This window comes from Macaca mulatta, chromosome 5, assembly GCF_049350105.2.
Source record: "Macaca mulatta isolate MMU2019108-1 chromosome 5, T2T-MMU8v2.0, whole genome shotgun sequence".
NCBI lineage: Eukaryota > Metazoa > Chordata > Mammalia > Primates > Cercopithecidae > Macaca > Macaca mulatta.
The window spans coordinates 182,894,152-183,038,330 of NC_133410.1; the positions used below are offsets into that span (position 1 = coordinate 182,894,152).

Here is a 144,179-nt window from a genome sequence, read left to right on the forward strand (position 1 = left end):
TATGACAGGCAACAGGGGATAGACTAGCACAAAAATTCTAGTCCGAATCTGAAAACCATAAAATTGCCCAAATAAATATAATTTAATGGCATTTTTGTCTATGCATGATGCAATTGCGGATGTGAATGTATTAGAGATCTATTGCTTTGTACAAAGTAAAACTGTTATTTTGTTGTTTATGAAAATATCTGTGGTGAGTTGGATGCATTAGCTTTATGTAAAAAATGTTGTGTTTTGGGTGTTGTATGCGGTCATTTCATAGAGAATAATTCTATGTTAGAATAAAGACAGAAAAGCAGAAAAGCACAAAAGCACTTGCTATTTCAGTTCCCCTTTCTGATTCTGTGAAACTTCGATAATAGGTTCATGAATTTAGTGGACTAAATGATTAACATGTATTATGTCTCTTTAAGTCTCAGATTACCTAGGAATGCAGGTTTTTTTTTTCCAGTTGTGTAATAGCAGCTGACTGAACACACAGGTTAAATCCTATTGCCTTCACAGTGTCTATCTATTGCTTTTGTTCAGAGGCACTATGCCAGGGTAAAACCCTGTCATTTTGAGAAGTCACGTTAGGAAATGGAACACCTTAGTTGTGTGTACTAGTGCCATTTACACGCTTAACACTCCACCTGTGTTCTCACAGCCACTACATGCTGTAAACACTGTTTGTTTATTAAGTCTCACAATGCACACTTAACCGAATGACTGAGAAAACAACCTGCCATTGTTTTTCTCCAGTTGCCATCCATTAAGAATATTTTGATTTGGAAATTTATCCTCTCTTTCCTATATATTTAAAGCCTCTGGTAACAATCAAATGGACCTTGAGCAAACTTTCAAAGGTCTGGGAGGTGTTTAATTACTTTGTAATGAAACCCTGGCATTTTTTTTTTTTTTTTTTTTGGTAATTGCTATTATACCCTCCTCCTGTGGTACAGACTCCCTTTCGCAGAAATCCCTGTAAATTAAGCTTCTTTCCATTCGTAGAGGAAGAAAAGACAGCCCTGTTTTAGTTTCCTCCATAGAATAATGCATATTTGTTTTATATTGTGAGAGGCTGTTAGGTTTGGGCTTTGCTTCTAGAGGTCCAGATGGTTTAATAAAAAAAGAAGAATACATGGCATATTTTATTTTTCTCATCGAGAAAGAATCAGCTTTATGTCAAGTTAATTTGTAAGTTACAAGTTGAAGGAAACTGCTATGTAAATAAAATGACTGATAAAAGAGAAGAAAACAGGGCAGGTAGAGGCACTCTGCCCAGAAAAAAAACCATATAATAAAAAATGACTTCTTTCAAACAAAGACTGAAATGTTTACATGATTTACCACAGTCTGAGTTTATACATAGCTCTAGCCCCTGCAGTAATCTCAACTCCAATATATTTGCAAACAGCTAGTGTCCTAAATTCTTCACTATATAATACATTAAGAAGAACATGTTCTGAGTTAAACCCAAAAGATAAAAGAAAGAGTATGAATAAGCAAATTAAGACTACAAAGGCTTACCCAAGGGCAGATATTCAGCAACATCCAGACACATACAGTTTGGAGCAAACTTGATTTATACTTACACAAAACTTGTTAGCCCCTTATAATTAAACCTTTCCCTTCTGATATAAAGTTCGGTACAGTATTTTTAGAGCCTTTTGGATTTTATCTCTTAACAGAAGTATATGCAAGTAGTTCATAGACTTGCTCTTTTGTTCTCAATATCCACATTTAAACAAGAAAGACTGAAAGAATAGTTGAGGATTTTGCAGTTTTATCTTGGCTATATCAACAACTTAACTATAACAAACTAGTTTTTTGAGAAGAAAGAATGGAATGAAACAACATTAAAGATGGGAATTTTGGATGGACACTTTAAAAGCATAGTATCATATACTAAACACTATATGGGAAACCATATTTAAAACTAGAATATTGAAAGGAATTTCATTAACCCTATGAAAAAAAAATGCTTCTTTCCTTTGAATAATAGTCTTTTGTTGGGAACACCAGACACTGGAGAATAAAGAGAAAAAGAGGGGTAAAGTTTGAAAAAGCTACCTATTGGGTACTATGCTCATTACCTCCATGACAGATTGATTTATACTTCAAACCTCAGAATCATGAAATATAGCTTTGTAACAAACCTCTATGCATACCCCTGATTCTAAAGTAAAGGATGAAAAGAAAAAAAAAATAATCTTTTGTATGCAGCAATTCATACACATTTATTATATTATCACAGAACATTCTAGTCACATAATCTTTAAACATGAGGAAATATTCTGACTATGGAATTGAAAAGTTCATGAATCATTTTCATAACAGTCTATATATATTTACATAAGGAATAGTCAGGATATTCAAATAATTTCAGCTTTGGCTAAAGTTGCTAGCACCATCAAAATAGAATTTCTTGATCCATTTTTGGAAGGGATAGGGTGGAGCGGGGAGCAAAGGCTTGGGCAGGCTGGGCTGGGACCTGCCAGTTGTTCACGCCTGGTCGGTGTTTTGAGTTCAGCATTGGATCTGTTGGGATAATTGCTAACAGAGAACGGATAAATAAAACAATACAAATAAAAAATAAGAATAAAATAAACTTTATTGAGTACTTACTAAACTCAGAGACTGTTCTAAATGCATTATATATTTTTTTCTTTTTTAAACTCACAGTAATCCTATAATAGTTACTATTAGTTTTACTATCTCAATTTTCTTTTTTTGTTTTTAATCAAACATACACAAACATTTACATTGCCATGAAATTTAGATACTCAGAGTTTCCAAATTCTGGAGGAATCAGGCAGGAAGAAAAGTATATTATTTGTAAATGTACATTTTAGTTTATTAAGATATAGTCCACTAAATTGTTATGAGTGATAGATTGCTTCAGAGAAAGGGGCTCTTCATATATCTAGAAAAATGGAACTTTAAAACACCAATAGTGTTCCAAACAAAACCCCATAGCTATCCCTCATCAATTCATTTGGTTCTATATAATTAATTCTTGCTCTGCTCAGACCTGAGTTAGACTCTTGGGTCTCATGAATCCATCTGTTTCTTGACTAGAATTGTGGAAATCCTGATTCAGTCCAGTGAAATTTCCATGTTAAAAAATAATTGAGGAAAGTTAATTACTTAAACAGAAAACCAACTATTCATTGCCAACAGATCTGGCTTCCTGATCAAGATTTTGATAAGGTCCCCCCAAGGCATTTTTTCTGTTTTTTTTTTTTTTTTTTTTTTGATAGAGTGCCTTCTGTTGTCCAGGCTGCAGTGCAGTGGCACGATCTTGGCTCACTGCAACCTCTGCTTCCTGGGTTCAAGTGATCCTCCTGCCTCAGCCTCTCCAGTAGCTGGGACTACAGGCACCCACCACCATGCGGGGCTAATTTTTGTATTTTTTTTAGTAGAGGTGGGGTTTCACCACCATATTGGCCAGGTTGGTCTTGAACTCCTGACCTTGTGATCCTCCCACCTTGGCCTCCCAAAGTGCTGGGATTATAGGCATGAGCCACCACGCCCGGTCTTTCCCAAGGTTTTGATAAAGACTTCCTTCTTGTCTTTATAGGAAGAAACATACAAAGACTTGGCAAGATCAAAGGCCATGTAGGTAAGTGACCAGATCTAAAGGTAGACCCAAAGGCAGCAGCTCAGACAGTTTTCTTGAGTTAATAATTACATAGAGCCAAGCAATGAGCTAATTTTAAAAATCAAAATTAGCTTAATCATAAAGAAACAGAGCTCACACCCAGAGGGAAAGTTACCTTTACTGGTGTGACTTTCTGCTATTATTTAGAGGCCTTTGCACTATGTCACTGAGGTGGGTACCTTAGGAATTGGCCAATATGTAACCTAGTAGAATGAACTTTAGATGTGTCCTGTGGGAGGGGAGGCTTAGGTCCTAGTCTTAGCTCTACTAGTGAGTCAAGTAGTTTCAATATGTCATGAGAATATTGGGTAATCTATTAACAACGTAAGCTATATATATATATATAAAAAAAGTATATATATTTTATATACATAAGTATATATAATATAATAATATATATAAACAATGTAAGCTATATATAATTTATTAACAATGTGAGCTTCATATATTTAATTAACAATGTAAGCTATATATATAGAGCTAACAATGTAAGTAACAATATATAAATATATATAGCTTATATTGTTAATAAATTACCCAATATTTGTTTTATACACATATATTATATGCGTGTGTGTGTGTATGTATACTTTTTTTTTTTTTTTTTGAGACAGGGTTTCAATCTGTTACCCAGGTTATATAGTGCAGTGGCACAATCATGGCTTGCTGCAGCCTTGAACTCCCAGGCTCAAGCGATCATCTTGCCTCAGCCTCCCAAGTATCTGGAAGTACAGGCATGCACCATCACACCTGGCCAATTAAAACAAAAAATTTGTAGAAGTGAAGTCTCACTATGTTCCCTAGGCTGGCCTTGAACCCGTAGGCTCAAGCTATCTTCCTGCTTTGGCCTCCCAAAGTGTTGGGATTATAGGAATGAGCCACTGCACCTGGCCAACATATGTATTTCATTCCTCTTACATTTTATATTCAAAATCAGAAGCTTGCACTTGAGCTACACAGACTATTTATACCTTTTTTTTTTTTTTTTTTTTTTTTTTTAACATTTAGAAGTTGTCTACCAATGTTTGGGAGCTAGAAAGCTACAAATAATAAAACATGGTAGATCTTTTAAATTCACTCTATTTTTTCAACATACAATCTCAGAGTTTTGTAGGTTTCTTTTTTTCCGCCCCCCCTCTTAGAACTATACCAGTACGCTGAAGGTTAGAAGTTATACTGAAGAATTTGCTCCCTTAAGATTTTTAACAAATATAATATTCTAAGGCTGTCACTTGGGCAATCAAAGCTTCTGTCTTTGAAGTAGAGATTTTCAGAGAGAAATAAAAAATAAGATCTGGAGTTTGCTTCATGCCATTTTTAAAAGTTCTTTCTGGTAAGTACTTCACATACTTTGCAGAAATTGGATTCTGATCCTTTGGCTATAAGAAGGAAGCATAATTGTCAACTGGCCACGGGACCATCATAAGAATGATGACTTGTGTGTTTAAGCTGACTTTCTGAATTTTAATTTTTGGCATCATACTTATGAATGTTTTGTTAGAGATCAAATAAACAAATGTAAATTGATCTTGCTTCTGAGACTGGGATTTTTTGCTACACTCTATTTGAGTTAGTAACTCTAAGTTTCTTTTCTGGATTGTATTACTAGTTTTTATGGTGGGAGTGGGGATGTGGAGTGGAGAATGATGAGGAAAATTAAGACTCTGTAGTTCCTGTGGTTCAATAAACTTTGGTATTCTACCAGGCTTAGTCCATTTTGCCAGAACCCCAGTGGAGAAGAACAGGCTGCTGGTGACTGAGCTAATCTGAAACCTAGAATCCTAAACAGTATAATTGAAAATATTTCCTCATTAAATAAAATAAAATAAAAGTAAAAGGTCAGAATTTCAAACATGGAAGGATTTGACATTAATCTACTGGTAAATTGGTACTGTACTTCAAATGAGGCTTGAGTGGTGTTCTTTTCTTTCCCTGAGATCAAATCATAGACATATAAAACAGGATTTTTCATTTCTAAAAGCCATGCAAAACATTACATTTCCTTAATATTATAACTTTACACACAAAAGCATTTTCTTATAATAAAATACTAGATCAATAACAAATGGTAGTTATACACCTTCATTTAATATCTTTCTTTCTCTCTCAGACAGAAAGAAACGAAAACATTTAAGACCTTTATTCTGTAGGAGGAAAACATCTTTCCCAAAGTGATTTTACAAAGATTTTCTTTCAAGCTACTCCATAAATATTTGGAAACCTCTCCTAAATCAAATAATCTTTTACTTGATATGTTTGGAAACCTCTCCTAAATCAAACAATCTTTTATTTGATATGTCAGAAAAAACACAGCCAAAGATGTAGTAGACAGATAGCAGAATGGAAGGGAAAAGAAGAGCCCTATTGCTTTAGGAGAAGCCAAGTTTATTAAATAAGAGCTAAATCAGCTTTGGTTATGTCTGGATGCAATTCTAGTGCTTAATCATTGCTTTTTTGTTTGTTTGTTTCCAGTGAGACAAGTATAAGTTTTTTACAAAGCTGGTTTATTTCCAGTTTGGATGGAAAGTGTAGAATAAATATCATACAAATATCTTGTAAGGACTAATTGCCAAGAAAATCACTGACTCACAGTATAAGGTAGAGCGAGGGTGTAGGGAAAGAGAGTAGGGAGGCGGGGTGTAAGGTTTAAAATATGGCATCTATTCGGGTTGTTTGTAGCAAGTTTCTGGCCTGAAAGCTCTTCTTGTGCTAGGACATGTTCTGGTTACTTTGCCAAGTGTTGGTGTCAGGGTTCATAGTCATATAAATACACAGTCCAAGCATTAAGACAGAATTCATAAACACTCTACACAGTACTGGTATGGGGGGAACTAAAGTAAGTGAGGTTAGTTTGGGGATAATTTTTGTCACTCTACTACTCTTTCTTCACCTTCACCTGTCCTTAGCATCTGTTCCCCACTCAGACCTGCTTCCTCTATAGGTCGTCACACTCTAGAAAACTCTTTCTTTCAGGACTTCCTTGACCTAATAATACATGTATTCAATTTCCTTAAGGTTCTTATCTCTGTTGAAGCTAATCTGATAAACTAATATCTGCTGAGTTGTTTAATAACAAATAATAAATTCTACCTTGCCCATCTAAGAATATAATTTTACATATTAGCATCTTGTTAAGCTTTATCTCAAAAGAATGACTAAGATTGAGTATTTTATAAAATAGAGCAGCTGATTAGTACAGAGAAAATATTAGACTAAGCAACCCTGAAACGTGTTGCTTTCTGGGCATATTTTTTAACAAGGGCTTTCAAAGTTGGCATCAAAACCTTATAAAAAGCAGTTGAATGAGCTACTAAATATATGCAACATTGAAAGAGAGCTTGGTCCTAATTAACTCATAGTTTTTTTCCACTTGGTATTTTTTTTCTTAACTTTAAAATATTTAATTGGCAAACAAAAATTGTATATATTCAAAGTATACAGATAATTTTATATCCCTACACATTTTATAATGATCACCACAATCAAATTAATAAACACATCCATCATCACGCATAGCTACCTTTTGTGTGTGTGTGTGAATGTGTGGTGAGGTTCACTTAAAATATTCTCTCTTATCAAATCTCAAATATATACAATAAGGTACAATAATTAACTATAGTCACCATGCTGTATGTTAGATCCCCAGAACTTGTTCATCTTATAACTGAAAGTTTGTCCTTTTGACTAACACGTCCACATTTTCCCTATACTACAGCCTCCTGCAACCACCATTCTACTCTCTGCTTTTATGAATTCAACTTTTGAAGATTCCACATACAAGCGAGATCATTCAGTATTTGCAGTATTTGTCTTTCTGTTCCTAGCTAATTCCACTAAGCATAATGTCCTTCAAGTTCATCCACATTGTTGCAAAAGGCAAGATTTCCTTTTTTAATGGCTGAATAATATTCCTTTGTGTGTGTGTGTGTGTACGTTTTCTTTACCTTTCAATGAACACTTACATTGTTTATGTAGCACATCTATTGTGAATAACACTTGAATGAACACAGGAGTGTAGATACATCTTCCAAATACTAATTTTATTTCCTTTGTTTATATACCTAGAAGAGAGATTGCTGGTACATGTGGTAGTTCCATTTTTAATTTTTTGAGGAACATCCATACTGTTTTCCACACGGTTGTATCAATTTACAGTTCCATCAACAGCATACAAGGGTTCCCTTTTCTCCACGTTCTTGCCAATACTTGTTATCTCTTGTCTTTTCTATGACAATCATGCTAACAGATGCGAGGTGATATTTCATTGTGGTTTTGATTTACATTTCCTTAGTGATGGGTGATGTTGAGCACCTTTTCATATACCTGTTGGCTATTTGTATGTCTTCTTTGGAAAAATATCTATTTGGATCCTTTGCCCACTTTTTAATCAGGTTACTTGATTTTCGCTTTTGAGTTGTGTGAGTTCCTTACATATTTTGGTTATTAACTTCTTACCAGATCTGTGATTTGCAAATATTTCCCCCATTCTGTAGGTTGCCCTTGCATTTTGTTGATTGTTTCCTTTGCTGCGCAGAAGCTTTTTTGTTTGATGTAGTCTCACTTGTTCATTTTTGCTTTTGTTGCCTGTGCTTTGGATGTCATATCTAAAATATCATTTCCAAGACTAACGTCAAGGAGCTTTTCCCCTACATTTTCTTCTAGTTTTGTGACTTCAAATCTTCCATTTGAGGCTTTAATTTTTGCGTATGGTGTAAGAGAAGGGTCCAGTTTCATTATTGAACTCCTGATCTCATGAACCACCTGCCTCAGCCTCCCAAAGTGCTGGTATTACAAGCGTGAGCCACCGCACCTGGCCCAATTTCATGCTTTTACTTGTGGATATCCAATTTTCCCAACACCACTAATTGAATGGGCTATACTTTTCCCATTGTGTATTATGGCACCCTTGTCAACTATTAGTTGATTATGTATGTGTGAATTTCCATCTGATAGTCTTATAGCTATGAAATGCTATAGTGAATGAAAATATGTGATAGTAAGTAGTTTAACCTTCACTATTTTCTAGTGTTCATTTCCCGGATGAATACTACATTACTTTCAAATGGCGAAAACTCCAATTGCTTTTGCACCAACCTAGTAGATACTTAACATATTAGTAGTAATACTTTTGGTTGCAAGTAACAAATTCCCAACTTAAATTAGCATAAACCATAAACTAGATTTTTTGGCTCACATATCTGAAAAGTCCAGGTATATTTTGATCAAGGCAGTCTCTCAGTTTCCTGTGATTCTCTCAGCTGTTCCCTCCTTTCTATTCTGGCTCCCATCATATTCACAAAATGGTTGCCAATAACAGGGCAACCAGGCCAACAGGTTACTTGGTTCACATCCAAGAAGAGAAAGGGTGTCACATTCTATGATCATTGAACAAAAGTCTTGAGATTTACTCTGATTAGGCCAATCACTGTGGCCATGAAGAAGACAAATGCTGATTGATCTGGGTTTGGGAAAAAGCTCTTATGGAACCAATATCTGTTTTAAGTGAGGTAAAATAATATAGCTTGAAGTTGAGATAGAGTCAGTTCTTCCAAAGTTCCTGGATACAGTACAGTGGGGAAGAAATATTTCTAAAGGAAAATCTGAGTGTATTTTGTAAAGGTGAAATAACTATTTTCTTGCCTGGTGGTGACAGCCTACAGCTGTCATGTTCCAACACCCAACTTTATTGCTACCAGAGGTTCTTTACCCAAATATAACCTGTTTACCTTGCTCTGGTATCTAAAATTGTTATCTGTACATTTATTGCTTATTTGCTTTAACCTTGTCCCAACAAGTTTCTTTTTAGAGTCCTTACTACAGCTTACAGTTAGAAACATTTCCAGGTACTTATATGCAAATTCAATAATTGTTTCAATCTTAGAAAGTGAAATGGCTGGATTTTGCTCTTCTGGCCCTAGCTGTGGGTCTGTCTTCACCTACATGCTACAAAGTTCAACTTTTGAAAAGGGAGAATTTGTGTGGAGCTTTACGTACTGTCCCAGAAGGGCAGACATGGGTGAGTCATTGCTGTGACAACATGTAGATATAAGAGCAGCCCTTGAAGAGAAGGGTTAGAAAGGTTAGGAGTTGGGAAGAGTCCAATGACTATGAAATTTTCCTTTTTTTCCAGTAGAGAATTAGAATATCATTTCTTCATCAACTTAAATTAAAGCAAAATAAATCTAACCCCATGAGTTTTAATGGCTATGTACTGGAAATCTAAGGGATTTTCTGGCTGACACCTTTCCCCTCATTTTCATACCTGAGAATCAGAGGACCTTTCCTATAATCTCTTCCTCCTGGCACTGTTCATTGGTCCAGGGACAGGCACAATCCCTGAAATGTATCAAGTGGAGTCCTTAGAAAAATTTTAGAAATGGAAACTCAGAAACGGAAGTTTCTATCTTTTAATATGCCAGGAATGTAGCTATAAAGATAGGAGTGTTGGAAACAATTAGGACCATGTTTTCTACCCTGTGGATGAGAGAAGGTGGCAGTCATCACTAGTCTGATATTTAAGTTGAACTAGTCATAAAATATATTCAAGATCCAGTAAATGTCATTTAATTCTAATAAGAAACATAAAAAATATGAAATGCAATTAGGTGGTGAAAAAAGTTGGCTAAACCCTCAGATAGCAGAATTCATTTATTCAAATTCAATGAAAATATTAAGTAAAGGGGTGTCTTGAGCCCTGTTGTCAGTGACAGGAGAGGTATCAATCTGCATGACCCTTCTTTCAGGTCTGTCATCCTTGCCCCAAATCACAGAAGTCAATAAGCACTTTTAACATACTGAGATGGTAATATTATTTCCTTCTTCAGTTAACAAAATTTACTTTTGAGGGGGGCTTAGAATTAAATATAGAAATAGTTAAGTATATAAAATCCATAGTATTAAGGCTCTGGTATTAAGATAAGAGCAATATATTCATATTTCGTTATATACTATTTATAACGTTTAATAGCTATCTACATTAGTTGTCTATTGTTATAAAACAAATTACCCCAAAATGTATTGACTTAAAGTAACAAAACTTTATTATTTCATAGTTTCTGTGGGTCAGGAACCAAGGAAAATATTTGTTGGATGCCTCTGCCTTAGTGTCTCTTCAAGGCCGCAGTCAAGGTGTTGGCTGGTGCTGCAGTTTCATCTGAAGACTCAACTGGGAAAAGATCTGTTGTCAAGCTCATTTTATGGTTGTAAGTAGAATTCAGTTTCTCATGAGTGGTTGTACTGAATGCTTCAGTTTCTCACTAGTTGTTTGCTGAAGGCCTCGTTCAGTCCTTTGCCACAAGGGCCCTCTGAGGGCAACTTACTTCATTAGATCCAGCAATCAAGAGAGGATGAATGGTCACCATAGACAGAAGCTAGGTTTTGTTGTTGTTGTTGTTGTTGTTGTTTTGTAACCTTATCTTGGAAGTGACGTGGTTTCTTATGCATCCTGTTCTCTGGGAGGGAGTCTCTAAATCCAGCACACACTCAAGGGAGGGGGGTTACGTAGGAGTGTGGATATCAGGAGACAAGGATCATGGGGGGATATCTTGGAGGCCACATAGCATATTGGCTTATTAGAGAACCTGACAGTTGAGACCTTTGAATCCCATTCAAAATTATAACTTAAAATTTGATTTGGACTTGTTATTTATAGTGAAAAACCTAAGAGAATTGTTCTAAGATTATAGAGAGTATTGGGATTTTTGAGATAACTTTAGAATTATCATTTTTATGAATTTAATTTGTCTGGTTTATTAGAGTGATTCAAGTACCTTGGAAAGTTTTGCTTATCAACTTAGGCAAGTAAAAAGTAAATCAAATACGTTAACTTTATAAGTGCTATCTAAAATGTTTAAGACAATCAAATTAACTAAATTGTAAGAAGCCTGATTGCTTAGTGCATTCTGCTATCCAAGTTACTCAAACTTTAGTCAAAGAACAATTTGAGAGTAATTGTTAAATTTTACTGAATTTATAAATAGAATTATATGATGTATATAAATTTAAGGGCTTAAGATAAACTAAATTTGAGAACATTTTACTTTGACAAATTGAATATTAATTTAAGAAAATCTCAGTAGTCATGATTTGTTCTTATGGTGTAAAAATATATCTATTACATATAACATAATTGGATTTTTATATATACATATATACATATATATACACACACACACACATACATATGTGCCCATATGTATGTATAAATGTCCTCAGAGAAAATAAAATCTTACATTGACAAAAAGCTAGTCTTCAGAGAGGGGAAGAAAGAAGATTTAAATGAACCAGAAGAAAGGAGGAGTGCTAACACTTCTGGAGAGCCTAGTTCCAGTTGTTCCTGCCTTTAGTGACATTTATGTTCTTGAGTTCTGTAAGATACCTTAGTCATTACACTTAAATTGGAGATGATTTTTTTTTCACTTGAAACAAACAGTCCTAACTCATCTATATATTTCCTTGACTCTCTGTTGCAGAGTTGTAAATTTGTGAAATAGCACAAAGCCAAGTTGAAGACAATATCTTCCCTAATAATGGTAGTGCAATGAGAGCCAGTCAGAAAAGCTCTCCACCTTGGCAGCAATGAGACTAAGACTTTTATGCCTGAATTGCTATCTTTCTTTTCCAGGTCAGTACATTTCCTCATATATTAAAGTGGATTTAATATCTGGTCCTTAACTCATGTGGATATGGGAAAGTAATAATAAATATTACTAATAAATAATAATAGTAAATATCAAAATGTATTGAAAAGTGATTCTAGTGCAAGGTTGAAACTGTTAGTTACATTTCAATGATCTTTCCAAGGGAGTTTTGTAGTACTCATTCATTTTGTAGTGTTGGAATAATAATGGTAACTGTCTTATACGATTATTAAAGGATTTGAAATGCAGTGCCTGATACAGTATCTGGAACAGAGTATGCCTTCAATAAACATGAGTGATGCTGCTGATGTGTTAAAAAATTATTTTTAGACAGGGTCTTGCTCTGTTGCCCAGGCTGGAGTGCAGTGGCACAATCGTGATTCACTGCAACCTAGAACTCCCAGGTTCAAGTGATCCTCTTGCCTCAGCCTGAGTAGCTGAGACTATAGGCTTGTGCCACCATACCAGGGTTTTTTTTTTTTAAATTTTTCAGAGAGACAAGGTCTCTCTCTGTTGCCCATGCTGGTCTAGAACTACTGGGCTTAAATGATCTTTCTGCCTTGGACTCCCAAAGTGCTGAGATTACAAGCATGAGCCACCATGCTGGACCCTGATGTGTTTCCAAACTTTGTGCATAGGATCTAAAAACCTATGAGTTATTCTAGAGCTCTTCCTCCTTTTTCATTGCTCAGTTCCAACCTGACACTGGATTCTATTTCCCTAATTGTGGTCCTTCCTGTGTTTAGCTCTTTAGCTCCATTGTTACTGCATTTATTAAGACCTCTATCATCTTTCCTATGGAATGTTGCAAAATTCTTCCACTTAGTTCTCCAGACTTTCAGGTTCACTCTTATATGTTTTATTCTGAATCAACCCCAAACATAAACCTGTTCATCCAACTTCTTGATTAACATCCATAAAAAGTTCCCCATTGCCTAGATAAAATGCAAACCTCTTAGAATAGCACTCGGGATGCTTCATGCTTGCTTCCAGCCCCAAGTTCTACACTAAACTCATAGAGAATTATAATCAGAGAACTGACTACAGTATTTTTTTTAACTAATTATGCAGTGTCTTTCTCCCTGGAACATCCCTCCTCCCAAACTCTTAAGAATCTTTCAAGGCTCTGCTCAAACATCTCCTATTTTATGAAGCCTTCCCCTCCCCTGACTCACTCAGGCACAGTTCTCATTATAACTGCCTATTAACTTTGTACATAAATCAATTACAATCATTATAACATGAAATTCTGTCTTTTTCTTCCTTACTTGTTGGTTTTCCAAACACAGTTGTGAGCTCCCAAAGGCAGGCACATAGCTTATTTATTTTTGGCTTTTTACCGTTTAATATTATGCTTGGAGTTGGTACAGTGGCTCACATCTGTAATCCCAGCACTTTGTGAGGCTAAGGCAGGAGGATCACTTGAGGCCAGGAGTTCAAGGCCAGCCTGGGCAAGACATTGAGACCCCCCTCTCTACAAACAATTTTTAAAAATTAGCTAGGCCTGATTGAATGCACCTGTAGTGTTAGCTCCTCAGGAGGTTAAAGTGGGGGGATAACTTGAGACCAGGAGTATGAGGCTGCAATGACCTATTATCACACCACTGAATTCCAAGACCCTGTCTCTGGAAAAAAAAAAAAAAAAAAAAAAATTAAAGGTAGATCAACTGATATTCTTGGAATTCACAATATTCCAAATTAAAATAAAAAATTCACTCAGTAAAGATCCTACTCAAGAAATCTAAGAAGATTATTTAACCTTCCTCATCAATTTCTCTCATACTGAGGGAAAGGCCTATTTTAGACTATAACAAAGCACTAAAATAAAGTAAAACAAGTTTGTCCCATTCTTTAGGTAGGAGAACAAGAATGTTTCATTTCTTTAGTTTTTAAATCTTTTTAAAATTTATTTTTAAATTTTTCTTTATTTTTATTTTTTATTTTTATTTTTTTGAGATGGAATCTCATTCTGTTGCCCAGGCTAGAGTACAGTGGCGCAATCTCGACTCACTGGAACCTCTGCCTCCCAGTTTCATGCTGTTCTCCCGCCTCAGCCTACCGAGTAGCTGGGATTAAAGGTGCCCACCACCAAGCCTGGCTAATTTTTGTATTTTTAGTAGAGACGGGGTTTCACCATGTTGGCCAGGCTGGTCTTGAACTCCTGACCTCAGGTAATCCACCTGCCTCGGGCTCCCAAAGTGTTAGGATTACAGGTGTGAGCCCCCATGCCCGGCCATTTCTTTAGGTTTTTACATACAGATTAAAACACCATTGAAGTAAGATTTGTTACAAATAAGCTGAAATACAACAGACTTGATTGACTATAAGTTAAAAGGGACTTTAAAGAAAGACTCATTTCCCCTTTTTTAAACTTTTTGTTTCTGTATAAAGGACAGGAACACCAACAGAGAGGGATTCAGGGAAGTTTATGACTGACAATTACTATGGGGTTGACTCAAGGTTTTCCCTCTACTATAAAGTACTTACAGAGTCAAGAGAGAGTAAGTGAAAAAAGATACCAGCATCTGCCTTAAAGAGCTCTTTTAAAAAAGAGGAATTATTTAAAAGAGTAAGTTTAAGTAGAAGCTGCTATGTCTATCCATTCTGGCTTTCTGCTCATCAAGATGTGTTTTCATGTGTGTCTGTCTATGTGAAGAACTCTCCAAGTACTGTTATTTTCCTTCGTTTGTCTTGTTTTTCCTTCAAGTTTTGAACATTTTACAGCAATGACAGAAAACAGAATTGTTCAGAGTCCAATATTCCTCATTAGTCATTCACCACAACTTGTAATAAAATGGATAAAAATAATGGGAAGCAGAGATCAATCACTACTCTGTTATACTGTGTATGAAATAATTTGAGATACAGACGCAACCCAGCAATGCTGGGGCCTGACTTGGGATATTTCAGAACACATACAGAAGTAATCATCCCGAGATGAAATCTTGTGACAGAAAGGACAGTTTTGGATTACAACTGATAAATCCCCACCAATACATGGCTGAAATCAGCCAACAAGTAAAGAGTATTGCTACAGACCAGGGAAACAGGGAAAGCCTGTTTATCTGTCTTAGGTGCTACGATTACAGTATGAAATGCTTATTCATTCTCTAATTGAATCTGAGTCAACAATGATTATAAACATCTGTGTGCAGAAAATTAAATTCAGATATCTATACCTTATGTTTTTATACTAGGCTAAATACAAAAAACATATTTATCTGTGGTTTATCCAAATCTCTTCATAGTATATTTACCCTAAAACTCCCACCACTCCCCACACATCTCCCGATCTTCATTTTCTTCCATTTGCAGGAATCCCACCCTAACCATCCTCCTGCTCACTCTCTCCTACCTGCTTCACTATGGGGAAGATTGCAGATGAGTATAAAATGGGAATGAAGTAGGCAAAGCCAGGGTGGAATTTAGGGGAACTTACAATTTGATGAGGAGTAGCCCAGATAAGGCCTGAATGGTGAATTGTGGTCTGATCGCGAAGGTTCTGGCTGGAGGGTTGGATTCATGCCTCTGGAATCAGAGGCATGTGTTAGATAGATTATACCAACAACAGTATTTAGGGTTAATTGACTAGAACAGAAACTGGAGACTTGAGAGTAGTTATGAAAAAAATCAAAATACCTTAATACACATGAAACTATGAGAACTTGGCTTTTGGCAGTGAAAGTGGAAGTGGATCAGAAAAGAAGGAATGAAAAAAGAAAAAAAGAGATCCTATGCTAGAAACATGTAACTTTCCCCCTCAATCTCATAAATCTCAAATGCAGCATGTTCACCCCATAAAATGCTAGGTATCTGCTTGTTAGTCCCATACACTTATACTGCTCTCTCACTGATAAGGTAGAGGAAGAGGAAAGAACAAAAAAGATTAAGTGTTATCATGACAGTTCAGTGGTCATCAGCTAAGGACAGTAACATTTACTTAGGAAGACTAATGCTGAAAACACCATTCTTGTTAGAGAAATCTCCCTACCCCGACTCTGACCCACATGAACAAGAAGCATGAACCAGGCCATTAATGAACATTTTGTCACAACATCTAGATAACATAAATGTTGCATTTATCCAATGTTAGGTGGCTACCATGACTCAGAGGCTGCAGGGAGGCACCCAGCAGGCACTAGATTGGGGCAACAGCAGAAGTAGCAAACTAGAGCCTATGATTCTGGAAGTATTCCTACCAAAATTCTTCAGATAGTAAATGGAATGGAGAAACCAAATGTTAGAAAAAATTAGAAAGAAATCAGAATAGGGAAAGAATACCATAATGATCCTTTATGATTAAGAAAATATTACTATGAATTGTATTTACTTTGTGTAAACTGAACTGTGATGACTTATATAGTACTATAGAATAGAAAGTTTAAGGAGCTCTCAAGGTCATTCGGTCCAACTTCTCACTTTTACAGAGATCTTGTGTATAGAATCTCTAATATGTAACCAGCTGGCATCAACCACCATCATCTAAATCATAGCAATTTTTTCTGCCATTGAAAACTACAAAGGCATTTCATTTGGAGTATCTTAATTCTGAAGGTACCTTCAACTACATCCCTTTCACCTTTACTCATTCACAGTTCTGTTTACAGGAGGCAACTATGTCTATTCTATTTCCTTATGGTAATTTCAAGTATTTGCAGTTGTGTGTGTTTTTCTCCCATTGTCATCAAGATAAAATCCAAACTCCAGATTGGCAAAAGTCTCTTAAAATGTGATACTTAGACTCAAACACAGTATTCCAGAAATCATCTAACCAATACAAAGAATGAACACATTAACTTGCATGTTTTGGAAATTTATATTTCTTTTAAGACAGCCTAGTGTGCCTTACCCATTTAATAGACACTTCATTCATCCATTCAATAAATATTTATTTGATGCACACCATATTCCGTGCACTGTTTTATATGCTGTGATTAGGTAAAGAACAGAAACAGGTAAGGTCTTTGTTTTTATAGAGTTTATGTTATGGTAGAATAGAAAAAAAATATAATGAAAAAAAAAATGACTGACATAAATTCACAGAGGATCAGCGCTATGAAGGTGAAAACAAAATAAGGGTAGTGTGATTATCTAGAATGGGATAAGTAAGTGATTAATTTAGAGTGGAGGCTCTGGGATGCCATTTTAAGGACACATTAGAGTCAGGCTGTTCTTGGAAATATATGGGAAAAGAGACATCTAGGCAGAGTGAAGAGTGAGTGCAAAGTTCCTAAAGGGCATATGCTTGGCACATTCAAGGTGCAGAGAAGCTAGTGAAGCTAGAATGAAGTCAGGAAGGGAGTGAAAATAGGTGAAATGGGAGATGGAGTATTTGATCTTATTTGCAACCAGAAACCACTGGAGGTTAGTAAAGAGGAGTGTGGGATGATCTGACCTTCAATGTGATCCTTGATGCAACTGCCGTTGACCCTTGAACAATGAGGGACTGAGGCACTGACCCCCCGGGGCAAGGCTGAAAATCCACATAACACTTTTGACTCCCTGCTAATTTAACTACCAATAGCCTACTGTTGACCAAAAGCCTTACCAATAACAAATAGTCAACACACACTTTGTATATTGTATGTATTATATACTGTATTCTTGCAATGAAGTAATTTAGAGAAAAGAAAATGTTAAGACAATCCTAAGGAAGAGAAATGTATTTACTATTCATTAAGTGGAAGTGGATCATCACAAGGCCTTCAGCCTCTTTGTCTTCCCATTGAGTAGGCTGAGGAGGAGGAGGAAGAGGAGGGACTGCTCTTGCTGTCTCAAGGGTGGCAGAGGCGGAAGAGATGGAAGAGGTGGAAGGGGAGCAGGAGATGCAGGCACATCCAGTGTAACTTTTATTGAAAAAAATCCATGTGTGAGTGGGCCCACGCAGTTCAAACCGTTTTCATTCAAGGGTCAACCGTATTTGTTTTCTATTGGGTCTACTCATTGTATACTCTTTTCTTTATTTCCTCCCTTTGGACGCATCAATTAAATGTTATTATTTAACTATCTTCTAAATTACCGTATTGGTTTTAGTAATTAATGTAATTAATTAGTAATTACATTACTTAAATTCTGTATTACATTAGGCTTTCTTGACTTACTAATATCTAATTTTAATTAGTGGGGTTTTTTTTGTTTGGTTTTTTTTTGACAGTCTCACTTTGTCGCCCAGGCTAAAGTGCAGTGGTGTTATCTCCACTCACTGCAACCTCTGCCTCCCAGGTTCAAGCAGTTCTACTGCCTCAGCCTCCTCAGTAGCTGGGATTACAGGTGCACGCCACCGTGCACAGCTAATTTATGTATTTTTAGTAGAGACGAGGTTTCACCACGTCCATCAGGCTGGTCTTGAACTCCTGACCTCAGGTGATCCACCCACCTTGGTCTCCCAAAGTGCTAGGATTAACAGGGGTGAGCCACTGTGTGTTTTTTTTTTTAACCAAATCTTTGAAAATACAAACACCTTAGAACACTTTAACTCTGTTTGATCCCACCTGCCTTTCATGCTTTTGTGTATTTTAATTCTACGTGTGTTTTAAATACTAGAACTCATTATTTTCCTGACTTAATATAGTAAATATTCATTTAGATTTCCTCACTCCTTTTCCATTACCCTTCAAATTACCCTGAATTTCTCTTCCTTCATCTGGAGATTCTTTTTCCCCCTGAAAAATTCTTTACTTGTATTTCTTTGAATCTGAATCTATTTATGATGAATTTTCTGATTTTATTTTTTTCCTGGCAATGCCATTAACGCACCCTCTTTGATTTTACAAGATTTTTCTTAACTCAATTTAGAACTTATATTCAGTTTTTATTCATTTGGAACCTTAAGATATTTTTCACTGTGTTCTGACTTTCGTAATTTCTGCTAAGAAATTAGTGGTCAATTTTATTTTTGCTTCTTGTATAGACAGTGTGCCTCCCCCTGCTCCCCTTTTAAAATTTCTTCTGGTCATTGGTTTTCAGTGGCTTTTACTACTATTTGGTGTGCCTTTTTTCTTCTTCTTGCCATTTGTATTGCTTCTTGAATCAAGCAGCTTAAAATCTGATTACTTTGGAAAATTCATTGAACATTAGTTACAAATAATGCATCTGCTTTAATTTCCTTTTTTTTTGCAGAACTCTAATTACACCTATGTTAGACTGTTTTGGGGTTTTTATTTGTTTGTTTTTTTCTGCCTTTTTGAGATGGAGTCTCGCTTTGTCTCCCAGGCTGGAGTGCAGCTGTGGCATCTCAGCTCACTGCAACCTCTGCCTCCCGGGTTCAAGCGCTTTTCCTACCTCAGCCTCTTGTGTAGCTGAGATTACAGGCGCACGTCACCACAAAATTTCTGTATTTTTTGTGGAGACAGGGTTTCCCCCTTTTGGCCAGGCCAGTCTCAAACTCCTGACCTCAGATGATCTGCCTGCCTCGGCCTCCCAAAATGCTGGGATTACAGGCATGAGCCACCACGCCCGGCCTATTAGACTGTTTTTAAAGTCCATATCTCTTTTATTCTCTTTTCTGTATTTTCCATTTCTCTTTCTCTTTTTGTTTCAATCTAAATATTTTCTACTGGCTTATTTTCTATTCAGAAATCAGATTCACAAATCCTCTCTCAAGCTATGTTGAATCTCTTATTCTATTGTTTTCTTAATTTCAATGTTTTTTCCATCTCCAAAACTGTTCTTCATTGTTTCTAGTTTTTTCAAAAAATTCCCAATCTTTTCTTCTAATTTTTGAACATGTCAATGACAATGATTTTAAAATCTGTTTCTTATAACTCCTATATCCATCCCCTAGGGGCTGTGTTTGTTTTCATTTAATTATTATTATTTTTTCCTGTCTCTTTATGTGTCTGCTAATTCTTAATTAAGTGCTAGAAATTGTATAAAGAATTGTATATGCTCCGGTTTATAATTTTTCTTCAGAGAGGGGTTCATGAGCTGATGGCACATAGGTAAAGTAGTCGCCTGTCTGATAAAGATGAAGCTCACTTGAGCCTAGGTTTTAGTTTTTGTAAGGCCTGCTCTTTATTTCTGGTTTGCCTGTGCGTGTGTGTGTGCGCAATACAGCCTTTTTGGAGCCTCAAATGAAAGCCTGGGCCATTTCTTTGTATTCTACCTACTTGCTGATTCAGGCAAATAATTTATTGGAAGTTTAAAAATTTTTTTCCTTGATAGTTTTGTTCCCAATGTTTACACTGCAATTTCCTTTCACTGCCTGATTGTACTGGATTTCACCAGTAAGTATGATGATTGCAATGTTTTTTGGTGGATACTCTATAATAGACTAAGAAATCTCCCTTCTCTTATTAGTTTTTAATAGTTTTTGTTGTTGTTTTTGAAAATGTATGTTGAATCTTATCAACATCCAAAAGCTTTTTCTACATATATTGATGTGACCATACAATTTTTCTTTTGTAGTCTGTTAATATGTAATTTTCACAAATCATATTTGAATGTGAGACCAAATTCAGTTACTGTAACTCCACTTGTTTATGATTTTTTCTTATTTTTGATATAAAAGAACTTGTTTTTCCAATTTATTTAGGAATTGTATATTTATGTTCATTATGGCAAAAGTGAGATTGGCCTATACCTTTTTTTCTTTTTTAATAATGCCTTTTCGGTTTTCGAAATCACAGTTATAAGTTGGCAGTTGTCTCTTTCTCTGTACTCTGGGAGAGGCAGAGTACATTTGGAATTGTTGCATCTTTAAATACTTGGTAGAATTCACCACTGGAACAACCATCTAGGCAAGGAATGTTCTTTATGAGAAGGTTTTTAATTATAAATTAAATAAATTGTTGAGATTGCAATCTCTTTAGTAGTTATCTAACTAATCCAGTTTTTCTGTTTCTTCTTCTGTTGGTTTTGGTAAATTGTTTATTGAAGGGGTGGCCTACCCCTCCACACCTCTGGGTGTTTCTCATTAGGTGGAACGAGAGACTTGAGAAAAGAAATGAGACACAGAGACAAAGCATAGAGAAAGAAAAAGAGGGCCCAGGGGACCGGCGCTCAGCATACAGAGGACCCATGCCGGCACCGGTCTCTGAGTTCCCTTAGTATTTATTGATAATTATCTTTACCATCCTAAAGATAAGGGAGTGGTAGGACAATAAGATCATTTTAGGGAGAAAATTAGCAGTGAGACATATGGATAAAGATCTCTGTGACATGAATAAGTTCAAAGGAAAATGCTGTGCCTTGATATGCATATGCAAACATCTCCATAAACCTTTTAGCAGCATTGCGCCAGCAAGTCCCACCTTTTGCCCTAAGGTGGTTTTCTCCTACCTCAGTAAACAGAGCATACAATGGGGTCTCACAAGGAGATGTTCCATTGCCCAGAGACGGGCAGGAGACAGATGCTTTTCTCTATCTCAGCTGCCAACAACCACCAAAAGGCCTTCTTTCCTCTTGTACTAGTCCTCCTCAGCACAGACCCTTCACGGGTGTCAGGCTGGGGGACGATCAGGCCCTTCTCTTCCCACGAGGCCCTATTTCAGACTATCACATGGGGGGAAACCTTTGACAATAACTAGCTTTCCTAGGCAGAGGTCCCTGCGACCTTTGGCCATGTACGTGTCCCTGGGTACCTGAGATTAAGAGAATGGTGATGACCTTTAACCAGCAAGCTGCCTTCAGGCGCTTGTTTAACAAAGCACATCCTGCACAGCCCAAAATCCATTAAGCCTTGAGTCACCACAGCACATGTCTCTTGCAAGGACAAGGTTGGGGGTAGGGTCACAGATTAACAGCATCTCAAATGCAGAACAAAATGGAGTCTCTTATGTCTGCTTCTTTCTATATAGACACAGTAACAGGCTGATCTCTCTTTCTTTTCCCCACAGTTTATTTCTAGGCATTTGCTTATTTTATATAAATAGTCAAATTTACTCATAAATTTAATAAAATAATTGAACTTCCTTTTTATTGTCTGTATGACCTGTTTTTATTCTTGAAATTATTTATTCATAATCCTCCTTTCATTGCTAATAGTGTGAGGTGTTTTACTCCAGTTTCATCTAATTTTGACCCCATCAACAGGGTATTTCTGAGCAAAATAAAAAAAAGGAACAGCTGTAGTGAATAGCCATTTGATAAATTCGAATCTACTGGTATTGGTTCCAGTAGGAAACAAATGGCACTCTCAAACTGGGCAATTTTAAGTTAATTTAGTAAAACAATTATTTATAAAGTTATCTGCAGGACTCAGGGAAAGAGGAGAAATAGCATAGGACACTGGGACTAGTAACTGCAGGGAGATGTTACCACTTCTGGACCTGGAGCAGCAAAGGAGGGAATGATAACTAGAACACAGTGTGAGTAGCTGTGCCAATGACTGCCTGATAGATACTGAGATAACCAAACCAGGAATGAAGTCAAGGAGAAATACCTTGATCTCGCTTTTCTCTAGATCTCAAGTCTCTAGAGAGTCTCCTACTGACTGAACTAAATCAGGTGCTGAAAGGCAAAGGAGTAGTCAGTCTTTAACCTGGAGCTCAAAGCAATATTAAGAGTGAATCTAGAGGGCAAATCAAGCTATCCAATGTGTGTTGGAAAGCCATTTTGTTATACTTCTTAGCAATTGAGAAACTCATGGACTCTTAAGAATAGTAAATCACTTTGCAAGAAAGCTGCCTTCCAAATTTTGCTTTCAAAAATTGGAAACAGATATCACCTGATAAATCACTTAAAAAGCTTATTTTGAGGACAGATTACTATGTGTTTTTGCAATATAATTTAGAGGGAGCTCAAAGAACTGAGTGGTACTATTATAACAAAACTTTCATTTACATCGGTTTACTTATGTGAACAATTTTTCTTAAAATTTATTGCTATAATGGGACTGGAATCGATCCTGATCCTTACTTTATCAATAAATAATATTTATCTTTGACTATATTAATTATTTGAGGGAAAAGCTCCATTCATATTGGTAAGAATGCATTTCTGATACATTTTAATTTCCAATTTAAAATAATTATTCATAAAAATGTTAATATTATAGCTATGCTTCTCCCTGGAACGTTACCCCAGTGGCCAAGAAACTGCCTGTGCTTACATCTGGGAAATCAGAGCTGGGACTTGCCTGACCCAGCGCCCACCTGGCTTTGCCCCTCCACACACCCTGGTAGTGTAACACAACGGACAGGGTCCTTTGGGATCTCCATGGCCTCACCCATTGCCCAAGGCACCGGAATACCTCCCTTGGGTAACATAAGGCAAGCACAAATTTCACAGCTACCACCATGGCTGGTGCTGTTTTGCAAGTGCCACCTCCTGGCTGGGAGCCAGCGGCCTCTAGCCTTTTATAACATATGCAAGAACAATCACACAGAGCCCTGGAAAAAGAAACATGGCACATGTATACATATGAAACAAACCTGCATGTTGTGCACATGTACCCTAGAACTTAAAGTATAATAAAAAATAAATTAAAAAAAAGAAAACTTTTGTGTGACTTCGGCCTTCACCATTGACTGCATCACCCTAGCTAACCAGTAGGTCTTAAGTCTGGTTATTACTCAAGTAGTATATTGTCCACATGCCCCATATATTACTATTACTACTATCATTTGAGAAAGTCAACACACTAAGGCTATTTATAACTAAGGAAGTCTCAGAGTCTACATCACTGCCCTCCTAACTCCATCAGAGCTGGTGCTGTTACCCGCTGCCGTGAGACTAGAGGACATGTCACATCACTGGATCCCTTGCAGACATTTTCTAGCACCAGCTTGGAGTGTGGGAGACCCACGGGGTGGCTAGACCCAGAGGAACAGCAGCATTCACAGTAGTCTGGTTCTCAGCGACACCTACTCATAGCTGGAGGGGGAGTGCACCACATTAAGGAACACCCCATGGGACAAAAGAAGCAAGACTGCAGGCCTTGAGTCCCTGAACTTTCCACTTGTGGGAAGTTTCTTTCAGCAGAGGCACAGGTACAGTTCTGGGCTTAGTGGGGAAAGTCTGCGGCTCTTATTCCAACAGTCAGGCAGCCCTGGTGCTCATGAAGGGTTGTGGAGATGGGGACTTCTTCTCCCCTTCATCTACCATTACAGACACAGCTGGGGCAACTCCTATGGGAGCTTGGCATGGGTAGATCTGTAGACAGCCTTTCTGGAACATTTCAGGACCGTTCCTGAACATTTCTGCAGCATTCTCAAAGGAAGAGTGCCATCCAGGCCTGTTTAAAATGTAGAGTCACAACCCCTCTCTACATGGAGCATGAGCCTTCCTGCAGATGAAAAGAGGTGCCTGTCTGATGTGAGCAGCTGGAACACTGAGTTAGGGGTGTGACGGAAAAATGGATTGCTTTCCTGCTGGCTGGAAGCAGAGCTGTGGCAGCTCCCTATCTATCCTCAAAAATACCTCAGTGCGTTTCACTGATAACTTCGCCAGCTACTGCGGTAAAGGCTGGGATCTCTGCCTATACTGGGGTTTGTATTTTCCTGCCTGCTTTAGCCATAGCTGGTTTTGACCTGTGGGCACCTCAGACTGGCCAGAAGACTGAATTGTTCAATCCAGTGAATAAAAAATACTAGGGGAAAAAATTTTAAGTGCACATCTCTGGGAAATGAGATAAGCTTCATGAGACCCTGTTATTCCAGCCCAGTAGGGGACAATGAACCTGCTCACACACCCGGCACATCATTACTGCAGCCAGCATTGAAGAAAGCCATCACACAAAGATTCTCCATAACCAAGGAACTCATACAGAGTCTTCACCACTGAAAGCAACTAGAGCTGAAGCTAGGTGACAATAAACTATAAACATTAAAGTCACATCCTCAAGGGGAAACAAGAGATATAAAAAACCATAGTCTAATAAAAAATAGATTCAAGAATAATAATAAATAGTTTACCCAAATAAGAAGGAACCAGGAAAACAATTCTGGCAATATAAATAAATAGGGTTCTAGAGCACCCCCCAAAGATCACACTAACTCTCCAGCAGTAGATCCAAATCAAAATGAAATATTTGAAATACATGACAAAGAATTAAAAAGGTTAATTATTAAGCTATTCAAGGAGATACAAGAGAAACCAACATAAGGAAATTAAATCAACATGAAGAAATTAAAACCAACTTAAATAAATTATGAAAGCCAACATAAAAAAATTTTAGAAAATCAGGATATAAATGAAAAAATTTCTAAACAGATACATGTTTTAAAGAAAATCCAATCAGAACTTCTGGAAATGAAAGACACATTTAGGAAACTACAAAATACAGTGGAAAGTCTTAACAATAGAATAGACCGACTAGAAGAAAGAATTTCAGAGTCTAAAGATAAGGCTTTTGAATTAATCCAATCAGATAAACACAAAGGAAAAAGAATTAAAAGCAATAATCAAAGTCTCCAAAAAATATGGGATTACATAAAATGGCAAAACCTAAGAAACATAGGTGCTCCTGAGGCTGAAGAAAAGTTAAAAATTTGGAAAAATTATTTCAGGGAATGATTGAGGAAAATTTCTCTGGCCTTGCTAGAAATCTAGACATCCAAGTACGAGAAGCAAATTTTTTTTTTTTTTTTTTTTTTTTTTTTTTTTTTTGAGAGAGTCTCACTCTGTCACCCAAACTAGAGTGCAGTGGCAAGATCTCACTGCAACTTCTGCCTCCTGGGTTCAAGTGATTCTTCTGCCTCAGCCTTCTGAGTAGTTGGGATTACAGGTGCCCACCACCACACGACTAATTTTTGTATTTTTAGTAGAGACAGGGTTTCACCATGTTGGCCAGGCTGGTCTCGAACTCTTGACCTCAAGTGATCCTCCCACCTCGGCCTCCCAAAGTGCTGGGATTATAGGGCTGAGCCACTGTGCCCAGTCCAGAAGCGCAATATTAATGTCAAATGCAAATAGTCTAAATGTTCAACTTAAAAGGTACAGATTGGTAGAATGGATTAAAAAAGGGCATCACCAAGGCATATAGTCACCAAGTTATCCAACGTCAATGTGAAGGAAAGAATTTTAAGAGTAGTGAGACCAAACACCAAGTAACTTATAAAGGAAAACCTATCAGACCAATAGCAGACTTCTCAGCAGAAACCTTATAAGTCATTAGGGACTGGGGTCCTGACTTCAGTCTCCTTAAACAGAAAAACTGTCAATTAAGGATTCTGTATCCAGCAAAACTAAGTTGAATAAATAAAGGAGAAATAAAGTCTTTCTTAAGCAAACGCTGAGAGAATTTGTCAACAATAAACCAACTCTACAATAAATCCTAAAAGGAGTTCTAAATCTTGAACCAAAAGGTATATATGCATCAGAATGGAAACTCCTGAAAGCATAACATTCACAGGACTTATAAAACAATAACACAATTAAAAAATCAACACATGGCTGGAAGAATATCTCACAATTCAATATTAATATCAAATGCAAATGCCCTAAATGATCCACTTAAAAGATACATTGGCAGAATAGATTTAAAAAAAATCAAAGACCAAATATCTGCTATCTTCAGGAGACACAGCTAACATATAAGGATTCTTATAGACTCAAGATAAAGGTGTGCATAAAAGTATTTCATGCAAATGGAGACCAAAAGTGAGTGGGAGCAGCCATTATTATATCAGATAAAACAGACTTTAATGCAACAACAGTAAAAAAAGAGAAAGAAGGGCATTATAAATTGATAAAAGGATCAATTCAACAAGAAGATATAACAATCCTAAATATATATGCACCTAATGCTAGAGCTCCCAGATTCATAAAGCAATTACTACTAGACCTAAGAAAGGGTATACAGCAACACAACAATAATGGAGGACTTTAACACTCTACTGACAGCATTAGACAGATTATCAAGGCTGAAAGTCAAAAAAGAAACACTGGACTTAAACTACACTCTAGAACAAATGGACCTAGCAAACATTTACAGAGCATTCTACCTAAGAATACAGAATATACATTCTTCTCATTAGCACACAGAACATTCTCCAAGATAGACCATATGATAGGCCACAAAACAAGTCTCAATGAATTTTGAGAAATAAAAATCACAGGCCAGCCACGGTGACTTACACTTGTAAACCTAGCACTTTCGAAGGCCTAGGTGGGAGGATCATGAGGTTTAAGACCAGCCTGGCCAATATGGCGAAACCCTGTTTCTACTAAAAATACAAAAATTAGCTGGGCGTGGTGGGTGCCTGTAATCCCAGCTACTCAGGAGGCTGAGGCAGGAGAATTGTTTGAACCCAGGAGACGGGGGTTGCAGTGAGCCAAGATCATGCCATTGCACTCCAGCCTGGGCGACAAGATGAGACTCCATCTCAAAAAAAAAAAAAGAAAAAGAAAAAGAAATAAAAATCGTATCAAGTATCTTCTCAGCCATAGATGAAAAAACTGGAAATCAATTCCAAAAGGAACCCTTAAACAAATATACATGGAAACTAAACAATCAACTCCTGGATGATTTTTGGCTTAACAATGAAATCAAGATGGAAATTTAAAATTTTTTCGAAATGAGTGATAAGAGTGACATAAGTTATCAAAACCTCCGGAATACAGCAAAAGCAGTAAGAGGAAAGTTTACAGTGCTAAATGCCTACATCAAAAATTATTAAAAATCAAAAATTGACAACCTAACATCCTAGCTAGAGGAACTAGAAAAATAAAAACATGAAAGCCAAATCTAGTAGAAGAAAATGAATAGCATGCAGCCAGGGGCGGTGGCTCACGCCTGTAATCCCAGGACTTTGGGAGGTCAAGGTGGGCAGATCACTTAAGCTCAGCAGTTTGACACCAGTCTGGGCAACATGGCGAAACCTCATCTCTACTAAAAATACAAAAATTAGTTGGACTTGGTGGTGTGTGCCTGAAGTCGCTGCTACTTGCTGGGGCTGAGGTGGGAGGATCGCTTGAGTCTTAGAGGTTGATGGAGGCTGCAGTGAGCTAAGATCGCATCACTGCACTCTAGCCTGGCTTTCAGAGCAAAACCCTGACCAAAAAAAAAAAAAAAAAAAAAAAAGGAAAGAAAGAAAGAAAGAAAAGAAAAGAAATAAAAAGATAAGAGCAGAACTAAATGACATTGAAATAAAAAATAAATAAAAGATCAATGAAACAAAAAGCTGGTTCTTTGAAAAGATAAACAAAATTGATAGACCACTGGCTAGATTAACCAAGAAAAGAAGGGGAAAGATTCAAATAAGCTCAATTAGAAGTGAAAATGGAGACATTTCAACTGACACCACAGAAATACAAAAGAAACTACAATGAACACCTAAATGCATACAAAATAGAAAATCTAGAGAAAATGAATAAATTCCTAGAATCATACAATCCTCTTAGCTTAAATAAGGAAGAAATAGAAATCCTGAACAGACCAATCACAAGCAATAAGATTGAATCAGTAATAAAATAAATTGCCAACAACAACAAAAAGCCAACAGTCCGGCAAATTTACAACCAAATAACACCAGTCATTCAAAGAAGAATTGGTACGAATTTCACTGAAACTTTCCAAAAGATTAAGAAGGAATCCTCCGTAACTCATTCTACAAAGCCAGCTTCACCCTAATACAAAAGCCAAGAAAGGCCATAACAAAGAAAGGAAACTCCAGGCTAATATCCCTGATGACTATAGATGCGAAAGTCCTTAACAAAACACACACAAAACAAATCCAATAGCATATCAGAACAAAAAATAATTCTCCACAATCAAGCAGATTTCATTCCATGGTTACAGGGATAGTTCAACATATGCAAGTCAATAAATGTGATTCAGCTGGGTACAGTGGTACACACCTGTAATCCCACCACTCTGGGAATCTGAGTTTGAGACCAGGTTGGGCAACATAACGAGACCTTGTCTCTACCACTATTACTACTACTACTACTACTACTACTACTACTACTAAACTAGCTGGGTATGGTGGTGTGCACCTCTGGTCCCAGCTACTTGGGAAACTGAGGCAGGAGGATCTTGACCCCATGAGGTTGAGGCTCCAGTGAGCTGTGATCATGCCACTGCACTATAGCCTGGGCAACAGAATGAGACCCTGTCTTTAAAAAAATGTGATTCATCACATAAACACAATTAAAAACAAAAATGATATGATAATCTCAATAGTTGCAGAAAAGTCATTCAATAAAATCCAGCATCCCCTTGTGATAAAAACCTTCAACAATCTAGGCATAAAAGGAACATACCTCAAAATAATAAAAGTCATATATGACAAACCCACAGACAACATCATACTGAATAGAGAAAAGTTGAAAGCATTTCTCCTAAAAACAAGAACAAGACAAGGATGCCCACTGTCACCACTTCTATTAAGATAGTACTGGAAATCCTAGCCAGAGCAATCAGACAAGAGAAATAAGTAAAGGGCATCCAAATTAGAAAAGAGGAAATCAAATTATTTCTGTTTGAAAGTGATATGATTTCATATGTAGAAACCCCTAAACACTCCTGCAAGATCTGATAAATGAATTCAGTAAAGTCTCAGGTTACAAAATAAATATACGCAAATCAATAGCACTGCAATACATCAACAATGACAAAGCTATGAATCAAATGAAGAACTCAGTTCCTTTTAAAATAACTACAAAAAAAAAAAACCTAGAAATATACTTCACCAAGGAGGTGAAAGATCTCTACAAGGGGAACTACAGAACAGTGCTGAAAGAAATAATAGATGGCACAAACAAACAGAAATATACACCATGCTCATGCATTAGAAGAACCAACATTGTGAAGATGACCATACTGCCCAAAACAATCTATAGATTCAGTGCAATTCCTACCAACATCATTCTTGAGAGAATTAGAAAAAAAAATCCTAAAATTCATATGAAACCAAAAAAAGACAAATAGCCAAAGCAGTCCTAGGCAAAAAGAATAAATCTGGAGGCATCATCACCCACCTTCAGATTATACAAGTCTATAGTAACCAAAACAACATGGTACTGGTAAAAGATCAATGGAACAGAATAGAGAATCCAGAAATAAAGGCAAAAACAACCAACTGATCTTAGGCATAGTGTACAGAAACATAAATTGGGGAAAGGACACCCTATTCAATAAACGGTGCTAGGAAAATACAATAGTCACATGTAGAAGAATGAAATTGGATCCCTATCTTTCACCACATACAAAAAGTAACTCAGGATGGATTAAACACCTATATTGAACATCTGAAACAAACAAACAAAAAAAAAAACTACAAGAAAATCTAGAAGAAACTCCTCTGGACATTGGCCTGGGCAAAGAATTTATGATTAAGACCCCAAAAGCAAGTGCAACAAACACAAAAATAAATACATGGGGTGTAAGTAAACTAAAAACTTCTGCATAGCAAGAAGAAATGATCAGCATAAGCAGATGACCTACTGAAAGGGAGAAAATATCTGCAAGTTATGCATCTGACAAAGGACTAATATCCAGAATCTACAAGGAACTCAAACAAATCAGCCAGAAAAAAAACAAATCATCCTGTAAAAAAGTGGGTAAAGGGCACGAATAGACATTTCTCAATAGAAGATATACAAATGTCCACAAACATGAAAAAAATGCTCAACATCACTAGTCATCCAAGGAAATGCAAATTAAAACTACAATTAGATACCACCTTACCCCACCCAGAATGGTCATTATTTAAAAAGTCAGAAAAACAATATATGTTGGCATGGATATGGTGCAAATGGAATGCTTATACACTGCTGATGGGAATATAAATTAGTGCAACCTCTATGGAAAACAGTGTGGAGTTTTCTTAAATAACTAGAAATAAAGCTACAATTCAATCCAGAAATCCTACCACTTGGGTATTTACCCAAAGGGAAAAAGTCACTATATCAGGAAGACACCTGCATGCATATGTTTATAGCAGCACAATTCACAATTGTGAAGATATGGAATCTAATATATATTATATTATCCGCTATATGTATATTTAATATATATAATATCTCTCATGGAATACCACTCAGTCATTAAAAAGTATGAAGTAATGTCTTTTGCAGTCACTTGGATGGAATTAGAGGCCTTATTTTAAGTCAAGTAACTCAGGAATTGAAAACCAGATACAGCATGTTCTCACTTATAAGTGGGAGCTAAGCTGTGGGTGTGCGAAGGCATACAGAATGATATAATTGACATTGGAGATTCAGAAGGAGGGCAGGATGGGAAGGGCGTTTAGTATGAAAAACTACTTATTGGGTACAATGTGCACTACTTGGGTGACAGGTTCACTAAAATTTTAGACTTCACCCCTATACAATTCATCCATGTAAGCAAAAACCACTTGTACCGCTAAAGCTATTAAAATTTAAACATTTTTAAAAATGTTAACATCATTGTATTTTGATCAATTGTATATTATTTTAACTATCAAATCCACTTAGACCTTATGAAAAACAAAATTCAAAATTCAACGTGTGTGTGTGTGTATACTTGTTGCAGAGCTATAATCATAACATTCACAGAAAAATATTTAGAATAAAATTCTGTAGAGGAAGCAACTATGAGTTGAACGATAAAACAAAACAATACAAAATTTCTGACTCTTGAGAAGGACCGTGTTCTTGAATTTTAAAGTGGTTCATAAAATGGTTATGGTATTTATCACCCATTGGACATTTTTAAAGCCAATATTGAAAATCTACAAAAGTAACTACTTTGTAATGAATTTAAACTTATATATATCTTATATTTAAAACTTAAAAATATGAGAGGGGTATGGCAGGAATAGCCAGCTCTCCAGCAAAGATAAATATTTACCTTTCCAAAGGGTAGCACTGTTGCTGGAAAGTGAGTTCCTAGGCAGAGTTTACATCTCCCAGCACTAAGAGCCCACCCTTGCACCCAGGTGGGACCATTTAAGTAGCTCTACAAAAGGTATCAGAAAAGGCTGAAGTGATTAAGGAGCAGGTGTGCCTTGTCCGCCCTCTGAGTAGGTCCCAAGGCTCTGAGAGATGGTGGAGCTATGAAATGTAAAGGACCTGAATCTCTGAATCACCCCCTTTGGCATGCTTCCCACTCTACACCTGCATTCAATTCTTGCATCTGAGAGTAATAAATTTTTATTTTGTTAAGCCCCTGCGATTTCGGGAATTATCTCCTATAATACCGAGCATTACCTTAGCTAATACAGATTGATTCCAGAAGTGAAATGCCGCCAAACAACAACAAACCTAATGTATCCCGCATTGGCTTCACAGGTGAGTTGTGGGCTGTGAGGCTAGAAGAGTGCAGGACCACGTTAAGCAAAGATAAAACATTTGGTGAGTATGTTCCCTCCCATGCCTACCCAGATCAATTCCTATGTGAAGGGGTTCAGAGATAGAATGATAATGTTATGTTTTTTGGTATTTTCTGATTACATCTAGCAAAGTATAGAACCAAGAGGTGAGCTCAGGCTGGAATTGGCTTGTTTGCAATTAAAACTTAAAGAAGAGGTAATCCAAAAATGTGGAGGTTTTTGGGTTGGAAAAGTCAACTGCTTCTAGTCTCTAAGCACAGAAAGATAAGACTCAAGGAATGTTTTCTGCATGAATGATCCATTAACCCTTAGTTATGACACAAATTTCAAGTGTGAGTTCTATCCAAGCCTACTTTCCTCAGTGTATTGCCATTATGTTGAAAGAAGAGAGGAATAATGAGTGGGTAGGGTACAAAATAACATATCAGGCTTGAAAATTATGACTGTTAATGACTTATGACTTTAAAAATATTTCAGTGTTTTAAAGCAAATGAAATTCACTAGAAGTAAATAGATCAGACCTACTAATTTTTTAATATGATGCACAGCTGAAGAAATCCCAAGTCAGAATTTAAAAGCTTTTAACTGGGTTGGGCCTGGTGGCTCACATCGGTAATCCCAGCCCTTTGGGAGGCCTAGATGGGCAGACTACTTGAGGTCAGGAGTTTGAGACCAGCCTGGCCAACACGGTGAAACCCCATCTCTACTAAAAATACAAAAATTAGCAGGGCGTGGTGACATGTGCCTGTAATCCCAGCTATTTGGGAGGCTGAGGCAGGAGAATAGCTTGAGCCTGGGAGGCAGAGGTTGTAGTGAGCCGAGATCACACCATTGCACTCCATCCTCGGCTACAGAATGTGATGCCATCCCCCCGCCTCAAAAAAAAAAAAAAAAAAAAGCCTTTTAACCGTTTAAGACAAAATAAACCTTGGGTTTCAAAGAAACTTGCATTAGCCGGGCGTGGTGGCTCAAGCCTGTAATCCCAGCACTTTGGGAGGCTGAGACGGGCGGATCACGAGGTCAGGAGATCGAGACCATCCTGGCTAACACGGTGAAACCCCGTCTCTACTAAAAAATACAAAAAAAAACTAGCCGGGCGAGGTGGCGGGCGCCTGTGGTCCCAGCTACTCCGGAGGCTGAGGCAGGAGAATGGCGTAAACCCGGGAGGCGGAGCTTGCAGTGAGCTGAGATCCGGCCACTGCACTCCAGCCTGGGCGACAGAGCCAGACTCAGTCTCAAAAAAAAAAAAAAAAAAAAAAAAAAAAAAAAAAAGAAACTTGCATTGACAGGACACAGTATGTGTAAACTCCACCACTTCCCAGAAGATCTGGCACCAAAAGATGGAGGATAATAGACGAAGAAAAAATTCACTAAGTTAGAGAGAGAGGCTCCTGGGCACAATGGTAAAATTACGAATCCCAAATGGAAGATTTCAATATCAGCAAGGAAATTCCCCACTGTCAGGGAAGAAAGACCTCATAATGCCTACAAGGTAGGACTGTCTCATTGCTGTTGACCACACACTGGTTTGTATCCCATTCTTTTCTTTTCCAAATGAGGTATTTTATTGCAGTTTTTCTCTTCTCGCCCATCATTAGAGTGTTTGTGTGTGTGGACACACAGAGCAGATGAGAGAAATTGTCTTTTAAGTTCATAGGTCACTAGATCATGAGAAGCCACGTGCTTCCTGACAGGGAGGACTGTGCATCTGTTGGTGATTCTGAATCTAAGTTGGGTATAGTAACAGCATAGGATTTCACGATATTACCCTGGAGTAGGAGTGAAATGTTTTCAGTGTGAGGAGCAAGGGATTTACAGGGATATTAACTGTGGCAAAGACAAAGATGATTTGTCGATTAAAAACTCAGCCTCTCCGTGGTGTGTAGACTTCTTCCTGGGAGGCATCACCTGCAGTTGCTACGTTTCCCAGTATCCCTTGCATTTAGATAGGGCCATGGGACTAGTCTCACCAGTGGACTATGAGTCAAAATAATGCATGTTACTTCCCGGCTGAAATGTTCAAGAAGGAGGCATGCCGGCCCATTCTTTCTTCTCGAGTTCACTGACTGGAAGTAAATGATTTGAAAGCTATAGACAGGGGAGCTACAAGGTAGAAGGATCCTGAACAACCTCATGAAAAGCTGCTCACTGAATACAGCACTAGATTCTTGTGTGTGTAAAGAAAAAAAAAAAAACCAATTGTGTTAAGCCATGAATTTCAGGGTTTATCTGAATTATTTGCTACTCTTACTCAACTATGACCAAGAATACACAGTTATAAAAATTATTTTGTGGGTATAGGAGCAAAATATTTGAAAGCCATTGATCTAGTTCGGTTCTACACACACACACATACACACACACACACACACACATGAATTTAGGGGCAAATAAAAATTTACGTAAATGTGTACTTTAGATTTTAAATAATGGTATGTCATTAGCATGAAATTACTTTAGGGCAACCTAAATGCAGGAATTTAACAGTTTATCCTTTTTCAATTTAAACCTAGCAGATTGAGCTTAAAGATGTAGTAAGATCTAACAAGGCAGTCAACATGTTTTATTTATTTATTTATTTTTGAGACAGGGTCTCACTCTGTCACCCAGGCTGGTGTGCAGTGGCATGATCTCAGCTCACTGCAGCCTCTGCCTCCCAGGTTCAAGCGATCCTCCCACTTCGGCCTCCAAGTAGCTGGGACTACAGGCACGTACCACCATGACTGGCTAATTTTTCTGTATTTTTTGGTAGAGATGGGGTTTCGCTATGTGGGCAGGTTGGCCTCAAACTCCTGACCTCAAATGATCTGCCCACCTCGGCCTCCCAAAGTGCTGGGGTTACAGGCGTGAGACACTGTGCCTGGCCCAACATCTTTTAGTAGCCTTGTTTCCTTCATAGCACTTGTAAAGTGAGAATGAGACAGTAGTTTTTGAACACATACTTAAAGTCACGGTAGTAAGACAAATGATGTTAAGTATTAGTGATAGGAATTAGTAATAAATCCATACATCCGTATAGCAAAATGCATAGGCTGTTAGTTACATGCAAATGACTACAGGACCATTAGCTATTGTGGGACTAGACCCCAGAAACATCACACCATTGAATACCTATGGAGTTAGAGTGATATCTTTACTCATGATCCTTAAAAACAAGCTTCAGGCTGGGTGCGGTGGCTCATGCCTGTAATCTCAGCACTTTGGAAGGCCAAGGCAGGTGGATCACTTGAGGTCAGGAGTTCTAGACCAGCCTGGCCAACACAGTGAAACCCCGTCTCTACTAAAAATACAAAAAATTAGTCAGGTGTGATGGTGGGTGCCTGTAATCCCAGCTACTTGGGAGGCTGAGGCAGGAGAATAGCTTGAACCCAGGAGGCTGAGGTTGCAGTGAGCCAAGATGGCACCATTGCACTCCAGCCTGGGCAACAAGAGTAAAACTCCCTCTCAAAACAAAACAAAAACAAAAGCAAGCTTTAGAAGGGAGTAAGTAGCAAGTCCAAATCCATATTGTAGCAGAGAAAAATATAAAATGTATGTCATTTGCCTGTTTGTTCTCAGATCCACAGCCTTCCCTTGTGCTGCTCTGCTGTGTAATGCAAACGGCTGACCCTGAAAATCACGTTTTTCGTAACTCCCTTCCTAGCTGAGAGATACTTGATAGGATATTGCAGGGGGAGATTCCAGGGTATTTCCTCCCCCTCCACTCTCTTCGGGTGGCATCTCTGACAGTGGCTGTCCCCTCCAGGATTCCAATTCCCATCTGACAGCCCCTGCTCAGTAGCCCCAGCTTTGATTGGCAGCCTCCCATTGGTTCCTTGGCACTGGTAGTACCCTGAATTGCACCAGTTCTGGAGGTGATAGAACCTTCCTGCTGTTGCTCGGTTGCCTCATTACCCATGTTTGGCTCTTTGGCTCTTCCAGGTTCTTTGCAACTATTAATAGTTCCCCATATTACATTTCTTCAGGACTCAAATGCTGTTTTCCATATTGGACCTAGTAATTGATACATGTCTGCACTAACATCTACAAAGAATATAATATACTTAAACATGTATATATAAATTTTCCAACAACACAGTTTCTCAATAATTATTTCTGTTTGTTTCATTGTTTGTTTTGAGACAATCTTGCTTTGTCACCCAGGGTGGAGTGCAGTAGTGTGATGTCGGCTCACTGCAGCCTCCGCCTCCTGGGTTCAAGCAATTCTCCTGCCTCAGCTTCCTGGAAAGCTGGGATGACAGGCAGCCGCCACCACGTGCAGCTAAATTCTGTATGTTTTTGTTTGTTTGTTTCTCAGTAGAGATGAGGTTTCACCATGTTGGGCAGACTGGTTTCAAACTCCTTGCCTCAGGTGATCCACTTGCCTCAGCCTCCCAAAGCGCTGAGATTACAGACAGGAGCCACCACACCCAGCCAATTGTTATTTGTTGAATGAGTGAATGTTATGTGTGGAAATGTTACTTAAAAACTGTGGGGAAAAGGTAGTTTCATAGTTTAAAGATAACCTTAGAAATCTTATAAAATTTAATGTAACTATATGCTGACAATGAGATTTTAGTAAGAAGAATTAGAAATGGTGCCAATATCAAGGCAGGAGGAGTTTTAAAAATATACAAAAGCTAGCCAGGCATGTTGGCGCATGCCTGTGATCCTAGCTACTTGGGAGGCTGAGGCCAGAGATCACTTGAGCTCAGGAAGTTGAGACTGCAGTGAGCCACGTCATGCCACTGCACTCCAGCCTGAGTGACAAAGTGAGACTTTGTCTAAGAAAGAAGGAAAGGAACGAAAGGAAAGAAAAAAGAAAGGATATTAATAAGCTTGAATGTAATGGTAGAATTAAGATGGTCATATATTCAGAATCTCAAAAACAAAGCAAGTCTAGAGGCAGTGATTGCAGTTTTGCAGTCAATATTAAAGCAAGTAGCTTTTGAACCTTTTTCATTGTGATTCACAATGAGAAACATATTTTATATCAAGAATGAGTAGAATCATATATGCATGAGATGCCTCCTATATTTTCCATTCATTATCTCCTCTTTTATCATACCCTATCCAGAGTGATCCAGTTTTTCACACACTTTGAAAACATGGATCTAGGCATGTTACAGGAACCAAAATGTATGCAAACTTATCCAAAGGATCAAGAGGTAACTCATCTTTTACTCACTCTTTCTTTCTCTACAGCGGCTATTGTTTTTGTCACCTCAACATGCATTCACCTTTCTGGTAATGACAGTGTAATTTTCCCTTTGGAAATTTTCCATCTCCTTGTCTTAGTCCATAGGACTCAGGTCAATGTCCTGCCCACCTCTCCTGTCTCCTTCCCACTCCATAATTCTACCAGCTCTGGGGAGGTATGCCATCTCCTTCTGGGCAGGCTATCTCTCTGACCACAAGGCCTGTCTCAGTAGTGGGCATATAACCTAGGCAAGGCCAAATCAGTTCTTGTTTTGGTGGACTGGAAGCTGCTGGGAATCAGGCCTGTAGATCTGGGAAGTCATCATGTGAGAGACCTGCCCAGAAGGGACGCTAACAAGAGAAAAGGAGACGGAGACCTTATGACAACAACTGTGACCCTGGATCCAATCACCTTTTCCTACGCACCAGTACATTTCCCTTTTGAAATTCTAATTTAAGAAAAACCATCCGATGATGTTTAGTATGTGAAATACCTTGAACTTCTGTCAAAATTTGCATTCTCAGACCTCTTCAGTGTGCTAAATTTATAAAGAGAGCAAAAGTAAGGAGAAATTGTCATATAATCACTTGAATGTTAAATGATATTACACGTGTCTAAATTTATTTTTATATGAGAAAATAAAATTTGTAGGACATTTCAATGTCATTATGAAGTCTCGACCTTTTTCTCAATGTCTACGTGTTTCTAGTGTTGCTGTTCTAAGAGTACCAACTTCATTTTACTAAGAAAAACACATTTCAAAAATATACCATTTACATTAGCATATTCACTGAAAAATACAAGAAACCAAGGTCCCCCTCCCCCACACTTCAATTTAATGATTTTCTCAACTGGTATACAGAGAGATATAACAGTATGAATTTATTTAGAGTTACCTATAGAAGATAAGATTTAAAGTAAGTTTTTAACTTATGTAACTCACATTTTTCAGTTCTAGTTGAGATTTGGTTTTAAATGTCTACATAGTTTATTGATTTGAAAAAATTAATTCAAAGCAGAATGTATATTGAAGGCTACTAGTCCAAAAATTATCCATAAAAGTTTATAGTATTTACACGACAGAAGAAAAATACAGAAGATAAGTGATACTGGGCATACCTACATCATTTGCTGATTGCCAGAACATACAAACAAGCTTTTGCCTGATTACAATTTATCTCTATCAGATGTTCATTGATGTTCACTACTTCGTCTTTAACACATTAAATGAAAATCTAGACTACAGTTACTCATATTCAAATTAATCCTTAAAAGTGAAGGCAATAGTTTTCTACAGCAGAATTAAAATAGGGCAAGATATGATAACATTCCAGTACTTCTAGGAAATCCATATCAACCTCACATGGATAGATTTTGCTTCAAGCTGGGAGGTCTGGAGTTAGCAGACAGGGTGAGTCACTTATCCAACATTTTTTTGAGAAAACGACTGATTTGGAAATCTTGTGCTTTCATTGTTATTAGCATTAATTACTGCTTGTAAAGAGTGTTACCCAAAGCAGGTGTATTTAATGATTCTTAAGATAGCTGACAACAAAAAAAAGCAAAACCTCACAGTTATCTTTACCTCTGTATTGTTGTGAGTTTCAGCATAGGTAAAAAAAATTTACAGTTGTGTCTGTGGCAAAGTTGGTTTCATTTCCTCGACACCTATACATCGAAGACTAAGTAATTTATGGAGATAAGAACAAAAAAGTTGTATTGAAAGATAGGCACATTTGAAATCTGTACAAGTCAACAAAGAAGTAATCTGAAAAAATGTTACATTTGCATTTTTTTCTTATTGAGCATATCTTAAATATAACATTTTTTGGAGTACTAACTATTCTTTATTGCTGTAACTGTTAAAAGTTTAATTCCTGAGATTTTTGGAGTCAGTTAAAGTTCTTAAAGTGAGCAGAGGAAAGAAATATCTTTCCCAGATGGGAGACTGACCTGTGAATCAACAGTGTCAATCAGTTACTTTCTGTCATTTTTCCATACATCAGTTTTCATCTGGGATATGTTTACACTGTAGTTTATTCCTTAACTACTGCCCCCAAAATATGCTACTTTAAGAAGCTCTTGGAAGAACTGAAATGTTCAGTTGAAAGATGGTATATAAGTAGAAATTATTATTATGAAATATTTGTCCTTGTTAAGTAGCTTTCCTCTTTTAAAGTATGAACTTTACGTATGTAAGTGTTTTACATCTGGTTTGATTTAAATAACAATTCAAGTATCTCCTTTAAAATGATGTTCTGAAGAGCATTAATATTTATGAAGCACAGATATAAATACACTTTCTGAAAGGCAGAATATTCCTTGAATATCATTTGTTTTGATCATTTTTTAGACTATTGAGATTACAACCTAGCTTTGGTCCACGTCACAATTTTAATAGTTCATAACTTTTTATCCATATACTTCACTCAAAATTTAGAAAATATTTATCATCAAATGCATGAAGGAAAACTTAAAACTGTAACATTTCATTTAAAAGCTATATTCAAATGAAGATAGGGTCTGAATATAAGCCATTGGTGCTTATTTCCGGCTACGGCTAACACATAAGCTGTTCACTGACTTTTTGCTTGAAATGGAGTTGCATCATAGTCTTGAAAGTGAATTCCCTTAGAAGTTGTGATCTTCATAATAGCACCATTTAAAGCATCATCTTCAATGAGTGTTATCAATCCATTGGCAATCAATGGTGGGCTAAAAATAAAGAGAACAGTATTTTGAGATGAAAGAATGAGGCACGTTACCACTTCATTTTAAGTTATTTTCTGAAGAATCTATTAATTTGAACATGTTATAAGGAAATGTGTGTCATTAAGCTATTGCTACTTCCAATTTTTATTTAATTACATATTAGATATCTTATTTATCTAATTTATTCAATTAGATTTTTTTCTATTGATATTAACTAAATCATTTGATAAATTTAGCTGTAACCTTCTATCATTTTGGCAGGAGGAATTTATACTCATTATTTTCACTGAGCAAATGATCATTTTCTCATCTTTATCATACCAGTAGATCTTAGACTTACCAGATATAGATGTTATTAGTGTAGTAATATGATTGAAAACAGCTAGCATTTACTGAAAATTTTATTTTTTGCCAGTTTCTGTTTTAAGTACCTTACATATATCATTTTAATTTTTTCAAAGTCTCTAAGTTTGTTATACTATTATCTCTATTTTATATGTGAGAAAATTGAAGCATCTAGAGGTATGATGGCTAAGTTCATGATTAGTGCTAGAGCCAAGATTTGATCTCAGGTCTGATTCCTTCAACGTGATAACTATGATTCTGTGCTGTGAAATCCTCAACTACTCTAATTCAGACATAATTCATTGAGAAAGTATGTGTGTGTATCAACTATTTCTTATAAAAGTGGTTGAAGTTATGAAAACTTACAATATTTCACAAAGAGTATATTTGAATATTGCTTGGAATTTAGGCAGAGAAGGTATCATTGCCTTCAAAGGTGACTAAATGTCAACTTTACAACTGAAGGTAGTAATGAAGCATTTTACATATTTCAAAGTAACATTCATAATGTATAAACTTACATTCTATTCACACATCCAGAAAAAAATTTTCTCCCAGAGAGTTTGCCAAACCAAAAGTTTGAAGCTTGCGTTCATTTCTCAACTGTATAAGCTTATTTGCTCCTTTTTATAGCTTGTCTAAAAAATGCTTTGTTTCATTATTTAAAAGAAAATAGATACAGTTTTACTTACTCCAAAATTCCATAGTATTTAATCATATCCTTGATATGATCCTTATATTCTATATATTGTCCCATGTTTTCTTCTTTTTCAATTGATTCAAGGATGGCCGTGTTAACAAAGCCTGGACAAATGGCATTCAGTCTCACACCACTGTTCATAAGATTAGCAGCCAACTGCCAATTAGAAAGTTGTAGGTTTCAGCAGTTTCATAAACATATAATACAGGACAAACTGATCATTAAAGCATCTTACAGTTCTCTGATGTAAAAAATACTAGTTAGATATCCTCCCAGCTATATAACAATGACTGGTAAGTAGATAGTAAAATAACACATACCTAAAGTATTATATTAATTCCTGAAAGTCTCACCTAATTAATTTTTTAAAAATCAGTATTACTGGACAACTCCTGGAAACAATTATGTAAGCTTCTCTTATCTACTGAACTCTGCAGGAACCTGAAGCTAAGCAGCTGAGACTTAGAATTGATATCCTAAGTTTTCTTTCAGATATTGTGGTTGTATAACAAATAATACTTAATTAAAAATACTTTTAGTGAAAATCTTTAGAACTTTGATTCTAAAGACACTCTTAATAATCTGCCCTATCTGAAAGACAATTTAAGTATTTTCAGACTAACATTATTAGGCTTAATTTATCAACTACTGATTTTATTTGCAATTATTAAAAAATTAGTCAATTCTCATTATTCATGAATTACATATAAACAAATTTGTTAAGTTTCCTTGCTAAAATTTACCTGTAACCCTGGAAACCAATACTTGTGGAGCATTTGTGGTTATTTGTGGACATGCACAGGGCAGTGAGAAATTTGAGTCACTGATGTGCATGTTCCTGCTGAGGTCAAGTAAGACTATACTCTGCCGTGCCATGTTTTTCTAATTTTGTGCTTTCTTATTGGTGATTCTGCTGTTTAAAATGGCTGCTAAACCCACTGCAGAAGTGCTGTGTAGTGTTGTTTAGTGTAAGAAGACTGATGTCCTGTACAGAAAATATTTGTGTTAGATAAACTTTGTTCAGGCATGAGTAATAAGTGTTTTAGTAATGAGTTCAATGTTCATACAACATATAATAAATAAGGTTTCTTTAAACAGGAATACACATAAAATAAGGTTAGGTATTGACTGGTTGATTGGAATTTTGTGACCAGAGGCTCTCAGAACTTAACCCCGTATTTCCCCTAAAAACAATGGTTCAGTAGTCACTAACGTAGTGTTTGCAAGTGACTTCGTGGAACATCACTACCATGAATAATGAGAATTGACTGTAGAAGTTTCCAGTCTTGTAATTTTAAATATAAAATTTCTGGTCTTTAAGGTTTACTTTGCTTTGTAAGAGAGCTTTATGTGTTTATAAGAAGTCTGTCTGAAGATTATGTCTTTTCAAATTAAGTAATAATTTCCAATCAATTTAAGAGTGTGAGAACTACTTACCTTCCATTTTGAATGAACAGTTAATATTTGTGCATCTGTTTTTTTCTGTCTCCTACTAATTCTTTGATTACTAATATTTTTCTCTTTCTCTCTCTAGATCCTCTCTTTGTCTTACCTAGATGAACCACCCAGAGCCCCCCTACAACTGTTCTTTCTGCTTTTTCACTTGTCCTTTGTAATACAATTTCCAAAAGCAGGCAGAATGGTCTTCAAACAAAGGAAATCTGATCTTATCACTCCTGTGTGTAAAAGCCCCATGGATGGTTGCCCTTGAAATAAAATCCAAGCTCACAACAGTGACCCATAGCTGCTTTTGGTCTGGCTCCTGTGCTGGTGTCTTGAGTCATACCTCAAACTACGTTCCCCTTGCTTGCCAGGCCCCATTCAAGCTGCTCTTTTGTGAATTATAAAAAGGCAGGCATTCTTACTTCATGCTATCAATGCATGTGATTAATTAGGTCTAAAGTATTTTTCTAAGCTCTGTACACCTTTCACCCTAGGCCTCCATGGAGACATTATCCTTGACCACTCTATCAAATAAAGGTCTGGCCCCACCCCTCCTTCTAGCTCCATGTTCTCAGTCATTTTCACTGTATCTCTGGCGACAAATAATGGCTGGGGCCTATTGCATCTTGCATTTCAGAAAACCTGAAGTTAATAATATTTACATTTGGGGTCATTTTTGTAAATAAGTACTATCTCCCCATTACTTATCCTTAATACATTTTTTAATAACACATCTGTATTTAGAAACTACTTCATTTAAAAATGATCTATTATTTATTTGGTCCTTTATGTGATCTGATAACTATTTTTGTAATTGAGATGGAGGTATGCTATTTTTCCATCTTTTATCCAAAAGAATTGATTTCTCAACGGATTCCTCTCTACAGAATTCATGTTTTATGCATGTGTACAAAGAGAAAATGAGATATGATGGTTGTCGTAGCCTCACCGCTGCTGAGCGTGTGAATCCAACTATGCCATGCTTGGAAGCACAATAAACCGGCTGCTGTGCAACGGGCATGAGTCCTGAAACAAACGAATAGAACATTGAAATGTTTTGATTAAAAAATAAGCAGACTATACCCAATAATGACAATGCAAATGAATATTTTGTGATAATTTCAATTTCAGATGAATCTGAATAACAGAGTAACATAAAACCAGATAGCTTTGTAAAACCCAGTAGCCTAAGTGTAGTTTATGTGCTCCATGACCCATGCCGTCCAGAATTTATAGGAACTAAGTTACACTGAGAGATATAGCCAAGAGTCATGTGTTTTTCTGCCTCCCCAGGCCTTCTGGAAAGTCAAGTAAAGTAAATGGTATGTAAAACACAAAGAAAATTATCTTTAAAGTCAGTAAATTACCATCTAATTTTCAATTTTTAAATTGAATATAAGAATATATATATAAAGTATATATTCCACATTTTTTTTTTTTTTTGAGACGGAGTCTTGCTCTGTCGCCCAGGCTGGAGTGCAGTGGCCGGATCTCAGCTCACTGCAAGCTCCGCCTCCCGGGTTTACGTCATTCTCCTACCTCAGCCTCCCTAGTAGCTGCGAGTACAGGCGCCCGCCAACCCGCCCGGCTAGTTTTTTTGCATTTTTTAGTAGAGACGGGGTTTCACTGTGTTAGCCAGGATGGTCTCCATCTCCTGATCTCGTGATCCGCCCGTCTCGGCCTCCCAAAGTGCTGGGATTACAGGCTTGAGCCACCGCGCCCGGCCTATATTCTACACTTTTAAAGCTTCCTAGTGGCAGAAGGAATTTGAATCTTCAGAGAGTCTTGGAGATTATTAGTGTTCACTATAAATTAGTATGCAATTTCCTGTTACCAATCTGTCTTGAACAATGCCTCCAAAGTGTAAGAAAATTAAAAGTTAACTTCTTTGTATTTGATCTGTTGTAGATGCCTAGATCTTTGTCCTATGACTTAGGAAGACAGAAATAAACAATTATGGTCCTCTTTCATAATTATATAGTCAACTATGAAATTCAATCAATTACAGAATGTTTTAATTTTTAATTTTCCACATATGCACAATAGTAACTGATTAAATTCATGGTCTGGAGAGAAAAAGCAGTATTATAGCATATATCTAGAGCATCTCTTCTCTCCCAACTCCAGCCTAGCTCAGCTCTCCAAAAAGACATGAAACAACAACAATAAAAACCTATTTTACTGTAGTAACTATTACTATCAAGCTTGTTTCTCATAATTGTTAATTATCTAATCAGCAGTCAAATTGAACCAGAGTCATTCTTGTATTTGGTTTTAACTAATTTGGATTAACTTGTTTTCATGCTCTTTACATTTGTGACTTCTCTGAGTCAAGAAACAGTGATCCCCGATTATTATACTATATTTAATATCAAATGTCATGCTAATAATACCAAATTATTCTGCTGACACATGCTCATCTCCACCCAGCTAACTACTCCCAGAATGCCGCCCATCATTTGAGGGTGTTGGGCCAAAGTTCAGCAATAAATGTAGACCTTAACCACTCCCTGGGTGCCTGCCAGGTCTCAATTTATAAAGTATGTTTGCACAAGGGCAGTTTAAATCCCCGAGGATGGTAGATCACACCTAGTGTGTCCACCCAATGATTTCGAAGTATTGTTAATATGTGGCTTGTCTTGTTGTCGTTGCTGTTGTTAAGTAAAATGTGTAAGTTAATTAAGTTTGTCAGTGTCAGTCAACAAGAATTTATGATGCTTCCACAGGCTCCATAGGTATACTAGGAGTGGAAGATAAAGGGAATAAAAAAGTATAACCAGGAGTTGCTGCTTTTGGTTCTTGTTAGTCCCTGCTTTGCCCATTCCTTAAATGTTTATGAGACAAGGCAGTGGTTGTAGGACAATGTTCATATACAGCAGGAAATGCAGCATGAACCTTTATCAGAGATAAACTAGTTCACATAGCCACAAGAAGTACAAAGACTTTGTTCATAAGGGTTGTCAAAGATGAATTTGAAATGAATTTTTGTTACATATGCAGAGGGGATGAACCTTGGAACCCCAGCTAGTTCAAGGTATCATAGAGCAAAAGAAATATACTGTTTTGTGGGTTCTGGTAATAGCAAGGACAACATACCTACTTTTCTTAAAGGCAGATTTGTAAATGCAACTGGAATGTGAAAGAAATTACTTGCAGTTTTTAAATGGCAGTTGGTTTTATGAATCTTGTAACATTCTAATCACATTTTCACTGTTATGCAAAATGTTTACTCTTCCATTGCTTTCACTTTCTTTCTTTTATTCTTTTTTTTTTTTTTTTTTTTGATGGTATCTCATTCTGTCACCAGGCTGGAGTGCAGTGACCCGATCTCTGTTCACTGCAACTTCTGCCTCCGGGATTCAAGTGATTCGCCTGCCTCAGCCTCCCAAGTAGCTGGGACTACATGTGTGTGTCACCATGCCCAGTTAATTTTTGTATTTTTAGTAGAGACAGGGTTTTACCATGTTGGCCAGGAAGGTCTCGGCATGGGTCATGGTCCATGACCCATGCCGTCCAGAATTTATAGGAACTAAGTTACACTGAGAGATATAGCCAAGAGTCATATGTGTTTTTCTGCCTTCCTAGGCCTTCTGGAAAGTCAAGGAAAGTAAATGGTATATAAAACACAAAGAAAATCATCTTTAAAGTCAGTAAATTACCATCTAATTTTCAATGTTTAAATTGAATATAAGAATATATATATATAAAGTACATATTCTACATTTTTAAAGCTTCCTAGTGGCAGAAGGAATTTGAATCTTCAGAGAGTCTTGGAGATTATTAGTGTTCACTATAAATTAGTATGCAATTTCCTGTTACCAATCTGTCTTGAACAATCCCTCCAAAGTTTAAGAAAATTAAAAGTTAAAAGTCTCGATCTCCTGACCTTGTGATCCACCAGCCTTGACCTCCCAAAGTGCTGAGATTACAGGCATGAGCCACCATGCCTGGCCTCACTTTCTCTCTCTCTCTCTTTCTCTCTCTCTTTCTCCCCCTCCTTCCCTCCCTTCTTTCCTGCCTCCTTCTCTGTCTTTTGAGACAGGGTCTAGCTCTATTGTCCAGGCTGCAGTGCAGTGGCACGACCATGGCTTACTGCAGCCTTGACCTACTCGGCTCAAGCAATCCTCCCATCTCAGTCTCCCAAGTAGCCAATTCATTCCAATCGGCTTTCATCTGACCACTGCAGTCAAACAGATCTTATGGAGGTTGCCAATGAGCAATGGCTTGCTAAGGCTAAATCTCTGTCTCATTTTGCTTGATCCCTTCCTTAGCAGCAACTAGCACAGTCACGCTTTCCTTGAAACATTTCCTTCTCCAGGCTGGTCTCCTATCTCACATTCACTGGCAGCTCCTTCTTCATGTCCTTTACTGGCTCCTCTTTCTTGACTAGACCCCTAAACATGCTGGAAAACTCCAGAGATATCCCTAGTCCTCTTTGCTTTTCTATGAACACTCTTTCCCTACATGATTATATTCACTCCTGAGGATAAAAATTAATTCTCTCAATTTGTCTCTCTAAATCTCTGTATGACACACACACACACACACACACACACACAATCTCAAATTTAAAATATTTATCTCAAGCCAAGACCTCTTACTCTGCCTTGAACTCTAGAGAGGGAGCCTTGGGTTATTTCTTGTAATATTTCCTAGCAGTTTTCTCTCCTGAAACTATAGTGGGTGCTCAGCCTGGGCAACACCATGAGACTCTGTCTCAAAAAAAACAAACAAAAAAGAAAACATGATAAATATCAGATGTTATAGAAAAATTTCAAATTAAAACAACAATGAGATTCTACTACACATATTAGAATGGCTAAAGTTTAAATGCTGAAGACACCAAATACTGATGAATATGTCAAGCATGAGGAACTCTAATTCACTGCTGGTGCGAATGCAAAATGGCACAGCCACTTTGGGAGACGATTTGGCAATTTCTTTCAAAAGTAAACATACTCTTACAATACAATCCAACATTCAGTTCCTTGGCAGTTACTCAAAGCACTGAAAACATGCTTACACAAAAATCTGTGTGTGGATGCTTATAGCAGCTTTATTCATAATTGCCAAAACTTGGAAGCAATCTAGGTGCCCTTTAGTCGTTGAATGAACAAATAAACTGTCTTATATTCAGATAATGGAATAATATTCAACTCTGACAAAGGGCTATCAAGCCATAAAAAGATGTGGAGGAAACCTAAATGCATATTACTAAGTGAAAGAAGCCAACCTGAAAAGGCTACATACTGTATGATTCTAACCATATGACATCTGGAAAAGGCAAAACTGTGGAGACAGTTGAAAGATCAGTGGTTATCAGGAGCTGCTGGGAGGAAGGGATGAACAGGTGGAGAACAGGGTTTTTAGGGTAGTAAACCATTGTTTGATATTATAGTGGTGGATATATGTTATTATACCTTTGTCCAAACCTATAGACTATACAACATCAAGAGTAAACCAGATGAAACACCTCAAATAATGATTTTATTGACTTATTTATCAGTTCATCCACATTGTACTTTTTAATGAAAATGTATCTTTTGCACTAAAATGCCACAATTTTGGTATAGTGTCCTAATTTGGTTTGATTTCTGAACTTTGGTAAACTGGACTGTTTCTAATCCTAAATCAACAGGCTCTACAGAAGTAAATTCACATAAGTACTATGTGTTTAGTTCCTTTTAAGTGTAAAGTCTAATGAAGTAATATTTTAAATATACTCAATTGAAATGTGTAAAACCAATGGGAGGACCCCTGTTGCAGGGTGAAGGTGGAATTCTGCTGGTTGAATAGCCAGATACCAGTAAAATGACTATAGGATCAGTTGCTGTAATGAATATGGTTTTTTTTTTTTAATCTTGCAAAATAATTCTCAAAATTAGGGAGCACATGGAAATATCTTGTCACAATATTAAGGATTTAAGATAACAACAACAACAAAACAAGGAATCGTGACCATATGAGAATAGTCTCTGCTTTTAAAGAAATGGCATTTTGTTTAACATTGTGAGAAATCCTGTCTTTGTGCTTAAAAATGGATACCTTATATTAAAATAGTTAAGAATAGTATCTTTCAGTACTTCTGATAGGCCCACCATCGTGCAAGATTATTTATAGAAATACAAAATGGCTCTTTTTAAAATATACTAAGTACAATTAGTAGCAGATTTATGTCTGTCATAACTGTAAAGTTACAGAAAAAAAAATCAGTAGAGGGAGAAATTCTACCCACAAAACAAAGAAACATTTTCTAAAACCACTCAGGATAATAACACTAAATGATTGGACTGATGAGATACTATATATAGCATTTAAAATACCTGAAAGCATTTAAAATATCTGAAAATTACATGTGGACTGATAGAACAAAGAAAGTCATTTAGAAAAATAAAATTTAAATTCCATCTCTACATTAGTTCTTCTATTCTTCATAATCTTTCTACCCATATTTACAAAAGCCAATTTTAATCTCTTCATTTCACAGAAGGCAAAAAGCTCAAGAAGATTTTTTTTTTTGCAAAAACAGAAATCTCAGACAGGGCAGTCATACTAAACCCACAAACATGATTTGCTTTTAAGGAGAGAGAAACCACGTAAAATGGACTATATAAAAATGCTGAAAATTCAACTTAGAAAAATATATTGTTAATCTAAGGATGCTGACCCTCATATGATAAGCTGGAGTTCTGTTACTATGCTAAAAAAGCAGGAATCTAAAGCTGTCACATTTTCTTTACAACCACCACCAACAAAAAAAGTGTGCCCGTCTGTTTGTTTTAACCACCACTTCTCCAACTTGAAGAAAAAAGGGAGAACTAGCGATAAATATTTATCTATGGTTCGTGCATACAGCTGACCAAAGTATGTAACTTCCTCATTTGTGATTTTCCGCATAATGGAACACCTTATCTGATGGCTGTTTTTTTTATTTTTATTTTTTCATTCTTATGGTTGTCACTAAGTCATGCTTTAGAGTGTGACACGACATTAAAAAGTGACACATGCGGCCGGGCGTAGTGGCTCACGCCTGTAATCCCAGCACTTTGGGAGGCCAAGGTGGGTGGATCACGAGGTCACGAGATTGAGACTATCCTGGCTAACACAGTGAAACTCTGTCTCTATTAAAAATACAAAAAAAATTAGCCGGGCGTGGTGGCGGCGCCTGTAGTCCCAGCTACTCGGGAGGCTGAGGCAGGAGAATGGCGTGAACCCTGGAGGCGGAGCTTGCACTGAGCCGAGATCGCGCCACTGCACTCCAGCCTGGACGACAGAGCAAGACTCTGTCTCAAAAAAAAAAAAAAAAAGTGACACATGCTTTCATAAAACCACTGCATGTTCTATAACAAAAAATCTTCCCAGAAAGATATGTCTAATAGCAATTGCCAGTGATTCAGACAGCTGCTACTAGTGTTCAGTCATTGCCTAGGCTGTGGTCAGAGGAAACTGAGAGAAGCTCCCTTAGCCATTCAAAGAATATCCATCCCTATGCATCTAGTGGCTGGCTTCTTAAAATGTGGTTCAAGGAGCGGTATGACGGGGGAGCAGGATTTCAGGACCCATCTCTGTCCTCCTGAAATCAGAATCTGCATCTGACAAAGTCCCTAGACACATGAAGTCTAAGAAGCGCTGTTCTAGAAGATTATTCGTTTCTCAGTAGCCCTCTCCTTCCTATGTTAAGAAACCCCGAATCTCTCATCTATCCTTCAAAATGCCTCATTTACAAATATTTGATCATTCCTACTGATGACTTCTAATATGTGTCTTTTTAACTATTTTAAGCCGAAAGAGAGAAAAATGGACTCTGCAGACTGACATGGGTGAACTTTGCCAGCACTAAGCAGGAAGGGTGGCTCCCATACTCATGACAGTTGGCATCTGAGCACTTATGATTCACAGCATAGGAACAGTACATCCACTCTATGACACAGGCTAAAATGGAGCAAAATAAAATTGCTTTTATTACCACTGCTAATTCCCACACTTTTCAGGATCTGTTTGAGATTCATTGTTCAAGTATAAGTTGGAGATAAATTGACCTCTGTTGTAGAGACTTGTCAAAGTTAAATGTGAATGTCATAAAGCCAAAGGTTTACCACAATGCCTGGAGCTTGGCAACTGCTAAATATGTGTTAGACCCGCTGCCTTATCACAAGAGCAGTAGTAGAGGATGGTACCATGCGATTTTCTTACTTTTGGCCTGGAGATAGAAGAAGACGATCAATGTTTTATTTCACCTGGAATTTCTGGATATTCTAGTCCATTCTTCAGGCTATTGGAGTCCCAAGGCCTTGCAACTTAAATATCATGCTTGTGGGTTTTTTGATTTTTTTTTTTTGAGAGACAAGGTGGCAATATGTTGCCCAGACTGGAGTGCAGTAGCACAATGAAAACTCACTGCAGCTTTGAACTCCTGGGCTGAAGAAATCCTCCCACCTCAGCCTCCTGAGTAGCTAGGACCACTAGTGTGTACCACCACACCCAGCTAATTTTTAAAATTTTTTATAGAGATCAGGTCTCACTCTGTTGCCCATGCTGGTCTCTAACTCCTGGTCTCAAGTGATCCTTCTGCCTCGGCCTCCCAAAGCATTGTGATTATAGGTGTGAGCCATCACACCTGGCCCATGCTTCTGTTTAAACACTTTATGCCATGGAAATGACTTGGTTCTGTCATCTTGATAACAGACACTGATATACAGCTCTTGGGGTAGAAACTTTGCCTAGTTCCTTTAATATCTCCATTTCCCTTCTGCAAATGCTCAACATATGTTTGATTAACTTGAATTTTTTATTTAAGGTAGTAATTTTAGCACTTCTACCTTAACACAAACTATGAGCTAATTATATTATTATAGATAAAACAGCACAAGCGTCTATGCCACTCTGTTGTTACTTAAGACATGCTGAAAATTTTCTATGATTTTTAAATATTTTCTGGAGACTCCAATGTTTTCAATTTTGAGTAAATAAGACCCTCATGGTATCTCTCACAAAATGCTACTGAGTGACAGAGAATGTCCTGAATGAACACCACAGCCTCACTAACTGAGTATGTAGCAGGGTCGTTAGGTAGGCTCCTTTTCCTGTGACAATTACTTTTCCTTTCCCACAGTTTGAAGCAATTAAATACCTACAAAGTGCGCCTGTAATCCCAGCATTTCGGGAGGCAGAGGCAGGCGGATCACCTGAGGTCAGGAGTTTGAGACCAGCCTGGCTAACATGGTGAAACCCCGTTTCTACTAAACACACACACACACAAAATAGCCAGGCGTGGTGACGTGCGCCTGTAATCCCAGCTACTGGGGAGACTGAGAATTGCTTGAATCTGGGGGTGGTGGTGGCCATTGCACTCCAGCCTTGGTGACAAGAGTGAAACTCTGTCTCAAAACAAACAAACAAACAAACAAATGGAGTGCACTTGACTCTTATGGGATGTTTTAATGGAGCACAGCTGTTTGATTATCTGCATTAAACCAGACTTTGTTCTTCTATTGTTCCTTCCAACTTTGTTTTAATAGTTCAGGATGGATGCGGCAAAATTAGTGTCTGTTTGTATATTATGTTTATAAATAAAAACTTGTGTAGAAAAGTCCATGTGGGTTAACAACACTCAGAACAACTTGTGGAACTCCAGACTGAAGCACACCCATCCCATAATCTGCTGAGGAATCATTGTCTACTTAACTGCTCCTGTTTATTAAACCTATTAATTGCATTTGATACTCTGTCTGCGTCAGTGGTCATTACTCATTAACTTCTCTACTCACACCAGTGTGCCAACTTAAGGTTTTACTGTGACAGTGAAGGACTCCACTGTACCCACGCCAGAGATCATGAGGATAGGCCCTGTTGAGTTGAATATTGAATATTACCCACAGCCATTCCTTCAACAGACTAAGTGGTATGGAGAAAAACAGGAGAAAAACAAGAAAAAAGGAAGCAAGGTTTGGAAAAACAGAGTAGTCAAATATTAGAAGTACTCTGATAACTCCTTCAAGACTATTTTGGTCCTCTCACCTCTTCCTACGTGCTATGACTCAAGGGCACAACATTGTTGATACCATTTCTGAGGGAATGATAAAGACGGAGGGGTCCTCTTTTACCTTCTCTCATTATTACAATATCCTGACGTTTTATCAAACTTGTTTCATTATGGGAAGAACTGGAGGCTCTCCGTTGGTGGATAAAATACAAGGCAATTCATTTTAAGACTTTGTGAGATGAAGGCATGTTAGTGGGAGCCCTGGATGGGAAAGGAAATAGACTGTCCACGCTGGCCAGCGGCAATGAGGAAACAGCATAAACACAAGAGGGGTGGAGGCTGGAATTACAACGGGAGGGTGCCGAGGACAACTTCTGAAAATGGAGAGAGTAATAAGCCAAGCAGAGGGAACAATGATAAACTTAAGCTATTTAACCATTTTACATAGTGTTGCTTTGTACATGTGGAGGAAAATCAGAGGGAGAAGCAGTTTGTAATGCAATATTATTCATTAAATTGTACCAGTGCCAGGAAAGTAATTTAAAACCAAAGCAATGTTACCACTGAATTTTTATCAAGTCATCATTTTATCTGCATAAACAGAGAAATGCCCACACATGATTGCAAATGTTGTATCTAACATAGGTAAGAAGAGGATTAACACACAGGGGTGGGGGGCCGGTGGCAGTGAGCTAAAGCAAGCTCCTAGCCAACAAAGCAAAGTGGACATCAAATTGCAAGCCTTAAACTGCTCTGCTCAATGGCATGTTTTGACTTGTGACACCGGTAAGCTCCCCAAATATTTTTAGGACTTTACTGGAAGTGTCAAATGGAGCAAAAGCTTAAGATTTCACTGAAGGTTTAGTAATGCAGCCATGAGATTAGAGCTGTGCCCATGAAGCCTGAAGAGACGAGCAAATTGCAAGGGTTTATTCAAGTCAAACGATTTCAGTTGCTGTTACTTTTCTGTTAGGCTGAGGTAAATACAGGTAGATTAACAAATAAACTCATAGATATTAGAGACAGACAGATAATCTAGTGGTTAAAATTCTAAGAAGACTTGTACCAGGCTATTTGCATGTGAATTCCAGCTCTGAGGCTTACTTGATGTGTAAGCTTAGGCAAGATATTTCATACTTCTCCTGCCTTAGTTTCTTCATTTTCAAAATGGAAATTATCAAATTTTACCTCACAGGGTTGTTGTGAGGATTAAATGAGATAACGTATAGTGTTTAAAATGGTATCAGTTAAACAGTGATCAATAAATGATATTATATATTTGAATATTTTAATCAGATAAAAGGCAGTAATACTACATTGCATTTCTTTATTCACACTCTTTGGGGCAAGTAAGCACCCTCATATGGTACAGAATTTCTCCCAGATTGTCCTAAATTGATCCAACCCTGAGGCTTTCAGCCTTCCAAAGAATGAAATCAGTGCCTCTGGTGACATAAAGGCCAGGGGCTCCCTGTATAATATTCATGGTACTCCAAGCTTTGCTGGCCCTTTTAGCTTTATAGAAACAATATACAGAATTATCAACCTTCATCACAGCCCCAGGTTTTTAAATAAACTTTTAAGAAAATACTATATCTCTTTTTAATTCTCCAGTCACTTGTTTTTTTCTTATGATTTTATTTCAAAATAGTATAGATTTAGCTTTGCCAATTTATTTTAGGGTTTCAGTCTCCCACAGCTTAACATTTGGCCCTCTCTGGAACACATATCCCTTTCAAATATTGCCCATGCTGTTTTAAAGTATCATTAGAATTAAATGTTATAAGTTATAAGTAGTTGTACTGTTAGGAAAAAGAATCTCATTACCCCCAAAAATGTATAGAAATAGGTTCATAATAGCTTTCGGGACATGATTTTGACTTTAAGCAACCCAGAAAATGAGATGCTAGTTTATTTTTGAGAACTTCTACAGGAGATTTCTAAATCTCCTCTGGCGGCAGCTTTACAGTGATATAAAATAATCATTCCTAGTGGGATGAGAAAAATGCTGAGAATTAGACAGTGGTTCAATCACAGGTACCTCCAAACCCAACTTCCCAAATCACTGCAGCTGGGATGCCAAGGTTGGGGTGGGGCGTGGGGCTGAAATTTCTATTCTGAAATCACCACATTGACTAAAACCAAACAGATAATTTTTAAAAGTCTGACTTTTTTGGACATGGATGACTTAGATTTGCTGTCCATATCGACCAGACTTTTTAAACTTCACAACTTCACTTGAACTATTCAAGAATCATTGATGATTTTTTTCTTAGAGTTTTCAAAAGTAAAGTCACTTGACTCAGTTGCTCCCAAAAGTCCAGTCAGAGGTTTAAAGCTAGTATTGAGGGATAAGCTATCAGCTGATACTAAATCATACTGCTCTGAAAATAATATAGTTTAGGATTGCATGCTGTGGAAAAGACGATTAGCCGCCCTCTGAAATCCATTCTTCTCTTAGGCACACAGCTAGACTGCATTTCCCAGACTAAGACTGCATTTAGTTAGGTGAAACATGAGCTCAAGTTCTATATTGAAATGTGAGCAGAAGGTCTGCCGTTATTGGGCTGGGGTTTTTAAAAGAGTAGCCATGCCCGCTCCGTGTTCTTTTTCTCTTTCTGCTCGACAAAAAGGAATCCAGCAGTTCTAGGGTAGGAGCTCCCTGCTGAAGACGGCAGAACTTCTGCCAGTCAGGTTTTCAAATGTCTGCATACAGAAGAGGTACCCGCAACAAGGATCGTGCCTTGGACTGATGTACGGGTAAGGAATATGCTTATACTATATGTAAGTTTGGCTTTATTTATTAGTTTAACATATCTTAACATTATATATACACACACACACACATATATTTGGCTTTATTTATTAGTTTAACATATCTTAACTATGATACATGCCATATTTTAAAGTTACGCGCTCTCACTAAAATCACATGGGAGCAGAGACATGGTAGCTTCACTTTCATGCTTTGTACTTTGCCAAAGGTGCTTTCACATGCATTACTGCTTAGGAGTCTCACAACAACCTACGAAAAACAGTTGCTCTAAAAAAAATCATAATTTTGTTTTCAAATATTACTGCAGTAAGATAACTAGAAAAGCCACAAGTTAACTTAAGAGACATAAACCTATTTTTCAAACTTTTGATATTTTGCAATAGAAAATTCCACGGAACTACAAAAAAATCAGATTTTTAATTTCAAACTTGAGTTGATAATAAATATGCTGTGAAGATTTGTTTCAGTGGTCCAAATTACCAATAAGAAAATGTTACGCTTAATGTAATAATTGCCCTTACCTGCCAAAGATGACATATTGATAATGATGCCGCCTTCACCTCCATTTTGCTTACTCATGTAATCCAAACCAAGATAGGTTCCACTGATAACAGAAACCTAATCCAGGGGCATAAGTGAGAAAAGGAACATAGTCATTATCCTTCACCATATTTTCACACACCAAAGTTTTTATAGCTATTCCAGATACCTAGGGAGATTTCTGCAAATATTATCAATGAAAGGTTTTAAAAGAGCTTTGTTTTTAAAGTTAGTCATTAAACCTGGATTCTTTTTGTTTGCCTAATCATTGTGGAGCTTGTCATATATCTCCAAAACTTCACTTAGTTGCCTAATATGAGATTTTACGCTACAGGTTGTATTCCAAAAATGTCTGTTACTTTCACTCAATTCTCAACATCTTCAATAATTCCATATATTCTTTTTGTTTTCTAAATGTTGGACATAAAATTTATTTACCCTTCCTCTCTGCATATGGTTCTCATGTCTCAGTATTCCACACTTATCTACTCTGTTTAATTCTCTTGGATCTTGGAATATAGAATAGTGCTTACCCTTGATTTCCTAGAGATTTAATTTTCTCTCTTTTTCTTTCTAATAAAAATTCTATTTTGCTCCTGTATCTACCTCCTCTCCACACAATACAGAGGAAGGTGGTCTGCCCAAATGTAATGTAGACACTGATTAATTAATTTAATTCAGTCATGGAAATCCCATTCTCCTTGACAGTGGCTGGTTTCAGAACCAACAAATAACCCAGTCAGTGAGACCTGGAAGGCAATCAGCTACAGATGGGAACAGGATGGATGCTACTGAGAAATTTTTTGTTGCTCTTAAAAAAAATAGAAGAAACGGTTACATTGCCTGCTCTATATGAATGTCATAACTTAAACGGACAACCCGTATTTCCTAGTATCCTAAAGATGAAACCGACATAAGAATGGTCAGTGGGAGGGCTGACAGGAATCTGGACCCTGATGATACCATTGACCTGTAAGATCAAGCATTCCTGAACTCCGTGTTGTGTGAAATCACATAAATGTTTTATCCAGTTTAAGTGGTGATTTTTAGTTAGCAGGACATCTGGTCTTTAGTAGTGTCTGTCACTAAATTTTGTTAATCACTGCTTACAGCTATCCTTTTGATAGTTTACTGTTTTGCCACTTATATCCAAGTGTAGGCACTTTTCCTGTTTTATTTTAATCACTACCAAAAAAAAAAAGAAAAAAAAAAAACAACCTGTGAGATCAAATTGATATTTCAGACCTTAGTTTTCCTTTTGGATTTAAGAAGTCCTATCCCTTCCAGCTCAGACTTTTAAAAAAGGAAAATTCTATTTTGACATCTTAATTCCTATTTTTTTCATGCTTTACAATACTGCAAAGAAAACGATACAATAGGTAACAAGTCTGAAACTGAGGTTACACAGGTGTTTACCTTCTTTTTTCTTACAAATTTCCTTTGAAGTGTTTTTTTACAAGGATTCAGATATACTTCTCCTACCTAATAGTAGCTCTAGAACAAGAAAGGAAATTGGAGATTCTATTCACTTAAGTCATGTGCCAGTTTGATATTAAGTAGGCTTAGGGAGAATGAATAAAATCTCCACATGATTTTCTTTAGAAAGGAAAACCAAAACATTAATTGTTTATATAAGAAGAAAAAGATGTAGATGGCTGAAGTTACTGAAGCCAGTTAGATTCTGTTAGTTTCTGCAGAAGTTTCCAGCATGTCTGAACAGAACTTCTGTTCATGCGTATTGGCACTATGCTTTTATTTTCAGGTATTACAGCTTTGATGACACCCCACTGTTGTGTTTTCAACATGAACAAGATGAAGCCAGACAGAAAATTTGGGAATATTTAAGATTTATTTTTAAAAAGCAATATTTATCTTTAGATCTTTGGTGGAGGAAGGCAAGGGATTATTTTTCTCATCCATTATCAGGTTAAGAACTGGGCAATTATTCAAATGAAAGAGTTCAAAGGATGAATCTACAAGACAGGGTCTAATGCTTTGGCTATGTAGAAATGATATTTTTCACTTTTCCTCCTTTATTATAACAATGTATTCCTTATTCTAGACTGTATATGCATGCATATGTGTGTGTGTGTGTCTGTATATTATATATGCTTCACCATGTTGGCCAGGCTGGTCTCGAACTCCTGGCCCACCTCGGCCTCCTGAAGTGCTGGGATTACAGGCATGAGCCACTGTGCCTGGCCAGAAAATGTAGATTTTGATGCTCTGGAAGGGAAGTGTAATTTATTGAATGAATTCTATGCAGTGGCACTGTGCTAGATGTTCACATAAACTGTGGTTTATTTAAGTGTAATAGTCCTTAGAGATAGGGAGTTTACATTCCTCCATGGGAAGTTCAATATGAGAGAAATTAAATTAAAGTTTATAAGTTATAGATTCAGGACTGGATTCTAATTTTGACTAATCCCAAAGAAATATATTTCCCAGTGCAAATCTTTAGTCAATAAGTGCATTTCAGAAAAAAATAAATGACTATCAATATTCATCTATTTTGTTTAAATCTTATTTGAACATATTGACCCACTTTTGCCTAGTGTTCCATTATTGGAATACTAAGCATGTGAGAGTTGTTTATATCCTACTGCTCAAGTTCATCGCCAAGGTCTAATTTTTAACTCATGCAAAAATTCAAAATATTGCAACTTCTGGCATAAACGGGTTAAGGAATTCAATGTATATTAGTTAAATGCCAAAATTAGACTATAAGTTCCACATCAGTGGGGATGAACATATTTAAGTTTATTGAAACTTCAGAAAGTTACAAGACTACATGACAGAATTACCATTCCAATATTCAAAGTTAAGTTTCCCTCTGCCCAATTGCCAGCATGACTGTTTATAGTTTTGCAAAGACTCATTCTTTCCTGAACATTTCCTTTTTTTTTTAAATTTTATTTTGTTTTACGATATGGAGTCTCGCACTGTTGCCCAGGCTGGAGTGCAGTGTCACCATCTCGGCTCACTGCAAGCTCTGCCTCCAGGGTTCACGCCATTCTCCTGCCTCAGCCTCTCGAGTAGCTGGGACTACAGGTGCCCGCCACTACGCCCGGCTAATTTTTAGTATTTTTAGTAGAGACTGGGTTTCACCATGTTAGCCAGGATGGTCTTGATCTCCTGACCTCGTGATCCACCCACCTAAGCCTCCGAAAGTGCAGGGATTACAGGCGTGAGCCACCGCGCCCGGCCTCCTGAACATTTCTTCTGTGTTCTGAACAGCTATAAATAATGCTGCTGTTATTGGCTTCAGACTAAGGAGGAAGTATAAAATAGCCTAATGCAAACAAAAGACTGGGAAAAGGTTTAGTGGGAAGAAGGATGAGATCAGCAAAGTGAAAAATAAGGAGTAAATTTGATAAGGAGTAAAAGTGGAAGGACAGATGATACTGTTTGGAAGAACTAATCTATTTGGAAAGCAATGTACTGAAACATAAAAGTGAATACTCTCATGTATGCAAAATATCATATACAGGTAATGGCAGTTGACCCAGTAACTATTAACTAACATCTATAAGGACACAAAACAATAGTTTTCTGCCTTGAAAGAACCTGTGGTTTACTAGCATGAATAGCATGAATTATGTATATATTAAAATAATTCTAATAAAATTAAAAAACTAGTAAGCCCTATGAGAATGGTGTAAATATGTTGTACAGTATTTCAGAAGAGGGAGAGATATATGGTAAGGTCCTTTAAGAGGTTACTCACGGACAGGGGCAGTAATACAGAAAAACATGCCAAAGAACAAACATGGAATTGTAGAAGACCCAAGGAGGCAAATTAAATCCAGAGCAGAGTTTCAAAAGAGGGTTATATAAACTACACACAAATATTTGCATTATGATAACAGAGATAATCAAGTTGGAAGTAGAATGATTGGTCCAATTCTACTCTTGCAATGGGTTTAGGTAGGAGAGGAAGTAACATATTTTTAAGTAATACATTGGTAACAAAGTTTACATGATGTTTTCTCTATGTAAAGTTATGTCATCAGTTCCTGATGTTAAGCTAAAAAGTGGCCTACGTCAGCAGAGTCCAAAGAAAAATAAAGGCTGGATAAATTTCAATGGAGAAGGAACTAGGACTGTTAGTTTTAACTAAAGGATCACAATAAAATTCCCCTGGTCTTCCAGAACTTCCAATTTGCCCATGATATTGGCACTTTCCAGCTCAGAGCAGGTATTCACACAGGCTACGTTAAAGCAAACATGCCTTCTCAGCTGGATGAAGACATCAGTGGAATTCTGTAACTTTGTAATAATTGCCTCAATATTTCCATGTTTCTTTATGTTAACTGTAATCATTGCACACTGTTTCTGACAGCTGCTTTCTCAGAGAAAAGACACAGCAAGGGTCCATGAGGAAGTCACCGAATATAGGAACTATATACTCTATTAATTTTATCCGTAAAAATATCTGTAGATATTACTGATGAAGCTATTACAAATATCAGTAGTAATGTTAAAGAGATAAACGTGTTGTGCAGGTTGTGCTTTTTCCCTGGGATAGCCTGGTTCAAAGAAAATCTCATCATTTAATGTAGTTTTGGAAAGTGGCATGAGTCTATATTCTTAAAAATCCCTGCAGTTCCCAATTAGCTATATTTTCACAATGTTTGTTTTATCAGGCTACTAAAAGATGTAATGAAATACAATTCTTAATAAGTCAGGGGTAACCTCCGAAGAGTAAATATAAAATGCATAGTTTTTTTTTTTTTTTAACCAGCCTAAGAAAATTAAAGCTATATAATGCGTTTAGGTAACAAACAGTAAAAGAATAAAAACAAAAGAAAACAGTAAACATTAAAGTATAAATCAGAAGTTTAACTTTAAAAAAAATTTAAAAATCAATAAATTGTAACAATTAGCAACTTATCCTCTGAATATTATATATTTATAATATATAGAGTCTAAACTTATAGAATTACTAAAAGAGGTAGGCAAACTGACATTTGCCATTTGAGATAAGAATGCCTCTGTTGAGAAATGAACAGATCAAGGACATAAAAGGAAGCCAAGATACAGATGACACCCAAACCAAGTAAGAACATTGTAAGAAAAGAAAATTAAGAATAATACAATTTCTAAGTACAGAATCACAAATACTAAATTAGGAATTTAAAAAATTCAATGGTATATTAAACATTCATATACCATAATAATGTAAGATTTAGCCAAGAGATGTAAGTATGATTCACAGTCAGAATATCTCATTTCAATACATTTCTACCCTAAAGCAGAAGAAGGTCACAGAACTGTCTCAACTCAGGAAAATCAGCTATCAGTTCTCTCCAAACACATGTATGTATATTTGCAATTAGAATCCCAAAAAGATTTTGAGGGAAACTTGACAGTTTCAAGTTATTTTCACATATAATGAACCAGGTACACTGGAGAAAAAGTTTTAAAAGAACTGCAAAGAAGGTACTCATACTGTAAAATAGAATCTTCTTTCTTAATTAAAAGATTTCAGGTAAAATTCAACATCCTTTCAGTTAAAAAATTCTCGACAACATAGGCATCGAAGTAACATAAAGCGAACATCATACTGAGTGGGAAAAAGCTGGAAGCATTCCCCTTGAGAGCTGAAACAAGACAAGGATGCCAAGTCTCACCACTCACATTCAACATAGTACTGGAAATCCAAGCCAGAGCAACCTGGCAAGAGAAAGAAATAAGGGCAACTAAACAGGAAGAGAGGAAGTCAAGCTATCTTTGTTTGCAAACAATATAATTCTATACATAGAAAACAGCATACTCTCTGCCCAAAGGTTCCTAGAACTGAAAAACAATTTAAGTTACATTTCAGGATACAAAACCAATGTACAAAAATCAGTAATGTTTCCAAACACCAATAATATCCAAGCTAAGAGGCAAATCAAGAATGCAATCCCATTTACAACAACCACAAAAAGAGTAAAATACCTACGAATACAGCTGACCAATGAGGTGAAAGATCTCTACAATGAGAATTGTAAAACACTACTGAAAGGAATCAGAGTCATTATTTTTTTTTTTTTTTTTTTTTTTTTTTTGAGACGGAGTCTCGCTCTGTCGCCCAGGCTGGAGTGCAGTGGCGCGATCTCGGCTCATTGCAAGCTCCGCCTCCTGGGTTTACGCCATTCTCCTGCCTCAGCCTCCTGAGTAGCTGGGACTACAGGCGCCCGCCACCGCGCCCGGCTAATTTTTTGTATTTTTAGTAGAGACGGGGTTTCACCGTGGTCTCGATCTCCTGACCTTGTGATCCGCCCGCCTCGGCCTCCCAAAGTGCTGGGATTACAGGCGTGAGCCACCGCGCCCGGCCCAGAGTCATTATTAAATGAAAAAACATTCCATGTTCATGGATAGGAAGAATCGATATTGTTAAAATGGCCATACTGCCCAAAGCAATTTACAGATTCAACGCTATTCCCACCAAACTACCATCATCATTTCCACAGAATTAAAAAAAAAACAAAACTATTTTCAAATTCATATGGAATCCAAAGAGTCACAATAGTCAAAGCAATTCTAAGTAAAATGAACAAAGCTAGAGGCGTCACACTACTCGACTTCAAACTATACAAGCCTACAGTAACCAAAACAACATGGTACTGGTGCAAAAACAGATATATAGACCAATGGAACAGAATGGAGAAGCCAGAAATAAAGCTGTACACCTACAATCATCTGATCTTTCACAAAATCAACAAAAACGAGCATGGGGAAAGAATGCACTATTCAATAAATGGTGCTGGAATAACCAAGTATCCATATGCAGAAGACTGAAACTGGACCCCTTCCTTACACCATTTTAAAAATCAACTGAAGATGAATTAAAGACTTATATATAAAACCTAAAACTATACAAATCCTAGAAGAAAACACAAAACACCCCATTCTGAACACATGCCATGGCAAAGATCTCATGATGAAGTCTCCAAAAGCAATTGCAATAAAACCAAAAATAGAGAGATAGGACCTAATTAAACTAAAGAGCTTCTGCACAGCAAAAGAAACTATCAAAGCAGTAAACAGATAACCTACAGAACTGGAGAAAATATTTGCAAACTATGAATGTGACAAAGTTCTAATATACAGAATATATAAGGAACTTTAAGAAATCAAGCAAAACCAAAACAACCCCATTAAAAAAAGGGCAAAGGACATAAACAGACTTTTGTGACTGCTTCTCAGAAGAGGAGAGACACATGGCCAACAAACGTAAAAAATGTGCTCAGTCTCACTAATCATCAGAGAAATGCAAATCAGAACCACAATGAAATACAATTTCACAGCAGTCAGAACGGCTATCATTAAAAAGTAAAAAAAAAAAAGTAAATAATGGATGCTGGCTTGGCGAGGTTGCAGAGAAAAGAGAACACTTGTATGCTGTTGGTAGGAAAGTAAAAGACACCATGGAAAGCATTTTGGAGCTCTTCTCGAAGAACTTAAAACAGAACTACCATTCGACCCAGCAACCCCATTATTGGGTATACACCCAAAGGAACATAAATCATTCTACCAAAAAAGACACAGCACTCATATGGTCATCACAACACTGTTCACAATAGCAAAGACAGAATCAACCTAGATGCGCATCAATGGTGGACTGGATAAAGAAAATGGGTACATATGCAACATGAAACACTACGCACCCATAAAAAAGGAAGTCATGTTGGTTGTAACAACATGGATGCGGCTGGAGGTCATTACCCTAAGCAAATTAATGCAAGAACAGAAAATCAAATACCTCATGTTCTCACTTACAAATAGGAACAAAACATTAAGTACATATGGATACAAAGGTGGGAACAACAGTCACCAAGGTCTACTTGAGGATGTAGGGTGGGAGAAGGGTGAAAGTGGGAAAACTATCTGTGGGTTGCTATGACCACTATGTAGGTGATGAAATTATCTGTACACCGAACGCCAGTGACACACAATTTACTTGGGTAACAAATCTGCACATGTATACCCTGAACCTAAAATAAAAGTTGAAAAAGGATAACCAACAAAAATAATTTAAAAATTTAAAAAATTAAAAGAAAAATGTATTTTAGGTATCTGTCAAGTTTCGGAAGCAATTCTGTACTCTTCTCAAGGTAGGACTTACAGATTTAGTTCTTTTGTGGTGTAGTGTCATCCTCATTGCCTCTATCAAGTTATTATAGCAGTTAGGTAATTACTCATGGGCATTTCAATTTAAGTAAAAAATGTATTGACTAAGCACTATCTTCAAGATATTGCGTTGATTACTGAAGGAGAAACAAAGAAAAACACAACCCAGTTCTTGTTTTTATGGAGTTTATAATTTACTAGGAGGATATCATGAAGTAGGAGGCCACTCCCTGTACCTTTATACACATACAGTGGCCAAATTGTACTCTACAATTACCTGCTTGTTAGATTGGTGAGAATGACCTCAGCAAGGGCAGGGTGACCCCAGGCACAGCCTATTTGACATTTTGTTTTAGTCAACGTTTGATTTTTACTAAACTCCAATATCTTATGTCAAGGGCATTTATAGAATGAGATAACCCACAAACTCATGACTCAATGGATAAAAGAGAAAATTGTATTTCTTAATTCTACCATTTTTAAGAGCTAAATAATTATTAAACATTGTGTAAATCATACACACACACACACACACCCCATGAACTTTCAGGATAAAAAGTCCTACTAATTACAAAGTTCAATTGTCACTTTAATTTTGTTTTCTGTTACATTCTGGCATTTAATTAAGATTACTTTTAAATAAATAAGTCAGTGGTTGACCAGCTTTTTCTGTAAAGTGCCAGATTGTACATATTTTAGTCATTGAATGCCACAGGATGTGTTACAAATATTAAACTTTGCCCCTATATCATGAAAATAGCCAATGACAATACTTAAATGAATGACTGTGGCTGTGTTGCAATAAAACTTTATAGACACTGAAAGTTGAATTTCATATAATCATATGATTCTTCTCTTGAATTTCTCAACCATTTAGAAATGTAAAAAGGTATTTTTAGCTTGCAGGTCATACCAAAAGAGCTGGCAGGCTATTTTGATCTGTGGGTCATAGTCCGCCAACCCCTGAGTTAAGCAATCAATTATATTTTATTCGTGCTTCTTTCTAATGTTTTAAGACAGACTTACTTTCATCATTAAATGTCTTCCTTTTTATCAAAGAAAATGCTTTTATCTAGCTTTCTGTAACTTCCCTTTTTCTATATTGTAGGTCATTGTTTTGTTTCCATGACTCCAAGAACCTTTTTTTCTTTATAAACATCATGTTATTAAATAATTATAGACAAGAAACATAGCTAAGATAACTCACCAAATTGATTTGCAGAGTTTTTTCCCAGTTTTTCTCATTATTCACTCCAGCATTATTGACCAAAATGTCCAATCTTCCAAAGTGGTCTACAACTTTTCTAAAAGTGTCTAATTATAAAACAAGACATTATTGATACATTCTTATTTTCCATGTATACATTTAAATCATGTCCTATGCCATGAGAGGGATTTCAGTTTAGTTACCCTCATACTGAAAATTATTAAACTCATGGGCTGACTGTAATTAATTCCTTGCTTCTCAGCGTGTGGTTTGTGGACTAGAAGCATCAATCTGGCAGCTTGGTAAGAATGCAGAAATTTGCAGACACCACAGACCAACTGAATAAGAATCTTAACTTTAACATATTAATATATGATTTGTATGCACATTGAAGTTCTATAAGCAGTAACTTAATGGGGTAAATTTTAGAGAGCTGAGCTAAAATCCTAAGCTAAGAACTCGTTGAAGTCAGTTAGGGCAAGCAACATCTCTTAGTCCCTGAGAAGTTACTGAAGCTCTGCAGCTTAGACTATGGTAAACATCATTTTCTATAAGCCACATTAAATTCATAAAGTGTTATGTTAATACAAGTATTCTTGTATATTCAGATCTATTATGCATGTTTGGGGGAGTTTTTATATCTTAGCTAAAGTCTACTTTTCATTCAGTTGATTTTATTTGATTACTGAAACTTCGATGTTTACTATTTCCTTCTTTTCTTCTTTCTCACTACTATTACTACTTCAGATTACTAGTTTGTATAAAACTATGTTCAAACAGGATAAAGTTGGCACAGATTCTGAGGCCTGAGTGTCTTTCATTACACTGTCCAATCACATGTCTATTGTTTCTCAAAGCAGCCTTTGACATAGTTCTAATTGATTTAAACTGTTTCCCTGAGCCTTTGATCATTCATTCTACTTATATTATTTTACACTATGGATAAAAATTGTGGTTATTTTTCTATATGACAGAAATATATTCTCAGGTCTCCAGGCCAACATATGAAGTCCTTAAAAACAGTAGGTCAGCATAAGCTTAATTTTGATTGAAATAAATTCATATAATCATTACCAACCACCAGACATATTGGGGAAGACATGGATTAATCAGTTCCCATACGGATAAATTACTATGCTAGTTGTTTACTAAAAACATTTTCAAGATTTCCTAATATGCACCTTTTACACTCACTGCACGGGAATGGAAGAACAACAAAATACAATACAAAGTGTTTACTTTTTCATGGATTTTTTTTTTTTTTTTTTTTTTTTTTTTGAGTCAGAGTCTTGCTCTGTCTCCCAGGCTGGAGTGCAGTGGTGTGATCTCGGCTCACTGCAAGCTCCGCCTCCTGGGTTCCCGCCATTCTCCTGTCTCAGCCTCCCAAATAGCTGGGACTAGGGGCTCCCGCCACCACGCCCGGCTAATTTTTAGTATTTTTAGTAGAGACGGGGTTTCCCCATGTTAGCCAGGATGGTCTCGATCTCCTGACCTCGTTATCCGCCCCGCCTCTGCCTCTGAAAGTCCTGGGATTACAAGAGTGAGCCACTGCTCTTGGCCTTTTTCATAGAATTTTGAAACGGTTTCTTAAGATCTCAAATTGGGTCCGGAAAAGGTCCCCCAGTATTTTTTTTTTTTTTCTCTTCCATTCTGAATATGTTCTAACTCTTCATAACTCCACAGAAACAACTTTCACGTTTTGGAAAATGAACGTGTTAAATATGTATATCTAATTGCCGCTTTAATTTTCTTTCCTCTTTCTGTTCTCCACCGTATTCCTTATACTCTGTCCTTCCCAATGTATAGTATACCATCTCGTTTTCTGACATCCCATTGAATTTCAGGCTCAAGCAACCTACGGTCTAGCTCTTGCTGACATTTATATGCTGTGGTACTCTTTGCAATTTATCTAAACTCTCTTGGCTGCAATTTGTTCATTTGTAAAATAAGTTATGTATAGATTATCTCCAAGAACCTTTTCACCTCGTATTTTTATAATTTCCATACTGTCTAAATAGTTCTAAAAGTTGTAGGCAACATTAAATCCTGAAATTGGAAAAATCAATGTCATGTTTTCTTTAGATGCAAACAAATGCTGATGTCCAGACAACATGTGGATTTCTCATGACCAACATGCCTTCCTGGGTCACTCATTATGTGTCTGAGTTTTTTTTCCTCCTCCACCATCACTTATCCTTAAGGAATGTGTTTATAGCCAATATACTAATTTTAAATACTGGGAAAAAAACAATTAGTACAATTAGTAGTTAAATGTCATTTATGAAACTATATAAATTGAGACAGAAATGGCTTTCAGATTGTGTATACTGTTCATTATTCCATCAGCATTAATATTAAGATCTGACCTGGCTCTATCCTTGATCCAAAATATCATGTACTATCAACATAATTGTCCTCTGACACAATATGTTCCTCTTGTACTGTGTTTCCAAATCTGTTCTGCTCATGCTTGTCATCTGTGTTATAGGTCTTTACTAGCATTTTCAGATTGCAGTTATGTCATTTCCTTTAAAATTTCTCTTAACTGTGGGTACACCACTTCCTTCTAACACATCAGTTCATTTTCCTTCTCTTACAGAATATTTTAAAATTTTAAAATAAATTTACACTTGATGTCCCTTTAAGAACTGGAGCACTGGAATAAGATTTGCAAAAGTTTTCGGACCCCTTGATTAAAAAGTGCCTAACAATTTACTCAGTCTCTTTGAATAAAACTTTGTGAAATACAATTATTTTACTTTTCCAGTTTTTCTCCAGAATTTTTTTTTTCCTGTAAGTTTATTGGGACACTCTCAAGTTCTCCAGTAGATGTACAAAAAAAAAAAAAAAAAAAAAAAGAAAGAAAGAAAAAAAACAGCTTTATAATCAAAGCTGTTTATTGTGTATGCCAATATTGTCCCTGATACTTCACAAGTAGATTGGTCTATTTTAAGTGAGTAGCGGGAAACAGGAAAGCACTGAGGAAAGGCTGATAGAGACGTTTCTACTACAATTCTAACATTGTATAGTTTATTATGATTACTATTATTATTATTTTAAAGTACTGTCTCATTGGGGAAAAAGCCGGAGAAAACATATGGTCAAAAGCATCTAGCACTTCTGTGATGATGGTCCTTGAACTTGTATTCCGATATGTTTAAAACAACCATACTGCCACATTTGACTGTCATTGGCCAGCTTTCTGGGTGAAGTTGTTTGTCAAGAGTGCCTTAGCCTACTTTAATCTTCCAAGTTTTGTCTGCAATTTCAGTCATTTAATAATTACTGCAGCAGCACTGTCTTTGAATACATAGAGGAATTTTGATTACATTAAGTGCTGCCAAATGACTACACTAAAAGGATTTCTCCAGCAGTCTTGCCTTTCTTTCGGTTTTACAGCAATTAGGCTGTCAGAAGGAAACCTATCAGTCCAAACTGTCTTTTGGAGTTTCATGGTAGCTGCTCTGGAGGAGGCAGCCGAGGCTGCACCCAGGGCCCCCTGGCACCGCTGCCTTCAGGTTGTTGCTTGCTCAGAGCACGTTCCGTTCCCAGTTGACAGATTGATTCCCCTGTCTTACCTCTCAGTTGTTGCTGGTCAGCCACATCGCACTGGATGAACAAAGTCTTCTGAGGTTCAAACTTCTCATCCAGGGCAGCTTTACACTGTACACCTGCTTCAAGATTCCAATCCACCAGCGCTACCTATAGACAAGAAGAGAGGAATCGCGGGCCTGCGCAGCTCACGAAACAGACGGACAAACAATAAACACACAAGAGGCTCCCCTTCTGGACCTGAAATGTGGCAATTAGGTTCGGGTTCCCTCCCAGCCACTTTTGAGGTGTGCTCACAGCCTCAGCTTCAGCAAATTTTGGAAGTGGAGTGGGCACGCGGGGCGCGGCCTCCTTGTCTCCCCCAGTGCACCTCGGGCGGCGGGGCGAGTCTCGGAGTGTGTGAGCAGAGAAATTTCCGCGGCTGGGCGCCGGGCTTACCTTGGCGCCCTTAAGCAGCAGCGCCTCTGCAAAGGCTCTGCCTATGCCCTGAGCCGCGCCGGTCACCAGCGCCACTTTGCCGTTCACGTGCATGATGCAGCCACTGCTGGGGCGGGCGGTGGGCGAGCTCCGCGTCTCCGCGCGGCCGCAGCTTTTATGTCCCCCCTGCGCGCGCGCGCGTGCAGCCCGGCGGGGCGCTCCCCTGCCAGTGGGCGGGGAGGAAACTGTCAAGCCAGCCCCCGCCGGGGAACCCACGACTGTGTCACCTGCCCCCTGAGCGCTCCGGAGAGCCAAGCTTCGCGATCTTTGCCTTCGGGACTCGCAGCCCTGCTCAAAGCCTCCCCTCAGCCTCTGGCTCCGTGATTGGCAGACAGCTGACAGAAGAAAAGTTAAAAGGTTATTTCTGAAGAAGAGTTTCCTTCAGTGTCCTAAAGACCAACTGGATAGAAGGAGAGCGGAGCAGAGGCTTGCAAGCTTGGATTCCTCCTCCTGCACTCCTTCCCGGCCCCGACTCGGGAACCAAACAAGCAAACAATAAAGCAGACTTGTTGCTCTTTTGTCTCAAAGTTTTGTGTGAGTTCCCATGTCATAATCACTGGGGTTGAGGGTGACGGGGAGCAGAAGTAACTAATACCATTGTTTTCTTCTTAGTTACATTTTGGACAAATTTTTACACATACTGGAGATGAGAAGTGAACTCTGCTCTGTCCTGAAAACCTGGAATCATAACATTTCAAGGCTAGGACTAGAGTCTCCTTGGCGCTGTGTTTCTGATCAGTGTCAATTGTGTGTCATATTGAGATATCCCCACAAGAACTGCCATCATCAACAGGCCCTCCAGACCCGCTGGTAGCCTAGCAAATTGTTGGCTCAATGGAATGTTTACTTGTTGAAATATGCCAACTTTGGAAGCTCTGAGTCAAGTTTGGGACAGACGTTCCTTGCTCTCCAGGAACTCCAGGACTAGCTGTATGCGGACTTGCATTCAGCTAGGGCTATTCCACTGACCTTTTTCTCTTTTTCTCATGTTGTCAGAGGCAGGCTGCAATTTTAATTCTGTAAACGTAATTGGTTGACCTTTTTTTTTCTCTTTTTTTCTTTTTTTAATCTTGAGACAAGATCTTGCTTTGTCTCCCTGGCTAGAATGCAGTGGCACAATCTCAGCTCTCTGCAACCTAAATCTCCAGGGCTCAAGCGATCCTCCTACCCTGGACTCCCCGAAAGTGCTGAGATTACAGGCATGTGCCACTGTGCCCAGCTGGCATTTATTTTCTTAAAGAAAAAAAAATTCTAAATACTTGGGGGAAATGGGAGTTGAGCAAAAGATTGAAACTAACAGCAGAATAAATCATTTTTATATCTTTTTTGCCTGTTTCCAAGGGAGACACTGAGAAAGGTGGCTGGCTGGGCAGGGAAGGAGTGTATGAGGAGACTGTGTAAAATGTGTCTTGTCGTGTTGTTGGTAAGCTGCTAAGCAAATGTCTTTAACATTAATTTGAAATTAGGTCTTGACAAAATGTTGAGAAAGTAAGACAGGAAGATAGATGTTTAAGGATGATAATTCAAATTGTAATATGAAGAGTAAACTGAGGGGTCATATTGAAAGGAAATAATAGTAGAAGACAAAAAGAAAACAAGGAACCGAACAAAACTTCAGCTCCTCTAATGGCCTGCACAGAACATAGAACATAGAAGTTTCTGATGAAGGAACTGGCAAAAAAGACAGAAAAGGAACTGCTGGGGTAACATGGGAACATGTTGGGAGAACACAGGGTTGCAGTTTTTGTGGGAGAAGTAGTTTCAAGAAGAAAGAAGTAGTTAATAATGCAAAGCGCTCAGGTGAGCACCAGGGAATAAAGGATGGAGAAATATTTTGAATTTTTCAGGACAATATTTAGTGTGAGTAAATTTAGAAGGCGCGAAAACTGAACAGCTGGAATTAAAGCAGAAAATGACCTGTGAGAAGACAGATATTGTCATGGACTGAAGACCAAGGTTACATGGAAAGATAAATGGACTGGATAGTAGTTGAAAAGATTAGATAGCAAATATGTTTTTCTTTTAAGAAAAGACAAGAAGATTGATTGAGGTCAAAGTGCAATGAGTCAAGGATAGTGACAAGTGGAAGAACAGGAAGAAGTGTGGCAGTGGGTGAGTGAGGCACAAGGGCATCAGCATTGGATTCAGACAAACTGGGTTTGGATCTTGTGTCTGCTACTGACCAGCTGTGTAACCTTGGGCAATTTGCTTCAACTCCGGGTCTCAGATTCCTTACTATAAAGTAAGCTTTTCTAAAAAAAAATGGTGAAAATTAAAATAGGTAAAACATATTAAAAACTATTACAGAGCTTGCCACAAAGTAATGTTACATTAATAGTAGTCCCAACATATTACTTCTGAAATATTTATGAATAATAAATGTGAGATAGAGAAAAGTGTGAGGAATAGGTTTTTTTAGTAGATAGCAAGGACTGAGGTCTAGAGAAAAGTTAGTACCCCTTCATCCCTTTCCCTCCTCTCAATTTCCACTGCCACTGTCCAGATTCTTATTTTCTCAGCAGTTAGCTTCTCATTGCCTCCAAATTCCCCTCCCCCCCGCTTTTTTTTTCATTGTGAGATGCTTTATTACAGTGAATTAAACTGTTTACCAAACCGTGATCTCTGTAAGGAAGGATTTTTTCCCTTTTTAGTTGATATGTAATAACTGTACATATTTATGTGATCTATATATACAAAGTGATATATATGTACAGAGTGATATATCAATACATGTATACAATGTATAGTGATAAAATCAGGATTGCTTGTGTTGTATGCATTCAAAATCCTCTCTTCTAGCTTTTAGAACCTATACACTAAACTATTGTTAACCATATTCACCCTACATGTGTTCTAGAAAACACTAGAACTTATCCTCTACTCTAGCTGTTTCTTCATATCCATTAACCAACCTCTCCCTATACACACCTCACCTTACCCTTCCCAGCATCTGATAGCCACAATTCTACTCTCTACTTCTATAAGGTTTTGTGTTTTTTTTAGCTTTCACATATGACTGAGAACATGCAATATTTATTTTTCTGTACCTGGCTTATTTCATTAATTGCTCCACATTTCTTACATCCAATTTAGCTTCTGCACTTCTCCTAGGAAAATTTCTAAAACTGATCTGATCATGTTTAGATATTCTCATGTTTAAAATCCTTAAAATATCTAAACTCCTGGGCATCACATCTGAGGTGTCCCATGCCCCGTGTCTTTCTTGTGGCCCTTCTTTACATGCCAGGAAGCCATGTGTCAGTCACAGGTTTATCATCCCTAATCTAAAAATCTGAAATCCAAAGTGCTGCAAAATCTGAGCCTTCCTGGACTGCGATGTAAGCAAGATATAAACTTCTAATCTGTTGGGCCTTTGCATGTTTGCTTCTATTTGCTGTCACAGCCTAACCTAATATATCTCCCAATAGAAAAAATCCTCCCTAATGTCCCTGATGACCAAATCATGTAGAACACTGAGCAAATTAAATCTTTTTGGTAGATAGCAGTCGGGCCAACCAAATTGGCTAACCTACTAGATCATTTATTGCCATAAAGTCTCCAAATAGACATAAATCACTTATCTAACAAAATAAAGATAGTGTCATTATACACTGCCTCCCTGGTCCCCACTCCTAAGCAATAATCTTTTTTAAATGAAAGATTTTGTTAAAAAGTGCTCCAAAAATCTGAAACATGACAAGTGGAAAATTCCACATGTAAGTACTTAATACAAAGTTGGTTTCGTGTACAAAATTATTAAAACACATAAGATTATTTTCAGGCTATATGTATAATATGTATATGAAACAAATAAATTTTGTGGTTAGACTTAGGTCCCAGCCCCAAGATATCTCATTATGTACATGCAAATACTACGAAATCCCCCCAAAATTCTGAAATCTGAAAATACTTCTAGTCCTAAGCATTTTGGATAAGGGACACTCACATGTATAGCCTATAAATAAGAATGTTTTTACAAAATTATATGGATGATGGTTTATCTCCAATTTAACTTCTTTTTTTGCTAAGAATTATGTTTTTTATAACACAAATCACTGTGATGACAGAAATACATAGCTAATGTAAGTGAGAGTAAATAATGTCCTGAACATAGAAGCTGAGAAATGCATATAAAAATCAGAAGATTCGGGAGATGTTGACTGGGTAAGCAGCCCTTTTCTGGTTTTATAATACACCACATATAATGTTCCATAGATATTTTAAATTCAAAATGGAATTTTAATGTAAAATATGAGAACATTCTTCTCCAAAAACCCATTATCAATATATTTCTGTTATATAAAAAGATAATCACAACCTATGGGAAATCTCACCATCCTATTAAAATTTTCCATCTTCTCTTGAACACATATCTCATATTTATCTCTACTTTTCTTTGGTCAGCGTGTATTGCGCATGTACTTTGGGTGGCGCTGTGCTGCATCAGCTGGAAGGAATCCAGAGAAAAAGACACAGTCCTCTTTGAAGACACCCAGAGACAGTAAGCTCCTTATGATCCTGTGATTGGTGTTTCCATGGTAGAGATCTGATAGCTGCATAAGAAAACAGTTGAAGAAAGTGGGAGGGCAAAGATACTTAGAGGAGGGAGTATCAAATGTCAAAGGCCTGAAGGCATGGAGAGTGGGTATGTTTGAAATGACACATGGCTTCCTAGAATGTAGAGAGCTGTATTTGATTTAGTTTTTCAAACAAAGTTCTCTTAAAATAAAAACAAATGCAACACACTGATGCCAAGTTAAGAGAGGTGATTATTCCTTTAACACAATTAGAAGTGTTGATTGTTGAATATTTACTCAGAAGCAGGCATCTCTTATTGTCTACACGCACAGCCTCTGCAATCAGACTGCTTGGGCTTGAATCCAGCTCTACCATCTACTAGCTCTGTGACCTTTGGATAGTTAGTTACTTAATTTCTCTGAATCTCAGCTTCCTCATCAGTACAATGAGGATAATAACAACACCTATTTCATAAAGTTGTTGTGAAGACTGTACTAAGTTAGATACAGGTCAAGTGCTTAGACCAGTGAGTGGCACATAGCAAATGTTACATAAATGCTATTATCATTAAGCGGTATACATATATAATTGCATTTATTATTTACAACCAAGCTGTGAGGTAGTTATTATTATGGTCATTTTACAGATGAGAAAAACACGTTTAAGGAGTTTGGGGAATCTGATCAAGGTCACTTATCTAGAAAATGAAGGAGGAGACTTTGACTCAAGGTGTGGCTGACTCCTGAGTATTACTTCTTTTTTGAAAATTAAACTCTTAATTTTGAGATAACTGTAGCTGAGCAGTACATTTAGCCCTGTCTGAATGGTGATTTATTTAAGAAATAGAAGTTGAAAATAGACTGAAATCAGCACTCATGAGCAAATATATATTTTCCCATAACCTAGTGTCTGTCAGCTCAGTTCTGACCTGTTAGGCCAGGCTAGTCTTAAATTGATTTTTCCATCATCCCATGCACAGTGGTGAGCACAGACATTCCAAGAAGTACTCACTCACAGGCCCAGGCTCAGATTAGGCAGGCCAGTCACTCACCTGATAGACATGTTTACTGAATTTTAAAATAATCACATATAAATCAATACAAAAATCAGCTTTTTCTTTGTTGAAACAAACAAACAACAACAAAAAATCACTGCTGGTGTAAGACGGTTACTGCTAGTAATGGGGTCTGGGGGCTTGTCTTAGCTTTGCTACCACAAGCTACAATAGAGGAGCTGACTAAATAGCTACTGTGTTTCTGGTCTTTTATAAGTTATTTCATTTAGTTTTTTTGCTAACCCTGCATGATTAAGTAGTATTATCCTCATTTTATTGATGAAGAAAATGAGCCTCATGCAAGACAAGTGACTGATACCAGAATTTAGCAACAAACTTGGGTACGCATCCAAGTCACATGGCTCCAAAGCCTTTGCTTTGTCTACTCCACGGAATTCTCTTAGATCTATATTCAAATGCTGTCTCATCCCCTTTGCTAACTGTATGATCTTCGGGTGATTACGTAACCTCCCTGATCCTGTTTCCTGAGCTGTCAAAAGGGGAACAAATTGACATTCCTTGAAGCACCCAGGACAATGGCTGGCACAAATTTGGTGATCAATGAAATATTCTTATTAAGTTTCTTCCTTAATATTCATATTTATTTCTGGATTAAGAGATGCTCAGTTGAAAATGGAGAAAGAACGATGATACAGATAGATTTTCGACTCCAGAATATGGTGAGATATCTCTAACTTTTCTTGGCGTATTAGTTTCCTAGGGCTGCTATAACAAAATACCATAGACTTGGTGACTTAAACAACAGAAATTTATTTTCTCACAATTCCTGAGGCTGGAAGTCCAAGATCAAGGTGTTGGCAGGTTTGGTTTCTTCAGGTCTCTCTTGTTGGCTTTCAGATGGTCACTTTCTTGCTGTGTCCTCACAAGGCTTTTTCTCTGTGAATATGTGTTCATGTGTGTGTGCGAATTTCCTCTTCTTATGAAGTCACTAGCCAGATTGGATTACAGTCCACGTGGCATTATTTTAACTTAGTCACCTCTTTAAGGGCTCTAATTTCAAATACAGCCACATTCTCAGGTATTAGGCTGTAGGGCTTCAATGTAAGGATTTGTGGGGGGACACACAATTCAGCCTGCAACACATAGATTTTCCAATCTGGAAACAGAATTCTGTTTATTGACAAAACTGTATTGGGGAAACTGACAGATGGATGCATTAAGGATTGAGCCAGTCTTGTGATATGTACTTAACAAAACATCACACATTCCTGCAAACGGCAAGAACAGAAAGGCCATTCAGTTCAGTAATGGGAGAAGAATCTAATGGTCAAAGTTATTCAGTTGCCAAATGGTCACGTGGTGGTAATCTGTGACACAGAGAAAGAGGAAAAGAAATTCATCACTTACAGGTGGACCTGAAGACTGAGGAAGAAGAACTTTTGAGGCATTTCTACACATGTGTTCCAATATTGGGTGGTATCAGTCATAAACGACTACTCTAAAGTAACTTCTACTTAACATGTTGTGCTCATATACTTTGTACAATTTATTCAACAAATGTTTTTTGGCCACCACAGATATGTCCTGTGCTAGGGCATGAGTACATGCAGTAAATAAAACAAATGATCTTACCTCCATGGAGCTTGTAGCCTCGTTGGGGGTGCAGACAATAATTTGGTCACAGGCAGATATATGGCAGCCCATGTCAGAGGGGCTTAACATGGTGAGGTGGAAGAGGCAAGTCTCCTGTAGGAAGTGCTGTTTCTCCTGAAGTCTGAAAAATGTTTATGGGTAGAACAGAAGTTAGGAGAAGGGAAGAAGAGGTAGTGCAAACAGAGGGAGCTGAAGATTCTAGCGTCCAGGAGAAAGGGAGAATACTGTGTATCTGAACAATTAAAAGAAAGGCTAGAACATGGGATGCTGATGAGGGATGAGGAAATGGCAGAAGATGAGGCTGGAGAAGAAGGAAGGAGGCACACCACTATGAACATTTTAAGCCATAAAATGGACTTCATATTTCACTCTCAGACAATGGGAAGTCACTGAATGGCTTTAAAACCTAGAGAGACCTCTGTGTTTTGGGTGTTTGAAAGATTATCTTGGTTTAATTCGGAGAATGAATTGTAGTCAGGGGCAATGGAACCACAGCAACTGTATTTTGCCTGTTTTATTGTTATAGGATCTAGGATGTTGGGAAGAAACAAAGAAATTCAGGCATCCCTCCTGAGAACAGAAAGGGAGTAGAGTGTTCCATCATGATGCTAATCACAAGAATTGACTTGACAGGACAGAATCAAGGGAAAGAACGTCAGTGAGACTTCTGGTGACAATCACCCACTCATATCTGCATTTTCCATTTTTGCGTTTGTCATACTTTTCATAGTAATGAAAGCAAGTATGTTGTGTATAATACTGGATGTCAGCTTATACATTTGGCTTTTAAATTTGGGGAAGGAAACCTCTTTCCACTTGATCGAGCAGTTTCATCTTTGCAATGTATTTATTCTTTCTGAACTTTTGGGTAGTGTCCTTGTATTAGTCTGTTTTCATGCTGTTGATAAAGACATACCTAAGATGGGGTAATTTATACAGAAAAAGAGGTTTAATGGGCTCACAGTTCCACGTGGCTGGGGAAGCCTCGCAATCACGGCAGAAGGCAAAAGGCACGTCTTACGTAGAGGCAGAAAAGAGAGAATGAGAGCCAAGAGAAAAGGGAAACCCCTTATAAAAATCATCAGATCTCCTGAGACTTATTCACTACCATGAGAACAGTATGGGGGAAACCGCCCCCATGATTCAGTTATCTCCCACTGGGTCCCTCTCAAAACATGTGGGAATTATAGGAACTGCAATTCAAGATTATATTTGGGTGGGGACACAGCCAAATCATATCAGTTCTAGAAAATTCTTTAGGACAGACTCCTTTTACTTTTTGGAAATTTAACCCTCCTGGTCATGAACGAGTTGTCAGATTAGCTTTTCCTAATTTCACATTATGATGGGGAGAAGGAAATGCAAGTTTTCTGCACTTAAAAGATTCCACATACTGTTTGGACCCTCCCATGCATAGTGGGGAGAATAAGTTTCTTCATTCTGTGATTATTCAAATAGGCGGTCTTATCAGACAGGAGACCCTCTGGAGGGTCCTAGCGAAACTGACCTAAACCTCAGAGCACTCGAGTGAACAACCGAAGTCCTCTGTGGAGAAATGATGTAGAGTCGTGAACGGGTATATGTTGCTCATGGGTCATTAGTGATTTGAGTGTCTTTTTAGCTGGTGTCAAAACAGGTCCTATTCCTCAGTACCTGGTGTCAAGAGAAGACAACTTTCAGAAGCCCATTGCCTAGACTTGGAGGAGGCTCTTAACATGTTTTTTTTTTTTTTCCATGTTTCATAAATTCTTAGGATTTTTTAAATTTAATATCCTTTATGAACTAAGGTCAACAAAACTTTAATCAGTGAATATATTTTTGGTTCTGAGAGTTAGAACACTCCTTCTTTTAAAAACAAAAAAAAATTTTAGAATTTTGTTTTTAAATATATCTGGACATATCAAGACAACTGGTTATCAGCCTTTTCAATTGAATCCTGACACTGAAATTGTCTTTTTAAACTTACTTTTGTGTAACTATCCTGGATCACCGGCACTCTGCTCTGGAATTAAATTTCCCTGATTTCTGTCAACTTTTTGAATCTGCAACAGTGGGAGAATATAATACGCTGTATGAGTAACTGCACAACTTATTGTTAGAAAAATTCCTAGTGATAATCCTTATGAGTTTTATCTGTAACCGTGCAAGTAACCTAAATATCTTATGGAATTAGAGGCAATAGTCTGTTTTACAAAGAGTAGGAGAAAGAGAGACAGAGAAAGAGGTAGAGACCAAGACCAATATCAGGAGAGGAAGAAGGAGAGAGACGGAGAAAGGGACGCGGAGGGAAGAAAGGAAGGAAGAAAGAAAACGTTAGCATACTTTCCCAAGAATAGACATCTCAGGGTCTCGCCCAAAAATCAAGGTCTTCCTCTGCTCAGAAGCACAGAAACTGTCCAGGAGGGGAAGCTCTAAGTAACGGTAATAATAGAAAGTGATTGACTTGACAGTGAGATAAGACCAGGTATGTTCCTGGTGACCCACTGTGAACGAAAATTCAGTTTTTGCACAGTTTCACTCTGTGGAGAGAATACAGCACTATTGCAAAACTTCTTTTAAAGAAAAGACACTTTGGGAATTGGCCTCATCTGTTTTTCGTAAGCAGTTCAGATACGAAAAAAGGAAAGAAGAAAACATCTCCTTCCTTATTCTCCAGCTGCGTATCTCACTATTTCTCATCCTCCTTACAGACACTCAGCTGGAAGTTCACAGATCCAGTTTCTTCTAGATTGTTCCTCAATCTTGTGGGTAATTTTAGGCAAAATATGCAAATTTCTTGTTTGGTATAAGGTTTTTCTTTCTCCTACTAAAACAAAAATGTTTCCGCTACAAACTATTTAAATACTTTGTAGGGATTTTGTCAGGATTAATGAGACAACAGACAGTCACAGATGACTACACTTATTTCAAGAATGCATTATTATAGTATGTCTATTTGGCATTACATTGATTTTGTTTCAGGTCATTAGCTTATTAATTTCCACTAGACAGTAGAGCTGCTGTGTCTTGTGATTTTTGGAGTTAAAATGGTGTAATATTCTCAGAGAGCTAGACATCAACTTAGCGAACTAGAACTAGAGAATAATTTATTCTTTGCTACCATAGATGTTAATTATTTACCACAAGACAGAGCTGCGCAAGAAGAAATCTCAGAACTTTAGTTTGGATAAAGGATTTGCTTTTTGTGGTCTGTTTCGATCCCTTTATTTTATAGATAAGTAGATTAAAACAATTAAGTGTCTCTCCTATGTCACACAGTTGTTATTGATTGGGTTATACTTAGGGGCTAGATCAAGTATTCCCAGGGAGTACATTTTGTACTGAACATAGCTGTCTTTGTGAAGAGAAAAATAACAAGATTTATAGGTACTGAAAGTTACCCAGAAATCTCACATTAGTCTAGGAAGAAGTATGTATTATGATGTTCAGGGTTACTGTGGCTTGATATAATTAAACAGATGTATATTATTAGTCTAGAGTCTTCAAAATAATGATAATGGTGATGATGACAATGATGATAGTTAGCATTTTTTAAAGGCTTACTCTGCAACAGGCATTATACCTAGAGGTTTATACGCATTATCTCATTTATTTCCTAAAATGTTGCAATGAGGTTATTTCTTCTAATGTACAGAAGAAGAAACTGAAGCTTACAGACATTTGGTAAATTGTTCCGACTTCATTCTGTAAGTATATGTCAGATCTGACCAACCTGATGCCACCCTATGCCTTGTCACAGTATTATTCTGCTATACATTTGAGAATCTGCCAAATTTTCTTAGGCTCATTATCCATTGCTATCATTTTCTGATTTGTGGTGGAATGAATAATATTTCTAGAAGAAATATTTGCAATATTTAAGCAAATTTTATAATTTTTATACTAGGAATAAGATCTTGGATTTAATGTAACTATATGTTTAGGTGGTGCTAAGTAACAAGACTTTCTGCCCTGAGTTTTAAAATGAAGAATGGGAAGGAAAGCTCTTCCTAAATAAAGCAGGAAACACGGATATCAGCTTACCACTTGTAACCAGCAGTGAATTTCTTGATCTTTTTCAAATCAGTTGTATACAACTTAAGAATAAGCAATAATGTTTTTTATAGAATGTTCTCATGACAGTTAAATGTTAAGATGTATGTGAAGTTTATAGCACAGTATTAGAAAGATCATCAAATCTTAGTTGATCTCAGTGAGTTCCTGCAAAAATAGGACTCATTTTGAGAGACTTGACTTCAGCAAAATGTTTAGAGGAAAGGGGAAATAACTAGATAAAATTTAAACCCAGATACTTTGGAAGGGTTTTCTTGTAACTCTTAAATGAAAGCAAAAGAAAACTGATTACACAATATGAGTGTCAGTGACGAGTAAAATGAAATGTAGATCGAACCATAAGTAGATAAACATGATCTCAACATTATGTTTAATGAGTTAGTGAGATGGCAGTCAGAACTGGAATATGGCAGGGTAAGTCTATCCATTATATTAAATAAACGTAGCTGAACGTGGGCACAAGGAAGTTGAAAGCATATGCACGAATGAAAGACAAAAAGCTAAAGGAGAAAGTGGGTCAACACAAAAGGATCAAGAGAAATGTGAAATTATTATTTATCTGTAGTACCTATAAAAGTCTAGCTTGGATAAATCAGTACACTCAATTTAGTTCAACTTAAAAGTAATGATCCCACTTATAGTCAAGGTCTGGTGCTGGGTGGCAGGAATTAAAAGAAACATAAGGAGAAATAAGTCCTGACTTTAAACAATTTATTATCTGGTGAATGTGAGTAGAGCGAGTGAGTGACATGTGGCACAGAGTGAAAGCTTTATCTGATAAGGGTGGTATATTTTTTCTATTTTCTACTGAAAGAACAAAACATGTGAAAAATATCTGATTTACATTGTCTATTTTGAGTGTCTGAAGATAGATGAAGCAACAAAGGTATGACTCTGTGTTGAATTTTAATCCAAAAAGAAGAACTGATTTGTAAAATAATTTTGACATCTCAGTATGCCTATTGAATAAAGAGGGAAATGCTGGGATTATTATTAGCCTTTCCAACCTGAGATTATGGAAAGTTCACAGAAAGTAGGAGAGCTGTATCATGACTACAGATCAATATAAATATCTATGAAAATATTTGTGAGACTTACAATAAAGTTCTACTTCCCAAATAAAATGTTCAATATTATAAACAGGAATTTGAAAGATGTTCTAAAGAAGCAAACAGGGAAAACAGGAATAATGCCTGGTCAGGTGGTAGATGAGATATGCTTAAATTTACTTATTATTTGACTAAGGCTACTATGCAGTCTACCCACACCAGTAGGGCAGCTCCTACTGTTGACAGCTGGCATCTCTTCTGATTATTTATTGCCTGTGCTGTACCAGTTAATGCTTGGAATATCAGCGCTGTGTTCAACAGATATCTATTTGATATCTAGTATGTGACTGGGTCAGTAACAGGCCCTAAGGGAACAGTACTATTTTCATCTTCATCGTGCTCACTTTCCAGTTGAAGGAGGTAGAAAAAGTAATTATTGCAGGTAGTGATAAGTGAAACAAAACTAACAACACATGATTGGGGTAGAGTGATATGAATGGGGGAGAAGGAAGGATTCCATGAGATGAGCTGTGAAAGGAGGCTTCTAAGGAAGCAACACTGGAGTTGAGAAGGGAATAAGAAAGACCCAGCTACCTGGAGATTGGTAGAAGAATGAAAAGAAATGCATAAGAGTTGAAGAAGAGTTTATGAAGGTGAAGGCTTCCATGAACTGATATTTCTACGTCATGGGGAGGGTAATGAAAATTCTCTTTAAAATATGTTAAACAAGATATCTATATCTATGTCTACATGAAGGTGGAGAGGAGACAGAATAGCTGATGCAACAGATGAGAGTGAATAATCGAGTATCTACAGCTTCTACAATGACCATCAACCAGGTTCTTTCTGCCCTATAGCAGCAAGTCAATCACTGAGATAATGAGTTTTGAAAAAGAGAAGGACTATTCATGAGGTAGCCAGTGAGGAGGTGGAAGAACAGGTCTCAACTCCACCTCCCTGAAGATAAGGCTTAGGGATATTTATGGGTTATACAAGTGGGGGAAAAATGAAGCAATCAGTGATCTATGCAAACATAGTTGGGATTTATGGCATTTCATAGGACATATTTGCAGAAAATGATGGTATTATGATCTGAGGGTGGAATTTTTGGTCCTCTGATGTCAAAATGCTCTCCGGCATTCACACAGGCCCAGCTGAAGAGTCAACCAGTCTGAACTGGTCAGGAGCTGCCCCACATTCCTGAAAAATAACTGAAGTGACCATTACCATGGCGATTTATAAATGTTCAATTTATTATGCAGCTAATGAAGGTTAAGTTTCAGTGTTTAGTGGTGCAGCCTTCACTTACTGTGGCCTTCAGTTTCATGAAAACAAAAAAAGAAAAAAGAAAAAGAAGAAAAAAAGCAGATAACCAAAAGCAAGCAGGGCATGCTAAACTTGGCAGACCTAATCAGATGAACCCTCTGTTTCTCAGTGCTATTTTGTTTATAATCTTCTTTATCCAGGAGAACAGTATTTGAACTAGAAAGAACAAAGCAAGAGTGGTCTGAAATCACAAGGGGTTCAGAAGAATGAAACATAATCTGGATACTTTTAGAATGAGTAATAATTATTAATCCCAACAAATGACATTCTTCAGTGTCTAAGCATTTTCTTTTGTGATTAAAGAGCTGCTGTGAACAAACTTGGAGGAGAATGTGATGGGTACCAGAGACCAGAAATTTACAAATGGCTATGTTTTCAAAAGACAGGTCAAGATGGTTAGGGGGAGTGGGGCTAGGGAAGAGGTTATCATATATAAATTCCAGAAATTGTACTGAGGTGACGTTGATATCCATCTGCAGCACAATTCTATGCTTAAATATTGAACCAATTATTTTTGAGCTCTTAGTAAGGCAAGGTGGTTACCACTAGGAGCCAGCATGGGTTCAATAAGAATTTCTCATGCTAAACTAACCTCTTTTTTGATATTATTTCCAGACTTTAAAGTCAAGTAGACAAAACAATTCTAGATTTGAGTAAGCCATATGAAGAAACTATCTGGTGGAATAACTTGCTTTTTAAAGTTAACACTTTGAAATGGAATATAAACAAACAAAAAGTTGATCTTATAGAAGTAGAGAGTAGAGCAGTGGTTACCAACACTGGGGAGAAAATGAGAGATTGGAGAGGATGGGGAGAAGTTGGTCAACAGGTACAGAGTTACAAGAAGATAGAAAAGGTTCTGGTGTGCTTTTGAATAATAGGGTGAAGATAGTTAACAGTAAGGTATTGTATATTATAAAATACCTTGAAGAGAGGCTTTGGAATGTTCTCACTACAAAGTGAAAAATGCATGAGGCGATGAATATGCTAACTACCCTAATTTGATTATTATACAACATCTACATGTATCAAAACATCAAATTGTATCCATGTGTCGATTAAAAAATAGAAAACAATATAATTATGTAGTCTACACAGAAAACATAAATGACTAAATGTTTATTGGGATTCACAGGATACTGCCAAAATATTCATGACTTTGCTAACCATATGAAACAAAAGGCTCACATTTAAATACATAAATAAGTTGATCTTAGTTGTATTTATATAATAATTATTGTGATCCATAATAAACCATACATATTTTGCTAATTTTATTATTTCTGTCCATGACAAGTGAAGTTATTATTATTATAAAATTTAGCACATAAATTAAAATGTATTTGTTATCCTATTAATAGTATTATTTTAAATGACAAAACTGTATCCCATATCTATTCCAATATGACAAAATTTCATAAGTTAATTTATCAATATCTGTTTTTGGACATGTAGATTATTTGCATTTGTTACACTTTTTTGAAGTTTTCTAGTTATGTCCTTAGGTTAAATTCCTAAAAGTAAAATTTCTGAGTTATGAGGATATGCCAAATTACCTTCCAAAAATGTGATAATCACTGGATGCACTGGCTCATGCTTGTAATCTCAGTGCTTTGGGAAGCTGAGGTGAGAGGATGGTTCTGAGGCTTAGAGTTAGAGACCAGGCACGGGCAACATAGTGAGACTCTGTCTCTACAAAATAAATTTAAAAATTAACTGGGTATGTTACTGTGCACCTCTAGTTCCAGCTACTTGGGAAGCTGAGACAGGATATCTGCTTGAGCCCAGGAGTTTGCGGCTGCAGTGAGCTGTGATCACACCTCTGCACTCCAGCCAGGGCAACAGAGTGAGACCCTGACTCCAAAATCAAAAAGAAAAAAGTAGAAACGAGATTCCAATGTATACTCCCACCAATTAATTTGAAGGTGACCATATCCCTTCTAACTATCAAATACTGTCACTCACATCTTTGCCAAATGTGGGTAAGAAAAAAATTAAATAGTTGTTCTTATTTAAATGCATGTATCTTTATTGTTAGTAAGGTTGAATATTTTTCATATACTTAGTGCTCACTTATAGTATTTTTATTTGGTTATCAAATCATTTGCTTATCCATTTTTAATATTTTAAAACATTTTTATTTTGTATGAGAGTTATTAGAGCTATGGAAGAACACTTACATTATAGAAGTGCATCCTGAAAAAATTATGCATTAAATGACATGATGTCTGGAATTGTAAGTAAAATCACCTAGCAATGTGGCAGAGGCTGATGAAACAAGAATGACTATGAAATGGTATAATGATGGAAGATTGGGGAAGGGATTCTAGAGTTTCATAATACATCCCTCTCCATTTTGTCTACATACAAAATGTCCATTACAAAAGGTAGACTATGTCCTTGTAAAAGTAATTTTATATGTTGCAAGTGTAGGAAGAAACTTTCAGTTTCAAGAGTTTCAGATGTCAAATTGTATACTTCAACTATGCCATTTTATTTGTAATAATCCAAAACCAGAAACAGCCTAAATGTCCATTAACAGATAAATGGAGTGACAACATCCATAGAACAGAATGTGACTCCACAAGAAAAGAATGAACTATTCACATAAGCAACATTAATGAATATTAAAATAGTTATGCCACATGAAGAAAACAAGAATAATAAAAAAACACTTTGCAATTAAAATAATATAAAATTCTAGAAAACATTAACTAATTTATTTTGAAAAAAGGTAAATCAAGGGTTGTCTGGAGGGCAAATGAGAGCAGGGAATGATTTTTAGAAAGGTGTACAGGAGTAATGGATATTTGGATGTGTTCATTAGCATGATTTTGACAGTTTCCTGAGTTTATCGGTACATGGAAAGTACCTAAATTGTACACTTTTCTGTTTTTTTTTTTTAAGAGACAGTGTCTCACTCTGTTGCCTAGGCTGTAGTGCAAGGCTGTGATCATAGCTCACTACAGTGTTGAACTCCTGGGCTCAAGGGATTCTCCATCCAAGTCTCTGAAGCTGGGACTAAGGGCAAGCTCCACCAAGTGGAGCTAATATTCTTAAATTTTTTTATAGAGATGAAGGTCTTGGTATATCACCCGGGCTGATAATCAACTCAACTATACACCTTAAATATGTGTAGTTTATAGCAAGCCAATTATGTTTCAATAGAAGTTAAAAATGACTTGTAAGTCTGGATCTACTTTTTAAAGGAAAACATAAGGTTTTGCAACCCTATAGTGACTCCACCATGCCTTTGGAAAGTCAGCCCGCATCAGTGGGAGGAAATATTGGTGAGCAATAAACATCATTTCTATATGAGTCAACAGAAATGTTAGAAGGGTGACAAAAACCACATCGCTGGACTATGAGATCTCTCATTTCTCTATTTTCATTTTCTTGACTGTGCAGCAATGGCCTTGAGGTCATGACAGGAGTAAACAAAACCTTATTTGCTCTGACAGTGATGTCAGTTCCAGGAAAAACACCAGCATGGAGTGCACCCACTCATGCTCATAGCCACAGCCATTGAAACACCTATGGAGACACTGCAGAGGTGATGCCATTCTCAACCTTGATGCAGTCTCCTCCAGACCTCATTAATCACACTCAGTGTTTCTGCACCAGTTATGGTTTCAGCCTGGCCTCTTACAAGTGACACCACAAACTTGAGTTTTGGACATCTAGGCACATGGTTCCTCTGCAGTGCCTGAAGTCTTCTTAGGGGTGCTAGGAGTTATGTGACATCCCCGAGAAAAAGGGATTCATCCTTCTCCCCAGAGTCCTACAGGATGTCACAACAACTTCCCCATCCTCAGGGTGAACTCTGAGCCTACAAAGAAATGCTGGCATTCAGGCCACAAATTAGGATCACAAAGTGAAATACTCTTTCCTGGGTGGGCTTTGGCAGCAAAGCAAATTAGACCAAAATTGGAAGAAGGAAAAACGATTTGCAAATTGCTGGTAATACTTAGGCTAGATCAATCTTCTTAGACAAGATTGTGTCAGGATCATGCCTTAACTAGTCAGAAAGGAAGGAATGACATTCCCCTAAGGGCACAGACTATTCGTGATTTTCTCCAGGGAATGAGAGAACAGAAACATCTGCTTTCCTTTGTTACACTGAGGTGACTAATATACACTACGGGGAACCTGTCAGGTGGTAGAGGTGACATGGTTTATGCCACAGAAACTGGCAGTGACCTAAATCTGGCAAGAGTCCTGTCCTGCACAGGTTAGAAAGTACAATGTAGCTCCTTAAAGCTTCCCACTTACCTGGAATTTTTGGGGAACTTCTCCGCTGTGGATGTTCAGATGTATGGGATTTGATGCCTCCTTCACATTCACAGAGGTTTTCCCCCTGAGTTGTTATACTGAATATGGAAGCCTTTCTCCAGTATGAATTATCCAGTGTTGAATAAGTCCAGGACTTTGTTGAAGGGATTTCCCATATTTACACATTCATAGGGCTTTGCTCCAGTGTGAACTCTCTGTGATTAACTAAGCATGGAGCTCTGGCTAAAGGATATCCTATATTCACCATACACATGAGACCTAACTCTAGTGTGAATTCTCTAGTGTTCAGTGAAGCCAGAGCTTTGGCTAAAGAAATTCTCCACATTCAACATACTCATAAGTCTTTCTCCAGCATGATTATCCAGTGACAAATGAGAGTGGAGTTTTGGCTAAATAATTTCCCACATTTGCCACACTCCTAAGGCCTTTTCTCCATTGTGAATTCCCTGATGTTGAGCTAGTTTGTATTTGTACCTGAAAGCTTTCCTGGTTCACTGCACTTGTAATGACTTTTTCTGCTGTGAAAGGCCTCCCTACATTTGGTGCTGCTGTGTGACTTCAATCCAGTTGTGAGTAGCCTGTGTTGGAGAAGGCACAGTTGCCAAGAAAATCCTTCCCAACTTTCCCACAGGTGAAGTGCCTTCCTGACACTTAAAATCTGCAGCCTTTCTCAGAGAAAGCGTTGTCCACATCTCCATTCCATTGTGTTCCTTCTAGTGCTGGTGCACGTTTGCACTAAACCAGAATTGTTTCCCACATGCCTCACAAGTGTACCATTTCTGCCCAGATAGCGTTCCTTGGTGATCAGCCAGGTACAGAATGTCCCTTATCACCAGAACACACTTCTCACAGGGATGAGCCTTCTGGATGAATAGACCTAGCTGTGACACTTTCTACTGAAACACTCCATGGAGGATGTCTGCTCTCCCTTTGCTCCACACCAACAACCTGGTACGGTTATACACGCAAAGTTCTCTGCATCACGTGGCACAACTCTCTCTGAGGCTCATCAAGGAAACTCTATTCCTTTCAGAAGTCATTAAAGGTCGACTATGTTCACAAAGATCATACTGAGATGGCTTCTCTTTCTGTAGGTGGAGCGAGCCGGGACTTGCAGGTGACCAAGAAGGGGGATCCGAGAACCGGAATCGTCTCCCCTGGCTCTCCGGAAGTGGAAGCGGAGTCATTGCTGGTTGGTGCCAGCCCTCAGACTCGCTTCTTTGCAGTAGGAAGAAAGCCTCCCCACACACCTTGCCACACTCATCACCTTGAGCCAGACTCGGTGTCCAGTGAATATGACCATCTCCTGCCCATTTTCTAATGAGTGTTTTCATTAATGATTTATAAGAATGTGGTGGGTAAATCTATGGGCTTTGAAGCTATAGAGAAAGCTACAGAGAAAGCATTGTCCACATCTCTATTCCATTGTGTTCCTTCTAGTGCTGGTGCACGTTTGCACTAACTAAACCAGAATTGTTTCCCACATACCTCACAAGTGTACCATTTCTGCCCAGATAGCGTTCCTTGGTGATCAGCCAGGTACAGAATGTCCCTTATGACCAGAACACACTTCTCACAGGGATGAGCCTTCTGGATGAATGATGAGCCTTCTGGATGAATCGTCTCCCCTGGCTCTCCGGAAGTGGAAACCAAGTTGATGCTCAACTTGGTTTCAGAGTCTGGCACTGCTACTTACTATGTGAATTTAAGCAAGTTCTTTCACCTTTCAGAGTGTCAGTTCCCTCATGTATACAAGGAAGATAAAAAATAATGTATACAAGAGTACTGGAGTAATTAATACATGAAGGACTACATGTAAAGCCGTTAGCATGATGTTTGACACATTAAGCATCCAATAAATATTAGTTGCTTGCAGAATTATTAGTAAAAGAGATTGTTTCTGAAGGCCATTCCAATTCTTAAATTTTATAATACCACACTTGAGGCCACCTGAAGTATGTGTATAAAATGTGTACATTTTAGTGATTTTTTTTTTCAATTCCCAAATTAGAGGTGTAGAGAAATCCTAGTAAGGACTCCAAGTTTGTAGACCTGTCAAAGATATGAAAATGAAAGAATAGCTTATTTCAATAAAGCCACTTTACATACCTTGTGTGCTTGTTTTTAACAACAATAAAAATTGGAAAGACGATCAAGGAACTGAAAAACTAGAAGGTAAATACTACAGTTTCCTTAATTTAAAGAGTAATTGTTTTTAATTCTGATTCACCTAAGAAGAAGGCATTTAACATGTAGGGCTTTCTGTATTTACATGTATTATATTATTAAATCCTCACAACAATTATTTGCAGTCATCATTATTATTACTATGCCCATATAATATGTTAATGTGGAAACTGAGGCTCACAAAGCTTAATTAAATTGCCTAAGTTCCTAAAATTAATAAATGTATTTTGGGTTTGAACCTGTCTTCTGACTGCAAAATTCATGATATTTCACTACACTATTTCATTCAGCCTAACCTAGTCAGCCATGACCACATGGTGGTGTTTAAAGAAACATAAAAACTAAAGAAATAAAAACAAATTTTAAAGTTTTAAATCGTCTTTCACTTTGAAAGAAATCTAGCTCACATGTACCATAAAAGATAAAAAAAGTACAATGGTAAAATGGAAATCTTTTAGAGAAAAAATTACATAAGCTGATTGTCAGTTAAGGATCCTGAACTGGCCTTTGTACTCTGGTTTATTAGGAGTGTTGAATAAGTGCTTTTGGACAACACTTTGGATGCGATCATAGTCTTAGATTCTCTTTATTTCCATTTTTAAAAAACGTTTGAGAGTATTGCAGTACAAATTACACATTGACCACAATTTTATCCCTTTTGAAAATCAAGTTTATTTTTAAGTTTGAAAATTCATACCCATGATAATAAAAGAAAGAGACTTACAAGGGATAAGAAGACATGGTTCCTAAAATAGGTTATCAATTAACTAGCATGGGGATTTTATGCTGGGAGGTTACTAAGCAAGGAAATGGCATGATATGCCTTAGGTTTTGAAATAATCACTCTGGCTGCCGTGGAAGGACAGGTGTAAATGGCAAGAGTGGACAAAGGAATACCAGTTAAAAAGTTATTCTAATTGCCTAGCAGAAACATACACTAAACTATAGTAAAAATGATGATGGAAGGAAGTAGATAGATATGAGGAATATATATGATTAGATAAAGGACTCAAAAATATTTTTTAAATGAGTATGGTGTCTTGATGTTGGTGAGGATTACTATGGGGTAGAAAGAAATATTGAAAATAAATCCAAGATTATTAAAATTGAGAAAATACAAATACCTGTACTCTGTTTTCCCCATGGACATATGGTAGTCCTTGGACATCTGCACACTTATCAAGAGATCTTCACGTATTTCTGATCCAGTTAATAAAATGGACTGGAAAGCACTGATCTGGTGCCTAGCATGGCACATGGTGCCCAGTGCCTGGCCCTCTGTAAATGTTCCCTCAGACATTGCTGAGGAAAGAATCTCTGAGCTTAGAGATATTTCAATAAAAAAAAAATTTCCAAAACTGAAAAGCGGAGGAAAAAAAAAAAGACTAGACTACAAAAACAGAGTACCCAAGAACTGTGAGACAACAACAAAGATTTAACTACACATAATGGGAATACCAGAAGGAGAAGAGAGAAAGGAGATAAGAAATATTTGAAGCAATAACAATAGTGACTAAGAATCTTTTCCAGACTAATGACAGATACCAGACTACAAATCTAGGAAGCTCAGGTAGTTGCAAAAAAACAAAGAAAGATAGAGAAAAAAGAAAAAGAAAAACAAAACAAAACAAAAAAAATAACACAACAAAAAGTACATGTGGGCATATTATATTCAAATTGCAGAACATCAAAAATAAAGAAAAAATTTGGAAAGGAGCTAGAGGAAAAAACTTCTTACCTATAGAGGAGCAAAGAATTACATACTACTTTTTCTCAGAAACCATGCAAGTAAGAAGAGAGTGAAGTATTTAAAATGTTGAGGAAAAAACCCCACCAAACTAGAATTCTGTACCCTACAAAATTATCCTTTAAAAGTGAAGCAGAAAGAAAGACTTTCTCAGACAATCAAAAATTAATGGAATTTGTTGCTAGTAGACCTGCTTTGCAAGATGTGTTAAAGAAACTCTGTAGAGAAAAGTACAATTATATAGGTCAGAAAGTTGAATCTACATAAAGATAGAAAGAGAATGAAAAAAAATAAAGATAGAATAAAAACTTCTATTTTTGATTCCTAATTCATGTAACAGGTAACAGTTTGTTCAAAACAATAGCGACAATGTATTTGAATATACATATATATATGTTTATGTATGGTTATGTATAAGTGTAATGAATGCCAGCAATGATATGGATAAGAGAGAGGAATTAGAATTTTTTTTTATTATAAGGTACTTACACTACCCATGAAGTGGCATAGTGTTATTTGAAAGTGGACTCAAATTACTTCTAAATCTCTATTGGAAATTTCATCTAGCAATTTGCTCTTTGGTATTTATCCAAAGAATATGAAAACTTATGCCCACACAAAAGCCTGCATATAGATGTTTATAGCAGCTTTATGTAAATGCTAAAACCTGGAACAACCAAGATGTCTTTCAGTAGGTCAGTGAATGAATAAACTGTGATACAGCAGACAATGGAATATTAATCAGTGCTAAAAAGAAATGAGCTGTGGCTGGGTGCAGTGGCTCATGCCTGTAATCCCAGCACTTTGGGAGGCTGAGGCTGGTGGAGGTCAGGAGATTGAGACCATCTTGGCCAACATGGGGAAACCCATCTCTACTAAAAATACGAAAATTAGCTGGGCGTGGTGGCACGTGCCTGTAATCCCAACTACTGAGGAGGCTGAGGCAGGAGAATCACTTGAATCAGGGAGTTGGAGGTTGCAGTGAGCCAAGATCACACCAGCCTGGTGACAGAAAGATTCCGTCTAAAAAAAGAAGGAAGGAAGGAAGGAAGGAAGGAAAGAAGGAAGGAAGGAAGGAAGGAAGGAAGGAAGGAAGGAAGGAAGGAAGGAAGGAAGGAAGGAAGGAAGGAGCTGTGAAGCCATTTAAAGACGGGGGGAACCTTAAATGTACTTCTAAATGAAATAAGCCAATCTGAAAAGGGTGCCTTGGTTCCAACTATATGGCATTCTGGAAATGATAAAAGTGTAGAGACAGAACAGAGATCTTTAATTGCACTTGAGATGTTTAGGGTGGTGAAACTATTTTGCTTAAAACTATAACGATGAATACCTGTTATTATACATTTGTTCAAAGTCACAAATATTGGCTTTGATATATTTCCTCATGTTGTACAACAAGAGGAAACCCTAATAGAAACTATGGACTTTGGTTAATAATGACATGGCCATATTGATTAATCAGTTTTAACAAATGGTGAGGGATGGTGATAGTTGGGGAAGCCGTGCATGTGTGAGGGCAGTGAGTATATAGAAAATATCTGTACCTTCTGCTCTCAATCTCTCAATCTCTCTCTCTCTCTCTGTCTTATTTTTGCTGTGAACCTATGCTCCAAAAAATAGTCTGTTAAAAAAAATAGCAACTAAAACAGGCTCATTTCCTCAACTTGTTTTATCTCCCTGAGTTTTACTGGTGAATACCTCCCTAGCACCCTAGAATGTATCTGTAGTTCTATTGATTTTGTTCCCAAAGTTCTGTTCTTTTCCCTAACAGATGAACAACAGAGAAGCTATGCCACCTGTACCTCCAGTCATCTTCCAGCTTTTTCTGTAAGATTTCACCCTAAGCAATGAATCAAAAGTCTACTTCCAAATCTTTGTCATATTCTGTTAATTTCAAATAAGTCCACTGTCTTCTTTGTACATAATTGAATTTCTTGGTTAATTAAGTATACCTGATAAAACAGTTGGTAATTATTTAAGAGATGATGCCAAACAGTTAAATCAATATTTGTCTAAAGCATTCTGTTTTAAAACTAGTTTTTCAATAAATTTTCAGATATTAGTATTTTTTAACTTTTACCTTTAGTTGGACATACATTATTGTAATTTTTTGAGGCTCTTAAACTTTAGATCTGTAGATCTTTGGCAATTCTACTTCTTCCCTGTCAGCTCTCTCTTGACTTTTCTCTATTCATTCTTTTCCAGATTTCACAGCCCTTTATTTGCATCACTTTCTTCTCAATAATGTCAATGTGATGATGTTATTGTTGTATCCACAAGGATAACTCTATAAAACTTGTGTATTTTCAAGTTCATGCTATTAGGGAGTTATGAGAGCAAATAATAAACTACAAAAATAAATGTGGCCCTCTATTTACTGTCATGACCTACTGTAGCAAATTCAAGCATTTCCACTCTCTTCTAACCTCCCCGTCCCTAAACTATCTTCTTCACTGTGAGTATGAGACCTTTTACTTTACTGAAAAGTATAAAGTGTAAATTCCTTTAATTAATGTTAACACACTTATGACTATTTCCTTTTTCCTTGCTTCCAGATCATGCTAACAATGTCACTTCTTTGCTGTAACCATAAATCTTTCTATTTTTACTTCAAAATCTAGTTCTTTTCCTCTTCATTGGAGTACTACTTCACAATTTATCTGCTTGATTTTTACATTATTTTCAGTATCTTTTCCTTTTCTATAATAGCATCAATCTAATAGCATTGTATTAGTCTGTTCTCACACTCCTATAAATACTCGAGACTGGTTAATTGATAAAGGATAGAGGTTTAATTGACTCACAGTTCTATATGGCTGGGGAGGCCTCAAGAAACTTACAATCATGTCAGAAGAAGAAGAGGTATATCTTACTTGGCAGAAGGTGAGAGATTGGGGCAAGCGAAGTAGGAAGACCACTTATAAAACCATCAGATTTTGTGAGAACTCACCCACTATCAGGAGAACAGCATGGGGGAAATGGGGGAATCTTCACCATGATTCAACTTCCCACCAGATCTCTCCCTTGATACTTGGGAATTGCAATTTGAGATGAGATTTGGGTAGAGACCCAAAGTCAAATGATATGAGGCAGGTAAATATCTGAATTCTCTTTTCTCTTGAATTAAAAAAAATGAAAATGAAAGAAAGAAATTCCTTGTTCTTATATTAGGCATTTCATTTTGATGTTGGTGTATATTTGTTATCTCGAATTCATCACATGGGTTGGCTCTGTGTGCCAACACAAGTCTCATCTTGAATTTTGATAATCCCCACATGTCAAGGATGGGACCAAGTAGAGATAATTGAATCATGGAGGTGGTTTCCCCCATACTATCCTCATGATAGTGAGTGAGTTCTCATGAGATCTAATGGTTTCTTAAGGGGCTTCCTCCCTCACTTGACTGTCACTTCTCTTGCCTTCCACCATGTAAAATGTGCCTTTCCTCATCCTTTGCCTTCCACCATGATTGTGAGGCCTCTTCAGCCATGTGGAACTGTGAGTCTATCAAACTTCTTTTACTTTATCAATTACCCAGTCTTGGGTATGTCTTTTTTAGCAGCATAAGAACAGACTAATATGGTAAATTGGTGCTGGGTATGGGGCACTCCTGTAATGATACCCAAAAAATGTGGAAGTGACTTTGGAACTGGGTAATAGGCAGAGTTTGGAACAGTTTAGAACACTCAGAAGAAAGGAATATGTGGGAAAGTTTGGAACTTTGTTGAATGGCTTTGACAAAAATGCTGACAGTGATATGGACAATAAAATCCAGGCTGAGGTATTTTCAGATGGAGGTGAGAAACTTGTTGGGAACTGAAGCAAAGGTCACTCTTTGCAAAGAGACTGATGACATTTGGCTCTGACCTAGAGATATGTGGAACTTTGAACTTGAGAGAGATAATTTAGGATATCTGGCAGACAAAATTTCAAGTGGCAAAGTGTTCAAGAGGAAGCAGAGCATAAAAGTTTGAAAAATTTGCACCCTGATAATGCAGTAGAAAAGAAAAGTCAATTGTCTGGGGAGAAATTCAAGCTGGCAGCAGATATTTGCATAAATAATTAGGAACCCAATTTTAATTACCCAGATAATGGGGAAAATGTCTCCAGGGCATGCCAGAGAACTTCACAGCAAGCCCCTCCCATCACAGGTCTGGAGGCCTATGAGGGAAAAGTGGTTTCCTGGGCCTTGTCCAGAGCCCCCCTGCTGCTTGCCACCTCAGGACTTGGTGTCCTGCATCCCAACATCTCTAGCTGTGACTATAAGGGTTGAAGGTACAGGTCAGAGCCATTTCTTCAGACGGTGCAAGCCCCAATCCTTGGTAGCTAACATGTGATGTTGGGCTTGCTGGTGTGCATAAATCAATAATTGATGTTTGGGAACCTCTGCCTAGGTGTCAAAGGATGTAGGGAAAGGCCTGGATGTTCAGGCAGAAGTCTGCTGCAGAGGTGAAGCCCTGATGGAGAACCTCTGCTAGGAGAGAGTGAAAGAGAAATATGGGATTGGAGCACCCACACAGTGTCCCCAATGGGGCACAGCCTAGTGGAGCTGTGAGAAGAGAGCCACCATCTTCCAGACTCTGGAATGATAGATCCACCAACAGTTTGCACTGTGTGCCTGGAAAAGCCACAGAGATGCAACATCAGACTATGAAAGCAGCTGGGGGAAGAGGGGAGGCACTGTACCTTGCAAAGCCACACGGGCAGAGCTGCCCAAGGCCATGGGAGTCCACCTTTTGCATCCATGTGACCTGGATCTGAGACATGGAGCTAAAGGTGATCATTTAAGAGCTTTAATATTTGACTGCCTTACTGGATTTTTGGACTTGCATGGGGCCAGTAGCCCCTTTGTTTTGGCCAATTTCTCCCATTTGGAATGGCTGTATTTACCCAATGCTTGTACCCCCATTGTATCTGGGAAGTAACTAACCTGCTTTTGATTTTACAGGCTCGTGGGTGGAAGGAACTTGCCCTGTCTCAGATGCAACTATGGACTGTGGACTTTTGTGTTAATGCTGAAATGAGTTAAGACTTTGGGGGCTGTTTGGAAGGCATGATTGGTTTTGAAATGTGAGGACATGTGATTTGGGAGGGGCCAGAGTCAGAAGGATGTGGTTTGGATCTGTGTGTCCATCCAAATCTGACCTAAAATTGTGATAATCCCCATTTGTCAAGGGCAGGACCAGGTGGAGATAATTGGATCATGGGGGCAGTTTCCCCCATAGGGTTCTCATGATAGTGAGTGACTTCTTAGGAGAGCTGATGATTTTATAAATGAGAGTGCCCCTGCACAAGCTCTTTTCTTGCTTGCCACCATGTAAGACATGCTTTTGCCTCTCCTTTGCCTTCTGCCATGATTTTGAGACCTCTCCAGCATGTGGAACTGTGAGACCATTAAACCTCTTTTTCTTTATCAGTTACCCAGTCTTGGGTATGTCTTTATTAGCAGAATAAGAATGAATACACACACTACTCATTCTTCAGTACATTAAAATTTCTTTTCCCTTCACTTGTTTTTCATTGTCTGCTTTCCCCACTTCTTTTTGATATATCCCAACCACTAGAAAGAATTTACTTTCTATTTCTAAAGCATTCCACTTCTTAGGACATTATGGGCCCTTTAAATTTTTTGAATAAATAAATGGATGATGAATATCAAAGGATGATGAATGATAGGCACTGAAGGGAAGGAGAGGAAATGGTACCACCTTAGCTTTTCTCTTAAGATAAGAGCAATATTCATCATGCAGTGTCCAAGTATACACGTACACGTTGTGGCCTTTGTCATTTCTACTCTCTTTAGCATTTGACCTTCTTTATCTCTTCTTGAACCATTTTCCTGCCTTGAATTTCATGCTTCTGCATTCTGTTTCTTGCTGCCCCAGTTTTTAGCCATTTTAGGGTTCTTTGCAAGGTCCTCTTCTGTTAACCTATTGGTGTTGACTTCTGTCAATTCCTCTTAGGACTTTAACACAGGCTCTCTTATGTTCACAGTCTACATCATGTACACTCCCTCAATAAGTATATTTACTACCATGGCATCAGTTCTTATGCCTACATTCCATCTATAGTTATCACTTTGCCTTTTTGGCCTCTAACTACCCATCTCTAGCTGTCCATGGAATCAGGTCTTACTCCTGTATTCCATATCTCTGTGAATTGTGGCACTATATCCCCACTTTCCCAAGTCAGAGACCATGGTGATATTCTCACTCTTCCTTCATCTTTTCTTTTTCTTCCTGATGATTCTTCTTATCAAGTCTATTCTGACTCTGCAGTATTTTCAGACTGACAATAAAACCAATAGTTTTATGGACAGTTTCTACTAACAAGTAACCTTAAACTTACCCATTATAGTAGAAATAGTAGTACTGTATGATAATTATCTGTTCATTTGTCCCTTTCGCTTAAAAAAGTACAAACTCCTTAATGGTAGAAAGTATGTGATAGTCTTTGTATTCCAAGCTCCTCAAACATTTCTTGGAAGTTAGTGTGTAATAAAACAATTTATTGAGTGAGACATTTGAGATAAATTATAATTTTGAGTAATGTAATAATTTCAATATTTTTGAGTTTAATAGTGTTGAGTACACAGTGGCTAAAATTATATATTGGGGTAATATTCTAAGTTTTACCTTGATTGAGGAAATAGACTAGATAATATACATGAGTCAAAAAATCTAACTTGAGTACAATCTATTAATAAATGCATGTGGTAAAGATTTACATATAATCATCAAATTAATACTAGTAGTATGAGTAAATATGAAACCTTTTCTTTGTGTGCATACACTTTAAACATTAGCAGAGATGAGGTATGGCTGCAGATAACCAGAAAACTATGTTTGAAAGTAGAGAAGATACCCTAGGAAGATACTTGTCTTGCCAAGTAATGATATTGGCAATGTGTCAGAAATGTAAACAGTATAAGAAATTCCAACTACAGCTTGGCCAAATTAATCTCAACCTGCTGATGTTCAGAATTTTTTAATACTCTAATGGCAGTTGCAAAGTTTGTGAAAGAATTTTACATTGCTCAGTAACTTGAAATAGACTCACAGCCCTTAAATATAATTTATTTTTGAACACATTTTTTGAAATTAATAAGTTTTTTAGAGGAGTTTTAGTTTTATGGAAAAATTGAGCAGAAAGTACAAAAAGTTATTTTGGCCCTCTCCTCTTCTACTCTCTCTCCTCCTGCTCTTATTAATATCTTACATCAGTATGGCACATTCTTTACAGTTGATGATCCAAAATTAGTACACTATTATTAACTGAGGATCATAGTTTACACTAGAACCCATTCATTGTGTTGCACAGTCTATAAGTTTTGACAAATGCATAATGTCGTCTATCTACCATTATAGTATCATACAAAATAGTCTCACTGCTTGATATGATTTGGCTCTGTCCCCACCCAAAATCTCATCTCAAATTGTTGCAGGGGTCCATCCTACACAACCTGACCCAATGACAAATGAATAATGTACACTGACACAGATATTATGCTTATCTGTTTGACTGATGGTTTGGGCCGCTTACATACTCCAACGAGAGTGCTGTAAAGCGTTGCAACTGGGCATCGACTAGCTAGCCCTCCCGGCATTTATTCAGCACATATTAAATGATAAAATTCTCAAGTAAACACCACTAGAAGGTAATTACCATTGCCAAACCCCAAGTAGAGAGCAATCATGCAACTGTGGATGGTCAAAGGTTAGTTTTAGGACCACATGAGTAAATAAGCTATTTAGATAGACGCCTCTACATTCCTATGTTAATTACCCTTGCTATAGTCAAAGAGGATTGGGCTGCCTTCAGTCGTAACTCTATCCTGAGGTTTTTTCAGAAACCTTCCAGCTTTCTAAGACAGTTTGTATTTATTTTACAATTTATCCCACCATCCTGACTGAACCCCTACAAATTATAGCTCCCATAATTCCCAAGTGTTGTGGGAGGGACCTGGTGGGATGTAATTGAATCATTGAGTCGGTTTCCCCCATATTGTTCTATTGGTAGTAAATAAACCTCACGAAATCTGATGGTGTTATAAGGGGAAACCCCTTTTGCTTGGCTCTCATTTTCTCTTGTCTGCCACCATGTAAGTCGTGACTTTTGCCTTCTGCCTGACTGTGAGACCTCCCCAGCCACATGGAAATGGGAGCCCATTAAACGTCTTTTTCTTTATAAATTACCCAGTCTTAGATATGTCTTTATTAGCAGCATGAGAACAGACTAAAACACTGCTTTAAAAATATCCTGTGCTCCACCCATTTATCCCTCCCTCTCTTTGCCCAAATCCTAGGAATCACTGATTTATTAATTATTAATTATTATTATTTTACTACCTATAGTTTTGCCTTTTCCAGACTGTCATTGTGGAGACTAAAGCAACTCCATCTTGGATGCTAATCTGCCGTGTTGACTTCTGAATAACACCAGTTCCGGAATGCCTCTAAGATTTCCATTTTACCTACCGTTCCTTGTGTAAGAGCATGTACTTACTGTAAATCCTCCCTTAGGTCAAAACAAGCTTGATGTTATCGTATTTACCACAAATCCTGCCCTTAAGCAATCATCAGACACATCCCTTCTGTAACACACATACCCTTTCCCTGTGGCATATTATATAAGCCCTGGGCAGTGTGGCGATCCACCATCTCATCTTGTGGCTGCTTGAGACATGACTTCTGTTCTTAAGTCCCTATTAAATGTTTCTTTCTGAGAAACTGGATTTATCAGCCTATTTCTTCAGCCTCTCAGCTTCCTTGGCCTTTGCGGGTAGGTTTGCATAGACCTGCTCAATGCAGAACAGTCAAATACTATATAGCCTTTTTGACTGGTTTCTTTCACTTAGTCATATGTATCAACACTTAATGAACGCTTAAAATGTACAGAGCAGTGAGCTAGAAGTTGGAGAAATAAGAATTCACCCCTTTAAGGAGTCCGTAATTTAATAGGGCTGGCAGATATGTAAATAAAAAAATAAATTACAATAGAGTTGTGTCCAGAGTTTGTTCCTTCCAGTGGGTTTGTGGTCTTGCTCACTTCAAGAATGAAGCTGCGGACCTTCACAGTGTTACAGCTCTTAAAGGTGGCACAGACCCAAAGAGTGAGCAGCAGCCAGATTTATTGTGAAAAGTGAAAGAACAAAGCTTCCACAGTGTGGAAGGGAAACTGAGCGGGTTGACCCTGCTGGCTGGGGTGACTAGCTTATATTCCCTCATTTGTCCCCATCCATGTCCTGCTGATTGGTCCATTTTACAGAGCACTGATTGGTCCACTTTACAGGGTGCTGATTGGTCCCTTTTACAGGGTGCTGATTGGTCCATTTTACAAACCTCTAGCTAGCCACAGAGGGCTGATTGGTGCATTTTTACAGAGCAATGATTGGTGTATTTTACAAACCTCTAGCTACGTACAGAGCACTGATTGGTGCATTTTACAATCCTCTTGTAAGACAGAAAATTCTCCAAGTCCCCACTTGACCCAGGAAGTCCAGCAGGCTTCACCTCTCAGAGTGAAGTAAGTGTAGGAGTCTTAATAAAAACATAAAGAGATAGTAGGCCAGGCACCATGTCTCATGCCTGTAATCCCAGCACTTTGGGAGGCTGAGACAGGTGGATCATGAGGTCAGGAGTTCAAGATCAGCCTGGCTAAGATGCTGAAACCTGTCTCTACTAAAAATACAAAAATTAGCTGGGCTTGGTGACACGTACCTGTAATCCCAGCTACTGAGGAGGTTGAGGCAGAATAATCGCTTGAACCCAGGTGCCCAAGGTTGCAGTGAGCCAAGATCACGCCACTGAACTCTAGCCTGAATGACAAAGCAAGACTCAGTTTCAAAAAAAAAAAAAAACAAAAATAGAGAAAGAGATAGTAGAAAACTATCTATAGATGGGGGCAAATGGTGGTTTTTCTTGGTTAACCTTCCCAGAGGAAATGATTTCTAAGTTGGATTCTGAGAGATAGATATGGTTTTGCCAGAACAGAGGTGTCATCCTCTAATTTCTGTATTTTGACATTTCCAGGGGCCATTTACACTAAATGCATTTCATAAATACAACCCTTTTAATATGTCTTGATGTTCTAGTATTATTAGGTTTGTGCAAAAGTAATTGCAGCATTTTTGTGAATATATTGGCTATATGTTCTGGGCACATGACAAATAGAACTAAGGGAATACAATGTAAAAATCTTGCACTGCATATGCAAATGATGATGTTATTGACCCAATCTGCTTGTACTTTGACTTGTTTTTCTCTCAGTGATGACAGGTTTGTGACCAATATGGGTGGAATTAAGAGCATTGTCAGAGCCTATAAAAGAAAGTCATCTGTAGTTACATGCTGGACCTAACTATAAGACTTTAAGTTTTATGTCAGAATAAACTCCCAAAATGATTTAAAGATTGCTATTCAAACATGAATATATACACATATATACACAATATATCTCAACAAATATTGCTGGATTTTTCCTTTAAGTAAATTTTTATTCTGATACAATTTGTACTTTAAAATGATTATAGATAGTTTGAAGTTTTGTTTTTTACATTTCTATACTCCCAAGTATATTTTGGGTATCTGTAATTGTGAATGCAAATTGGATGAAAACACTCAATATTTGTTGGATGAAAGCATAAGTACTGGACTGATAATGCAGAAATTAAAGATGTAAAACCCAATATCACACTGAGGTATTTTAGAACACATTTATTTCCTTTTTAAAACATATCCAGAGTGTTGCCAAACATTTATGTCTATAGTTCCTTATTTACTCCTTCTAATTAGACCAATAGTATGGATCATTACAAATAATTTAGAAAACATGAGGGGTCTTATCATCAACCTGTTACTTTAGGTAGCTGAAGTTGGGTTATTGTGCATAATAATCTCACAAAGAAGTTTGCAAATCATGGACATAGCTTTAATTGGCTATTTGCCTCAGCTCTTCTGAAAGACTCAATCTTTAGTCATGTTTTAAAGAAAAAAGAAAACACAGTGTGTCTCAACTTATTTCCTGTACTTAAAACATTTGGCAAAAATGAGTTTCAGCGTTGTTAAAACTGATGTGTTCAAATTTGGCAGCCTCTTTTGTCCTCAGGGTACATTGTAACATCTGCTATTCCACAGTGCATACATTAATCATGAAAAGCCTTGCTTTAGTATTGTTTTTTTTTTAATCCTTAAATATATATGAAAAGCAAAACTTACAACATTTTCGGATGAATGATACTATAAAATTATATTGGCCTACTTTGGGAAAACACATGTTTCTCTTTTGAATTATGTCCAAAACATATGAATTGAGCACCTGCACAAAAATTTTATGCAAAGAGCATGAAATAAATAAATTTTCTAAACTGCACCATTGAGGAAGACTTGTGATGACCTTAGTTCTCATTGACATATCTATAGCAAGAGTCTTATTATATTTCAATTATATTTCATCCCAGACCTGGGGGCATTTTTTGGTGTCTCTTAGATGGGAAATATTAGCTTTATGAAGCACAGATAGACAGAGTGAGCCCTTGTAGCAGCTGTTCATGTGATTACAAAACAAACAGCAATTCTAGTCTCAAAGAACTGTACGTTCAAGGGAAATAACAGGCCACTCACTTACTAACTAAAATGTATTGGATTCAAAGCAACCTATCTCATACACCAGAAAACAAGTAGATGTGCTTTAACCCAAGCATCTCAGCAACCCTGTGTGTATGGGGGTGAGTGTGTTCGTGTGTGTATGTGTGCATGTGTGTGCATGTGTTCAGGTATATGATATTAATGAAACTGAGAATGGATGCCAGCTGGACTTCCTGGGTCGAGTGGGTACTTGGAGAACTTTTCTGTCTTACAAGAGGATTGTAAAATGCACCAATCAGCACTCTGTAAAATGGACCAATCATCAGTCTATAAAATGGACCAACCAGCAGGACGTGGGCAGGTACAAATAAGGGAACAAAAGTTGGCCAACCCAGCCAGCAGGGGCAACCCCCTTGGGTTCCCTTCCACACTGTGGAAGCTTTGTTCTTTTGGTTTTCACAATAAATCTTGCTGCTGCTCACTCTTTGGATCTGTGCCATCTTTAAGAGCTGTAAAACTCACCGCGAAGGTCTGCGGCTCCATTCTTGAAATTAGCAAGACCACAAACCCACCAGAAAGAACCAACTACGGACACAAAACTTCATATAAGTAAGATCTCAGGTGCATAATTTGCTAAGTGTTTTATATGTATGTAAACTGTTGAACAATTTTAAAAATAAATGTAATTTTTAAAAATAGTGTTAGATTTTTTACAGAAAGATTATGATAACAGAGTTTCCACATACTTGGCACTCAGTTTCCTGCTATTAACATCTTATTTGTTATAATTAGTATGATATATTTGTTATAATTATTGTACCAGTATTCACCCACTATTATTAATGAAGTTCATATGTTATTCACATTTCCTTAGTTTTTACTTAATGTCCTTTTTCTATTCCAAGATCCCATCCAAGGTAATACATTTAGTTGTCACATTTAGACTCCTCTTAGCTGTGATAACATGTAAAATTTCCCTTGTTTTTTATGTCCTGGACACTTTTGAGGAATACTGGTCAGGTGTTTTGCATAATTTCTTCATTAATCACTCTCTTGAAAAATTACTTAGCCAGTGGATAAATGTATTTTTTGTCTAAGGTTTAGGGATCCAAAAAGTGACACTAATTACCTTGAGGTGAAATCAATGTACCCATTGCTAAATCTCACCAGCAAGAAGCTTCCTTGATATAGAAGACTGGACATTTTTCCATGATTCCTGCTGTGAGAAACAATATCCTGGCACTTGTTATGAACCTTTTTCAAAAATACATTTTTATGGGATGACCTTGCAAACTGCAAAGGTCTTGGGATGACCTAAGTGACTGTAGAGACAGTTCTGGGCCTTTCAGCTAGTAGCATTCAGCTGTAATTAGGTGCTGTTCTGAATCAAAAGTGTAGCTGTATGGGGTTCTCTCATGTGATGGAAACACTGAGTTATAACCAGTAGTAATGTGTCGGGAATTGGTGGTTTCTTGGTCTCGCTGATTTCAAGAACGAAGCCATGGACCCTCGTGGTGAGAGTTACAGTTCTTAAAAAGATGGTGGGTCTGGAGTTTGTTCCTTCAGATGTTCAGACGTGTCTGGAGTTTCTTCTGTCTGGAGTTTCTTCCTTCTGGTAGGTTCGTGGTCTCGCTGACTTCAGGAGTGAAGGTGAAGACCTTCGCGGTGAGTGTTACAGCTCACAAAGGCGGTGCAAACCCCAAGAGTGAGCAGCAGCAACATTTACTGAAAACTTAGTTCCTGAGCCATTTGCATATCTTTGTTCTGAGTCCCCAGTTTCCCTGTTCCCTATTTTCTGAGTTTCCCAATAAACCATTGAAGAATGCTTCTTAAAGAAATACACTTGAATTGATCTTAAATTATAAACAAGTTGGATCAGAAGTAAATATTTTTAAACTGTAAATAAAGGAAGTTAATTACTATTCAAAGCTAACTTTGTACCTGGGTTATGCCCTATAGTGTAATGTATGATGTAGTAACTTGTGATTTACAAAAGTAAATCATTAAATTGGGAGAAAAGGTTATGTATTAGGTGGCATTACTTTTATCCCCCTATCTCCAAGTCATTTGCTTTTTAAATGTTTCGCAAATAAAGATTTCACTATTTTGTAAGTCAGCTAATATTTTTAGTTCCACGGTTTTAGCAGGTAGATTGCATCCATATTGATGTCTTATGCAGTCAGTAAAAACTGTCCACAAATAAAAAGAAAAAATATTTAAAGGTTCTGTATACAAGTTTTTTAAAAACTTATTCTTGTCATGCCATTTAGTTTTATTTTGTAAATTCCAATAATTAATTGATGTACTTTTTATATCATGTCTTTTGTTGGATATGAAAATCAGTTCTTTCAGTCTCTCATTAGAAATAGTTAAAAAATATCTTGTGTCTTGAGTGCATGGAAAGCAAAGGGAAATTTTTTCTGTGACCCTGGGTAACTTTGTACCTTTAAAAGATATCATGTACTCAAGGTTAATTAATTACAGTATCTTGGAAATAATATTACTTAAATATACAACATCAATATAAAATCAATAAAACATTAGCTCTTGATTTTGAAAATATCTACACATTAAAAAATAATTTCTGCAGAAGTCCAACAGGTTTTCTTTTCTTTTTTTGTTTTGTTTTGTTTTTTAGGATTTTCTTTTTGAGACGGGATCTCTCTTTGTCACCAAAGTTGGAGTGCAGTGGCGCTGTCTTGGCTCACTGCAACCTCTGCCATGCAGACTCAGGTGATTCTTCCGTCACAGCTTCCCAAGTAGCTAGGACCACAGGTGTTGCATCACCACACCCAGCTAATTTTTGTATTTTTTTTTTTTAGAGATGGGGTTTTTCCATACTAATTATAATAACCAGACTGGTCTCCAACTCCCAGGCTCAAGCAGTCCACCCCCTTGGCCTCCCAAAGTGCTGGGATTACAGGCGTGAGCCACCACACCTGGCCCCCAAGCAGGTTTTTGCTGTGTTTGGTTTTATTAAAATTAGAAATGTTGTGGCATCCTGTGGATAGATCTCAAATTAAATCCTGCCTTGTTTGGAGTGTGTCTGTAAAGATGCAAAGTCATCATTAATACGTCAGAAACCTAAATAGAAGGTCAAAAATTAAGTGTTCTTTGGAATTAGGTGTGTGGAAGAGGAGAGCTCAAGTCCTCTACTTATTAGCCATCTAATATTTTTCCTTCTTATGGGAAGAGGGAATATTGATACATTTTTGTGCTCAACTCTTACGTACATTATGCCAAAGGTTTTATTATCTTTTATTATAAGATATTTGCATATAGACGTTAAGAAAGAATACAAATGTTTGTAGATTCTCTCAATTAGAGTTCCTTTGCTTAGGGACCATTCTAACTCATTCTAACTCTTTGCAAGGTGTTTAGGGAATAACTTGTACCTCTTTTTAAAGATTCACCTAGGACTTTTCAGGCACTTAAATTTTCTGCCTTTGAAAAGAAGGTTGGAAGCAATGTGGATAAAATATACTATTCATAGAGCATTGTATTTATAAATATGTACTAGGAAATGAATGAGCATGTAAAAGCCATTGGCCAGTTTCCTTCTCTCAGTCTCATGAAAGTACTATCTTGTGGATATTAAGATAAAATTTTGTCTAACTCAGACATGAGACGTGCAAGCTTCAAATTCTGTGCACCTGCCATTAATAACACATGTTTCTAGAGCTCAATCAACCACAGAAGGATAGAAAGAAGGAAACAAGAAAAAAAAATCTGATAGGTTTCTTTCCTTATTCTGATGCTGGTAAGCTGATAAAATGAGGGAAATCCTGATGTTGGCCATAAGCTGTAAGAAAGAGTGATTAATAATAATAGCCTATTATGTTAGTTTGCTAGGGCTGCACTAATAAACTGCCATAAATTGGGAAGCTTGAAATAACTGAATTTTATTGTCTCACAGTTCTGATGGTTACAAGTCTGAAATCAAGTTCTCAGTAGGACCACATTCCCTCTGAAACCTGTAATAAATCCTTTCTTAACTCCCCTAACTTCCAGTGGTTTGCTGACAACTTTTGGTGGTCCTTGACTTACAACTGCATAACTCCAGTCTCTAACTTTGAGACCACATGGCATTTTCCCTGTATTGTCTTCACATGGCCATCTTCTTATAAGGACAATGATCACATTGGATTAGAAGGCCACCCTACTGCAGTATGAACTCATCTAAGCTTAGCTAGTTACATTTGCAATGACCTTATTTCTTAAAAACATAACCATAGATACTGCAAGTTAGAACCTAAAACATATTTTTGGGGGTGAAAAGAACACAATTCAACTGACAACATTTATTTATTTATTTTTGGCCCAGTTGTTGTACATTACATGGCCATTATTTGCTCTGAAAAGCGGGGTTACATTTACATTGGTGATAATTGTTCAACAAATCTGAGCAGGCAATGTTTAGAGATACCAAGAAGAGGAACTTCCTGTCCTTATTAGAGGGTTAGAATCTAGTTGAGGAAAGAGACCATTTTAAACTGTTTTATGAAAAGTGATAATTTCTGTCATGGCAATATGGAAAAAGTACTATGAAAAAAGTTGATGGAGGGATACATTTTTCTTGGTTTGAAGTGATTCTTATTTTCTTTATGCCTTAATGTTTTCTGAGTTTTCTATAATGAGAGTATACTAGTTCAAGGAGACATTCTTGCACAGGGAATAGACAAAAGAATATAATTTGAGGCATTTAAGATATAGGCCAGAAACCAGCTATGCACTGCTGTGGAGAAAGAGAGTGTATAGAAATGTTTTCCGGGTTGGGCATGGTGGCTCACACCTCTATTCTCAACACTTTGGGAGGCCGAAGCAGGCAGATCTCTTGAGGCCATGAGTTCCAGACCAGCCTGGCCAACATGGTGAAACCTTGTCTCTGCCAAAAATAAAAAAAAAATAGCCAGGCATAATGGTGGTGCCTGTAGTCCCAGTTACTCGGGAGACTGAGGTGGGAGGATTGCTTGAGCCTATGAGGCAGGGGTTGCAGTGAGCTGAGATTGTACCACTGTGTGTGGGTGACAAAGTGAGACTTCTCAAAAAAAAAAATAAATAAATGAAAAATAAATAAATAAATAAAAATAAAATTTAAAAAGTAGCAAATCTCATATTTCTGGTTTCAAAACTCTTTTACCCTCTTAAAAACTACGAAGGACTTCAAAGAACTTTTGTTATTGTGGGTTACGTCTACAATGTTTACTTCAGACCTGATCTTACTGTTCTAATTTCGTCGTTCAACTCAGGTTCCTCTTTACTGTGCCCTGGGACCAAGGTAAGCAGGCACAAAAGAACGGCTTCTGAAACAAGTAGGCAAGCATAGGCACATACCAGCGTATGCTTTCAGTAATAAGGAAGAAGAAAATGAATATAACGGCTCAGAAACTTCCAATATCCCACCAAATCTGTACTCTGGAGACTCCCAAGCAGACTGTATAAGCTAATTGCCTCAAAGCATCAAAATCCAAATCTAAAATCATATCCTGTCCTTTCTTCTGGCACCTATCAAGATAATTCTGAGGGATTTATAAGTAAGTTTCTTATAATAACCTATTTCATAGTATGGAAAAATTGTCATGAAACTCCTGTTTGTTACTTCATTATGGTGTTCTTGTTTCTTGTTTAGCAATAGCCTAAACAGGCTCTGCAGGATGCTCAGAAAATGGTTACATGGGTGTAGCTACAAGCTAAACAGGAATGCAAAGAAAAGAACTAACAGGCCCTGCTGGTTTCTCAGATGCACTGCTGAATATTGCAAGAGGCCTTCATTAGGAGACACGCATTAGGAGGGGTTGATGGCAGGCCAATCAACTAGCTGCAGTTTCAAGGCTGCTTCCAGCTTACTCCTCTGAATAAGTTGAGCTAAATTTAACTACAAGGAGACTCCACTTCTATTTAATCAAATAGTCTTAATGCAGTAAGGAATCTTAGTGCAACAAACCATCACCATCCTAATGCGATCACCTTGTAAGATTCCTCTTCCAGTGTTTGAATCCCTTGGGGGTGGGGGGCAACCCCCATTATTACTAACCAGGTTTCCTTTAACATCTTCAGTAATTTAAATCTCACTGCCAACACCAGGGAACCTGTTCTTTTATTGAATAACTCGAACCATTTTGAAGTTGTTATGCTGAGCAGCGAAGTTTTTACTAAGTAGAAAATGCCCTCCTGTTCTAATTCTATCCCTTGGTATGACATTAAAAAAAAAACAAAAAAACTCCAGTCCCTCCTTCTCATGTGATTCAAACATTTCAAAGCAACCAGAGTATTTTGCCCAAATAGTCTTGTTTTCATTACAGATATGTATAGTTTGTTCATCACATGGTTTCAAGTCTCTTTACAATCTTTGTCATTTTTCCCTGGACGTATATGGAATTAAACGTTATCCCACAGTTAAACACAAAATTCTGTGTCTGTGTACCATAAAATTGTACATTCCTATGGCATTTACAGTTATAAAAAAGTTTTAAGTATATTATCAGATACCCTGTTATCTTACCTCTTTCTCTGTATTATACTATCTGGGAACAGTAAGTTCCAAAGTACTTTTTGGGAACAGTAACTTTTTAGGGAACAATTCTTTTTTTACTCAGTTTTTGAATTTTACTCCTAACCCTGTGAAATCTAGTAGTGGATACAATATCACAACCCAAGAGTAATTCTGGATCTCTAACTTTTCATTCAAAAACTGGACTATCTTAAGCAGCTTATAGGAATCCCTTTTTCTTTTGATTTTGAAAATGATTCACTTCACAGAGGTAGCTTTGCTTAGGTTTATGGCTGGGTTCTGATTTCTTGATGTCCAAGGCATACCAATAGTTACGTATTTTGAATGTCACTCATTCCTGATCTTCCATATATGTCAAAGGGATGGAACATATATTGAAATAGACCTAATGTAAAATATTAGAATAGTACATGTATATGTACTCCTCTAAAACACTAGAGAAAATAAACTTATAAATGTTATATTGCCTATGATATGCACGTTAATTAGCCAATTTATATATTTTTATATGATGATAGTTATGAAAGTTAAATGTTGTCTACCCTCTGAAAGTACACCTGTTTGATGTTTTTCTTTTTCTTTCTTTCTTTCTTTCTTTTTTTTTTTTTTTAAAGTTAATCTCCTTTAAGCAAAATGTGTTTGGTATTTGGAATGCTGGGTCCTTTCTGTGGAGGCTGTTTAAAATGTAAAATAATCCATTGTTCTCAGCTAAAATAGTTCTCTGTTACTATCTTCTTGCTATCTTTGTCCTTCATGCAGTTTTAAATCCGGATGCATAATTTTCCTGCCAGACGTTAATGCTTACTTCTCATTTGTTTTCTTTTCCTGTTGCCTTCAGAGCTCACAGAGAGAAGGTACTATTTCTGCAATCTCTAAGACATGTGGCTTTCCCAGGCAGATTGTTTATTTAACGAAAAAGAAGAGAGGTCCACTCTATTTGTTTGGAGTTACATAAATATTCTTTAAAAGGAGGATTTCCTCATTTATTCCACTTTAGCCTTCCTGTGCAGAGAGAGCTTTAAATACAGCTTTAATCACTATATGATGACAGCTTGAGTTAACACTTTTATAACAGTACCAAATATATTTAAGATGTTGTGAATAAGAAAGGAAGAATGGATTAATTCCTAATTTATCTCTCTGTGTATTACAATATAAGATTATTGCATATCTTCACATTCAAAACCAGTTTGTCATTATAAACCTAGTAATAAGAATAATGCATAGTGCTATGATAATAGCTAAGTTTGAATAGAAGGTTCAAAAAGGAGATGGATAAGGTATTATTCTATACATTTAGTACCAATAGTTTGCTTCTTTTTTTTATCTCACATTCTTACTCAGGTAGAGTTTGCTCACCAGGTTGTAACAGAAGTTGGAAAACTCTTTTAAAGGTACCATAATAGAAGGATGTTTTCAATCGGAAACAGTGTATTTTTTATTTCTCTTTTCATCATCTTGTGAGTTGAGTTTTAAATTAAACATAGAATTCAGATAACACCATGAATAAATCTTAAAGCATTTCATATTTTGCAAATGTAATTATTTCTCAAATATGTAACCTGAATGGGCATATGGTAGGTACTACAGAGAGAAAAGGATAACAATGATTAAAATATTAAAAATAATATTGTAGAATGATAATATTTAATATAACAAATGTTTACATATATAATTACATGTAATGTATACGTATATGTTTTACATGTATTACAGATAACACATATAATATATATTTCATATCACATGTTACAAATAATCATATATATTTTAAATATACTTATATATTTATAAATATAAATACACTGTCAAGGGTTGGAATCACATCAGGGTGTTTTCATTTTATGTAGTGAATACTCATAGATCAGGTACAGATATTTTTTCTCAGAACATTTTTATACTACATTAAACGTTATAGTATAAAAGTGGTGAAGTGAAGCCATCAAAATGAGTATGCCAGCTCTTTTATAATTACTTTTAAAAAGGCAAATATTAGTATATAATTTTATCCAAAGCATAGTATCTATGGATGTAGATGACCTGTTTAAAGAGAAAAGAAACATGTTCAAATCACATTGAAATAACAGAGAGAAATGTCAGGGTTTCAGTGTTATGTGAGGGAAACATCATGTTTCCTCCAAATAATAATAAGTTGCCAGGTATTTAATCATAGCTTCTTGAAATTGATACAGACTTTTAGATCTGTTGTGCATCGTACATAATTTTCTTGTTTGGCGTTGCACTGGTTTTAAAAGTTCTGCAGTAAAGCACATTAGATTACATTGTTTTCTTTTCATTTAGAATTTCAGACATTATTTCCAGAAAATTCATAGTGTGAAGCACTTCAAAAATCTTTGAACTCAGAAAGGGAAAGGAAGTTGCTTTATGTCAAAACTCTTATAAAAGCAAACAAACATTTAATAAATGTTGGATAGACTTAAAGAGTTTTCCTTGTGTTCAACTCAAGCATACATTGAAAGTGTATTAAACTGTATTAACTTGTGTAATAAATGTTATAAAAGAATTAGAGTTCTGGAAGATTCTTGTTTCCTTTAGGCAGAACCACATTTGAAGCAAACTGAAGTGAGAGAAGGTATGATTGTGCAAAAGTGCTTAGAGTTTTATGCACCCTCCCAACAACTCTTCCTATTAGCCTCACCTGTACTGCCAGGTCATTCATGCTTCCTTTTCATTTGTCTTCTTTTGTTACTGTAAGTTAAGCCAAGTAATTGCTGCCTCTGCTGTCCTTAGGTTGAAACAGAGTTAAATTAGTTCACCTCTATGTGTGCCAGATGTTCCTTTGGCCAAGGTGGCTGGTTCTCTCTGTTTCTGTAGGTGAAGAATTGTAATTGCTTGAGCTTCTAGTCATTGTTCTTTTTTATCAAACCTTTCATCACCATGAAGATTTTCTTCTGCGCTTTTTATAGTCATCCATAGTTTTCAGAATTGAGGTCTAATTATCACTGATGTGATTGACTGCCATTCTTTCCTAGTTATAATTTTCTCAATACAATTTCTCTTCACAAGTCCTCTTAGGATACTTCTGAGCTATTTCCACCTATTAGTTTAACAATTTTGTAACTTCTTTCTTTGTATTTCTTAATGTGGAAATGTAGGTGGATTGAAACCCACATTTCCATGGAATAAAACTAAGAGTGAATTTAAAGAGAAGGCTCATATATACTACTGAGCTTTTCTACTGTCAGAGTATATAGAAGATAGTCTCTTCTTTATTTTGCAAAAATGAGAACTGGATCACAGGACATTCATTACTTTAGTAAACCTCTGCTTAGCAAAATCTTTACAGCAACTTACTGCTATTAACAATTAGAGTATTGGCAATATTGAGTGATGTAATTATTGCTATAGAGGTGATTTCAGAGCCTGCTTAACACAGAAATCTAAATCTCAGATCTAACTTATTGCATTCCAAGACTAGGCAGGGAATTTTGCTTAGATTTCTTGCTCGCAGTTAATCTTGAGTGGTGTCCAATAGTTCTAAGCCATAGACACTGGGTTTAAGTCACTGTGGGAATTCCTCATTGATTGGTTCCACTGAACTGATAAAATACAGTTATTCACATCTCAGTTAGGTGATATGCTCTGCAGTTAGGCTATAGTGCAAAATCCCATATATTAAAAATTACTGATAATATTTTAAATAGTCCATGAACTACACTAAAAATTGTCCAATGTATAAAACCGCCAAATAGTAATACAAAGCCCAAATCAGAAATGCTCTGAAAACTGAAACGTGAGTGCTGACCTGATGCTACTGATTGTCCATATGGGTGGCTAAGATACGGACACCTTTGCTTTCTGATGGTCTAGCGTACACAAACTTTGTTTTATGCAAAAAATTATTAAAATATTTTGTAAAATTACCTTCAGGCTATGTGTATAAAGTGCATATAAAACTAAATGAATTTTATATTTAGACTTCAGTCTCATTCCCAAGATATTTCATTATGTATAAGCAAATACTTAAAAATTCAAAAATATATGAAATCTGAAACATGGTCCCAAGCATTTTGGATAAAGATACTCAACCTGTAGTGTACATATAATAAAATATAAAAACTACTAAGCTAGACAGAAGATGAAAACTCAAGGAAGATGTATAATGTGTATGTTTGTTTAAACCAGTCTTCTTTTAACATAAGCATCAAATTCCTAGCAGTGACATATATACCTACTATGTTGTACCCATAAAAATTAAAAATTAAAAAAAAAATCCAAGCAGTGAACTGAAGATGAATGGAAGACTCTAAATAAAAGGATGTGATTCCTGGTACATTTTACTTCATTCTATTCTCACAGTAAGCCTTATTCATGCCAATCATGTTGTGAAGACTACAAGAGATAGTAAAGTCACATCTGTGCATAGAGATGAGATACGGGTCAGGTTCTAAACTCAGGGACTTGACTAATTGGGTAATGTTGCAACCCCACTGTGATTCTCCTTTTTACCTACATAGGTCTTAATGTATAACACCTATATGGATTACTGTATCTTTTCCTTTGGTTGTTAGTTATTTTTGTATTTGTATTAGCTCTCCTACAGGGTCTAGGCCTTGTATAAATGTTTAATTCATTTTTAAAAAGCACTAAATAAATGCTATTGAATAGCTAAATTAATTTCTGACCTGAAACTTCCTGACTTATTATTCTATATTCTAGTCCATGTCCACTCATGTAGACTGGTGCACTTTTGCTTCTTTTCATCACTTCTATTTTTTTTACCATAATCTGACATGCAGCTTCCAACTTCTTTCTCCCACCTCCCACCTTATCTTTCTCGATCTTTCTCACCTTCTTTCTTCTTTCCCCTCTCTATATTTTCCTTTCAGCCAGCTCCATTCCAGTTCATTTGAACACAGGTTTAAAATAAAAGTTAGTGTTTTTATAAACATTTTAACAGTTCATAAAAATTTTAGCATTACAGAAAGTACAAAGAAGAAAGCAACAATAAGCTTGCCACCCATTGTTACCACTTGTGAGCATCATTCCACCTGGAACAGTCTGTCTCAGATAGATGTCTGAATTGATAATTATAATAAAAGCAGCAGCAGCCAAAACTTGCTGGGAACTGTGAAGAATGCTTTCAGTATATTTATTAAATTCTTCCTGTGAGATCATGATTATTTTCATTTTCATTTTCATTTTCATTTTACAGGTAAGGAAATGGAGACTCCTAGAAGTTAAGCAACTTACCTAAGGTTATATAACCAGTAAATGCTGAATGAGTAAACAAGTGTCTTTAGAATTAGTGAGGGAAGTTAGAGAAGATGAAATGGCATTACTATTCATTTTCATTAAGAGGCTTTTTTTTTTTTTTTTGAAACAGAGTCTTGCTTTGTCACTCAGGCTAGAGTGCAGTGGTGCGATCTCGGCTCAATGCAGCCTCCACCTTCCAGGTTCAAGCGATTCTCCTGCTTCAGCTTCCTGAGTAACTGGAACTACAGGCACGCGCCACCACGCCCAGCTAATTTTTGTATTTTTAGTAGAGATGGGGTTTTACCATACTGGCCAGCTGGTCTTGAACTGCTGGCCTTGTGATCTGCCCGCCTCAGCCTCCCAAAGTGATGGAATTACAGCCGTGAGCCACCACGCCCGGCCAATTAACAGACACATTTTTTAAGAACAGTTTTAGATGCACGGCAAAATTGAACAAATAGTATAGCGAGTTCCTATGTGTGGTCCGTTCCATGCCCCACATCCCTCCCTCCCCTGCCATCACATCCTACACTGCAGTGATACATCTGTTACAATCCATGAACCAACAGCAACACGCTGTTATCACCCAAAGTCCATAGTTTCCATTAGGGTTCACTCTGTGGTACATTCCATAAGTTTTGACAGATGTGTGATGACAGATATTCATCCTTACAGTAACATACAGAATAGTTTCACTTCCCTAAAAGTGACCTGTGCACTACCTGCTTATTTGTCTGTCTCTCTCTTTTTCCCACACCCTGGCAACCGTGTATTCTTTTATTGCCTCCATGGTTTTGCCTTTTCCAGAATGCATAAACGTGGAATCATATGATATGTAGCTTTTCCAAACTGTCTGTTTTCACTTAATAATATGCTTTTCATATTCTTCCATGACTATTCATGGCTTGATAAATGATATTACTTTTGAGTCAGAAAATTTTAAGAAGCACTTAAAAGCAATATTTTTTGTTTCATCCTGAAAAGAGAAGAAAATATGCTTTTTGAATAGAAATTTTATTTCTTTTTTGAACGTTCCCTGCTTCCCACATAGAATGTGGTCAGGAGCATCTGAAAACTATTACAGATCACTTAATGTGGAAGTTAAATAATATAAAAGGTAATAAAAACTAGATTATCAATTCTGATCTGTGTTCGTTAGGAAGCATGCACTGTTAACTAGTATGTAGATAGTTTTTATTGTTGCTCAACCCTTATAAGCTACAAATGAGAACCAACTGTGTCTTACAGAATTGAATAGAGTGAAACTTAACATTATGGTGCCCAAAGAAAAGAGAAAGGTTTAAATGTAATTTTTGTCTAAATTTATCCAATTTTACAGATTTTCAAAATAGTCTTTCATTCAAATGTAATTAAAATGAAGGTAGACCTTGATGTGGTATACAACTTCAGCAAAGTTTCAGGATACAAAACCAATGTACAAACATCGCTAGTATTCCTGTGCACCAACACCACCAAGCTGAGAGCCAAATGAAGAATGAAATCTCATTCACAATAGCCACAAAAAGAATAAAATACCTAGGAATACAGCTAACCAAGGAGGTGAAAGACCTCTGTGATGAATATAAAACATTGTTCAATGAAATCAATGATGACACAAACAAATGGAAAAACATTCCAGACTCATGGATAGGAAGAACCAGTATTATCAAAATGGCCATACTGCCCCAAACAGCACTGCTTCAGTGCTATTCCCATCAAACTACCAATGACATTCTTCATGAAATTAGAAAAAACTATTTTTAAATTCATATGGAACCAAAAAAGAGCTCAGATAGTCAAGGCAATTCTAAGCAAACACTGGAGGCATCATGTTACCTGACTTTAAACTGTTCTACAAGGCTACAGTAATGAAAACAGCAAGGTACTGGTGCAAAAACAGACATGTAGACCAATGGAACAGAGCAGAGAACCCAGAAATAATGCCATATACCTACAACCATTTGATCTTTCACAAAATCCACAAAACAAGCAATAGGGAAGGATTCTCTATTCAATAAATTGTGCTGGGATAACTGGCTTCCCATATGCAGAAGACTGAAACTAGACACATTCCTTACACCAAATACAAAAATTAAGATGGATTAAAAACTAAAACCAAAGACTAACATCAAAAACTATAACAACCCTGGAAGATAATCTAGAAAATTCTATTCTGGACATAGGACCAGGTAAAGACTTTCTAACAAAGACACAAAAACCAGTTGCAACAAAAACAAAAATTGGCAAATGGGACCTAATTAAACTAAAGAGCCTCTGCACAACAAAATAAACTATCAAAAAGTAAACAGACAGTCTACAGAATGGAAGAAAATATCTTCAAACTATGCATCTGACAAAGGCTTAATATCCAGAATCTATAAGGAACTTACATTTACAAGCAAAAAACACCATTAAAAAGTGGGCAAAGGACATGAACAGACACTTTTCAAAAGAAGACATTCATGCAGCCAAGAAGCATATGATAAAATGCTCAACACCCTTATCGTTAGATAAATGCAAGTCAAAACTACAATGAGATACCATCTCACACCAATCAGAATTATTATTATTAAAAAGTGAAAAAATAACATGCTGGTGAGGTTGTGGAGAAAAGAGAATGCTTATACACTGCTGGTGGAAATGCAAACTAGTTCAGTTATTGTGAAAAGCGGTTTGGTAGTTTCCAAAAGAACTTAAAACAGAAGTACCATATGAGTCAGCAATCTCATTATTGGGTATACACCCGAAGAAATATGTTGTTTTACCACAAAGGCACATGCACACGTATGCTCATTGCAGCACTATTCACAATAGCAAAGACATGCAACAACCTAAAAGCTCATCAAAGATAGACTGGATAAAAAATGTTGTACATACACCATAGAATACCATGTAACTATAAAAAAAAAAATGAGATCATGTGTTTTCAGCAACATGGATGGAGTTGGAGGCCATTGTCCTAAGCAAACTAATGCAGGAACAGAAAACCAAATACCTCATATTCTCACTTGTAAGTGGAAGCTGAACATTAAGTACACATGGACACAAAGAAGGGAACAACAGACATGGGGGTTTACTTGAAGGTGGACAGTGAAAGGAGGGTGAAGGTGAAAAACTACCTATCAGGTGCCATGTTTATTACCTGGGTGACAAAATAATTTGTACACTAGACCACCGTGACACACAATTTACCTACGTAGCAAACATGTACATATACCCCCGAACCAAAAATAAAAGTTTAAGAAATAAAATACAAGGTATAGAATAGGGTAGTCATTGGAAGTTCATGATTAAATAAATATAACTCTGGTGGGAGGATCACGATGGAAAATAATTTTATTTTTTTTCTGTGCTTTAAAACTTATGTTCTATGGTTTGCTAATATAAATCGTGGACTCTCAAAAGTTTAAAGGAACTTAAAATGTCTTCAAACTTGAGAAACTATATATATTTTGTACTTTTTGACTATTTCTTCTTTCAGCTGGTTGCTTTGGCATAGATATTAACTCTGATATTTATCTAAGAAGAGCTGTTATTATTGATTCCATGTCATAGAATATTTTTTCAACCTTGCTCTGATCTTAGGAGGAAATTTAACCAGTTAGGAACTTGATTCAGATCACCACAAGAAAACTGGGTGGATGATCACTGTCATCAGTGAAAATTTATTTTGTGTGCATATATAAATGTTTCCTGTTTACAATGGCTTGACTTCATGGTGGTTCAAAAGTGATATACATTCAGTAGAAACCATACTTTGAATTTCAAATGTTGATCTTTTCCTGGAATAGGGATATGAGGTCTGATACTCTGGATTTATTAATTTCCCAATGTCTTCTCTAAGGCAAAATTTAATTGGAATTGAAATCAGATACATTAGACACATCGGAGTTAATATAAAATCAAGAAAATTTTCGAAGTATAATATTAACAGTAATCATTCTAATCATAATTATTCAAAAGACCTGGTTCAATACAGCATTGCATTTCTTCTATAGAAAATGAGGTAGAAAGATTAAATGCACTAAAAATAAACTCAACTTCTCTACAGTATTTTCTTTTCACTAAATATTAATATTTATATTTCAAGAATAAACATTGTTAGGGAATCTACTGAAATCAGATAACAGTGTTCTATGAATCTAGTGATTAGAAAGGAATTCAACTAACTGGTAAAGGGGATACATTTACATATTTTCCAGGCTACCACCACCCTTTTAAAACAGCCCTCACTCATCTTTGGCAATTGTGCCCTATGGGAAAATAATATAATACTTTGTTTTATAATTTTAACTTTGGAAAAACACCTCAAGTAAATGACTAAGTTTGCTTTTATTCCTATTAAACGTTAAACTTAAAAGTTCAAATGTAAGGCTGGGTGTGGTGGCTCACGCCTGTAATCCCAGCACTTTGGGAGGCTGAGACAGGTGGATTGCTTAAACTCAGGAGTTTGAGACCACCCTGGCTAACATGGTGAAACACTGTCGCTACAAAAAATTTTTTAAAATTAACTTGGTAGGGAGGCACATGCCTGTGGTCTCAGCTCATCAGGAGGTTGAGGTAAGAGGATCACTTGAGCCCCGGAGGTCCAGGCTGCAGTGAGCTGAGATCATGCCACTGCACTCCAGCCTGGGTGACAGAGCAAGACCCTGTCTCAAAAGAAAAAACAAAAATTCAAACTTAAAAGTGTGAATGCATCCACTGTTGGAGAAATATAGTTGGAAACTAAATCTTTCCCCAACCCAGAACACTTCTCAACAAAGATACTAGAGAAATAAACCAGTTTTATTATTTAAAAAAGCATTAAACCAGGATGTGATGCTAATCACATTGAAAAGACAGAAAGGAATTTCACCCCTTATAGGTCCAAGCAGATAGACTTACTACATACATGCACTCAAGACAGACAATCATTAGTCCTCAAGTAAGAGGACTTTGCAAATACCTTTTGTCACATTAGTTTATCTTAATTTTATCGTGATAATTGGGGAGACTCCCTGTGACTGTATCAGGAGGAGTAACAAACTTCTCATTGCAAATTGGAACAAGATGCCCACAGATGTTAAGCTCTTTCTCTCCCACACTAACTGAAAGGTAGGGTCACTATCTCTCTTCATGTTTGCCTTTCAAAAAGATGGCTACCTGATGAAGTCTCCCGAAAAGACCCAAGAGAACGGGATTCAAAAGCTTCTCGATGGCTGAACATGGGGAGGGTCCTGGAGGGTTGACCACCAGGGGAGGACTTGGAAGCTCCACATCCCTTCCCCCATACCTTGCCCTATGTACCTGTGTCCTTTGTAATATCCTTTATAATAAACTGGTAAACAATTTTTTAAAAAAGGCTTACAGGTACCTGAGGAAACATTCTTGAATTGTGAGACTGGCGGAGGTTTATTTCTTCATTATCAAGATCTATATACATTTGAAAAGGACAGAGAAAGAAATTTTGAAATAAAAGGAAACAGGGGAGAAGTCTCTTGCCTGGTAAAATGATAATTCTTATTTTTAATCTGTATTTGCCCCACATCACCCACAGGAATATAGAAGTAGGATTATTTTATTATGACTTTTTTCTCTCCCCAGCCTTTCAAAAATAATCTGGAGAGCTTTCTTTGGGTGCTACCTATTTGTTTAATGGCTTTATTGAAATGTAATTGACATCCAGTACACTGCCCATATTTAAAGTGTACAATTTGATATTTTGACATATGCTTACACCTGTGAATCGAGAGAGAAGAAGAACGAGACTAGGCCCCCAACACTTACTAATGCATTTTTTCCCCACATTTGATGATACAGGCTGAATGGTGTTCCCGCCCAAGTCTCATATTGAATTGTGATCCCCAGTGTTGGAGGTGGGGCCTGGTGGGAGGTGATTGGGTCATGGGGGCAGAATTCTCATGAATGGTTTGTTTAACTTGCTCTATAATGTTATATAATAATACAACATCTATAATGCAGGTCGGTCTATTTTACCACAGATAGTGAGGATTGTACAGAGATCATTGACAAGCTAGACAACAATCGAGTCAAGGATAGAATTGGTAAAATCCAGCCTTCTCAATTCCAAGACATATTTTTCTTCTCCCTTTTATGTTTCACAGTTCATTTCTACTGTTTCAAAGAAAACCGTTCTTTCTAATTAAATATTTATTCCTTAATAAACATCCTCTCCTCTTGGTACTGTCCTTGAGATAGTGTGTGAGTTCTGGTGAGATCTGGTCATTTAAAAGTGTGTAGCACCTCCCCTCTCACTCTCTTGCTCCTGCTTTTTCCACGTGAAGTGCCTGACACGGCTTCATCTTCCACCACGAATAAAAGTTCCCTGAAGCCTCAACAGAAGATGAGTCATGTTGGCACCTAGTAATACAGCCTGCAGATCCAATTAAACTTCTTTTCCTCAGAAATTCCACAGTATCGGGTCTTTCTTTATAGCAATGTGAGAATGGACTAATCCTCATGCCACACTATCATGTTCTTTATTAAACAGTTATAGTGGTTTTCTATTACATTATATCTTGTGATTAACTCTCTTTATATCATTAATTCGTTTGCTTTTCCTTCTTAGATTTTCCAGTGTACAGGGCAACATACACTCTGCTATTTAACTTACTTTCTACCTTTTCCACAACCTAAGTGAGTGTTGGGGAGTGAGGGGTGAGCTTCTTTTTTTTTTTTTTTTTTTTTTTTGATCGATCTTGCCCGAACACCCAGGCTGGAGTGCATTGGCATGACCTTGGCTCACTGCAGCCTCTGCCTCTTGTGTTCAAGTGATTCTCCTGCCTCAGTTTCTGGAGTAGCTGGGATTACAGGTTCCTGCCACCACGCCCAGCTAATATGTTTTATATTTTTAGTAGGGACAGGGTTTCACCATGTTGGCGAGGCTGGTCTCAAACTCCTGACCTCAGGGGATCTGCCCGCCTTGACCTCCCAACGTGCTGGGATTACAGGAATGAGCCATCGCACCGGGCCTGTGGGCTTCTTAATGGTTTCCTGAATTCCTTTGTGTCTCTTTAAAAAAAACCCTGCCCCATCCATCAACATTTTGTTAAACATCTATAATGCAGTTCAGTCTGTTTTACCACAGATAGTGAGGATTGTACAGAGATCACTGACAAGGTAGACAATTGAGTCAAGGTTAGAGATGATAAAATCCAGCCTTGGTCAATTCCAAGTCATGTTTATCTTCTCCCTTTTATGATTTAAAGTTCATTTCTATTGTTTCAAATCAAACCGTTCTTTCTAATTAAATATTTATTCCTTAATAAACATCCTCTCCCTTTCTATTTCAGTCATTGATTATCTGTCCTTCTCTAACTTTGGACTTTTATTTATTTATTTTTGCTGAGCAGGTTCCTCACTGAATTTAAAAGAACTCTTTCCGCACAATATCAGCATTGCTTATATCCCTTGAAGGTGAAAGGATATTTCTGATCTGACCTAATTCTTCTCTTTATTCAGGTACTTTATTTTTTTTAATTATTATTATTACTATTTTTGAGACAGAGTCTTGCTCTGTCACCCAGGATGGAGTGCAATGGCAGGATCGATCTCGCCTCACTGCAACCTCTGCCTCCAATTCACGTGATTCTCCTGCCTCAGCCTCCCGAGTAGCTGGGATTAAGCTGGGATTACAGGCATGTGCCACCATGCCTGGCTAATTTTTGTATTTTTAGTAGAGACGGGGTTTCACTATTTTGGCCAGGCTGGTCTCTAACTCTTGACCTCAGGTGATCCACACATGTTGGCCTCCCAAAGGGCTGGGATTACAGGCGTGAGCCACCGTGCTTGGCCTACTCAGGTACTTTCAAATACAATGCTTCGTAAAATCTCCATGAGATCTTAGAACTTCTTTTCCTAGTCTAAGCAGTGGAGGTAAATTTACCAAATCCATCTTCCTTGCAAGCATATTGCCTGCCCTCATTCACCTTCTCAACATTCTTGATTCTAGCCTTTCGAATGGTTGTATCTTCATACCCAGGATAGCATATGCTATCCACTATCTTTTTTTCTCAAATACAAAAATCTGGATTTACTTTTGGAACTCACTGAAGTATCACTGAACCAAATCCTGATTATTGGAATGTTTTATTACATTTTACTAAGTTGCATATTTATTTATATTTAAGATGTAGTTTACAAAAATTACTCTCTACTTGGCAAAATTCCAATTTTTGATCCAAATTTTCTGATATGGCTGGTGGAATTATTTGGATTCAAAGAACAGTTCTGCTTGTGTTATAAACTGTTGTGAGATTGAAGAATATGGAGATGTGTATTAACGTAATGAGTAATTAAATGCTTATTTTTCCCCCCTCAGTATTTTGGATAAAAGTCAAGCTAGGTTGACTAGTTTAGTGTGGGTTCATGCTCAGAGCCATAGGATACTTGTTGAAACTTTCATCAAAGTGAGACTAAAATACAAAATCAAATATATTTCTATCTGAGACTAATACAATCATTATAAGTAATAAATAATCTTTTTTTTCTCTTGATTACATGCTTCCAAATATTACTTTAAACTTTTCCACATTACATTTAAGCAGTCATATTGTTGTTGTGGTGACTCCATCTAAAAATAGTAATATTATGTTTCAGATGCTTTTGAAGTATACAAAATAGTGTAGAATCAATTGCTTAAAAAATAAACAAATTATGACAATTTTCTACTGTGAATCCAAAAGTCAATTTAAATGAACCAGGATTTTATGAATTATAACAAGATATTTATACATTTAGTGTAGTAATATACATATATAAGTATGTGGGAAACATACTATTTATTTATCTACAGACTCATATTTGGAGCAAATGTTGCTTCCTCGACACGTTAGATTCCAAACAACTGATAAGCGTATGGAGAGCAAATGAAACAACAGGGTGTGATCAAGGAAAGAAGAGTGGTGTTCACAACACGAAGTAAGTCAAAGGGAGGTAGAGATGGTCAAATTCCTGTGGAATAAGAAATACCGGCTTTTGTTCAGAAATCCACACACCTGGCATTCCTAAAATTAAGAATGCAATGGACATTCCAGATCAAAGGAAATTCTCTGGCAGTTAATGTGTAGCTATGCATTCTAACTTGTGTTTGTGGATTCCCTGTCACTGGATGGAAACAGACATTGCAGCACTTTTGCAGATACGTTATAAATTTGATCAGAGTTTATATTTTCTCTTCTGGTGGAGTTTTTACTAGAGTTAGCCCACAGCTAACTGAACTGACCACAGACAACACTATGCTGCATAGCACTGAAGGACATATAGTACAATTAGTAGATTTGTGGCACCTCCATGTAAAATCCAAGGAACTCTAGAAACGCAGCCAAGTCAAACAACATGAGTTGTGAATGCTACGTGAAAATAATTCCTCAGACCATTGAATGCTACTTAGCATTGAATAGCAATGATTTGCTTTATATTGGCTTTATGTTTTACAAGATCAAACTCCTTTTTTAAAGATTTTTTTTCAAATATACTTTGAAGAACAATAAACAATATTTTTAAATTCACTGAGGAAATGTTGGAATAGCTATTGTGCCAAACTATTCAAGGCAAAGGGTATAAGCTTTTTTCTGCTTTAGACTGTTTCATGCTTTGATCTCAATTATGTTTTCTCTCTTAGGCATTTAGCTGGAAAAAGATTTAATTATCCCACAATAAATAATGTCCCTATCTCCCGGAAGTTTTCAGATACTATTACTTTTCAATTTATTTCTCTTAAGAAAGATATATTCTGATTTACACATGATACGGTGCATTTAAAACAAGATGATGAGGGATAGTTTAAAGTGGTGGAGATTGGGATAATCTTCCCAAATTCTGTCTTCCCTCCACCCCTGGTCTATTCTAATTATATAGTTTGGATGTTTTGTCCTCTCCAAATCTCATGTCGAAATACGATCCTCAATGTCAGAGGTGGGGCCCAGTGGGAGGTGCTTGACTCATGGGGGTGATTGCTCATGAATGGCTTGGTGCTGTATTCATGGTAATAAATGGATTTTCATTCTGTGAATTCACAGGAGATCTGGTTGTTGAAAAGAGGCTGGCATTTCCTCTCTCTCTCTCTCTCTCTCTCTCATTTCCTCTCCAGCCATGTGATGCACCTATGCCCCTTTTGCCTTCTGCTATGATTGTGAGATTCCTGAGGTTTCACCAGAAGCCTGACAGGTACAGGTGCCATACAGAACAGTAAGATGAATAAATCTGTTTTCTTTAAACATTACCCAGCCTCAGGTATTTCCTTATTGTAATGCAAAAACAAACAAACACATCTAACATACATTTGAAGAACTATTGATTGGCTTGGCTGTGTACACACCCAATCGTATCTTAAATTGCAGCTTCAATAATCCCCATGGGTCATGAGAGGGACCCAGTGGGAGGTAATTGAATCATGGGGGCAGGTTTTCCCATGCTGGTTTTGTGATAGTGAATAAGTCCTACAAGATCTGATGGTTTTATAAAGGGCAGTTCCCCTGCACACACTCTCTTGCCTGCCACCATGTAAGATGTGCCTTTGCTCCTCCTTCACCTTCTGCCATGATTGTGAGGTCTCCCCAGCCATGTGGAACTGTGAGTCCATTAAACTTCTTTTTCTTTATAAATTACCCAGTCTCCAGTATTTCCTCATAGAAGATGAAAATAGACTAATACAACTCAAATATTAGATATACATTTTATCAATAATATAGCACAAGGAACACACCTGCAAAATATTTAATTTAAAATCTAGAAAAAAGTTTTGTTTAATCAAGGTGAACAGGTATAATGCTGTGCAGTAGTCTTTAAGGAAAAGGAAATAGGTAAGATTATGTTTAAAAGCTTTTTAAAAATAAGAAATGCTATATAAATTTTGAGAACCACTAGGGCTTTCTCTTTTAAATATTAAATTAACCTCATTTAGTCAATGTGACATATGGGAGTAATTTAAAACTAAAGAATCATAAAGTATAACCTCTTGCCCTAATATTCTCTGCACCCAAGTCCTTCCTCGGAGGAACACAGTGTCAAATCTTTTAGCTATTTTTAAGACATTTCCTTTTGTATTCATACATGTTATGCTACTACTATTATTACTTGATTTATCGTGTGTGTGTGTGTGTGTGTGTGTGTGTGTGTATGTAGAGAGAGAGAGACTCCATCTTGTGATATTAACAGTTTAGACCTGTTATATAGACCTTCATGTTAGTTTTCCATTCTCATACAACATTTTGTATATTCTGGAGTTAATAATTACTCACTTCATCTGGTGTTTAGTTATCAACATACCAATCTCTAATATTTTCTTAAATGTTCCTATATCAATCTCTATTATTTTCTTTAATGTTCCTTCTGATGTGTCAAATACTTATCAATAAATATACTGAAAGTTCAAGCACATTGAATTATCTCTTAGTTACATTTCCTCCCCCAACCCCCAACGAGAGTTCCTCCTTCCAAAGCCTTCTGCTGCCCAGTTCAAAACAGAATTATTTGTTTCTAGGAGAGAAAATAATTCTTAAACCAGGCATGCAATCCCTATCTGCAAAGGAAAATGTTAAAAAATTGGACTGGAATAAAACCAAAAATTGTTTATCAAAAGATATCATCATGGGCTTAGACAGATAAGAGACATATTGGGAGAAAATATTTGCAGCTTATTGATTTGACAAAGAATAGAAATAAAGAATATTGAAAGAACTTCTAAAAATAAATAAGCAAAAGCTAACACCTCTAACAAGAAAACAGACAAAGACTTGAACAAGAAGATCACAAAAGAAGACATCTAAATGATCAAAATACTTATGGAAAGATGTTCAGCCTATTAATCACCAGGGAAATGCAGACGAAAACCACAGTGAGCAACACCACTGCAAATGTACCAGAATGGAGTTGCCAAATTTAGCAAAGAAAAATATAGAACTCCTAAATATATTTGAATTTTAGATATAAAATGAATAATTTTTAGCATAAGTATATCCCAAATATTTCTCATGTAAGTAGGCAGCCTGCATTTTACATCTGGTAATGCTAGCCAGAAAGTATGAGATTGAAATAATGAGCAACACCAAGTATCAGTGACAATGTGGAACACCTGGAACTTTCAAAGACTGCTGAGTGGAGTGGCAATTGGTACAACGCCATTTTGCAGAACTATTTGGTAGTATTGCTTAAAGTGGAACATAGTAAATCTTAGAACTCAGCAATTCCTCTCTAAAGGTATATTAAAAGTTATGTAGAAGGATGCATACTACAGCACTCTATGTATTAAAAGTCTTTAAAAAGATGTTCATGTTAAAAAGTTCATTAATAATGTAATAAATAAATAAATGTGGTGTAATCATATGATAGAAGATCAAATAGCAATAAGGAAGAGAAAACTGTGTCTATACTCAATAGATTCATGTCATCCTGAAACACAGGTTGACTGAAAAAAGGCAGACACAAAATAGTACATTTCATATGGTTTCATTTGCATAAAGTTTAAAGACAATCAATCCACTGTGTTAGAAATCAAGAAAGTGGTTACCATGAAGAAAATAGTAGTTGAGAGGAGGCATAGTGAGAGTTTTGATAATGTTTCATTTCTTGACTTGGATATTGGTTTCACGGGTGTATTTGTTTTGGAAAATCATCATGCTGTACAGCTTTTTTGTTTGTGCACATTTTTGTCTACATTATACATCAATAAAAAGTTTGTTTAAACAATTATTAACAAACAGTACTTTGTTTTTAGTTATACGATATTATTTCTGATTCACATGACAATTGATTTTAACTGGTGAGTCATGATGACGCATTTGAGGACAACTGCTGTAAAGAACTCCTATGACTATGCTCAGGAACAGAGTGTCTTGACATTCTTCCTGTCGCAACTGGGGACGAGCAAACAAAAATGACCGTTCTGGGAAAATACGCTGAGATGCATGTGTTAGCTTTGTTGAGAGCAACTGTTCAACAGGCTCAGGGCATTTTACTCAAGTCTTTTCTCTCTTACTCACTGTTAAACATTGCCTCTCTGGTAGACTATCTCTAATATGTGTTATTTGTCCATCTTCCTAGCAGTTGGCTGGGATTTGGCTTTGCTTTAAAAATTAAATATTTCCTCTTTGTATACCATTAGCTTCATGCTTCGTGTTTTCTAACACTTAGGATTATCCGGACCAATAATACCCCATGCCTTGCCTGGATCCTGTGGCTTTGGATTGTGTTTTGTCTAGGATGCAGATAAAACTTAAAGCATTATATTATAAAGAAGTGACATTACTGTCTAGCTATATGGCTGAGGGATTCCTTTATCTCAGAACAGGAAAGTGGGAAGTTACCCTTGAGTGTCATCTATATTTATCATTATCACAAACAATGAAAATGATTATGTAACTCAAAGTGTCACTGGCCTCTTGGCCTCTCGTCTGGTTGAAGACAAATTCCTGGTCTCCTGTGGGTTCTTCTTAAAATCCCCTAGACTTTACTATTATTTTTAAACTTAGAAATAGACCCCTAATGTTTTATGCTCTCCATGACTCTTTCCTGATATTCTGTAAACTTGAGTACAACTCCTCTGGAACACATACATGTTCTTTCATGTAGTGGAAAGAATGCTTTGGAGTCAGACAGACTTAGCTTTGTACCCAGGCTGCTCCACTTACTGGATGTGTGAACCTAAGCACATTATTCTCTGAGCCTCCATTAACTCTGAAACCAAAGATGATATTGTTATCTAGAGCCTAGAATTATGCTTAGATTATATGAAGTGTGAGACAGCACTTTTCTTAGAGTACAAGAAACTTTCGAAATATACTAGTTTCTTCCTTTCTCTTCCATCCCTGCCATTACTTTCACAGTTTACCATGTCCTTCCTAAATTAGTTGATCAAAGATCCAGAAGTGCATCAATTGTGCGTTCATAACGTCACCACCATGTACATATCTGTTTGAACATTTATTTCCTAGAGGAATATCAGAATGATAATCTTTGAATATCTTCATTGATCCCATGCAGGAAACATAAGCAAACTGCAGTTGACTAATATGATGGGAAATATCGCAGACAGTTAGATCATGTGGCTGATGAGGACACAGAGTGGTGCAGGGAGGAGGAGGAGAGGTCAAGTGAGTGCAAACCCATCCCTCAGGAGGGTAGCGTGAATGTAATCAGCAACTCCCTTTTTAGCTCTTCTTAGGAACTTCGTAACTATAGTTCCATTTTCCCCAGAAACTCTCCTCTTACTGCCTCTCTATGACAGAAACAAACAGAAAAGTTGTAGATAAGTAATCAGTTTTATTTGTTGACTGAGTGAAATAAATGAATGCAATAATGAGCAGTACCATGTATAAAGAGTATGAATTTTGGTTCAAGACAGCACAGGCCCAAATCCATGATCCACCACTTACTAGCTATGTAATATTGGAAATTTAATTCAGTTATACTCTGAAAGACTCAGTTTCCTATCTGTCAAATGAAGATAATATCTGTCTCATAGGATTATGCTAAGAAGTAAGACGATGTTTATACGGTCTTCAGTGCATTGCTTAATAATGTTTATTATTAATATTACTATCACTCTACGACTCCTGTTACCGCTACCTTATTTAAATGTCTCATCCAGACATTTCATGTCTTATGGTCAACACAGTCCCATTCTTGCATATAAAGGGCTCAGAGGCCCCAGGCTTCAATTCCAGAAAGGACACTAGGTTGCTTTTCAGAGATACATGCTCCCTCCCTCTGCTGCTTCCAAGAGTCCAGGTTTGCTGCCCCTTTCCACTAAGAGAGTTGTTAGAATTGCAGCTTCTCTCCTTCTCAAGCTTCTGGGATCACCTAAGTCTTCTCCTCCGGAAAACTGGAAAAACATTCTCCTCTTTCATATTCAACATTTGTGCCCCTGACATAGTGGATTTTTAACTGAATAATTTATATACCTTTCAATCTATAGATGGAAATTATAAACACTGGCAGGTCTGTTCAGTTATCCAACATCAAACTCCCCTGGGCTGTGAAAATCAGATGTCTACATGCTTTATTTTTGTGTAAATAGATTGTAGTTTGTTCCTGAAACTTGTTTTTAATGGCTGAGCCTCATCTTCCATCACATTTATATAGGGTATATGTTTAATAACAACTGTGGTATTGTACACAAGTATTTTTAAAAACCAGAACACGTTTTCTCAAAATATATACCTCCCTTGATGAACTCTTCTGTTGCATTTCACAAAAAAATAAAAAATAAAAAAGGAGCCTTTGCAATAAAATCTAATTGTTTGTAGTATAAACCTTTTTTCTCTTTTTATTTTTTCCCTTATTTGGAATGCTTTTATTGTTGTGTACAATGCTTGTGCAACCAGTTTATTGCACCAGCAGGATTTCAATAGGCACAAACATAAAGTAAATTTGTTCGTTCTCCCTAAATGCTCCCTTTGACTTAATCTGCCAAATTGTTCTTTTCTATCCATGGATATCCATGGATGAGGATTCCACAGCTTTGTCAGCTACTCTCTGGAATTAATGAGTAGTGTCAGTTTCCAGCATAGAAAGAACAGCCTAATAGAAAGTGATCCATATGTGATCAGATTTCTTTCTTTTTCTTTGTTTCATTTAAGACAGATCTTGCTCTGTTGCCCCGACTGAAGTGCAGTGGCATGATCACAGCTCACTGCAACCTCCACCCACCAGGCTCAAGTGATCCTCTTGCCTCAGCCACTCAAGCTGCTGGAACCACAGCCACCCACCACCATGCCCGGCTAGTATCTGATCAGATTTAAATCTCCCCTTCCCTAGCTCAGTCCTGCTTCTGGAAAATCTGCAGTAAGAAGTAGGTTTTGTTTTTGCTCTCTTTCTTCATCTTTTTCTTCCACTTCCCCTGTATTTACTATGCAACTTCTGACTAATGGTTGGTTGTGAGAGTGAAGATTGGTTAATGGGGAAGTGATATAGGACACAAAACTTCTTACACGACTGGCGCGGTTATGATCTCCTACTGGAGTCCTCTGACACGGCAGATTCCAAATGCTGATATTTATCTTATAAAGCAATCTTGTGGGTTCTTTGAAGTTCCCCTGCTGGGAAGCCTCATGGGCAGTTCCTGAGGTAGGCCATATGTGTCTCAGCTGCCGTCTTATGACTCTGACCTCAGTCCTTGGCTTCTATTGGCCACCTACACTGACATCATCTGTTGGGTCACTTGATTCTATATAGTATTCTCAGATATACTCTCCTTTTCAATATAGCACAATCCTAGATCCTTTCCTTGGGCCCTCATCTGGTCTATGGAAAACATGACTTGCAGCCATGGAAAGGCAGACCATGCTCACAGCACCCCCTTTGCGTTTTGCCACAGGTTGCTCTATAAGCCTCTTGCTTCTAGACTTCTCAAGCATACATCAGGTAGCAGACACTGCATTTCTCAAATCCAGAGCTCACCAGACCATCCTCCATTCATTCCTTTCACTTAGCTTGGGGATTTGGTACAAAGACCCATTCTTTCTTTTCCCCAGCTTTATTGAGGTCTGATTGACAACATTGTATAAATTTGTGGTGTACAATGTGAAGATTAGATAGATAGATTGATGATTAGGTAAATAGCTAGACAGATATATGATAGTGAAATGATTACCACAATCAAGATACTTACATCTATCACCCCAGTTACTATTGTTTTTTTTTAATGCTGGGACAAAGACTCTCTCTCTTATACAAACTGTAGCCAGGTTCCTCTGAGCCCTCTTCTTAACTAGACTTCAACCTTGGCCTATTAAGACTTAAACAACACTCATATAGTTTCTAGAAGCTCGAATTTGCATCTGCAAAATAACCTTTGTCCCCCTTAAAGTGCCTGAATGAGAAAACTGAAGGCTGCTGAAAAAATGTATTATTTGTTCCAGCCAACACCTGAGAATAGGGCCTCTGTCTCTGAGTCTCTTGGGGAGAATAGACTCCTACCTTTGATAATTGTTAGTTAGTGGACACAGCTGGCCTAATGACATTTACACTAACTCTTTGTAATTTTTGACTTCTAGGACTCTACTAAGCCCCCAGTTCCCTCTCTTTACTCACTCACTCTCCCTTTAAAACACTTGCCCATCTCTGTACAAATTGGAGTTCAGTTCACTCTGGACCCTTTTTTCTATTGACAAAGTTATTACTGATGAAAATCTGTCCTTACCATTTTAACTAGTGTCTAGCTTTGTCTTTGACCTTGGGGCTGGGGGTAGGAAAGGAAGTCTCCAGGAAAGTTTCTATCTCTTGACCTCGTGATCTGCCCGCCTTGGCCTCCTAAAGTGCTGGGATTACAGGTGTGAGCCACTGCCCCCGGCTGAGATAATTTTTTAAAAGGGGACAGGCTGGCGGGGCGTGGTGGCTCAAGCCTGTAATCCCAGCACTTTGGGAGGCCGAGACGGGCGGATCACGAGGTCAGGAGATCGAGACCATCCTGGCTAACCCGGTGAAACCCCGTCTCTACTAAAAAATACAAAAAACTAGCCGGGCGAGGTGGCGGGCGCCTGTAGTCCCAGTTACTTGGGAGGCTGAGGCAGGAGAATGGCGTAAACCCGGGAGGCAGAGCTTGCAGTGAGCTGAGATCCGGCCACTGCACTCCAGCCTGGGCGACAGAGCGAGACTCCGTCTCAAAAAAAAAAAAAAAAAAAAAAAAGGGGGGACAGGCATGGAGGCTCACGCCTATAATCCCAGCACTTTGGGAGGCTGAGGCAGGTGGATCACGAGGTCAAGCAATAGAGACCATCCTGGCTAATATGGTGAAAACCTATCTCTACTAGAAATACAAAAACTAGCCGGGCATGGTGTGGCAGGCACCTGTAATCCCAGGTACTCAAGAGGCTGAGGCAGGAGAATTGCTTGAACCTGGGAGGCAGAGGTTGCAGTGAGCTGAGATCCGGCCACTGCACTCCAGCCCGGGCGACAGAGCGAGACTCCGTCTCAAAAAAAAAAAAAAAAAAAAAAAAAAAATCTCATTAGCAAGTTCCACATAGATGCTAGAACTTCTCTTTAGATTATATGGGTTCTTACAATCCTTTATTCTGTGCAATGGCTGCTCAACTGAGAGTAAGACAACAAAATGTGTTGTATATTTCTAACAAAGCTGTACACCATGAATAGCATAAGAGCTTATAAACAGTTTCTGATAGGTAGCACATTAACCAAAATTTATTTTAAAACTTAATGTTATAAAAGGAATATTAAGCAAATTGTGGAGGTCTGAAAGTATTGTTGTTTGATATACCTCATAGTATAGCTCATATTCAATTGATATCACATGGTACTATCACATAATGTGATAGTAATGCTATATCAATTGAATATGAGCTATACTATTTTCTCTTCTTTAAAGTTTGAGGATCTTCCTTTTCTATTAATTTTGTCATGTTTATGCGGGTATCTTATTTTTTTTTATGACGGGATGAAAGTTATTAAGCCAAGGCTTCTATGCTAGCTGTACTTATCAATGATATGAAAACAGTCATTTTTGAACAGTATAAACATATTTGAAATGAAATTTGTAATTACTTTTAAAATAGATATGATCATTAAAGTGGTAAATGTCTATTGTAGCAAATTGAAAAATACAAATATATATGAACAGATAGAAAACACCAATAATTGGTGAAAAATCATGGGTAACTTATTTTAAATTTTGATGTATATTTTCTAGTTTCTACATCCACAGTGCATATTTTGTTTCTATGAATGAAATAATATTGTATATTTGCAGTTTATCTTACTTTACAATTTAGTATATATCAGAATTAATCAATAGTATTTGAGAACATGGCAAATACGTTTTAATGGCTGAATAAAAGTCTATCATATAGTTATAATATCACATATTTTATTGTGTCTCTACTATTGCGTATTTACATAGTGCCCAAGTTTTATTATAGTAAGTATATCAATAAATTTATTTATATATAAATCAATGTATAAAGCTCCTTTTATTAGAATGTAAATCTGCACTGACTGAATCAAAGATAAAAATTTGAACATTTTGCTCTTCTTGAAAAATATTTACAGTTTATTTTCTAGATTCTGTTAGTAATGTATGAGTGCCACTATTATCAGACACTACTAGATTGAATATTGCTTTCTAAATATCAACGCTTTTACATGTAAAGATGGTATTTTATTATTTGCATTTTTGTTTCTCTGATAATCATGCCTTTTAAGTGGGTTTCCATTTTCATGAATGTCTAAGCCAATTGAAATACTCAATCTGAATATGCCTTACTCAAAATCAGATATTTAATGAGAATATTTTCTAGTAGTGAAAACATAATTTCCTTTTCACCATGATGGTGGACTGGTAACTCTGTGTCTGGAAATCTAGGCCAAAACCATGTCAACTATGAGTTATGTTCTAGACCTTTGTAGCCTTGACTTTTCATTTATTTTGTGTGTAGCAGGAAACCAAACTACTTTCTAAATGCAATTCTGGCCCTATTGTCAGCCCAGCCTACATGAGTTCTGTGTAAAGTCAACCCTTGCTTTTCTTGTGAGTGTCATCCTAATGGCCCTTTCACCCTAGTGACGCAACACTCCTGCCTCCTCATAGCAGCAGCTGAATCCAGTTTGCAGCTTCCCCAACACTTGCTAAAGTAGCTCCATCACATCACATCTCACAGATTTTGGCACCAGCCAGCAGGCAGCCTGTCAGCCAAAGCTGGGGTGTCAGGCCCAAGGAGCCCTTCTCCAAGCTCCCATGCACCATCGTCAGTTGAGCTGCAAGCACTTCTAACTCTGAAATCCGAACTTAACCTTCATGAGGTTGCTCCAAGTTTCTAGGTTTTAATAACATCAGCCTCTTCTCTCTGTTTCCCCAGCCCCAATTAGCTATTTCCTTTAATTGTTACTCATCATGGTCCCTTTCAATGCCCCTTTAATCCTTTTGTGACCCTGTTAATAAATAAATATGTAGTTTAAAATTCTGTATGTTATTTTCTCTTTAAATAACTGATGAGATTTCTCTCTCAACTGAACCCTGAGTGATACACTTAGATAGAGGCAATAACCAAAAATACGGACTTAGTTCCTTTATTGAAAAGTATAATGCCTATTATGAAAAGGGCCAGACTTTTATTAATGTGCAGGAACTTTGAGTTATATTCAGATTGCATAGTTTGAGATGTGAAAAGTATTATAGAACACCACCTTTTAAAGTTGAGTAGATGAATACGGCAAAACTAAAAAATTAGGGCGTTTCATAGGACAGAATATTTTTCATCCACTTTGAGAGAAATTATTAAAATTAGATGGTTTGTGGATGAAGAAATGGATGAAAATACAATTTTTCGGGAGAAATCTAGGGCAAAAGAATCATTCTCTGTGCTCACTGGTTCAGATAAATTCTATGCTCTGGAATGCCAGAAAGCTAAGTGATCTTATAGCTGGCAGTCATCAATTTAAGACACAATGACATTTCATTCACTTATAAAACTGGCACCATTGGCTTTCTGATACAGTTTTCCAGGAGCAGTGTTGAATTTTCCCAGATGAAGTCTTACTCTTTCATATGACCCAATATACGCTAATAATTTGTTGAAGAATAAATAGAAAAGAGTTATTTGATCAGGACCAGACTGAATGTGTAATTTTGCTATTTTAGCATTGTGCCCTATCTGATCCAACTATTTTAACATTAACTCATAGAATTTTAGTACACTGAAGGACCAGATCAAATTTCTTGTATTGATTGATGTTTGCCATCCTAGCAAGGCATGTTTAGTCCCAGAAGAATGAGAGACAGGTTAAAATAACCTTTTAGGTTGACAGTTGACATAAGCCACTGCCCATTTAAGAAATAATAGAAAATACAACATGTGGAAAGAAGTATTCCTAAGGGTACTGTTGCCCAGAAACTATGTAGTGACCAATCAGCCACAGAGGAATAGAACTCAAAAAGCTATACAAACCTGTTGAGGGGGAAACGTGAAAAGCAATTCTTTAAGTAAGAACAGGCAGCTTTTCTAAAATGTTTGATAAAAGAAAATAATATGTAAATGGTATAGAAACAGATTAAAAATGAACAGACACATTTATATTTGTAATACATTCTCATTTCCGAAAACCAGATGATTTGTGCTGTGGATGGTCCTCTGGCGAATTTTGTTTTGCTTTGCTGCTGTTGTTGGTTTGGAGGTAGGGGTAGAGCAGGACATACAGAATGTGAATTTGTAGCTGTGAGTAGCCATTTTGTTTTTCATTTTTATATTTACATGCATGTTAAGAGTGAATATATGGTGTAAACTGTAAGATGACTCTATTTGTTCTTATACTTGAAATAAATTAGGGAATTTTCCACTTTTTTATTTCCAAGAACATAACTATAGTTAGAACCATTACTTTACAACTCCAGAGATGGAGAAACATGGAGATGAAATGATGTAAAAATAGTAAAAACATTCACATAGGAGTACATGTGGTTCACAAAAGCTTACATTTTGGGTGGAGTTTTATAAAACTAATATTTTACCTATTAAAACTTCTTCAGTGCTCTCTAACCTATGATATCTGAGAGTCAAAAATCAGCATGCGTGATACAAATATTATTTCTGTAACAATTGTGTAACAGCTACTTGGCAGAGTGAATTACTGATTATCTTACTTTAAACTGCTACCAGATTCAAAACCATAGCTATTACCTGCTTCTTAGTACAGCACAAACAGAAAGAGCAATATTGCTATTTAAGATTAGATTGAGTCTAGAACCTTTTATGACTGGACAGTTACTCATTGTGCAAAAGCCAGATGGATGAAAGGTGCAAATTTTAGAGTCAAAAGTGAAGGAGTAAGAAAGACTCAAGCTTTCCTTTTACATTGCGTGTTCCAGCTGCTAAATTGTCAGCAGAGCTGGTTTTCAGTTGGAAATTGTCAAGAAACTATACCCAAGTTGTGGAAATCTTTAGGATCATGGTATCCTCAAGTTAGAGAGTAGAGTTATATGGATCAAGAAATGTATAAATACAGGAATATAAAGTTTACGTTTGATCACTACTTATTTACCTGAAGCAAGTAAGCAAATGCATTATACATACTAACTGAAAACTTATGTGATTTAAAAAAATTTTCTTGAGTGAAATTATTAACCATTTGATCTAAGTAATGTATAAATACACAGAGTGAGTTATCCTATTTCTTCTTCTGCTTATCAATAGTAAAACAACACAGAATGCTTAAAAATTAGGAAAAAATCACAAGCAATCAATCCTAAAAAGTAACCTATTATTTTGTTTAGTCCCTTAAGGTTGTGTGTGTATATATATAGTAATTGTAATATTAATGAAAATGGCATTTTTCACTGTAATATTTTATAAATTATTATTGGATAAGCATTTTATGTATCATACTAAAGACAATATAACATATGCTATAACTATATACTATATGTTACATAAATTACATAAAAATAGTATATGTACTACGTATTCTATAATAATTACATACTCTAATTTAACTATTTCTTGTTAGAAAACAAGGCTTCTGATCTTTTTTTCTATTAGAAAAATTGTTTTGCTTATAGACCTTTTGGGCTTACACTTTGATTTTTACCTAAGATGGCAATGATAAAAGGACTGTATGGGAATGAAGCTGTAGCTTGGAACTCATTAATGCAGTAATCTCATTAGCCAATGTAAATTAGCCAGAGTTGCTAATGGATTCTTCAGCTGAGCTGATGCTTTCTTTAATATGTCCTTCCAAGAATTGTGAGAAAAAGAGCAGGAGGCACTTCAGGGCGATTCTACTTCCTGACTCCAATTTGTGACTCCCAATAGTTTCTCTTTTGGCTGAAACGTTTTACCTGTTGGGAGAATCCCAGATAAATATGGAAATATCACTGTGGAAAATGAAAACATGGCAGTGGTAGACTCTGAAATTGATGAATATTTTGGGGTAGGATACTAGTGGGCTCAGTTATAAGCACAGTGTGAATGGCAAAGGAAAATGTAAATAAACAAAATTAAGAAATTCTAGCCAAGGTAGAGAGTCCATGTTAAAAAACAAACAAACAAACAAACAAAAAACAGATTCTATGAGTTTTTTCTTTCCCCTCAGAGACTCTCAGATTTTATGACCAAAATGGTGTTAAAGGAAGAAAAAGAAGAACATTACTGGTTGCATTGTAGCATTTCCAGCTGCCATTGAAGTATTGAGTGTGTGGAAGGAAATGTATTTTGTCTAAATCTAAGAAAAATTAATTTTGATTCAATAGGGACTATTTAAAACAAATATTTGGCTACTTCATAGTGACCTGGGACTAACAAAATCTGTTTTTGCTAGTTTATCATAGCTCAACTTGAATCGAGCTACCAAAATGTTATTTTAATGGATTTTATTGGTCAGTTTTAACTCTTAAGTATAAGCACATAAATTCACTTAACCTCAATCTAATCTTATTTATAGTATACATATGGCTAACATAGATTTTTTAAAAAGCATGTTCTAGTCACTGAATACAGTTTTAAGATAATTTAAAATTGTTGACTAGATTTTTCCAAGAAGGGTTTCCATGGATTTTTGGAAATAAATATGCCTTCAAAAATAAGACATTATTAAGTTATTCTTCCTGATCCTCTCTTGACAATCTCCAAAACAAAAATTGAAACTTAGTTTGTCCTCTTGTACCGTACTGTTTGCCATGTATTCAAAAACTAAATTGTACTAACATCACAAAGAAAACATTCAATAAAAGAGCTGCCATGGAAAACTGATTTTGAATGGGACATTCCAGAGTTTAGCATTATCTTTAGCATCGAAATCATACAAAACTTGAGCTGTCGTTGGGTGTTTGGTACTCAAATTGGCAGTTTTTATATATTTTCGTTTTGTTTACAATTTTATGTTCATTAAAATAGTATTACTTAATTCAGTACAAAATAATACCACTTTGTTACTTAAGTGGGGTTATGATTAGAATATTTTTCTACTGAGAGAATCTGGAAAATAATCCTTTTTTATTCAATTTATACAGCAGAAAAGGTACTCTAAACTGACACGATGGCGTCCTGCAAATTTTAATTTGATTCATAAAGAATAAGCCCTTTACTGATATAATATTTACTTTTTTGAGTTGGCTTTAATTCCCCCCATGCCACCACCCTGCAATTGCAGGGACCAGACTTCATCGCATCACACAAAACCTCCTTGTTTTGAGTGCCATGCCCTGGCACTCAGGATGCCTCTAAGGGTGGGATAGCTGTCCTCCCTGCAGCTCTTACCTATGGGAAGTCATAAAACCAGGTTGGAGCAATTCACTGAGGCAGGTTAATAGTTTTTCGCATTTGTTTTTTTCACTCTTCAGTGATGGGATAAAATTATAAGCAAGAGTGTGTCTTTTTAAAGGGTTGTAGAAAGACACTGATAAAAAGTTCTTGTAAATTTCTTGTATCTTCCCGATATAATCAGGTGACTTTCTCATGTTTTAGATAATATTATCATAGACAATCATTTAACCTGTAGTTGTGGAACTACATGATAACAGTAGCTGTTACAAGTAGCTAACACTGATGTGACACTTCCTCTATTATGTATAACAGTATCAACTTAGTAAGTCATGCAAATCTACATAGGGAGCATTATTGCTCCATTTGATAGATGCGGCAACTTATAGTCCAGCTCAAAGAAGTTTAAGTAACTTGCTCAAGCTCACACACAGGATAAGTAGCAGGGTTGATATGCAAACCCAGGTAGTCAGACTCTGATGATCATTGATCTTTGGTAGTTTATCTTTCTTTCATAAGCAGAATTTAAAAAATAACTTGGATTTTTCTATCTTATGTGTTCTATAACTTAAAACCAAAGACTTTACTTCTAAGGGCTGAGTTAATTTCTTAAACAGAACTCACAATATTTCTGAGGATGACTGAAAGCTGTACACTTTTCAAGAGATTATTATACATGAGATGGCTTAGAATCTATGGCTGAGAAGAGATAGGGAAGCGGTAAATGTGGTATCTGATCTGGCCCAACCCTACTCTAAATGGGACATTTCCCTTCACTTCCACCCTTTCTTAGTAGAATGATAAATATTTATCAGTGCTTGCTAAGTGCCAGGCATTGTGCTAAGCATTTTGATAATAATGTATCATGTAATTAATATCCTTTGCATTTTATAGATGAGACAACAGAGGCTTAGAGGGTTATGCAGTTTGCCAACTCCACCATAATCAATAAGTGGCAAAGGAAGTATGAACCCTGATGAAATTATATCAAAAATTTGCCCCCCTGGGCCTTTGATTATATAAATTAATAAATTATCTATACTGATTAGGCCTGTGTTTTTATTATTGGCAACCAAAAGCATCAGAATTGTCATAAGAATGTATAGCCAATGCCATTTGGGTGTACTTCATAGGAATAGTATAGTGTCTTATCTTGGGTAGAGAACCTTGGGATTTGTTTTCAAAAATTTACATATGCTTCTTCATTAATATTTAAAATGGTGGATGCAGCAGCAGTACATACTGTTAGGATTATGCTTGCTTCAAAAGGAAGTTGTGATACAGAGAAATTAAGTACTCTTGTGATTCACGCCATAATTATGTAAAGTTAAGAAATTAAGGCCGGGCGCGGTGGCTCAAGCCTGTAATCCCAGCACTTTGGGAGGCCGAGACGGGCGGATCACGAGGTCAGGAGATCGAGACCATCCTGGGTAACACAGTGAAACCCCGTCTCTACTAAAAATACAAAAACTTAGCCGGGCGAGGTGGCAGGCGCCTGTAGTCCCAGCTACTCGGGAGGCTGAGGCAGGAGAATGGCGTGAACCCGGGAGGCGGAGCTTGCAGTGAGCTGAGATCCGGCCACTGCACTCCAGCCTGGGCGGCAGAGCGAGACTCCGTCTCAAAAAAAAAAAAAAAAAAAAAAAAAAAAGAAATTAGAGAAAAGAGTGTGCAGGAAGGTAGAAGGAAAGAGTTGAATAAGACGTAGTCATTTAAATGAGAAAAAACATAAATGGCATGGAGAAAACTCAATCTGTTGTTGTTTCCTCTTTACCAAATTAAAGAAAAACATATAGGTAAGGTCTCATACTCAGAGAGAAAATGGTTATATATTTTTTTAGTCTCATTTAATATCTCAAATTCCATAGCAGTTAGGCCCCTTTCACGCTCAATATATTGAAGTGAGAAGAAGAAACACACGCAGTCTTAGTTGATTGCTGGACACAGGAAGACTTTCAGTAAGATGGTAAGATTAATAATTGATATTAATATTAATTAATATCGTTTCTATTAATATCTTTATTATTATTAGTTATTATATCTTATTAATATCTTCTCTATTATTTCAGTGATTTGGGTTTGTCACTTTTACACATTATTAATGGATAATGAATAGTATTTTTTTGATTTTAGTAATCTGTTATTCTAGTTTTTCAAAGGAATTTTGCCACACAGCAAGATTCATCCCCAGCATGGGGCTAAGCCAGGGACATGCCTCAGAATGATCAGGATAAGCCTGGATAAAGGGGCTGTGGTCACCACAACATTAACTTCCAGTTTTTATTTTTAGCACATGAGTAGCGTCACAGAGCTATGCTTTCAGCCTGGCTGAGTCATGATTCATAAGATGACCGCCATTCTATTGCTCAAACTTTCCATCCTGCAAATGGAGAAAATCCGAGTACTCACAAGTCCCAGGAAATTATTTATTTATTTATTTATTTATTTATTTATTTTTTTTTTTTTTTTTTATTTGAGACGGAGTCTCGCTCTGTCGCCCAGGCTGGAGCGCAGTCACTGCAAGCTCCGCCTCTTGGGTTTACGCCATTCTCCTGCCTCAGCCTCCCGAGTAGCTGGGACTACAGGCGCCCGCCACCGTGCCCGGCTAATTTTTTGTATTTTTTAGTAGAGACGGGGTTTCACCGTGTTAGCCAGGATGGTCTCGATCTCCTGACCTCGTGATCCACCCGTCTCGGCCCAGGAATTTTACGAAAGGGTTCTCAATTCAAGCTGTACATTTAGTGGATCAACAATCCAGGAAATAACCTCCAGAGAGGATATGTGGCATTTTCAGTCTCTTTTCTTACTTGCAGAATGTTGAGCTTCAGTTTATGGCCAATATCTAAACTGTCTCTTCACTGCCGCTGTCTGCCACTTTAAATTATTTCCTCATTTATGTTAGGTGGCATTGTTCAGATTATTCATAAGAAAAACCGTATTAAGACATTTTTCTCTCACTTCAGTGCCTCTAAAATAAAAGACACTAAAATTTATTGAAACAGTAAGACCTTTCATGGTTGGCCACATGTAATATAGAATCATCATATTAATATTGATTAATAATAGATTTCAGATTGACTACTAAATCATCCATTATATTCAATGACATTTGCTACTTGTATAGTTCGGGCCCTTAAAGAGATGGACATATTTTTGTAAAATTTTGTGCTAAAGTGCTTGTATTATTCTCCAACTATAATTCTTATTTCTGACTTTGACCAAAAAGGTTTCATTGTATCATTGTTCAAGGTTGTGGAAGTATTCTTGTTTCTAGTTTTCCTTTATTTGTCTTTTTTGAATGGTTCATTTCGTTACGAAGGATACTCTCACCACTCTGAAAATACTTTTCTCAAGATGCTGTCACTTGAAAAGACAGCCATATGCATATTATCCAACTAGATGACATAGTCACAAGTCTGAAGCCTGTGTCTTTCTGAGCTTTATTAAGAATGTCAGGTACAATATGGAAAGGTCGCACTTTCTTCTAGACCTTTGCTAAAGACTTACATTTGCCTAAATTGACTCACTGGCAGCAAATCAGAGACAAAGATAACTATGCATACTCCATCCTATTAGCAAAAGGTTTTAGGGTTGCATATATCATTTCCATTTGGGCAGGTAGGAGGTCATTTTGTTTTTAGTGTATGTGCCCTGGCATAAGAGAGGGTACTCGAGATTAACAAGGCTATTTGTAAATCTAGTAAAAACCTAGGCACTCTTGAGGACTTACGCTTGGTAGATTAAAAGGGTACCATTTTCCTTCTTATGCTTTCATGATTTTCCTCATTTGTAGTGTCCTGCCACTTATACACACAAGGTTCCTTTGTGGTAGTGATGGAATCGAGATTCCTTCTAGAAGAAATTTGCCCTTTTCTGCCCATCCCCACTTCCCAGTTGCATAAAAGGAGATTGAAAAATGTGAATACTATACATAAAAACTGAAATCAGAATATCAATTTCTTATTTGTCTACTTAAAAAACAATGTTAAAAAGACAATTTTATTTAAAAATTAAAAATAATTCTATCAAGAAACCAAAGTATCCCAACTAACATTTTGATCTTCTACATTCATTTTCAGTTGTTCATATGCATAAATATGACATATGTAATTATCACCAAAGAATGGAAATTTCCTTGTTCTGTAGAGTTTATATTTTTTTCTGTCTGTGTAATATTTTGTCTAATTGATGAAACATAATTTATTTGAACATTTTCATGGAGTCAGATATGTTAGTTTTTTAAATGGGATTTTGCTGTAAAGGGTACTGCTAGGATTAGCATCTTCTTGTATAAAGCTCTTTTGCTTCTTTAAAATAAATTTCCAGGAGACGTGTTACTAGATCCTAGTGAAGATAATTTTAGTTTTATTTGATCCATTTCTAAAAGAACTGCTTCAATTTACTATGTTTTGAGCAGTAAGCCAATGTTCTGGAATCACCACGTGATGGTTAATATTTGAGTACTGCCATTCATGCTGTCACTCACGAAATATTTATGCCAAGCAGTCTCCTAGGAGTTGGGAATACATCAGAGAACAAAAACATGGAGAAACATCTGCCCTTGTGGAGAAAATAAAAGTGTCTATTTAGTATGGTTCAAGATAGGTCATAAAATTGGTTCTAATATACGTTCTTTCAATTGCTAGTGAGAATTAACATTTTTCTATGTGTTTATTTACCTTTAACATTCTTTTCTGTGTGAATTTTCTGCATATTCTGAAGTGAGTCTTCAAAGCAGAGATTCCATGGTCACTGTGGCCTACGTGACCTAAACAAATCGTTCCAATATTTTAAATGGGCTGAGACTGTTGACAGTCGTCTCTGCTCCTTATACCCTGATCCAGCATTGGTATTTCAGGTATCTGGTGACACAGATTTCTGGTAATGCCTCACATCTGATCATCACTTCCTGAAAAAGATAACCAAAGGCAATGTAATAGGAATATTAGCAGCCCCACAGCACTCAATCACCCAGGGAAATCTACACGTTTAAGCTTTCATACCCGGTTCGGTTTCTTGTAGAACTCACTCAACACCAGGAGTGGATTAAATAGATGATGTACATTTCAACTGCTTAGAAATATCCATTTCTGCCACATTTCCTGCTGCCTGTTTTACTTATGTGGGGTTATTTAGTCGTCATGTTGGATGAGTCTGAGCTATTTTCCCAGCGCGCTGTACTATGGTGTGAGTGCACCTTCTAGGGAAAAGGGCACAGACTGAACAGCTTATCATCAGAATCTGTGTGGACTGAAGGAAGGATGGCAACAGGTTCCTGTCAGATGATTTTGCCTCAGACAATTTGGCTGTGAGT

General features: G+C 36.9%; 1 protein-coding gene and 1 long non-coding RNA gene across 3 annotated transcripts; one reads left to right on the forward strand and one right to left on the reverse strand.

The window, feature by feature from the left end:
* Positions 1-38,516: 38,516 nt before the first annotated feature.
* Positions 38,517-69,998, reverse strand: HPGD (15-hydroxyprostaglandin dehydrogenase). The gene is made up of 7 exons (XM_001087957.5): positions 69,473-69,998; positions 69,061-69,184; positions 65,483-65,589; positions 56,139-56,235; positions 43,809-43,885; positions 41,409-41,572; positions 38,517-40,374 (listed from the first exon to the last, which is right to left on the reverse strand). Exons 1-7 carry the CDS (start codon positions 69,563-69,565, stop codon positions 40,236-40,238), a joined length of 801 nt encoding a protein of 266 aa, XP_001087957.1. The 5' UTR covers positions 69,566-69,998; the 3' UTR covers positions 38,517-40,235.
* Positions 55,461-99,916, forward strand: LOC144341015 (uncharacterized). 2 transcript variants are annotated; one of them, XR_013417589.1, is made up of 5 exons: positions 55,461-55,601; positions 73,916-74,012; positions 88,513-88,610; positions 93,124-93,179; positions 99,722-99,916. It is a non-coding gene; the product is annotated as an uncharacterized LOC144341015 (long non-coding RNA). The 2 variants fall into 2 exon arrangements; XR_013417590.1 differs by lacking the exon at positions 93,124-93,179.
* Positions 99,917-144,179: the final 44,263 nt, after the last annotated feature.

Coding starts and splice junctions, on each gene's coding strand:
- HPGD (XM_001087957.5), bottom strand. CDS start 69,565: ATGCACGTGAACGGCAAAGTGGCGCTGGTGACCGGCGCGGCTCAGGGC. Junction 65,590..69,060: donor TGACCAGCAACAACTGAGAG/GTAAGACAGGGG, acceptor TTTTATAATTAG/ACACTTTTAGAAAAGTTGTA. Junction 43,886..56,138: donor CAATATGTCATCTTTGGCAG/GTAAGGGCAATT, acceptor CGTTTGTTTCAG/GACTCATGCCCGTTGCACAG.